Source organism: Polypterus senegalus, chromosome 7 (genome assembly GCF_016835505.1).
Source record: "Polypterus senegalus isolate Bchr_013 chromosome 7, ASM1683550v1, whole genome shotgun sequence".
Lineage (NCBI taxonomy): Eukaryota > Metazoa > Chordata > Cladistia > Polypteriformes > Polypteridae > Polypterus > Polypterus senegalus.
The window spans coordinates 70,550,234-70,694,412 of NC_053160.1; positions in this window are offsets into that span (position 1 = coordinate 70,550,234).

The following is a 144,179-nucleotide window of genomic DNA, read 5'->3' on the forward strand; positions in this document are numbered from 1 at the left end:
AGTAGGAAGGACGATACAGTTGTACAGACGTAGTTTGATATTGGAGTTGATACTTGCCATTGACAATATTGAACACATTTGCTGAAAGACCACTGAAGCCTTCCCAATACTGTGATTTACTTCAGCTTCAATGGCGCCATTTTTGGTCAGAATACTGCCCTGGGTTGTTGTTGGTTGTCTAGCACTGATCTCCATGATCTTAGTTTTATCACTGCTGATTCATAAACCAGCCTTGCATGCAGCCCTTTCTAAATTAGTTATTACATGTTGAAGGCTGTTTTTGTTTCTGTGAGCAGTGTGATGTCATCAGTGCATTCAAGGTCTGTTAGCCTTAAGTGTCCATTCTATTGTATACCACACTGTCCCATGTTTACTGCTTGATGCATAACAAAATCAATCACCAGCAAGAACAAAAGCGGCGACAATGCGCAGCGTTGACACACACCTTATCGTCTGGAAAGTAGTCAGTTGTGCCAGTATTGGTTTCCACACAGCAGCTGGAGTTTCATCAAAGATCTTTGAAGATATTTGCTGAACATTTCGTTGTGGAATGCCATATAGTCTGACAATATGTCATAGTGACTCTCTGTGCATGCTGTTGAATGCTTTCTTAAAGTAAATAAAGTTTATTGACAGCCATTGTCCAATGATGTTATGCAGTGTAAATATTGCTCACAGCATGACCGACCAGATCGAAATCCCGCTTGTTCTGTTCATAATGTTGTGTTCACTGCATCACGCAGCTGCCAAAGTAACAGTACAAAAGACCTTGCCGAGAACAAACAGAAGGGTAATGCCTCGCCAGTTGTTGCAATCCGTAATGTTACCCTTCCTTGGTAGTTTAACTATCATGTCTCATTGCCCTTTTTTCAGGTACATGGTCTTCCTGCCAGCAGCTGTTTAACAAATCAGTTAGTAATTTAACGACACAGGAACTTCCATGCTTTAACAATTCTGCTGTTATCTGTTCATGGCCTGCAGCTTTACCATTTTTCACAGACTAAATGGCTTGGTGCACTTCTTCGCTGATTGCATCAAATTTAACACTTACACAAGGCTTGGGAAAATTGTCATAATTATAAATTTCATTTGGTGTAGGTTGGTTCAAAATTTCTTTAAAATTTCTTGTTCTTCCAACATGACTAGTGTTTTACCTTGTCTATCTTTGATTAGAGCGCAAGAAATACTTTTGGCACCAGTTAGTTCCCTGACAATGCAATATAGTGCTTTGGAGTTATTTCAGGGTGCTGCATTCTGAGCTTCTCTGCCTTTTAACTCTAGTCTAGTCACATTTTCTTGTCAGCACAGCAGTTACTCTTTACTTGGCAATTCAGCAGCTGACATTTTGTTGTAGCTTCTTCTCTTGCCAGTTATGTTTTTGTACCGTCTCTCTGCCTCATGGCTTCTTTTCGCTCATCTATCAAGGCCTAGGTTGTTTCTTGTATCCAATTTTCTCTTTGGGTTCCTCGTCTCTGCCTCAGTGTCTGATCTGCAGTCTCTGTAACAATTTATTGTAATAATGCCCATTGTTCTTCAATGTGGGCGACATGTTGTAAAGGCAGGAAACAATTGGATAATGTGAGCCAGTATTGATTTGAAACCAACTTCTCCACTGTATTTTGTTGATTTGGTGAATCTTTTGTGAGTCTTTTTAACCAAAGCTGTATGATTGCTTCCAAAGGTAGTGGTGGGTTCCAATGGCTGCACCACTATAGCATCAAACATCCTGCAACGATGACATCCTTCACTTGCTAATGCAGATATAATCAATCTCATTCTTTGTGATTCTATCTTTGATCGCCATGTCTTGTGACAAGATTAAGCGGTCACCGTTGTCAGTTGTCTGTCGGGATGACCCATTCTTTCCAATTATCTGTACAGTCCTTAGTTATCATTAGTACTTTGTGCATTCATATCGCCAATGAGTAGTTGAACATCATGACAGGGAATATCATTGAACACATTTGGAGCTGGCTGTAATATGCATCTTTCTAAGTGTCTGTATCTTCGGTTGGGGCATAAACTTGTACAACTGTGGTCTTTGCATGTTGTGACTGGAACCATGCTGTAATAATATGATCTTTTACAGGCTCTGATAATGGAGGAATATCAAAAAAAATATGGGTACTCTCATAACAGTGCAAATTTAAATAGACTGAGACTATGCTGACATAAAAAAGTATGATTAGATTCTCAGTCAATAAACCAACGTCAGCAGTAGATAAAATACATTTTTACTAAATTACTCCAATAGTCTTACATATAACTATTGAGTTAAATTAATTCAAAATTTTTTGTACATCTCTACCTCTCACTACAGCACGCACACATTCCTGTTTGCCTCAAAATCTCCATCATTGTTCCAGTGCCTAAAAAATCTGCAGTGAAGTGTCTGAATGACCATTGCCCAGATTTCCTGACTGTGACAGTGAGTTTTGAGAGACTCTCACACATTAGATCAATCATACTCCCAGATTTGAACCTCTCCACAGATGATGCTGTCTCAATTGTTCCACACAGACTTATCCCACTTAGAACAACCAATCGAAAACCAATTTTATATACTGTGTCGAGGATGCCAGGGGCCACGACCTGGCCGGGACCCGTGAAGGACCGAAAGTGGGCGTGCACCCATCTGGGATCACGTCGGGGCCGCCTTCCTGGTTGCTTTGGGAGCCACGGGTTCCGGGCATGGAAGCCCCACCCTGTAGGGGCCCGTGGTCACCGCCAGGAGGCGCCCCAATGCCTTGGGGACTTGTGACCTCAGCACTTCCGGCACACCAGGAAGTGCTGGGGGGAAGATTTATAAGGACACCCTGAGAGCTGCCGGGAGAACAGCCGGCACTTCTGCCACGCTGGGGCGTGGCCAAGAGGGGAATGCCGGGAATCACCTGGAGCTCATCCGGGAGACTATAAAGGGGCCGTCTCCCTTCATTCAGGGCTGGAGTCGGGAGGAAGCAGGACGAGGCAGAAGAGAGTGTGGAGGCGGCCCGAAGAGAAGGCATTGTGTGGCCAGGACTGTGTTTGGGGTTTGTGCACTTATTTGAACTGGGTCTGAGTGACCTTTTAATTGTAAATATTGTACATAATAAACGTGTGGTGGTGAGTAACAACATGTCCGCCTGTCTGTGTCCGGGTCGGCTTCACAACTGTAAATTCATTTTCCTGTGTTTCTTAGGTAGAAAGTGGGAGTGGTGGCTCTGAGGCTAGGGATTTGCACTGGCAAAATGCCAAAAGTGACTCTGCTTCATTGGGCCCTTGAGTAAGGCCCTTATCCTGCAGTTGCTCCATCCTGGATATGACGTTAGTCTGCATCCAGCCCTGCATGTACTCCCTTCAACCTGCAGGGAAAAACCTAGGGGCTGATGGCAGAATTGGCACTCCAGCCACCATAAAAAACCTCACACTGGTTCCATTCCATCTGAACTAGTGTGGTGCTGAGGTGTCACCCATTGCATGGCTACACTCAGGTCCGAATCTTGGAACCTGAGTTGGTTTGTTATGTGGTGGGTGCTGTAGAGAAGTGCTTGTAAATCAAAGTTGTAAATCAATTATTTTGACTTGCTCGTGCTTTCTTCATGGCATTTCTCATGCTTATCTTTGTTTTTGATACTTTCATCGATTTTTATCATTATTTCGTTAACATCATCGTGTCCTTTTATGGGTTTTTTGTGTTGTTAATGCCAACAGTGTAGTGTTGCAACCACTTGACCAATGGTGGTGCTACATTGTTGCATCGCCATTATAAAACATAGTTGCACATTCTGAGGTATTTTAACTTTAATCGAAAAGTGTTAAGGGAAGCACATTAGACCAGAGATTAGGCTGTTTGACTGTTATCTTTGGATTTTGATTTTTGTTATTGATGCTCATTTTTTGTCCATTCAGTTACAGACCTCTGCCTGCCTTTTGGCTACTTTTTCTGCCCACAACCAAACAATCTACACTCCTTGGTTAAAATAACATCTTCAAATCCTTTAATTGCCATAACATAATGTGAGTACTAACTGATAGCTTATTTTGAGATTTACAAAACTAAAATTCACTCCCCATTTTGTTAAAATTGGCAACATTATGTAATTTCAGTAGAATTTGCACCCACCTTCTGTATTTCCCATGACTTGAGACACTTTAGTTATCACTCATCCACTGATTTAAAGCAATTTAAAAGTTAACCCAATTACACAACATGAGAAACAACTTTGGGTTGGGTTAATAAGTGTGGCTGAGTGCCAGACGCTTATGGGTGATTACTTTTATTTCCTGTTCATATCTGTTAAGATCACAGAAGATCAAAATGAGGTGTTGTAATAAAGCACCAGGCTAAACAGGCAACAACAGAGAAACAAAAAAGAAGTCCCTATACTAAAGACTTCTTGGAAGCACTTTTCAGCATCCTTTATTCTGAAGAAAAAGAAAATGCCTAGAAGGCAGGGCAGAGCAACAACTGTGTCATAACCAGGCATGCAGTCAGAAATAGCAGAAAAGAGAAAGAAAATTTGAGTGACAAAACCAAAATACTATGTTAAAGCCAAGGTCATCTAGTAAAGCAAAGGTCCTTTCACTATTTTGTTTTAAATAGACCCTAACTGAGATTCTAAAGAAGTTTTGCTTTAAACATAAATACATGGATGCCAAGAGCAGTGCACAGCAAACTTTTACAAGTAAGGAATGGAGACTGAAAAGAATTAAAAATATATGCCAAGTCCAAAATGGAAAACAAAAGGTTCCAGAAGCACAAGTACAACAATATCTCCTAATGGCAACATATCAGGAAAAATCAGTATAGGTGATGGGAGGTTATATTATAAACCCCACAAGCTAAATTAAAATGGAATATTCGGATTAGTTCTTGTCCCTCTGACTACAGATTAGTCCCAGTTTGTGATCTGCCTTGCTGTTGGCAAGGCATAGGGGGCAAACAGTTTGAAACTGTATCATATCATATTGAATTTGCCATACATATAGAGCATCTCTTATATATATTTCTCTTCTGGTTCATCCTGCTTCCTCTTCAAACCTGGCCCCGCCCCACGCAGGCCACATGGCATTTCTCAATTCCTATTCCTCTTCTTCCAAACCCTTCCGCACGCTGCCTGCGGCCTCCCATACACCCCCACGGCGCTTTTCTCGAATCCTATTCCTCCTTCGGACTACTGCGTTCCCCGCTCCTCTCTCATAACCCCATTACTGTCACGTCATATCTAGCCTGACTGCATGACCTTTCACTTCGGCCATGTCTGCGCCTGGGAGTCGTTTCTGTAGCCTGCTACGGGAAGGTACTCGCTCGACCATTGAAATTGGTTTCGCTCCTTGCTATCTTCGTTATAATGCGACAGTTGTTTCCTAAGCCTCTGTTATAAAATGAACGACAGTATCTTCTCTGACGACGGGTTTTTGTACAACGTCATCTGTATTCCGAGATCCGGAACCTGCCTGTTCCTACCAGTGGGTTATTTCTTGACACAAATGGTTGATGAAGGTAATGCACTCTCACTACGACATAGAGCAGTAGATTTCGTTGCATCACATTGGGACAGATTTGGAGACGTTCTTCCTGTTGTTCTTTCCAACGCAAGTCAAGAGTACTATCAATACATGGCAACATCTGGAGCTTATGGTGGTGAAGCTGAAATTCAAGCTGTTTCTATTAGATCTTTCGACTCATTATCTGTCGTCTCCAGTAAAACACCTATTCAAAACTGCATCTTTCAAGAAGTATTTCTTTCTTCTTAATTTCTGAATTCCTTTCACACCATTTTCCGTTCCAATTCTTACACCGCCGTATGCTACAGCGGGCATTGGCTATCTAGTACTGAATATATTAAGTGAAGCTTATGTAAGTTTGCCATAGAGAAATAACACAACCTTTAAGCATAGAAAGTTTAACAAGAAGAAGTTATCGTTTATAGAAGACACATTTTTTTCCTTTTTTGCCTTTCATTCTGTGTGTACAATAACCTTTTCTCTATTTTTGTATGAACTGTTAAGCTTTGAATTTTTACTAGACCTTTTTAAAGTGAACCATATTGGACTGAGAAATTTCTTTTGTTACGTGGTTGACTCCTGCTGAATCTTACCTTACCAACTCAGTACCCTGCTCGATTTTGGAAACCTGGAAAGATGTTGCTACAATCACATTGCTGTGTCTAGTGATTTGATAATTATATATGAAACCATGTAAAAATGCTCTTGACTTCCCAACATAATTCTAAAGTCAGTTTTTGATTTTTAATAAATTTGCAAACTTTTCTGAATGCATGTCTTCACTTAGTCATGGGTTATTGAGTATAGGCTGAAGGTACAAAAATGGCCAATACATCCATTGAAAATTGAATTGACAACATGACAAAGAGTTCAGCAAGTGAAGGGGTCTGAGTACTTTCTGAATCCACTGTATGCATTGTACCTGCGAGGGAAGTACAGCTCTCACACATTAGCCATCCCTACGACTTAAGGTAAAACCAAACCTGTTTGAGTTTGTTGGTTGGAGTTGCTTGACATGTGAAACTATACCACTGACGATTGCAGGAGCATGCCGCTGCTGCCTCTGCCATGCTAAGACTACATAAATGAAGACTGGGACTGAAAATTACTGGAAAAGTCATGTAATGTTGAAATCTCATGCCTGGCAGAGTTTGCTTTGTATTTCTCTGGATAATTTTCCTTAGTCTCATACAGGTTAGATCCATTGACTATTTTAATTTTCACCCTCAAGGGTGTGTGCTTGAGTGGGCCCTACAAATAACAGGCATGCCTCCAAGGTCTGTTCTGGATTTGCACTCAAAGTTATCAGAATAGGCAACTGTAAATATAAATGAGTTCTTAGAAGGTGGCATTTTTGTTGTTACAAGGTATGGAGTGCATAATGAAGTAAGTTTTTAAGAAATTTCCTTTAATGTATACTCCCCACCACCCGTTCATTGTGGGAAGCGGGACATGAGCTGAGCACAAAGAAAGAACCATGAATGGATTGCAGAGCAGTTCATCATTGGGTATTTCAAGGTACAAAAAGCCCACATCCTGTGTGAGGATTTCAACTTTGAGGCCACGGTTCTGATCACCATGCCATCGTTTCACCCTCAATCTCAACCTACAAATAACAAACCCATCTATCCTTCCATTTCTTAAACCCATTAGAGCTTGTTAAACTAATTTAAAGGTTGTACAAAGCATTTGGTGGAAGACGGGAGACAACCCTGGGTGGGGAACCAGTCTTCTAATAATACACAAATAGCTAAGGAAGAAAAGATTTTTTTGTGGAATTACCGGTGGCCACACTACATGCTTAATAAGGGAGTGGAAAGAAGATGGGCTTCCACTTGGATGACATATGGCGCTCCTCTGGTGTGCATGTCAAAGTAAGGCTGTGTGGATTCAAATTCCACCACAGTAAATAAAACTGGGATTCGATGCATGCTACATTGACAAATATCACTCAAGAGTGACCAGTGCAGAGGAAATCAAGAATGCATTTGAGGTTTCTAGAATGTTCAATGAGAAATGAATGCTAGCACAAAAAAAAGACGAAAAAGCACAAATCAGCATTTGGCAGCTGAAAAGATAAACAGTGTAGATTTCAAACAGTTATAAAAAACAAATGAAGTAAAATCTATATGAAGAAAAAACACTGAGTTGGACAAGGCATACAAATTATAACGGCAGTGTGGCCTTGTGGCTGAGGGCGTAGGTTCAAATCCCATGCCTGGCTTGTTGTGTGACCTTGAGCAACTGCTTTACCCTTCGCTCCATTTATAATAATTAATGTCTATACCAGCTGTATGGTATTGTAGAATATATAGGTGGGTGTGTAACACATGTCACCTTAGAAGAGCAAAATAAGTGCAACATCCTTGCTGAGTTAAAGGGACCTCAACACAGTGCACTGACAGTACTGCACCTCCTCCCTGTGCAGGCTAGATATTGAAAAATGAATATTTTTTGGTATGAGACAAACCACCACATTATGTGCCAGCTAGCTGGACACCAGACTCTGTGGGGACTCCCCACAGAAGGAGAAACACAGCTTCTGGGTTGAAGCCACAATTTCATGTCAGTTGGGTTTGGTGAAAGAAGGCCTGAAGCAATGATAATGCTGAAGTGTTGTTTTAATGTGAATGAAGTAAAATTCATATAAAGGTTACAGGAGTTACCACTACTGCCTCACAGAGACAGATACTGGGGTTCAGCTCCTATCTCTGGCACTGCCACATTTTCTTTGGTGACTCCAGTATTCTCCCACAGCCTAAAGATGTATAGGTTAGGCAAAGGGGCAGAGTTTGTGTGTTCTGCAGTGGGCTTGTGCCACATCAAGGTTTGTGTTTTTGCATTTTACTTGATGTTGTGAGTCAGAGAAATGGATAGATGGAGTATGGTGTTTTCTTCATTTAATTGTGAGGATAATGAATCAGATTAAGGGGTGTTGTTGAGCCACCCTCAAACCTAAATAAGGATCAAAATATTGTGAATTTATTATAAACATAGCACAAAAAACACACATAGAGCATTTACCCACCCATGGAAACCACTAACCAACTACTGCCTCTTGTCCTTCTGCCATTTGAGATCTTGCCAACACCTGTCCTCTCAATTCTGAGCCTAATGATTAGAAGATGCTTTTAAGCCCCATCCCAGAATAACTTCTGGGTTGACCTCCATGACCACTATTGGACTCAGGAATGCTTTCTGACACTTCTGGTCCTGTCCCCTTACAACTCCCCCTTGTGACCCCAGGTGTTCTAAAAGTCAGGAACTCCAATTACTAATTAAAGTGTCAGGCAACCCCATAAAGGTCTGTCTAATAATCAGTACATACCAGCTATCCGTGGATTCTGTTCTAGCAGATTTGCTTTTCTGCTACTAAAAAACTGCAACTCATTTAATGTCTCCTGTAGTCTAATTGTGCCTGTTTGATTCTCACTGTAAGACATGAAGCAGGGATGGACATCAGGGGTTTGTATTTGTGGCTATGCGCAGCAGAAAAAAAAGGAGCTCTATTATGCAGCAAATGTAAAATTGACCAATAAGAGGTCTGTGATGTTCTTAGATGTCTGAGACTGTATGTGTGTAACACTCATTGGATCAATGTGTGTTTACCCAGTGTAGGTAAGCTGTTGAACCCCATTTGTGATGGGGACCAGGGCTTAAAATTGTACCTGACAAACAAGAAATTTCTAGCAAGTACACCTCATAAGCTCCCATTGATTAAGTTTCTGTCCTTTGTTCAAACCACCCATCTTAACTATAGATTGGATGGTTTAATGAGGTCCTCAGTTCTGCTCCACTGCAGTTGTTTGTGGCCTCTGGTGGAGCACCTACAAAATGACTGAAATTGACTGTGGAGGAAGTTAAAGTCGTATCGCGGTTTCCGCAGGTGAACCTGTAAAGGGATCATTACCAAGCCATGTCCACCCAACCCCATTTCACACTGCTCGTCCCCACCCTGAGCTGGTGACCCACTGGAATGTAACCCCATTTTTTCATTAGGATCAATGCTTCAGGACCAGTGTTTTACGTTTCCACATGGTTTTTCAGGAGCCTAAATCCCACGGATAACAAGAATTGACTGTACATAGCAGGGAGACATACAGTAAATAACCTAGTGAGCAATCATGTTTCAGCCAGGGTATGTTTACTGGCTTATGTTTATTTTCCTTTTCTCTTTATTCTGTCTTTATTTTAAGTATTATTTTTCATGTGTTAATTATATTTTTGTGATTTTTGTAACCATTCACTCTGTTACCAAAATTCTAATGATGAATCATTCTGACCCTAGAATGCTGGTGACTTCAACTGGGAAACTTTGCAAAAAACAAATGGTCTATCGGCATATTCATTTGTGGCCACAACAAACTTGGCCTGCTCTTTGCAAATGTTAATGTCTTTACATGCATACCTGTGGCATAAATGTGCCTTGCAAGCTTGTTATTAGACAGCAACAGCTCCCTTATTATCTATGCCAGAAGATTTTGTGTATGTTTGGAAAGGCTTTATTTTGTTATCATTTTACATTTTTCTTGAACTTCTGCTAGATTTTAATTTGCCCTTTGCCAGTTCTATCTATCTATCTATCTATCTATCTATCTATCTATCTATCTATCTATCTATCTATCTATCTATCTATCTATCTATCTATCTAGCTAAAAGAAAGGATGACAAGGTGCAACACTGTCGTTTTCGACAGAAGATCCCTGCAGGTGTTTTGAATCCATTTCGAACACTCCGAGTCCACTGATGGCATGTACGTTTAACTGTGACTCATCAAAGTAAGCATGGCCGAAAAAGTTGAGCACCACATGACCCCCAAAGTAGTCTTCTTCCAGGTTCTCCGATGCGGGTTCCATTTCTTTTTGTTGGCTGGGACACCTGTCCATACGTGTGTTCCTCCACAAAATAAATTTTATGCTTCTATCAAAGTAAGAATAAGAAGTTACCACATTACAGATTATTCAAACATGTTGTACCTTTATTTTTGTTCAGAAAATTTTGATTAATACATTTTTGCCACAGATCTAATACATTTGGTCCTGAAATCTATTACTGCTACTTTGAAATCATACTCATCTTATATGTATGGCCTCAATTTTTTAATTATCACAAAATGATTCTTACTGTTTTTTCCTTAATTGTTGTCAGTTAAAATTTTTGGATGATTATTACAGTTAATGAGTGATGTCTGGGTCCCATTCTTTAAAGACCCTAACCCAATTATATGACACTACTAGTGCCCACGCAGGCATCTCCATATAAATGCTGAAATTGTATGAATATCAGCATCAGGGACATCCTCGTTCACAGTCAACTCAATCGCCATACACTATCAAAAAACGCATCCATTGTTTAAGATATTTTGTTATTAGTATTAATTGCAGTGGTTGGTGGAACCAAATTACTACCGATACTGATTTTATGTTGATACAGTGACATTTAATTGAACAGTACAGTGGGTACACCATGAAGCTTCAAACACTGGGATGCGTCAACACTCAATAAAGATTCATGAAAAGGTGCTAGTACTCTCCAGTACTAAAAGAAACTCAACTGATACGGTGAAACTTCTATTGTCGCAATACATTAACAATCAATGGTAGAATGGGAGGTCATGAAAAGGTGCCCGTATGGTGCAACTTTGATCATGAAGATTTAGTGACACTCAATCAAAGAGCAAGACTGGCCCTTGTGAAGATTCACAAAAAGATGAGTACTGGCCCAGTTTAAGCACTGATTCATTATTTTTCTCACTTGTAAAGAGTACAGTGAAATTCCTATATCTGACCAACATTAAAACATGTTACTGCTCTCTGGTGATATAAAACAACAGTGATGAGTGAAACAATTTCATGTGAAATTGAAACTGTTTTGCCCAAAGTGAAATTAAGACATACATTTTAATCTATTTTTGTGCCATTTTTCTAATTATGCAAAAGCAGGACATTTTTTTCTGTAACAGTGAGTGGATATGATGCAGCTATAGAGCACTTACCTGCAAACATTTCAGCGGTACTGTTGTTAAAATCCATTAATCTGGGTGTTTGGCCTCCAGAGCGAATTTACTTTGGATCAGCTTACGGAATAGAGGAAAGTGAAGGCGGATAATGTTACCTCAGAAGCCAAATGTGTGGTGCAAGGAGGAACTGGTGGTGTGAATGAGAGCACATGGAGGTGCATTGAAGGAGCACTAGAAGCTAGGAGCAGTGTTGGAGGGCAGCGGAATCACAAGCTGGACGTTTGTCTTATGTTTCCTCTTCTGATCATCCGTTTAACTCTGGTAGCCTTCTCCGTTAGGCCTATTGCTTAACGAGAAATGTTTCTTGTTTTCCAGTCTCAAACTCCAAAAATACAAACACCTCATTTTAATGAGTTTTGCATTTCACAGTTCTGAAATTGTATGCAATTTTAGGGGTAATATTACAAACCTTTATGCAAAGCGAAACTCAGCAGTTACACTCATCACTAATAAACAAGAATGAAGAAAAATGCATAAGTTAATTTAATTCAATAGAAATCAGATTTTGTGAGTGGGAGTCGCAAAGCATGCAAGTCCCAAAAGCACTTCCAAAAAAGTACAGTAAAGTTTTAACTGGCATTTGTGAATGAAACTCTGTATCAAATAATCCCTTGTCCATGTGGTTACATCAGCCATTGATGAGTGTCGGTTCTTGATGCAGTGTTGTCGGAGGGACCAGAGATCAGGGGTGTTCAGCTTAGGCTTGCATCTTTGCCCTTTACACACTGAAATTCCTTCAAATTCCTTGTATCGTCCATAAAAATTATTAACAGAATTGGAGAGAAAGGGTAGTCCTGCCAGAGTTCCACACCCACTGGGAATATCGGGAATGACTTACTGCCGGCACTGCAAACCAAGCTTTTGCTCCAGGTGTACAGGGACCGAATAGCCAACAACAGCTGGCCCCATACTCCTGAAGTACCCTCCGAAGGATACCCTGAGGGACGCGGTCATATGTATTTTCCAAGTCCAGAAAACACATGTAGACTGCAGTGGCATAGCTAGAGTTTGTGCCACTCAGGGCGGGGCGTTGTTTCAATTTGCCACCCTCCAACATATCTGAATATGTTAACCTATTCAATAGAAAATTAAAAAGACGTATAGAGAAAAATGAAAATAAATTTTGCATAGGTTTATTCATTTATAGAGAAAGAGCAATAATTTTTCACATATGATTATTTATAAGCATCAACTAGACAAGAATATAGTATAGATAAACTGATAAGCTGTGTTCTAATAATTAGTTTAATATAATTATTCTGCGAAAAACCAGAACCAGTGTAGTGTACAAGTGATGATAGGTGGGGATGTTTTCTGTGCAGAGCAAAAACGTATTTGGATTGATAACGAAACAAAATTATAAATTGTAAATTAGTTGTTTATCTTCCTATAAGTTATTATCTCTGTAATTTTTATGTTTATTTCAACTGCTGTGTCTGATGGCGTCACAGAAGGACAGTCTGAAAATTATTTTTGAAGCATTTGTGGATAAAAATCTGAGAATTTAACTTTTTTCATTCATTAGTGATATTTTTTCAAACCCTGCTGCTTACACACAAATTATACCAAGCATTTTGGATAATGCCGCCCCCAAAAATGTGCCGCCTGGGGTGAACCGCCCCCTCCGCCTGCCCCTAGCTATGCCACTGGTAGACTAGTTTGGCATACTCCCACAAACCCTCCAGAGTCCTTGTGAAGGTAAAAAGCCAGTCTAGTGTTATATGCCTGGGATGATATCTGTATTGTTCCTCCTGAATCCAAGGCTTGGCCAACAGCCAGATCCTCCTTTCTAGAACCCTAACATATATCTTCCCAGGGGAGCGGAGGAGTGTGATGCCCATAAATTTGGAACGCACCCACCATTTTCCGGTTTTAAAGGTGGGGAACACCACTCCAGTTTGCCAATCCAGAGGCACTGCCCTCAACCACTACACAATGTTGATATTGTTCACCAATTTTCAAATACCATACTACAGTTTTTACAAAACTAGTATTAGCACCACATTAATGCATGTAAGATAACTTCACAGAACCAGAAAGCAGCAGTACGCGTCCACTTGAATTCTGCAGTCCGCACAGAATGTTGTAGTCAATGTGCTATGCCGAGAAACCCAATAATAATGACAACAAAGGATACACACCACCTCACAGGATGCAAACCACTAGCCACAAGTACTATAATTTCATGTCAAAATAAGGCAGCAATGCTACTGGCAGCTCCTCTGTAATGTACACACATAAACATAAGTAGTTTCATTTTTTAGAATAGGTAAACAAATTACCATAAATTAAGAAAGAGGAAAAAATAATTAGGCACTTACCTACCTTACTGAAAAGGTTAAACATGATAAGGCAGATATTGCTTTATTTGAGTGCCTTTAATTACTTTTCTAAAAAAAAAGTTTTCCTAATTTTTCTTATTATTTCATGATGAATGTTTTGATTACTTTTTTAAAATAAGGAACTATTTTACTTCATGTTTATTTTGTGGGTGGAATTTCTTTCACAGTGCTAGTTGTGTTGTTAGCTATAATTTCCATCTGTCCATTATCCAACCCGCTATATCCTAACTATAGGGTCGGGGGGTCTGCTGGAGCCAATCCCAACCAACACAGGGAGCAAGGCAGGAAACAAACCCCGGGCAGGGCGCCAGCCCACCACAGTGTTAGCTTTAATTTGCAACACCTAATTTAAACATTTCCTTTCTGCACTAAATGTGCTTGGCCGCTCAGTCTCTCTGTTTGGGGATGTAATGTCATTTGGAGTAAAGATGTTTGTGGGGTGCGTACACGAGTAAAGCAAACTGTCTAGATAGTGAGTGCATTGACTTGGATGTGGCCTTGATAAATCGTAGGACATCTGCTTTGCCAGAACTGGGGGTGTAGGAAAGCGCTCTGTGCAAGAACTGGCAGAGTACGAAGTCTGCATAAACAGTAAGAATGAATTCAAAAACAGTGGACAATAAAATGGTTTTTTTTAAGAATAATTTAGGACCCCTACATTTTGTCTAATATAACATGAGTTGCCCCTCAAACTTTTTATGCAAGCTTCCAAAATTATTTTTCACAAGCATTGTAAAACAGAGACTAAAGCCACATATTTTTTTCATCTAAATCAGCATTAATCTGAGATTCTCAGTTGTTTTTTGTATCAGGTTTTCCTGTAGCAATTGTATCCCACAGTGACTGAACTAAAGGCCGAGCTACCTGCTCATCTGGACCACAGAAGTTGGAATGAAAAGTGTTGTTTGTCTGCTGGCCAGAGTACATAAACTGTGGTGGAGCAGCCCACCCACATATCTTGTAAACACAGGTTTTCTCCATTATTCCACACTCAGCTATGGGTAGTCAATGACTGCTCTGTCAGTTGTACCCACAGAATGGATACTGTTGAGAACATAACTTTCTAATCATCTTTCTTGGTGTTTTTTTTTTTTTGGTTTGATATGCCAAAAAAGCAGAAGCCGCACTAATTGTTTGAGGAGAATTTTAATAAAGCTGTAAGGTTTATAAGACAAAACTTGGCTTTTAAACATTGCCTGCCATTGTGTGTTCAAGCTGAAAGTTTAGGTTTATTTAGTTTTGCTCAATCACATTTTATTTCCATGGGCACAGCTCCATTTATTATGTAAAAATGTGCTGCAGAAGTCATCACTACTCTTCAGGTTAGTCAATATGTATTTCCTTACAGTAAGCACAATCACTAATGTGATTTACAGTTCATGTAACCCGCTTTTATGAAGAAGGGAGATTCCATATTATAAAATAATCACATACACATTAGGAATGAGTGTATTATTGAATTAGTAGTGTATTTAATGCTGATGCCATTTTAAGTAGTGATTCAGGATGCCAGGACCTGTGGACAGATTCAGAGTAAAACAAGAGTGCTGGTTTTCATCGTGAAAATATCTTTTCATTATACTTTTTATGAAAGTTTCATACAGTGCATCTGGAAAGTATTCACAGCGCATCACTTTTTCCCTTACAGCCTTATTCCAAAATGGATTAAATTCATTTTTTTCCTCAGAATTCTTCACACAACACCCCATAATGACAACGTGAAAAAAGTTTACTTGAGGTTTTTGTAAATTTATTAAAAATAAAAAAACTGAGAAATCACATGTACATAAGTATTCACAGCCTTTGCTCAATACTTTGTCGAGGCACCTTTGGCAGCAATTACAGCCTCAAGTCTTTTTGAATATGATGTCACAAGCTTGGCACACCTATCCTTGGCCAGTTTCACCCATTCCTCTTTGCAGCACCTCTCAAGCTCCATCAGATTGGATGGGAAGCGTCAGTGCACAGCCTTTTTAAGATCTCTCCAGAGACGTTCAATTGGATTCAAGTCAGGGCTCTGGCTGGGCCACTCAAGGACATTCACAGAGTTGTCCTGAAGCCACTCCTTTGATATCTTGGCTGTGTGCTTAGGGTCGTTGTCCTGCTGAAAGATGAACCGTCGCCCCAGTCTGAGGTCAAGAGCGCTCTGGAGCAGGTTTTCATCCAGGATGTCTCTGTACATTGCTGCAGTCATCTTTCCCTTTATCCTGACTAGTCTCCCAGTTCCTGCCACTGAAAAACATCCCCACAGCATGATGCTGCCACCACCATGCTTCAATGTAGGGATGGTATTGGCCTGGTGATGAGCGGTTTCCTCCAAACGTGACGCCTGGCATTCACACCAGAGAGTTCAATCTTTGTCTCATCAAACCAGAGAATTTTGTTTCTCATGGTCTGAGTGTCCTTCAGTGCCTTTTGGCAAACTCCAGGCGGGCTGCCATGTGCCTTTTACTAAGAAGTGGCTTCCGTCTGGCCACTCTACCATACAGACCTGATTGGTGGATTGCTGCAGAGATGGTTGTCCTTCTGGAAGGTTCTCCTTTCTCCACAGAGGACCTCTGGAGCTCTGACAGAGTGACCATCGGGTTCTTAGTCACCTCCCTGACTAAGGCCCTTCTCCCCCGTTCGTCAGTTTAGATGGCCAGCCAGCTCTAGGAAGAGTCCTGGTGGTTTCGAACTTCTTCCATTTACGGATGATGGAGGCCACTGTGCTCATTGGGACCTTCAAAGTACCAAAAATCTTTCTGTAACCTTCCCCAGATTTGTGCCTCGAGACAATCCTGTCTCGGAGGTCTACAGAAAATTCCTTTGACTTCAGGCTTGGTTTGTGCTCTGACATGAACTGTCAACTGTGGGACTTTATATAGACAGGTGTGTGCCTTTCCAAATCATGTCCAATCAACTAAATTTACCACAGGTGGACTCCAATGAAGCTGCAGAAACATCTCAAGGATGATCAGGGGAAACAGGATGCACCTGAGCTCAATTTTGAGCTTCATGGCAAAGGCTGTGAATACTTACAGTGGTGTGAAAAACTATTTGCCCCCTTCCTGATTTCTTATTCTTTTGCATGTTTGTCACACAAAATGTTTCTGATCATCAAACACATTTAACCATTAGTCAAATATAACACAAGTAAACACAAAATGCAGTTTTTAAATGATGGTTTTTATTATTTAGGGAGAAAAAAAATCCAAACCTACATGGCCCTGTGTGAAAAAGTAATTGCCCCTTTGTTAAAAAATAATCTAACTGTGGTGTATCACACCTGAGTTCAATTTCCGTAGCCACCCCCAGGCCTGATTACTGCCACACCTGTTTCAATCAAGAAATCACTTAAATAGGAGCTGCCTGACACAGAGAAGTAGACCAAAAGCACCTCAAAAGCTAGACATCATGCCAAGATCCAAAGAAATTCATGAACAAATGAGAACAGAAGTAATTGAGATCGATCAGTCTGGTAAAGGTTATAAAGCCATTTCTAAAGCTTTGGGACTCCAGCGAACCACAGTGAGAGCCATTATCCACAAATGGCAAAAACATGGAACAGTGGTGAACCTTCCCAGGTGTGGCCGACCGACCAAAATTACCCCAAGAGCGCAGAGACGACTCATCCGAGAGGTCACAAAAGACCCCAGGACAACATCTAAAGAACTGCAGGCCTCACTTGCCTCAATTAAGGTCAGTGTTCACGACTCCACCATAAGAAAGAGACTGGGCAAAAACGGCCTGCATGGCAGATTTCCAAGACGCAAACCACTGTTAAGCAAAAAGAACATTAGGGCTCGTCTCAATTTTGCTAAGAAACATCTCAATGATTGCCAAGACTTTTGGGAAAATACCTCATGGACTGATGAGACAAAAGTTGAACTTTTTGGAAGGCAAATGTCCCGTTACATCTGGCGTAAAAGGAACACAGCATTTCAGAAAAGAACATCATACCAACAGTAAAATATGGTGGTGGTAGTGTGATGGTCTGGGGTTGTTTTGCTGCTTCAGGACCTGGAAGGCTTGCTGTGATAGATGGAACCATGAATTCTACTGTCTACCAAAAAATCCTGAAGGAGAATGTCCGCCATCTGTTCGTCAACTCAAGCTGAAGCGATCTTGGGTGCTGCAACAGGACAATGACCCAAAACACACCCGCAAATCCACCTCTGAATGGCTGAAGAAAAACAAAATGAAGACTTTGGAGTGGCCTAGTCAAAGTCCTGACCTGAATCCAATTGAGATTCTATGGCATGACTTTAAAAAGGCGGTTCATGCTAGAAACCCCTCAAATAAAGCTGAATTACAACAATTCTGCAAAGATGAGTGGGCCAAAATTCCTCCAGAGCGCTGTAAAAGACTCATTGTAAGTTATCGCAAACGCTTGATTGCAGTTATTGCTGCTAAGGGTGGCCCAACCAGTTATTAGGTTCAGGGGGCAATTACTTTTTCACACAGGGCCATGTAGGTTTGGATTTTTTTTTCTCCCTAAATAATAAAAACCATCATTTAAAAACTGCATTTTGTGTTTACTTGTGTTATATTTGACTAATGGTTAAATGTGTTTGAGGATCAGAAACATTTTGTGTGACAAACATGCAAAAGAATAAGAAATCAGGAAGGGGGCAAATAGTTTTTCACACCACTGTATGTACATGTGCTTTCTCAATTTTTTTATTTTTAATAAATTTGCAAAAATCTCAAGTTAATTTTTTTCATGTTGTCATTATGGGGTGTTGTGTGTAGAATTCTGAGGAAAAAAATGAATTGAATCCTTTTTGGAATAAGGCTGTAACCTAACAAAATGTGGAAAAAGCGATGCGCTGTGAATACTTTCCGGATGCACTGTACAACTATTATTGTGTTATTTGACTTTATACATATCCTTTGATTTGCACATTCCATCTATCCATTCATCAGTTCAGGGTTGCTTTGTGTGAACCCATAGCAGTAGTGTTAGATGCAACCAGGAGACAACCTTGGACAGGGTGCCAATCCATCATGGGGCATGTTTACTCATATATTTACCTTTACTAATATGGTCCAGTATAAAGTCACCAATTATCTTAGTGCTCATGTCTTTGGAATATTTAGGAAAGCAAAGAATTCATAGAGAAATCTCACACAGACATGAGGAGATCATGAAAACTCTACACATGTACTGCCTGCACTGGGATTAGTAAAAGAAACAAAGAAAGAGTTTAGGAGGTGAACGGGACGCTTATTGGTGCTTGCAAAATATCATTATGGATAGTGTGGATCAGCCACACCATTGAGAAAACCTGTTTTGGGAGTTTGACACTCTTTTTTCTGATGACTGTTTATTGCAAGGGACAGGAAAAGTCAATCAAATAAAACATTGGTGGGCTCACAATGATACCTGAGTTTGGTGTTGTGCTCTAAATCCTTATGTTATGATGTAACAGCTTTAACTTTCTTTATCCATTCAGGTTAGTGTTGGTTGATTTACTTTTGAATATTAATATAATTTGTTATATTTGATGACATCACCAAAATAGCATTTTACCTTTCAGATGCCACCATTTTGTACTCCAAGCATATCTTGTATTATTAATTTACCTGTTACCAGTCATGTAAAATGCAAGTCAGAAAATAAGCTAAAGTCATTGTAGCCGCCTTTGTATAAGGCAAAGTCAGGCACGGGTAAGACGCGTGTCAAAGAAATCTCTCAGTCCAAAAGTTCGTTTTTAAAAATATTTAGTGAAAGTTAAAGGCAAATAATCCATACAAGAATAAAAAGAAAAATAGTTACACACAAAGAATAAAGGAAAAAACAAAAGGGAAAAATGTATCTTCTATAAACTTAGTTTTTCTTATGAAGCTTTGGTTACTTCTGTACTTAAAGGTTATTTATTTCTTCTTCTGTATGCTTTAAACATACGGTTCAAAACTTAGATCTTTTAATCTACGAGTTACTTCACACTCAAAAGACCCTTAGGCCATTGGCACTTAGATATGCGCCAGGCTCAGTGACGTGCATATGCACGAACACGAGCATAAAAAGGAATTCGTTCAAGGACACGGTTAAAAAACCGTATGCCTCTATACCTTACACAAGGCAAGGCTAAACACTTACTAAAGAACATTGTTTACTCAAAAACTGTTAAGAAATGACAGGAAAATACCAACTCAATTCTATTCACGGGGGTTTTAGGAACCTCCCATATTTTATGCATTATCATCTAGTAAATATTCATACATTTTATAGAACTAGGAAAATGGCTGTTACAGTCATTAACCAGAAAAGGTGTCAGATTTGATGGCTAAGCAAACACGAAAGGAACACAGAACAAAACATAACCACAAAATTGTTCATTTGAGGGTTTTGTCTGAATCTCAGATAACCTGTAAATGCACGGCCCTGTCTTTTTATGAATGATTTTTCCTAGCAGTACAATAGTAATAATACCAAAACTGGTAACAACTGCAAAAAAACAAGATAACGGTGGGAAAAGGAGCAAATAATTTTAAACATCACATAAACAACTCTGGAACAATCAAACCTAATACTTGAATTTGATTCATCCTTCCATCCTTCCCTCCATTATCCAACCCGCTATATCCTAACTACAGGGTTACGGGGGTCTGCTGGAGCAAATCCCAGCCAACACAGGGAGCAAGGCAGGAAACAAACCCTGGATTCAAGTAAACAAAAAACAAAAATGCCAAAAACAATAGTAAGAACTGATTCCAGTGAGAGAAGTTTGTTCAAACTTGAGAAAAGAACAGCATGTTCACTGCCACTTCTCAATTTTTAGCTTATCCACACTGGCAGTGTTTTGAAGTGTACCAGCTTGCAATACAACCCAACCACCCACACACCGGAAAGCAGCATTTGAAACTCCACCGTTGATCAACTGCCTTCCTATCGTGGTGCACAAAACTCCACTAGGAGTTGAGAATGGAATGGTGCATTAATTGTTCAGTGTGAGACTCCATCCATTCTTGTGCCTCATCTTAGGACTGGATCATTGGAAACTGAGTGCTAATCAGAATATTTGTAGTTGTGTTTTTTTGCCCTTGCGCATGCATCAGTGTGGGTTCAGGTATTTTTGTCCATGCAATATCTAATCCGTCTTTCACAATGGCCTAAAGTACAGAGGAAAATGTATGTATATTCAACAAAACAAACAAAATAATATAATAAACACAGTGTGTACTTACATTAGAACAAATAAAACCTAATAAAATAATTACTTTCTTATTTTGGTCTGTCAACATTGCGACGGCTGCATTGTCCATCCATTCCTCTATGACATGAGTGGATATGGCTAAACAGGCCGATACTACTGCCATACATTCTTTATAAACAGCTTACATTCTTGGACAATGGCGACATTGAAAAGTTGGAGTTATTAGAGGATTGAGCTGCTGCTGATGAATCTTTCTTTGTCTTGTTCTAGTAGTTTCAAAATACATTATGCCATTTTCATAGACAATTCTGCAGATTTTACAGTCTGCTGTTGTTCCTCCAGTTCTTCTGATGGGATGTCACATAATATCAAGTTTTTTTTTCAGATAGTCTTTGAACTGCTTTTGTTGTCCTCCAGGTCTCCTATGGCCAGATTCCAGTTCTCCATACAAAGCAATTTGAGGACGATGAGATTGGGGCATCTGTATAACATGAACAATTCACCAAAGCAACCAACAGATAATCATTGACTCCATAGTATGAGATCCTGTTCTTTGAAGAATCTTATGATAGGGTAAATTATCTCACCATTGTCATGATTCCGCCAGCATTTCTCCCCTGGCTGGGGTTCAAAGTCATGTTTCTGGTCTGTTGTGTCTAACTTTGCATCATTTACTTGTACAGGGTGACAAAGAAAAACTGGAACTTTTTGAAAAACCCAATAAAAATAGAAGAAATCCAACAAAAAAATTTTATTGACAGCAATTGAACCACTACGACTTGCCTTTTAAGAGACAGTAATCCAAATTATATTCTCGCACAGCTGCCATTGATTGCCTTGCAATTGATTACTAAATTACTAAATGGTGAGACTGTTTACAGCTCAAGGTCCCTGTTCCGCAGTGCTGCCAACTGTACATGGCTGCCGCTACGCATTTCAAAAGTTCCCGTTTTTCTGTGTCACACTGTATTAATGTTTCTTTTGTTTATTATGTATATTTTTCTTTGTGCTTGTTTGTAAGTGGTAATGATCCAGGCTGTCCCATGTGTTTTTTCAATCACTGCCAGGAATGGCCCTCCATCCTATTTATGGGAGGGCCTTCCATAGCTCCTGGTAATTCATTATGAATGCGCTAGGGAGTGGAGTGTTTCTTGTGTTTATGGTACCTTGCGTTTGCTGTTGTTTTCGTATTATCTGGATTTTTTGACACTGTGTTCTGCTTTTTGACTATGGTTTTGGATTCTGTATTGGGACTTTATTCATTGCGTATTGCCTTGCCTTTTCAGGCAATTCCTTGTGCTCTTTTCGGACTTGGTGTATTGCAGGGCCTTTTGGTAAATAAGCCTTTTTATTTTATAAAGATCTTCCTGATCCCATTTGTTTCTAGTTAGGTTTGGATGGTGGTCCCCCACTAAGGGCAACTTTGAAAGTATTTCTGGCTGGAAGAGGGAGGGATGCTGCACCAGCATCATCAGCATATTGAAGCTCAAAGACTGTTAGGATAGTGGTCTTGAATTTTTCAATCCAATCCAAAAAGAGCTGATGATCCAAAGACGTAGTTTGATATCAAATATAGTCCCAAACAGGCAACAGGAGGTGAAGATGTATCTAGATGTATTCTCATTTTACAAAGGCCTGATATTTGACTAATGGTTTGTTAAAGGAATATTCATGCGCACAAAGCAATTCCAAATGTCCCTTTTAACTCAGCTGCTATTCAATATATGTGTAAATATAGAGTACATCAAAAACTATACAAAAGTGTACAAAGATTGCACAGTTTTATTTTCTGTGAAGCAACTCCACCAAAAGTGTAATGCATTTTAAATCCTGTTATACATTACCACAAAACATCCGATTAAAAGAAGCACTAAACTCTTTCTAATCATCTCACTGAGCCGCCTAGGAAATCTTAGCGGAGCTTAAATTTTATAAACAGCTTCAGTCACTCAGCACCCAAACGTAAAGCACAGCACAGCATAAATCCTTTTTGTACTACTACACGTATGTGCTGATTATTTGAATTCATTCAAGGATGCCAAGTGATTATGAGCAGGACAAGAGACTGGGATGAATGGGTAGCAAATTAAAGCTTCGGCCCCAACGAAAGGATCTGGCTGCACTTCACTGGAAACATTTGGCAAGATCCTCACATTATATATTTTTTTTTAAACTGTAGCTCTTTCTTTCTGGAGTAGCATTGAATAAACGAGTTGTTGCTATATGAGCTGGACCTTCACATTGTGTTCAATAATACAAGCAACTGAGTGCTGATTTTAAAATAAAGCTTTTGTCGACACTAAAGAGCTTTTTCAGAGACAGGGCTCACTTTGTGCTACAGTTATGATTATACGAAGGAAGTCATTAATCAAACACGTGTGTTAGTAGTTATTTCAATGATGTTTGTTTGATACAAAACATTGATTGATATTTAAGCTTTTACCAGCAGACATACAAATAGTTAATTTTCCCATTATGTTTACTTAATTATAAAATCTGAAGTCCAGAGACCCTTTACCCTTGTTGAATGATCCTTATTTGTAGAGCTGTGCTCTAACGTCTGTGCTGTTGGACATCCAGATCTGTGACCAAGTGTATTTTAGGGAGAATTGGGATTTTTCTGCATTTGGTTTACCTTTGGGGCTTTTTATTCATTGGAAGGTTATTCGAGTGAAACTGTGTTGCATGGCCTCCCATCTACTACTCTACTGCTGAGTTGTTGTGTTTGTGAATGGTGCCTATTATTACTTTTTTCACACAGTTTTCTATACCAAATCCCATTCTTTGTTCTACAGCTGCATGTTAGCAAATTAAAGGCTGGGAAGAGCAGTGAAGTCAGGGGTCATAGATATCTCAGATGTGGGTGGGTTATTAGAAAAATGTTTCAAATATGACCAAGTCAAAACAGTATTTTTTTTTGGCCAATCAAAAATACATATGCATAACTTTACCATAAACACACTGGCAAGTGCACTTAAGGAAACAATAGTTACAGTCAATGAAAGGCAGTTATTGTACACAAATGAGACGAAACTTTCATATTAGACTCTGTTAAGTATTTCATAACCAAAAAGATGACCTGCTCCGTTGAATGAACTTGCATCTCTCTATAACTAGCTGATTATTTTGTACAATTCTGAAACAAACAATGCCAGCCTGGAAAAGACAGATTGTCCTGAAAAGGACAGTTCAGGAAAAAAATAGACCATGAGATGGTTAGAGGGAAAATGTAAAAGAATAGCAAAATAACAAGAGCACAAAAGTGATAAACAGGAAACCAAACTAATTAAGCACCAAAACCAAAAATTAAAGTCATAAATAAAACTGAGTAAACAGAATAAAAAAAAAAGTCCAAAGTAGAAACAAACCACAAGGCAGCATTTTGGAATTTATCTTAATGCTAGTATACTGGCAAAACAGTGCCACCATGTTTTACACTGGCAACACCATCCCTTAGGAAAATTGTATTGCCCAAAGGTTGATCTTTGATGGCTCATAAGAAATCTCATTTATCTTTCATTTAAGTATCAACCTTGTCATAGATGTTTTTCATAAAGTTCCTTAGGAGAAATAGGTTTAGAAAAAAGGACGCATGAGATACAACTGAGACAAAAGGAGTTTAGATAAAGTTAAAGGAGTCATATTTTAGTGAGGTTTCCTTCTAGTCTTGTTTTAAGCTCTTTCAAGACTTCATATTTTTTACTTATTATTGGATTGATGCCTTTATCCAAGGTTATTACAACATTTGGGATATGATCTGTTCCATCTCTTCTGTTTTGTTCATTTGGATCACAGGCAGATGAATTGACTTGGTCGTGATCACACAGTGTCAGTAACAGAACTTGAACAAACATCCTCAGGGTTTGAAGTCCAGATTCTTAACCATTATGCCACACTGCCTGCCTTTTCTTCTGGAATGACTATGTTTTAAATGGAGCATAGCAATATAAATTAGAACAACTAAGAGTATTATCCAGAAGCAAGGACTACAATTTTGCAATCATAGTAAAGTGTTTTATTACCACAACGAAGTGTCCATACATTTCATTGTATTTTAATGATTACACGATGCATATATTTTCAAGCTGCAAAAAAATGTCAAGACACTACTTAGAAAATCTGTGCCCATTGTGCGCTAAATTCTCTGCTGAAGCACAAGCGGACACCCTTGTGAGAATAACGGGGTATATTCTCTCAGGAGAAAAATCTGAGAAGCATGAGACCAAAGAAAATGTTTCCAATTTCTTTCTTTCTGAACTCTTTGTTTTCTCAAAGAAACCAAAAAGATATTAAGGAAATTTCTTTCTTAATTTTTCATTCCTTTGGGAATGACATCACACTTCATGCAATGTGGGACTAATGCCAAATGTACTGCAAGGAATCAAAATGGTGGCTCCCACAAAAATTGCATTGCAGTAAAAATAATGATAAATTAGCAAAACGGGCGGCACGGTGGCACAGTGGTAGCGCTGCTGCCTCGCAGTTAGGAGACCCGGGTTCGCTTCCCGGGTCCTCCCTGTGTGGAGTTTGCATGTTCTCCCCGTGTCTGCGTGGGTTTGCTCCGGTTTCCTCCCACAATTCAAAGACGTGCAGGTTAGGTTAGGTGGATTGGCGATTCTAAATTGGCCCTAGTGTTTACTGGGTGTGTTTGTGTGTGTCCTGCGGTGGGTTGGCACCCTGCCCAGGATTGGTTCCTGCCTTGTGCCCTGTGTTGGCTGGGATTGGCTCCAGCAGACCCCCGTGACCCTGTATTCGGATTCAGCGGGTTAGAAAATGGATGGATGGATGGATGGAAATTAGCAAAACATAATTAAGATGTGGCAATAAATCAAAATATCATCAGTATGCATTAAATCAGATGCTGTTTCAGAATGATGTCAACTCAACCTATCATGCTATCCACATTGGTTTCATGTAATTGTTTCTGTGTTATGAATCATTTACATGTTTTGTATTTTTTATTGTTGCATTATTTACAATCTATATACCAAATATATGGTTTTAAATATCAAAGATTATGAATTTATATATATTATACTACACTAAAATATATTATAGTATATTTTAGTGTACCTTGCATCCATCAAAAGTTCCATATTGCTCTCACTTTCTTGTGATGCCATTTTGTTATTTCTATCAGCGCCATTGTCTTGAGACATTTCGTTTAACTCGTTGACACATAAACTATTTTCAGAATTCTCCACGATGCGCTCATTTGTGATGCCATTTGGACAACCATATAAAGTTTGCCCATATTAGCTCTTCAGTATCAAAGCTTGATGGATATACATATCTCCTAATTGCTTTGGTAAAAAGATCTCTTTTGAGTTTCTCCCATTGAAAGAAGCCCTGCTTTGAACATTTCACTTTGAAATTTTGATGACAGATCGATTTTGACTTTTGTCATGCGCAGTCAGTTTCTTTGTGTCTTCTGAGTCAGAATAACATACACATTTGCTGTGAACAATAAAAACTATATTATACGTATAAACATAGGAAGTAAAAGTGTTAGATTAGAATACACAATATGAGATCTTAAACTTGAAAGTACACCTTATGAGAAGGATTTAGGGGTTGTAGTGAACTTGTCACTATCAACTTTCAGACAATGTTTAGAAGGAGGCTATGCTCAAGCTTTGTAACACACTGGTGAGGCCTCATCTTGAGTACTGTGTGCAGTTTTGGTCTCCAGGCTACATAAAGGACATAGCAGCACTAGGAAAGGTTCCAAGAAGAGCGACTAGGCTCATTCCAGGGTTACAGGGGATGAGTTATAACAAAAGATTAAAAGAGCTGAGCCTTTTCAGAATAAGCAAAAGGAGAATTAAAACATGATTGAAGTGTTTAAATCCCATCGACACAGGAAATAAGCTGCCACGTAGTGTGGTAGACAGCACAAGTTTAGGGACATTCAAAAATTGACTTGATGTTATTTTGGAGGAGTAAAGTGGATAGGAAAGACAAGCTTTGTTGGGCTAAATGGTCTGTTCTTCTATAGAATGTTCTAATGTTCTGTATTTTACCTGAAAATAATAACACAAAGATTAAAATGAACTTACATGAACCAGAAATAATGATGACTAAAAAATACTGATGTTTATCATAACTTCATGGTTTTTCTAACAGTACCTCTCAGATAAAAATTTCAAATTCATAGTGCAGGAACATTTTTATGGTCAATCAGCTGTTTCCTGTAATCTTTCAAAAACAATACAACCATTGCAAGAATAACTTTATCTCGATATCCTTGACAGCTTGTTGTAAGAGAACATTATCTAATATTTTGACGTAAAGTTGTAATGAAACTTAAGAATAATACAACATATACCATACAGCAACTGCTTTTAATGATAGAGCGGAATGAAATATTCTGTACAGCAGGGGTGCCTACACTTTTTTGGCTTGCGAGCTACTTTTAAAATGACCAGGTTGAAATGATCTACCTACATTAAAAATGCTATATATATATATATATATACTAGCAAAATACCCGCGATTCGCAGCGGAAAAGTAGTGTGTTAAATAAGTTATGAAAAAGAAAAGGAAACATTTTAAAAATAAAGTAACATGATTGTCAATGTAATTGTTTTGTCACTGTTATGAGTGTTGCTGTCATCAAGGATTTGATTATCATTATTTCTTTCAATCAGGTTCGTATTTGGAGGATGTGGTGTGTTCTAGTTACATTCCGTGTTTGTCAACCGTTGTAAAGATAACAGGTTTCATTCATCAAAGTGTTCAATACCCAAATCGCTACTTGTGAATCTAAGATGTTTAACAGGCATTCCCGGTATTAAGTTGTGGAATTGCCTGCGAGTATTTAGTGACAGCGTGTCTATTAACTTGTGGATTTTTCTGCGAATATTTAGTGACAGCGTCTCTATGAACTTGTGGATTTGCCTGTGAGTATTTAGTGACAGCGTGTCTATTAACTTGTGGATTTTTTTCTGCAAATATTTGGCGGCAGCGTCACGAAGTTGTTTCTGTTTAGCTGCATCAGAAAATATACCACAACGTCTGACACGCCTCCTTTTTACTGTTTTCTCACAGCTTGGATTGCTGCTGTCATAATGGGTTTGAGTTTCATGGTTTGTTTCAATTACGTTAGTATTTGCAGGACTTGTGTTGAAGTGACATTCGCCATCTGTCAAGCATTGTATGCATACAACTGCCTTCATCAATAACTTTGCATCGTAATAAATGAACAATTAAACAGTTGAGAAGCCATGGATTAAATAAAAAGGCTGCAGTTATCAAAAGGGAGACATGAATACCGTGGTGAAGCAAAGAAGGGAATGAAGAGACCGGAGCGATGGACGGCCTTAAATGAGCAGGCAGTCAATTACGTGGGATGCGTGGGGATAAGGGACGCAATATAGTCAGGCAGCCAACTACGTGGGAGGCATGGTAATGGGGGACGTAACGCCGCCTCACACGGCGACCGAGCTGCAGGCTATGGATGTATATTTGTACGTAAGTAGGATTCAATTATGACTGTTACGTGTAGAATTTCGAAATGAAACCTGCTCAACTTTTGTAAGTAACCTGTAAGGAATGAGCCTGCCAAATTTCAGCCTTCTACCTACATGGGAAGTTGGAGAATTAGTGATGAGTAAGTCAGTCAGTCAGTGAGGGCTTTGCCTTTTATTAGTTTAGACTAGCAAAATACCCGCTTCAGCGCGTAAGTACTGCCTTAAAATTTTTATTAAGAAGAAAATTAAACCTTTTTAAACTGAGGGAAATATACCAATAATTATTTGTTAAGGATCTCTTTGTGTACCACATTCTGAATTTGGCCCTCCGGTTGTAATATGACCAAGCTGTGCGCTGAGCTTACTCTTAAGCATGCAACGTACAGTTGGCCATGTAAACAGTAATCTTGTTTCAAATCTCACAGCTTGGATTGCTTCTGTCATAATCGGTTTGAGTTTCATGGTTTGTTTCAATTACGACAGTATTTGTAGGACTTGTGTTGAAGAGACATTCGGCATCTGTCAAGCGTTGTAAGTATACAACCGGTTTCATCGATAACTTCACATCCAGCTTTTGAGAGTTTAAACATTTATAAACATCAAAGTGTCCACTACTGAAATTGTCACCTGTGAATCTAAGATGTTTAAGAGGCATTGGCGGTTGTCCAAACGTATAAAATATTTGGCCATTTTGGTACAATTAAAAGCGACAACCTAACAATTCAGCGGCAGCCATCAACTCACATGCAGAACCATAGGTGAAGGCCTTAAGCATTTCACTCTTATAGTTTTCCTGTGTAGTATAATTGTCTCCTGTACCGTCATCAGACCACACCTTGAACCTGTCTCAGTCATTCAATACATAAGACACAATGTTCCTCCGGATATCAAGAGTGAGCCTGATATGGCCGTGCAATATATAACAAAAAGAATGGAAAAGGCAGGTGCCATCTCCAGGAATGGAAACCACTCGATAAAGTGATATTTCTTTGATCGATGGTGACTACCTCGATAGACATGTTAATGCGGGTACGGTTGGAATGATAAAGGAAATGGGTGCAGGGAGACGTGAATCCCGTGGCGAAACAAGGAAGGGAATGTAGAGACTGGAAGAAAAGACGGCCTTATATAGGCAGGCAGCCAACAACGTGGGAGACGTTGGGATGGGGGACCCAACACCGCCTCACACGGTGACCGAGCTGCAGGCTATGGACGTATATATGTACATAAGTAGGATTCAGTTAGCGTTGGAAACCCGCGTACCAAATTTCTTGAAGATGGGCCCATAAGTAACAAAGACCGTTAAAAACTTCAATATGGCGGCCAACAGTGGCATCATACCACCAAAATAAGTACCAAATTTCAACCTTCTACCTACACGGGCAGTTGGAGAATTAGTGACGTTGGAAAGTTCAATATGGCGGCTGACAGTGGCGTCACACCACCGAAATAAGTGCGTACATTGGTTTCGGTTAGCCGCCTACCAAATTTCGTGAAGATGGGGCCATGAATAAGAAAGTTCAACATGGCGGACGTTGTTGACCGTTATGACAATTAAGCGTAGAATTTCGAAGTGAAACCTGCTTAACTTTTGTAAGTAAGCTGTAAGGAATGAGCCTGCCAAATTTCAGTCTTCTACCTACACGGGAAGTTGGAGAATTAGTGACATTGGAAACTTCAATATGGCGGCCGACAGTGGCATCATACCACTGAAATAAGTACGTACATCGGTTTTGGTTAGCGCAGGGAAGCCACCTACCAAATTTCGTGAAGATGGGGCCAGAAATAAGTAAGTTCAACATGGCGAACGTTGTCAACCGTTATGACCGTTACACGTAGAATTTCTAAATGAAACCTGCTTAACTTTTGTAAGTAAGCTGTAAGGAATGAGCCTGCCAAATTTCAGCCTTCTACCTACATGGGAAGTTGGAGAATTAGTGACGTTGGAAAGTTCAATATGGCGGCTGACAGTGGCGTCATACCACCGAAATAAGTATGTATATTGGTTTCGGTTAGCGCAGGGAAGCCGCCTACCAAATTTCATGAAGATGGGGCCATGAATAAGAAAGTTCAACATGGCGGACGTTGTTGACCGTTATGACCGTTACGCGTAGAATTTCTAAATGAAACCTGCTTAACTTTTGTAAGTAAGCTGTAAGGAATGAGCCTGCCAAATTTCAGCCTTCTACCTACACAGGAAGTTGGAGAATTAGTGAGTGAGTGAGTGAGTGAGTGAGTGAGTGAGTGAGTGAGTGAGTGAGGGCTTTGCCTTTTATTAGTATAGATACATATCTACATATATATATACTGTATATAGCAAAATCCCCGCGCTTCACAGCGACGAAGTACTGCTTTTAAATTTTTATTAAGAAGAAAAGAAAACCTTTTTAAACTGAGGGAAATTATACCAATAACTATTTGTTAAGGATCTCTTTGTATACCACGTTGTTAGTTCAGCACTCCGGTTGTAATATGACCAAGCTGTGCGAGCTAACTCTTGAGAATGCAACGTACAGTAATCCCTCCTCAATCGCGGAGGTTGCATTCCAGAACCCCCCGCGATAGATGAAAATCCGCGAAGTAGAAACCATATGTTTGTATGGTTTGTGAATGCGGCCCGGACACAGACAGGCAGACATGTTGTTGAACACCACCACACATTTATTTTACAACTAATATTTTAGTTAAAGTGCACACAAACCCCCAAACACAGTCCTGGCCACACAATGCCTTCTCTTCGGGCCACCTCCACTCTCTCTTCTCCTGCGTTGTCCTGCCTCCACCCAACTTCAGCCTCGAATGAAGGGAGACGGCCCCTTTTATATCATCCCGGACGAGCTCCAGGTGTGTCCCGGCATTCCTCCCTGGACACGCCCCAGTGTGGCGGAAATGCCGGCTGTTCTCCCGGAAGCTCTCCGGATGTCCCTTTTCTTCTTCCCCCCAGCACTTCCTAGTGTGGCGGAAGTGCTGAGGTCCAGGGTCCCCAAGGCATTGGGGCACCCCCTGGCGGTGACCACGGGTCCCTACAGGGTTGGGCTTCCAAGCCCTCTACCCGTGGCCCCCAAAGCAACCAGGAAGGCAGCCCCCACGTGATCCAAGGTGGGCATTGACCCTCTTCCGGTCCCTCAAGGCGTACCGGCCGGGTCATTGCCCCTGGCATCCCTGACAGGTTATTTTTATATATTTTAAGCCCTTATAAACTCTCCCACACTGTTAACATTATTAGAGCCCTCTAGACATGAAATAACACCCTTTAGTCAAAAGTTTAAACTGTGCTCCATGACAAGATAGAGATGACAGTTCTTTCTCACAATTAAAAGAATGCAAACATATCTTCTCTTCAAAGGAGTGCCGTCAGGAGCAGAGAATGTCAGAAAGAGAGAGCGAGATAAAAGCAAACAATCAAAAAATCAATACGTGCAAAGCACCGCGATAAAGCGCCATTTTGTAGAGGAGCATCCGTATCCTCTAGGCAAGCAGCCTCTGTGCAAACAGCCCCTCTGCTTACACCCCCTCCGTCAGGCGCAGAGAATGTCAGAGAGGGTGAGAGAGAAAAGCAAACAATCAAGCACCGCGCGGGAAGCATATCTTATATCATTGAGGAGTTTTAGTTAATATGTAATACATGCTCTGATTGGGTAGCTTCTAAGCCATCCGCCAATAGCGTCCCTTGTATGAAATCAACTGGGCAAACAAACTGAGGAAGCATGTACCATAAATTAAAAAACCCATTGTCCGCAGAAATCCGCGAACCAGCAAAAAATCTGTGATATAAATTTAGATATGCTTACATTTAAAATCCGCGATAGAGTGAAGCCACGAAAGTCGAAGCGCGATATAGTGAGCGATTACTGTATAGTTATCCAGGAGAATCAAATCAATGGCAACTTTTTGTAGGGTCTGTCCCTGAGACTTATTACTTGTCATCGCGAAGCAGAGCCTTACTGGAAATTGGAGGCATTTGAATTGAAATGGGAGATCAGAGGATATAACGAGGATGCAAGGAATACAATGAGTGTGGAGAAACTCTAGAGACAGCGTGTGTATTAACTTATGGATTTTTCTGTGTATTTGGTGGCAGTGTGACGAAGTTGCTTCCGCAAGACCGCGTTAGCTGTGGAGCTCAGCTCAGAGCATATTGTTTTCCTACCTTGTCAATTGTGTAATGCATTTTTTGAACAGGTTTGATTCATAGAAGTTATCACTCGTACTGCGTTCAGTTAGTTCACGTGAGCTGCTCTCTTGTGTGATGTTGCGATGTCCACGGCTTTATTTAATGTTAGCTAAGACCCGGCACTTAAAAGTTTCTCGCTACAGCAATTTTAACTCCGTTACAAAGTGATCCAAAGTTTCATTTATACCTTGTGTCTTCTCATTAAACTTGTATTTCGCGAATAAAGTATTCGTTGAAGGCATGACAAACGGCAGCGGGAGCGTGTCTATAAACTTAATTTAAACTTACGGTTTACACCGTGCTTTGTTTCCACAGTAGCTGCACTTATGAATATGCTTGTATGTGTTTTTTCTTCAGTGCTCCTTGGAGCTCTTCCTTGTTTTCTATGTACTGCGTTTACAGTCAGTTGACGTGATTACGTGGGAGGCGTGATGATGCGACACGCAACTCTGCCTCCCACGGCCATCGACCTGCAGTCTATTACAGTATATGGATAAAAATAGGTTCCAGTTATGACCATTTCAGCCTCCTACCTACACGGATAGTTGGAGAATTAGTGATGAGTGAGTCAGTCAGTCAATCAGTCAGTCAATGAGTGAGTGAGTGAGTCAGTCAGTCAATCAGTGAGGGCTTTGCCTTTTATTAGTATAGATAACAATTCAATACATTTATGGACACTACAGTATTTGGATTTTATAATCTTCTTGTGGGAAAAGGTTGACTTGCATAAACCCTTGCATAAATAAGTACAGCCGAATAATGCAATCAAGGAGCTTTTGAATTCAGCCGACTGAAAAATGATGGCTGTCCGATTAACTGCGACAGGCATCGTCTGCCATGTTAAACTTTCTTATTTAGTTCCCCATCTTCACGAAATTTGGTAGGTGGCTTCCCTGCGCTAACGGAAACCGATGTACGTACTTATTTCGGTGGTGTGACGCCACTGTCAGCAACCATATTGAACTTTCCAACGATCTTTGTTACCTATGGGCCCATCTTCAAGAAATTTGGTATGCGGGTTCACAACGCTAACTGAATCGTACTTACGTACATATATATGTCCATAGCTTGCAACTTGGTCGCCGTGTGAGGCGGCATTTGGGTCCCCCATCCCCACGCCTCCCACGTTGTTGGCTGCCTGCCTATATAAGGACGTCCGTCGCTCCGGTCTCTTCATTCCCTTCACGTCTCCCTGCTGATAACCGCAGCCTTTTTATTTAATCCACGGCTTCTCCACTGTTTTATTGTTCATTGATTATGATTATACTGTAGTTATTGTATAGTTATTTTAGACTTAGTTTACATTGTTCAGGTACCCATTTCCTTTATCGTTCCAACCGTACCCCCATTAACATGTCTATCGAGGTGATCACCATCGATCAAAGAACTGTCACTTACCGAGTGGTTTCCATGCCCGGAGATGGCTCCTACCTTTTCCATTTTCTTTGTTACATATTGCATGGCCATACCTGGTTCACTCTTGATATCCGGATAAACACTGTGTCTTATGTATTGAATGACTGGGACAGGTTCAAGGTGTGGACTGATGACGGTACAGGAGATAATTATACTACACAGGAGCACTATAAGAGTGAAATGTCTTCACCTATGGTTCTGCATGTGAGTTGATGGCTGCAGCTGAATTGTTCGGTTGTTGCTTTCAAGTGTACCAAAATGGCCAAATATTTTACACCTTTGGACAACCGCCAATGCCTCTTAAGCATCTTAGATTCACAGGTAACGATTTGAGTAGTGAACACTTTGATGTTTATGAATGTTTAAACTCTCAAAAGCTGGATGCAAAGTTATCAATGAAACCGGTTGTATGCTTACAACGCTTGACAGATGCCGATTGTCACTTCAACACAACAAGTCCAGCAAATACTAACGTAATTGAAACAAACCATGAAACTCAAACCGATTATGACAGCAGCAATCCAAGCTGTGAGATTTGAGGCAAGATTGCTTTTCACATGGCCAACTATAAGTTGCATGCAGAAGAGTAAGCTCAGCGCACAGCTTGGTCATATTACAACCAGAGGGCCGAACTGACAACGTGGCATGCAACGAGCTCTTTAACAAATAATTACTGGTACATTTTCCCTCAGTTTAAAAAGGTTTACTTTCTTTCTTAATAAAAATTTTAAGGCAGTACTTCGCCGCTGTGCCGCGCTAGTATATATATATATATATACTGTATATATATATATATATATACAGTGGAACCTTTGTTCCAAAACTCTGGTCATAAACCGATGTGGTCGTGAACTGAAGTAATTTCTCCCATAGGATTGTATGTAAATGCAAATAATCCATTCCAGACCGTACGAACTGTATGTAAATATATTTTTTAAAGATTTTTAAGCACAAATATAGTTAATAATACCATAGAATGCACAGCGTAATAGTAAACTAAATGTAAAAACATTTAATAACGCTGAGAAAACCTTGAACAACAGAGAAAACTAACACTGCAAGAGTTTGTGCTGTAGTGCTATGAACCGCTCGCTAAAAACAATTTTTTTTAATGAATTTTAAGCACAGGGAAAAAAATGAACATTCAAAAAATCCGTAATTTAATAAACCACCAAGAAAAGTAACATTGCAACAATGCACACTACGAACCAATTGCTGTAAACAGAAGTGAAGTGGAGGTTAAAATCCAATAGAAAAAAGTCTTCATTAAATACAACGAGGTTAAAACAATGCTCGGATCTGTCTCTTTAAAAACAAGCCTGGTGCATTCTTTAACTGCCTTCTCGGCCTTATGCGTCCAGCTGTCTCTCACGCGCGCCTGTCTGTATGTGTGTGTCTCTCTTGCACGCACCTGTCTGTGTGTGTGACTCTCTCTCGCCCGCGCGCCTGTCTGTGTGTCTCTCTCGAGCGTGCGTAGGTGTGTGTGTCTCTCCCGCGCATGCGTGTCTGTGTGTGTCTCTCTTTCACGCATGTCTGTGTGTGTATGTGTGTGCGTGTGTGTGTGTCCCTCTCTCTCGCTGCACAGGGAATGCACAGGGAGTGACTGAACACGTGTGGAAATCATTGGCACGCACAAACCGAAAGGTAAGTTGACTTGTTTGTATACCGAGTGTGTGGTCGTAAACAGATGCAAAAGTTTGGTGAACTTTTTGGTCGTAAACCGATTTGTATGTGTTCAGAGATGTTCGTGAACCGAGGTTCCACTGTATATATATATATATATATATAGAGAGAGAGAGAGAGATGAGAAGTGGTATCAGGCTAGCAAGGAGGTACTGGGGAAAAGCTATCAAAAAAGCAATCATAAGAAGGTCACAGTTATGTGAAAAACTGTCACTCGAAGAGACCACCTCAACAGGGAAGGAAGTATGAGGCTTGCTTAAAAACAAGCTTATAGCTATGAGTAGACTTATGGCAAAGGATCTGTGGCTGGTGGAAGAGACTGAAGAAACAGAGAGTGCTTTGTTGTAGTGTTTAAGAGATGAAGATATGAATGTGCCACCTTATTAGATAGACATGGCAGGTATTGTGTTTGTTTTGTATTAAGCATGTTGAACAGATTTGGCATAACATGTTTTTTTTAAGGATGTTCAAAGGAATAGTCAAAATTCACACATGGTTGAATCACAGAAGTCAAGAGAACTTTTTAACAAAACCGAAACACAAGTTGAATTCAACAAAGTAATCATGATGAAAACCAAAAACTACTCTTAATAATTTTTGCTTCGTTTTGTTTTGCTGTAGCTCCAGGCTATTGTGGGGTGATTACTTGGAGATCCTAAGTACCTGGCCATCGTTTATAACGAAAGTGTATCGTACCACCACACATTGGATTGCTATTCACCTACGTGAGTAACAGTGGCAATCAACAACATTGTGGTTCCAGTGCAGAGCAATGTACTAAGTGGCTGTGCCCATTGAGCAAACATTACCAAAACACTGACTTGATGATGACAGAAAAAACATTAGTAATAGCAAAATTAACAACCATAATAATTAGACAAAATAAATAAAATGAATGTGAACAAAATTTAAATCTTTCCTGACTGAAGGACTATATTTTTATTTGTTAACTCACTTCTTATATTCTTTTGTGCAATATCTATCTACCTGTCTGTTATATTAAATTAGATTAAACTTCATTTGTATGGCAAAAGCATGAATATCTGGAGCAAAGATAAAAGTTACAAGCTCGTCTGGAGATAGGAGAGGCAAAGATCCGGATAAAAGTAAGGTTGTCAGGATTCAGACCAGTCCTGACTTTATATAATGAGAAATGTTGTATGAACTGTTGTATCTCATCGCTAGTTACACCAATTTCGGTTCTGTAATATTTCGGCTACAGCAGAGAACCAGCTTACACCTCTTATTTCTGATGCTATTTTAAAGCTGGATGGGTTTCATCAAGATGAGTAGAAAAAGCAGGAGGGGTAAAATAGTAACATTCACATCTATCTATATATCTATCTACAGCATCTCTTGTAATTCAGTAAATAAAACAGAGAACCATAATGTGTTGGGGACCAGTCAGGTACCCCATTTATTAATGAAGCTGAAAGTTATAAATAAAAAAGTAGGAGTAGAAGGAACCTCGAGTTCTTGTAAGCTCTTGGCAAAAAAAGTCTTGTTGTTTAATTAGGTTCCTGAAAGGAAGCAGCAAGTCCTTCGGAAGCATAAAGAAGTGACATTATGGACTGTCCATGACTCGTCCTCTGCTTTGCGGAGAAGAGAGATGAGGTGGTCAGCATCTACGTATGCCCTGAAATCAGTGTTTTTAGCTTGGTTAAGATGTTTTTGCACTACCCAAGCTCTCACTTGTGATACTATCTATCTATCTATCTATCTATCTATCTATCTATCTATCTATCTATCTATCTATCTATCTATCTATCTATCTATCTATCTATCTATCTATCTATCTATATCATACACAAGATGAACCCACTCTATTTTTCAAAACACTTAATAAATCAAAATCATTAATCAAATGAACAAGAAACAGCAGTTAAGTTCATTTCCACTCCAGTCCTGCATCCCACAAGAACTTTCAGTTTTTTGTAGAACACCATTTAGTTTTTTTTTCAGACAAAAGATGACCTTATTAGAATATACAACTGAATGAAGATATATAGCCTTACTCCATTATTTTCCACTGCTTTGATGTTATCTCATAAACTGCTGTCTCATAATGATGATTGTTTAATTCATTCCAAACTGCCTATATTTGTCTCCATGTCATGTAGGTGCAATATACAATTATTATCGCATGAGCTGGAGACAGTAAAGTGGGTAAAGTAGATAAGTTGTGGAAATGAACGCTCTTTCCTACTACCTTCCTTCCCCAGCTCTGTAGAATAGGACCAAATTACTCAAGGCTTAAATGAGAAGTACCCTTGAAGAAATTAAACTTTCAAACATACTTTTTGAGTTCTAAGGTTAATTGACTGCAATATGATACCAATTATGACCTTGAGGATTTTCATATATTGCATTTAAAATGTTTTCAGAATCAAAGGAGTCAAAATTTAAACTAGATCAGTCTTTTGGGAATTTTTTGACAGTAAAAAAATTGCCTTTAGTAACTTTAGGAGTCTAATATGCTTCCTGTGTGAGTTCATTTCCTGCCATCTCTGTAATAAAGGTTAATGAGAGCACACATTGATTAAGTTCTACTCTAATAGATGAACTGTTGGGCTCCTGTCCTTCAAACAATGTGTGGGCCTTGATCTGTTGACAAGGCCCAAACTGGGTGACTGTCATAAATGTAATCAAACTGTCAATGCATAATTTGTGGTAACAAACACATGGCTCAGCCGCGGGGCAGCCCTGCAGCCCAGATTACTAGGGTCGTGTTTAGTCTCACAGGCTTCTTTTGTTAAACCCGATTGTCAATTGTCCTTGTCTTCAGCATCTGCGAAAATGATACTGTGCAATTATGATCTTTGAATACAACACTTCAAAAATTCAGTATCACACTTTAGTAAAATAAGTAGAGCAAACATTTTGCTGGCATTACTTTCCAATATTTAAAGAATGCAGAATAACATTAATAAAAAATGTGACAGTAGGTTTGATGTTAGACAGAGCAAGCTGAAACTCTCAACACCGAACTGGATGTAAAACTGAAAATTAAAAGCAGACTTCAATTTATTTTAGCATTTTTTTTTTAATTTAAGGCAACAACATTATAAATAAATAGTAGCTCACAAAATATTATGTTATTGACACATTTGGGGAATCTGTTTAATCTACTTGCGGGCTGGTGGGGTGCCAAAATTGATAGTGGCTGAAACAGGCACAAGGCAGGGAACAACAATGGACAAGATGCCAGTTCATTGCGTAGCACACTAACACACAACAGTGGAATTAAAGTCAACAATTAACTTTTGGGTTTTGTGAAGCAAACAGAAGTACTAGAAAAAAATAAATGCAGACACTATGAGATCATGCAGACCCCAAAGAGATAGTGGCAGGACAGAAAATGAAACCCAGTCTACAGGAGCTGTGAACCAGCAGAACTAAACACTGCACCACCAACACATGACTTTGAACTGTTTAATGGACTTGCACTGGTGCTCCTAGTAAAGGCTTCAGCTCTCTGTAAACCAAATTAAGAACAGACAAGTACACAAAATGAAAATATTACTGTTATAAATCTGAAAGACACGTCTTATAAGATCAGGTTACATTAGAGTTTAGAGATCTTTATTGCCACATACACTGCAAAATATAGTGAAATTCTTGTGCCACAGTTTCAGCGATGTATAAATAATTATAGTAAATAAATAAGAGTAGCAGAACAGTATAAGTAGATAAATCAGAGTGAAGAAAATGTAATATACAAGATAATTTTACATAAATCGTCAGGTGGATACAGTACACTGTGCAGAGCAGTTAGGATCAGGTTAATTGAGTTTAGTGATCTTATAACCTGGAGGAAGAAGCTGTCCCTGAAGATTGTGGAGTGAGTGGTGAGGCTCCCCAAAAGGGAGAAGTGAAAACAGGAGATGAGTTGGACAGCTAGCCTCAGATATGATGGATTCAGCACTCCTCAGATATGTGGTTGAGCTGATTTTATAAAGCAGTGGAAAGACAGACCCAATTATTTTAGAAGCTTTATGGACAGTCCTTTGGAGGAGATCCTGGCAAGTCATATTACCAAACCACACCGTAATGCATCAGGTCAGGATACTTTAAATAGTGCAAAGGTAAAAGTTCATTAGTGTTTTGGTTCTCAAAGTTTTTTAGCCTCCTCTGGGAAAGAGCCTTTGCACAGCCTTTTTTTTAGAATGCAGGTGGCGTTGAAAGACCACAAACGTCAGTCAGTGATGTGGACACACAGAAACCTGAAGTTGTCTGCACAGAGGAGCCACTGATTGAGCATTACTGGCTTTGTTCTTTCTGATGTCAACTTTGATTTGCTTTGTTTTGTTGGCATTCAGGGAGAGATTATTGTTATGGCACCATACAGTCAGATCTTTTTACCTTCCTCTTGTATACAGCCACATCATTGTCACTGACAAGGCCAAAGAGGTGGCATCCAAGAACTTGATAATGCTGTTGCCCTCATAGTTGAATAGACTGTATAGCAGTGGCCTGAAGAAATAGTCTTACAGTACACCAATGTTGGTAGACAGCATTTAGAGGTTTTTCTTGCCAATCCTCCCTGACTGGGGTTTGTTTGACAAAAAGTCAAACACCCAGTCACTGACAGAGCTGAGGTCTCTGAGCTTTAATATGGTGAAGAAGATGGCATCATCCACAGATCTGTTACACTAGTATGCAAACTGTATCAGATCCAGTATAACAGGTGTGGTATATGGCCAGCAGTTCATCCCAGCCAATACCCCCAGGCCGCCAGATGGAGCCCTCCCTGCAGCATGGAGGTGCCCCGAATTCCAGCAGGGAATCATGGACAATGGAGTCTTTATTCACAGCCCTGCTGGATACCATGGGGGCCGACAGAGGATGCCACAGGGAGGCTCAAGGAATATTTTCCCTACAGCCCGGAAGTATGTCCCAGTCATGGGGACAGAGGAAATGATGTACTTCCCGGTTGAAGAAAAAGGAGTTTTTCATCTAGCCCGGAAGTGTTGCAATGTCACATGGACAGAGAGAGAGAAACACTTCCGGCTCAAGGACTATAAAAGAACTGTAGGAGATCCCAGCAGTGAGCTGAGTTGGGAGGAAGGGTGACAACGCGTCTGAGAGTGGAGGATTTGATTATTGTGGTTAATTATTGATTGTTTATTGAGTATAATGGAGGTGGAGGTGCTTTGTGCACTGTATTATTATAAAAATAAAATTATTGGGACTTTTATCTGGTGTCTGAGCTGAGGGTTCAAGGGGATGACAGCGCCCCCTATCTGTCACACAGGGATGTGCTTAATGTGGATTATGACCAGTTTCACAGACACCTCATCACCATGGAGGCTGACACAGTGGTCCAATAGTCTTATCAGGCATGAAACAGCAGAATTCCTTGGCCAAGGCACAATTGTGGATTTCTTAGAGCAGATAAAGACAAACAATTTGAAAGTGTCAGGGTACACCTGGATAACACATGTCTTCACAACACAGGATTAGACGATATAGGGGCCAGTAGCTTTGCAGGGTTTATCCTGTTTAAAATTCATCGGCCTCTGTCACATCTCCGTTTATCAATAGTACTGGATATACAGTATTACAAAACTCACCAGGTCTAAACTGTGAGGCTCAAAATGAACAAAGAAGTTGTTTGCCTTATCTGTAAGCAAGATGGGGTGTCCATGGGCACAGCAGGCAAGGTTTTGTAGTCTGTGATTGCCTATAGTCCTTTCCATGGTTGACTCAGATGGCTTCTGCCAATAATCAATTTTCCAGCCCTTTTCCGTACTGAGTCTTTGCTGCTTTGACTGCCCACCGTAGCTCGTACCTGGAGCTTTTGTGATGCTCCGTGTCATTTCAATTAAAAACAGCACTCCACTGCCTCAGGCACATTCAAACAGTGCTGCTCAGCCAGCGTTTCTGGTTAGGGTTCATATAGAACCTGATATAATCCCTCACAGAGTTGGCATATGTCTCCAAATTCTCAGAAGAATCATTATGGTTGGTTATGGAGATATTTTCACAGATAGCGTACCAATGAATTATAGTGACATGTTCAGGGTCAGTAAGCAATAGGGACTGAACCTGCAGTCAGGTAGTTTAAAGTTCATTGTCTCGTCTTCTACACTTCTATTCTCTTCTATTGTCTGATTGGGTGAAAGCTGAATTGAGCATCGTTATTATGTTCTTAGACTTCAAAACTAGTGCTTTTTAGTATCCTCTATTGTACAATTCATCTCTTTGTCATTAGGCAAGATAAGATAAGATATGAAACGTAAAATGAATTTGAAAGAAACAAAATGTGCACAGATTGCAACCATCATTGCATTATTGTCATTCTGAATATTAGATCAGATGCCCTTTTACTTGTTTTGAGCTTTTCAAAATCCTCATTATACAAAGTCCTCAACTAAATAAAATAGCCATCCATATCTGAAACGTACAGGACGGTAGTAAGGCACTGTTCAAAAGCCACCCTGGATAACAAAGGTCACACTTGCACCTGGAAATACTTACACTGGGTCATTTTAGAGTTAACAGTCCACTAACATGCATGTGTCTGGGATTAAAGGATGTTCCATATGAATACCGCATGGTGTCATGTACAACCAGGGCTCTGCCCGTCCGGGATGCCAGTTGGAAGGACTGGGAGAGAGAGAGCGGGCTCAGGGCATCTCTCCCAGGAGGCAAGAGGACAGCCCCCCTAGGTTACTGTGGATCCATGGATTCCCACAGGGCATGCTTGGAGTTGGAGTTCACTGCAGCTCTGTTGGGTTCCGTGGGCACTGCCAGGGGGAGCTACAGAGATGGCAGCACCCTACTACGTTGGCCTTTCATCACACCTGGGAGTGATTCTGGACCATGCTAATGAGCCACCTGGAGACTCCCGGGTGCAGCTTTAAAGGAGTTGTCTGCCACTACTCTGGGAGCCAGAGTTGGGAGGAAGGGAGACGAAGCTTCCGGAGGAGAAGTGGAGGACGAGAAAGAGAGACAGAGACAAGAATTAGAAAACAAAGTACTTTATTGTACTGTGCTACTGAGGGTAACAATTGGAGAGTGTTTCCCCAGGGAAATAAACATGTGTTGTGTGCTGAAACGTGTGCTTGGTGTCTGTCTGTGTCGAGTTTGGGAGGTTGATGCACCCCCAGCAGGCCACAATGGACAGAAATGGACAACTTCTAGATCATGACTCAATCCCAAGTCCCTGGAATTATGTGATTGCATTCTGATCCATTGTGCTACCAAGATATCATAAATAAATAATAAGCGAGGAAGTGGCGATACAAGCCTTCGGTGCCTTCTGTGATCCTGGGAAATGTGAACTCAGTACCAAATAAGATCGACGAACTGGCTGTGCTGGTGAAAAATGTCAGGACCTACAGTTTGTTGTGTTTTTGTGAAACGTGGCTAACAACTAGCATCCCAGATGCTAACGTGGAGCTACCTGAGTTTAGCACAATTAAAGCGGACAGAGACGCAAATACCTGCGGGAACAGAAAGGAGGAGGACTCACTCTCTATGTGAACACAATGTGGTGCAACCCTGGACATGTAAATGTCAAAATCTCAACTTGCTGCAGGGACATCGAATTGTTGGCTGTAAGTCTGTGTCCCTATTACTTGCCCAGAGAGTTTGGACACGTCATTGTTGTTATTGTTTACATCCCTCCTCGGGCGGACGTGGAGATAGTGTGTGACGTCATCCATGCCACTGTTGCTAAACTACAAACACAGCATCCCGAGGCGCTTGTGCTAATCTCTGAAGACTTTAACCAAGGTGATGCTGGACAAAACATTACCTGCCTTCTCCTAGTATGTGGATTGTAACACCCGGGGAAATAGGACTGTTGACCTACTGTATGCAAACGTTAAGGACGCAAACAGCGCCACCCCGTTGCCTGCACTTGGGAAAGGAGATCACAACCTGGTTCTGCTTCAGCCTCACTTCAAACCAAGAGTGAGGGAGATACCTACAGCCACATGCTCATTCAGGAAGTGGTCCCCTGAGGCAGAGCAGGCTCTGAGAGACTGCTTTGGAACTACGGACTGGGAGATCCTGCAGGTGTCACATAGTGAGAACACTTAGGAGGTTGTTGACTGCACTACTGACTACATCAACTTCTGTATGGACACTGTAGTTCCAGTAAGAACAGTACGCTGCAATACTAACAACAAGCTATGGATTACAAGTGACATGGATTACAAGTGAACCAGAAGAAAAGGACTTTTAAATGTGGTGATCATCATGAGCTCAAGCACGTGCAGAAGGAACTCCGAGTCCAGCTCAGGGCGGCGAAGGAGCAGTACAGGAGAAAATTGGAGCAAAAGTTGCAGAATAAAAGCATGAAGGAAGTGTGGGATGGGATGAAGATAATCACTGGCTGCAGCTTGAAGCGGGTGCCTCCATTGAGAGAAACAGGGAGAAAGCAAACCTGATGAACAACTTTTTTTAGCAGGTTTGACCACCCTAACCCACTCTCACTCTTACCTCAGAGTACTGCATCCTCCACCCATCCTTCTGCTGATACTGGCATAGTAGAGAGTTTCACCCCACCCACAATTACAGCAGCCCAGGTAAGCAGAGAGCTGAGGAGACTTTGTGCCAGCCAAGCAGTAGGTCCAGATGAAGTATCACCACAACTGTTGAAGGCCTGTGCGTTGGAGCTGGGGAGTCCTCTACAGCGCATCTTCAACCTGAGTCTGGAACTAGGGAGAGTCCCGAGGCTTTGGAAAACATCTTGCAACACCCCAGTCCCAAAGGTATCACGTCCTGGTGAGCTGAATGACTTCAGGCCTGTCGCCCTGACGTCACATGTGATGAAGACCATGGAGTAGCTGCTGCTTCACCACCTGAGGCCACAGGTCCGCCATGCCCTCGACCTTCTGCAGTTCGCATACCAGGAGAAGGTGGGAGCAGAGGATGCCATCATATATATGCTACACCGATCCCTTTCCCACTTGGACAGAGGCAGTGGTGCTGTAAGAATTATGTTTCTGGACTTCTCTAGTACCCTCAACACCATCCAACCTCGGCTTCTTAGTGACATGATGACAGAGATGGGAGTAGATTCATACCTAATGGCATGGATCGTGGACTATCTTACAGACAGGCCTCAGTATGTGCGTATCGGGAACTGCAGGTCTGACATTGTGGTCAGAAGCACAGGAGCGCCACAGGCAACTGTACTTTCTCCAGTCCTGTTCAGCCTATATACATCAGACTTCCAATACAACTCGGAGTCCTGCCACATGCAAAAGTTTGCTGACAACACTGCTATCGTGGGCTGCATCAGGAGTGGGCAGGAGGTGGAGTATAGGAACCTAATCAAGGACTTTGTTAAATGGTGCGAATCAAACCACTTACACCTAAACACCAGCAATACCAAGGAGCTGGTGGTGGATTTTAGGAGGCCCAGGCCCCTCCTGGACCCCGTGATCATCAGAGGAGACTGTGTGCAGAGGGTACAGACCTATAAATACCTAGGAGTACAGCTCGATGATATGCCAATACTGATGCTCTGTGCAAGAGAGGACAGAGCTGACTATACTTCCTTAGAAGGCTGGCATCCTTCTACATCTTCAATAAGATGCTGCAGATGTTCTATCAGATGGTTGTGGCGAGTGCCCTCTTCTAAGTGGTGGTGTGCTGGGGAGGCAGCATAAAGAAGAGGGATACCTCACGCCTGAACAAACTGGTGAGGAAGGCAGGCTCTATTGTAGGCATGGAGCTGGAAAGTTTGACATCTATGGCAGAGCAACAGGCGCTGAGCAGGCTCCTGTCAATCATGAAGAATCCACTGCATCCACTGAACAGTATCATCTCCAAACAGAGGAGTAGCTTCAGCGACAGACTGCTGTCACTGTCCTGCTCCACTGACAGACTGAGGAGATTGTTCCTCCCCCACACTATGAGACTCTCCAATTCCACCCTGGGGGGGAAACGTTAGCACAATACAAGATTATAGACTGTTATACCTGCCTTGCACTCTCTACCTTGCCTTTTTTAACTTGCACTACATTTTTATCACTCTTTAATTAATATTGTTTTTATCAGTATGCTGCTGCTGGAGTATGTGAATTTCCCATTGGGGATTAATAAAGTATCTATCTACCTATCTATCTATAAGATTTTGAACGAGAACTATATATTAGTAAAATCTTGTTGGTCTCAAAAGAGGTAAACTCTATTAAAAGTACCTTGCTTAATTTAATGATTTCTATTGATTTTTTTCAGTTCTTCTTCAGTTGTCATTCACTTAATTCGATCAAAATAAGGTTGAGATCTGAAGGGACCCCAGGCAATTTTGTCAACTGCACTGCTAGGTAACACTGCCCAGATGTCTGCTGTTCTGTGCACAAAGAAATCTTAGACAGCTTCTAGTTGTCTCCTAGCATCAGCCTTGCAGATTGCCTTCTATATTTTAAAAGTTTTATTGTATCCCTGTTTAGTTTTGTTTGCTTAACCTGAAAAAATGACACACCTCCAGTCTTACACTACAGTATGTCTGGTATTTCATCCTTAGATCTTCCTTTGACTTTGTTAAGTACATTTTATTGTATGTCATACAGCAAGCTCTCCTATCCTGTTGTGTCCTCCTTCTCTCAAAAAGATGTGGTTAATTATACAGTTTAACCATCTGGCTGGACTACGCTATTGCATTGTCAGACTAGAAAAGGCTACCACATTGCTGCAGCAGTCCAATAAATGAAGAATAACTGTGAATTCACTGCCATGGTGACAGAGACACAACAGGGGAATTTTTCTTTGCAAAGCTTGCATGGTGATGGCATTCCATTATGTATCCTCCATTATTTCAAAAATTAAGTAATTACCAACTTCATTACTTCTGACTGGCTGATTTTCCAGGTCTTTCCAACTTCTGCGATTGCTGATGAGGAGGCTTGCATGTGGATAGAAGCCAGGAGTGGATTACCAGCACTGACGCAGCGTACAAGAAGGATCAGAGTTACCACTACATTATGACGAGGCTCAGGTCCTTTGGAGTTTGCAGCTCTCTGTTTCAGAGCTTTTATCAGTCTCATATAGCAGGTGTATTGTTCTGTTTGTTAGAAGGCTGATGAAACAGTTTTACTTTAGGTGATGCCAGCAAACTCAATAAAGTGATAAGGAAGGCTCGCTCTGTCCTGGGAAACAGTTTGGAGTCTGTTGTGAAGGTTAAGAAGTGGAGACTATTTCTATTAGTGATTTTGGGTTACTTTATCCAAAAATAAACCAGAAAGGATTTCAGAGGTTATTGCAGAGGTGACTGAATCTACAGCTAACAGTAGAGTTGAGTGGATGGTTCAGCAAATAGCAGTGTGGGGAGGTGTTTGGAATTGCTATGGATGTGTCAAATGTTATGGTTTGATTAGGGTTACGTTCCTGGTTTTAGCTTCTTAACTTTGCTTTTCTTTGTTTTGTGTATTTTTTGTGGATATTGTGCTTTAAGTTTCTAAATATGTTTTTTATGCTAATGTGTTCTGGATTATTAGTTATTGTGTTTTTTTCTTATATTTATTTCATTCATTATGTTCCTTGTGCTTTGTATATTGAGCCTTCAGACGTTCTTGGCCTGCATAAGCCCTAAGATGTCTCATCCTCATGCTGTGACATTAGATCTTTCTCATGATATTCAGCTTTAATTTTTTGATCCTAAATGTCTGATTTTTTGAATTTGTAAGTTATCATTTCAAGTCTTCACTTTATGCAATTTTACCTTATTTTATAGGTTTGATTCTTGGTTTACAGATTACATTTTCTTATATTTTTGCCCACTTTTTTCTTCTCTTCTTGCATACATTTTTAAATAATCTTAATCAACTTTATTATGATTACAATAATTAATTTTGTAATTATGAGCCATGGGGTTTTTGCAGTTCCCCTTTCCATTTTAGTGTTTGTAACTTTATTTTTCTAGGTTTTATTAAAGTTTTAAAGCTTAGGTATTTGAAGTGAAATGTTTTTTTAATGAATTATGTGTGTTTTATATGTGTGTACATTTTTACTCAGGCCATGTTTTTTTGGGTCTACAATTACATTTTTGTAGTTCTTTCTTATTTTGACTTTGACAGTTTATTTTTGTCTACATGACACTGCAAGTAGCGTCACATGACCGTGTTGCTGACATCATGAGAAGTGACACTATAAATATGATGACATAACACTTGGTATCCCTTCGTGGATACACATTCTGTTCTTCACGACTCTGAAGGCTCTAGCACTAGGTGTTATGTGTAAGCCAGGGTTCTCCCCTGGCTTAAGTTTAAATTCCTTTCTTGTCTTTTTCATCTGTTTTTAATTCTTTAATTCTTCTTTGGGCTGCTCTCATTATTGTTTATTTCATTGTGATTTAGGTTTATTCTTTATATAATTTTGTATTTTTTATCACTTCTGTTAATTGTTTGGCTTCTTTGTACAGATCAATTTTCTTCCATATCAAGGTGGTTCCCCGGGGTGGTTCCCCAGGAGGCAGGGCCACCTGTCAATCTCCATAAAAGGACTGCTACCAGCCCTATAAAGGCTCAAGGAAACTGCTGCCCCTCCGCGGAACATTTGTATGCCCTGGTGTTAGTGAGTTATCCCCTTATTGTTTAATCTTCTTCTTTGTTTTTTTCTGGCTTTTTTGACATAATTGGTCAGGTTTAGGATTTTCATTTCTGTTTAGTGTTTTGGGACTACCGAGGACTGTTTTTTCATGCAATTCCTTTTTGCTTGGGCTCTTTCAAGCCTTTGTTCTGTATTTCCTCTATGCAATGTTTTAATTATACAGATTATTTGCTTGTCCTTCCACCCACCAACAAGGTTTATGGTCATCCTCCCTGTGGTGGGTTGGGAATATATTTTGCAAACAATGCTTACATTTTTGAACTTTTGATGCCAAAGCCCATTTGGTCTGTGTAGGCTGCCTGGGAGTGAGCCTTACCTGGACAAGCTAGTGGGAAGTCTGGTCTGCTTTTTGGCTCCGTTTTGGAGGCCTCACACCATTTTGCCATTTTTGTGTGTGAGTCACAACACTAGGTTTTCAAACTATTTTTTTTGGATCTTTGACTTTTGATTCTGGTTTTGCCCATTGGTTTTGTTTGCACAATCTCTTTTCTGCCTGTCCTCAGCTACAATTTTTGGTTTATGTTTTTCATCTACTGGTCCTTCTTTTTCACTCTTAAAAATCCTGAGAGACTATGTGTCTCATAACATTTTTGAGTTTTGTGTAAGCCTGGGCAAGCCATCCCAACCAGTGGAGGGTTCAAAGGTGTGGAAGAATTAGTATAAAATGTTAAACTTTAGCCAAGTATTTGTAAGTCTGTACATTGTACAAATCTTAGTGGAGCTAAACTGTCCTTCTCAAAATGCACCCTGTGGGCTTGTAAACAAACTCACCTTTTACAGATGCCTTTTTGAGGTGTACATACAGGATATTTCATGGGCTACTGTCTTTTAATTTATAAATACCATCCATAACATTCTAAAAATAAAATTCACTCATTTTCAATGTTTGAATCACCCTGTGGGTTCTTAAATAAAAGCTCTCAAGACTCTGTTCAATCTAAACAAAAAGTGAAGCACTTGTTTCTTTCACAACAGATATATAAGTAGGTGCAGAGTGGCTTCAGCGTTAATTGTTTAGCTTTTATTTTATATATATGTTTTTGTTCTCTTTGTTTTCCCTGTATACTTTTGTCATCCTTGGTGCTATTTAGAGTTCACAGGGTCGCCATGTAACCCAGTCACATTATGTAATCTCAGCACTTTTCTGACTGGCCACCATCAATGCCTCCCTGCTGTAGGCTATAAACCTCACTCAGTGTCTTGTTTACACCGTGAAGCCTCCCACAGAAAATCACGCTAACCATGTTAGTTTTTTTTTGAACTTCTAAAGAATAAACAGCTGCTGGAGTTTTTCCAAGGGTAGCCTGGTTCATAAATTCCACAGAGAAATATTCATCATTTCTGATCTTGATAGTATTGCCTTCAACTGTCCCTGACCGAATACTCACTGGCACAATTATAGAAGCCTTTGTAGTGAATGATTTCAGAATCCTTTCATGACATTACATACGTTTAATTTCTTAATTGTTAACATAAAATGTAATGACCTTAATATGTGTTCACTATGGTATAGTATGTGATTTCTAAGTACATAGGAAAAGTTTTAATAGGCAAAATCTATTAAATCCTATATAATTCATTAATTCTTTCTAAGTCTGTGCAGTATCAAGACTTCTGCAACCCTACTAACAATTTCCCTGTAACATTCTGAGACCCACTTAATACAATTCAGGGTCACAGAGCCTATCTTGGCAGCACTGTGCCCAAGGCAGGAAACAGCCATGGATAGGGTGCAAGTCCATCACAAAGATTCCCATCAGGATTTTTAACATTTGTATGATATCTTCCCTCAGCACCTTCAGATCTTTCCTAATCAACATGTAGGAGCTCTTCTCTGGATTCTGTTATGTTGTTCTTACAATACTAAAGGAAGCAATCGATACACTGAGGGATTCAACCTATGGTAGGAAATGTGAACATGTCTTGGGCGATTAAAATTGCCTTATCATTAGACTTCAGCTGTTTTATACAGAAGGTAGAGTGGCATACTGTAGTGGCTAAGGCACTGGCAGGGTCAGATCCTGCCTCAGACTCTCTTTAAAAACCTGAATAAAATTATTCACGTATCTGTGCTCCACTTACAACAAATACAACTGTTGTAGATACCAAGCTTGAAAATCACCTTGGACATAGACAGATATACAATAATAATAATTTGCTGTAATGCAAAACAGACAAATGTAATGAAGCACTACTGAAAATGTATTACTTTATTTAAGCATCCTATTGATTTTATTAATATCAAATAACATTCCATTCAAGCAAGTCAAGTTTAACAAAAGTATGTTTGAGACAAATCAACCCCCATCCATGAGAAAGAGAGTTAGGCCAACAGAGTAAAACTGTAAACCAGTAAAAATAAGTAAATAGATAAATTAATAAATGAATAAAAATAAATACAATAGAATAAAAAAGAGGGGCGAGAATCCGCTTCCTTAATTATTCCAAAAATGCTTAAAAAAATGTTTATTCCAAAATGTTATTGATTAGATCCCGTTTTGAGAAAGTTTTGTACAGATCCTCTGAGAATTTGATTTTTTCCAATTTCAGATAATATGTAACATCAGTTACCCACTGACTTAGAATAGGTGGGTTAGGATTCTTCCAGTTGAGCAAGATAAGTCTGTGTGCCAATAGTGTAGTAAAGGCAATTACAGTTTATTTGTCCTTCTCCACTTTAAGCCCATCTGGAAGTGCACCAAACACAGCTGTTAGTGGATTAGGAGGTATTGTGACACCCAGACTCTCTAAAGAGCATTTAAAGGTTTTAGTCGAAAATAATGTTAATTTGGTGCAGGCCCAATGAAGCTGGAACTTGATTACAAAGTTCGCAGGTTGGATTTTGCACTGGAAACATTTTGTACAATTTTATATAGTTGAATAATTGTATGCTTTGCGCATATGGAGCTTGAGTGAATTCTGTGCATTGCTACCTTCCACTCCTTTTCTGAGATGTTGAGTAAGAGATCCTTTTCCCACTGTACTCTGGGATCTTTGAAAGGGAGGGACTTTAAGATGTTTTTATATATTATGGAGATGCTGTCTGAGTCCACAAGACTGATCAATATTTTTTCTCTGTGCATTACTATTAACATGTAGAGAAAGCTTATAAGATCTTAAATAAACAAATCCACAAACAGGAAGGCAATCACAGCAATTACCAACACAGATGGAGACAAAATCATTGACAATAAAAATATAATGCACACATTCAGAGACTACTATAAGTCCTTATATTCTCCTGAGTTTAAAGAAGACAAGATACTATCTAATGCATTTCTAGGTACATTACAGATACCACAAATAAATACTCTCAGTGCAGAGGAACTGGATAAACCTCTAGCACTATCAGAATTACTAGATGCGATAAACTCACTTCAGAATGGGAAAGCAGCAGGCCCGGATGGCTACCGTGCCAAATTTTATAACACATTCTAAATGACGCTATCTCCCTTTTTATTAGCAACATTTACAGAAGCTAGCGACAATAAAATTCTACCCCAAACTTTTTGCCAAGCAATAATTACCATCTTTCCCAAGCAAAATAAGGACTTATTACAATGTGCATCATACAGACCAATTTCACTACTGAATAATGATGTTAAGATACTCTCCAAAGTCCCAGCTAGAAGGATTAAGAAAGTTAAACCTTTTCACTACATTGGAGAAATTTGGGTTTGGCCCAAACATTTGTGCATGGATCAAACTACTGTATACCAATCCAGAAGCTTCAATTTGTATTAACAACATTAATTGTACTTCAAACTAGAATGGGGTACTATACAAGGATACCACTTGTCAACAACGCTTTTTGCAATCGCCATTGAGCCACTGGCAGTTCATTGTCAAAATTCTTATGAGTTAAGGGGATTATCAGAGAAGGACTTTTTTCTATATGCAGATGATATGGTACTGTATATATCAAATCCACAAAATACTGTGCCTACAGTCCTAACAGCACTAACAGAATTTCAAATGATTACTGGTCTCAGAATTAATTTGAATAAAAGTGTGCTCTATCCAGTGAATTCTGAAGCACACAATATTAGATTGGACACCTTCCCTTTTATTATTGCAGATCAGTTTAAATACCTAGGGGTAAACATTACAAGTAAACGTGAAGCTCTTTATCAACAAATTGTTGCTGTCTCATTGGAAACAAATTAAGCAAGACTTGCAAAGATGGTCTACCCTTCATCTCACTTTAGCTGGAAGAATTAACATTGTCAAGATGAATATGCTTTCTAAGTTTCTTTTTCTATTTCAAAACATTCCAATATACATCAATAAATCATTTTTTAAGAAATTAGACTCAACCATAACCTCATTTATCTGGAATTCAAAGCATCCCCATATCCAAAGGGCGACCCTAGAAAGACCTAAGGCAGATGATGGCATGGCTCTACCTAACTTTCAATTTTATTACTGGGCAGCATATATACAAACTATAAAATCCTGAACATTGACACAAATAGATGAATATACACAGGCTTGCTCCACAATAGAAATAAAATCCTGCAGCACTTCTTTATGTTCCTTGCTTTGCTCCCCAATAAGTACAAGTCATCACCAATATACTAACAACCCAATTGTGCTTCACTCAATCAGAATATGGAACCAATGTAGGAAGTATTTTAAGATAGAGAAGCTTTTATCTGTGGCACCTCTACACGAGAACCATCTTTTTCCACCCTCTCAAACATACAGTATGCAGCTTTTAATACCTGGAAAACATTTGGTATTAAATCACTTAGAGATCTATACATAGACAATGTCATCACATCCTACGGACAATTACACCCCAAATTTCTCTTTCCAGCAACACATTTCTTTCACTATCTTCAAATTAGAAATTTTGTTAAACAAAACCTGCCCAATTTTCCTCACCTCCCACCTACCTCTATTCCAGAAAAAATAATAATTACTTTTTAAAGCTTTTCTCATTCGATTGCTACTTGTAGGTCTATTCACAGTTTGCTTTGCAGTGGTCTAAGGTCTAATGAACTAACATCACAGACGCCTGAATGTAACAGCTGGTGTTTTTATTTTCTATATCATCTAATTCACTTAACCAGGTTTAAATTTGTGGGAACCAGCAACATTGGGAATAAGATGAGAATCAATCTTGCACAAGCTGCCAATTGGTCAGAACTCCAATTTCTGCTATGGTTTATTATAATATTGGATATATTTATTAATTGTATGAAAAGTTCATGAACTTAAACTTAAACCAAAGTACAATTTTGTGTATATTTTTAAAAAGGACTTGCTTGTATGTATTTTCTAATGCTGAACGTGTTCCAGCAATAGCATATTAATTTTGTACAGAGTTGGGCTTCCAGATAATGAACCTTGACAACTCTTGGGTTAAAAAAATAAAATACAAAGTGTCAGTGTATTCTTGAACCCCATTTTTTTTCTTTTTTGAAAACAAAGTTACAGCACAAACTGCTTAAACATCACACAGAAAAATGTAACAACATACACAGGGTCAAATCACCAAGTTATTGTTGGATAAACTGGTTAGTTAAGACCACCATGAGTGTTATTATTAAACTGAGTGTTGCATGATAAGATAATATGTGAATGTTGATTTACAAGGATTACAGTTTGGGCTTTTGACTTTCTGCAATGCTGAAAAAGTAAAATCCGAGCTAGCTAGTAAGTCAGCTTTTTTTCCACAAGTGCTCACTACCAATTCAGCTATTATTTTCAGCATTTTGAATAAAGAAGAATTTGGAGATGGGTCATAGAGGCAAGGTGGTTAATGAACTTGTCTCCCAGTTCCAGTTGTATTCACTGAACTTGTTTCCTTATACATCCTGCAGTCAGGCATCAGAGAACACCATTGCCATGGAATTAGCAAGTAATAGCAAGTTGGTATTGAGTACAGATTTGCAGCAGCAGAGTGCAACTGGAATTTTCATTTCCAAGAAAATGATAACCTAGGAACTTGGCTCATGCATGGAGTTCACATCCAACATAGTTCATGAAGTCATTTAGAAAAAATAATTAGTATTTAGATTGTACCCGAGCTGTTCTCAGATTTCCGTTTTCATTATCAGAAGCAGGTGCTTATGCATATAAACACACTCCATAAAATCTTTGTTTAAATCTGAACTGCATTGCCAACAGGTGAGATGAAACTTCAAAAGTGGACCTTTCCACATATGGCACTAGAGATATTTTCATGACAAGACTGAGGGCAGTCTTGCTGTGCTGCTCCTCTTCTAATACAACATTCACAGATGGTTAGATGTATCCAATGTACCATTTATCTTGACACATCATCACACACACTCGTCAGAAGGCTTGAATTTTGTGATCCGCTACTGCAAAATGTAAATGATAGTCAGCACCAATTGACCAATCCCATTGTCTGTTTTCATGCCGACAGTTGCATACAGGCTTGGATAACAAGACATGCGCACTGGAGAGTGCAAGCCGACAAGTAGGTCATATATGGTGCTTAGTAGTAACCTGCTGCCATAAAAAGTGAGTTGCAGTTACTGTGCTGCATGTACTATCCTTTCTATAATCACAAATTACAGGACGTCATCAGACCCAACATTAGCCAACATACCTGTATTTCAGGGTTTCCTAGCTCAAACTGTCTATGATTCTTCAGTGCATACACCCTCACCATTTACGTCATAACTCTAGGGTAAAGTCTCCTACTTGGTACTTCACCCACCCTACCACATTGATTCGTGTGATATATACTGTATAGTTGCATATAGACAAAGTCAAATATCTAAAAACAGATTTTTGACAATTTGAAAATGTATCTCATAGGATTATAGAGTAGATGCTACTTAATATATATTTATGTATAACTTTATACTGTATTTACGCGTGTACCATGCGCACATTTTTTCCCGAAAATTAGCATTAGAAAATCTAATCTAAGAGGAAACTGCTTGTGCTCTCTCTCTCTCTCTCTCTCTCTCTCTCGCTCGCTTGCTCGCGCACTCGCGCTTTCTCTCTCTCTAAACACTTCCTATACAACCACAATGCGCGTCGTACACAGGAAAAAATGATCTTCATGATTTTCTTTGTAAAAATTAGGGTGTGCGTCACACATGATGGCGCTTGGTACACGAGTAAATACGGTAATTATTAAGACCAAGAAGAGAATTGGAAGTTCAAAGATCAAAATGAGAGAAAGAAATGGTCAGGAAATGAAGAGTTTTACAGGGCAAAACAAAAGGATCGTCAAAAGCAAATAAGGGTCTGAAGCCAGATATTCAGAGAGCTCCAGTTACCAACGCCAAAACTTTTCAGGCAAAAATCATGGTCACAAAACAAAAATAAAGCAGTTCAAAACCCTAATAAACAACTGCCAACAACAATTCTCAATTTTTTACACTGTCTGAAATGATAGACATTGTCAGGAGCATACCAGCATCTTAAATAAGGATTGCATGATGATATAGGCCAAATTACAGAAATGGACATAAAAACAAGAATACAAAATAATAATAAGTGTTCATAGAGCTGAATAAATTAGACATTTTGGGGTAGTATAGTTCTGAGCTTGTTGTCCTAATGGGTTTAATTAAATGTTTGCCCATATGTTAGTAAAGAGAGACATTTCCTTTAGGAGCAAATTAAATGCATGTCGATGCTTCAGCTAACACTGGAAAGTTTTCATTGGTGGTAGACATAGCTCAGTTTACTAACATAAAAATGCAATCATTTTTAACAAGAAGCCATTCAGCCCAAACTAGACTGTCATTACATAGTCACCTAAGATGAGAACAGGAATGACCTGACAGCACAAAGAAATATGCACTTCACAGAAAGGAGTTTGTGACACATTCAACTACCTTTGAAAAGTGACATGGAAACTATTTTTTTTTAATGTTCTTCACTAGATTTGAAGACATAGTCTATTTTATGTTCATTTTTTATTAAAGGTCACATTACAGGGTATGATCTTTGATTTCATCTCCACAACATATTCCATTCTAATAAACAGATGGTCCTTTCATATGTCACTGCTTACTATCATAAATAAAAGCATTTACCTTTTTTGTCTTTTACACACACTACTTCGGTGGCATATGAACTGACATTAAAATATATTGGCAAAGTTTTGGAGGCTTTATTACAAATCAAAACATGATTGTGGAGTCCCAATTTTACAATAAAAATTTGCCTTGATCCACTTACTGAAGTCTGACGTAGATGGGGTCAGCACGATGTAGACATGGAAAAGGAATGTTATTTTACAACTGTACTGACATTAAATCTCATCTTTTCAAAATAAACTAAATTACATGAAACTTAACCATATTTGAGGTAACAACTGAAGATATAAAGTATACGAATATAAATTTCATTACCATTTTATATATTCCACAAATTTCACTCATGAGTTTTTTCTAGGCCATCTATGTGGCCTACACATATATTCTGCAAATATATTGTTAATGACATGAAACAGAACCTGAAAAAGGTTTGTGGATGAAAAAGTAAATTAATTTCCACGATATAACGTGATCATAAGCACAATCTTCTTTATGAAAACTAAATGTGAGAATGTTGCATCTCTCTGACAGCTTATGTGTCTCTCTAGCTCTTTCGTACTCTCTCTCCAAGACATCTATACCTTTTCTTTTTAGGGAAATACCACTTGTATTGTTTTTTGTCTTTCCATTATGTGTTTTAAGTGATGAATCTAAAATTTGCATTTATTTTTATCATAGAAATAATTATCAGTTATTAGAATTGCTATTTCGTGTCACCATTGTCATGACATGATGCCAGCTGCTATAGTATGTGGCTCCAGATGCTACTTGGTTGACATCAACAATGCACTATGTTGAAGAACCAGCAAGACAGATGTGCCACTATCCAGGTTTATGGATACCACAGAAAAACCTATTGTTGTGTGTTTGTTAGTTGGAGTATTAACATTTCCTGGGTTCCTGATGTTGGGTTTAGACTTAAGTACTGATAGAAATTATTATTAGTTTTGACTTTATGCTTGTTCACGTTTCCATTCTTGATCATCCCTTTAAACTAGTCAGCCTTTCTTGTGTAAGGCTAACAGTGTGGGTGAATCTTCATCAATAGTGGGACACAATTCTGGCAAGATTAATTGTTCCTTTTTATGTCCCGTTAAAATTATTTTCTCTTGGAAAATATATATCTCTTATAGATTTATGAGAGATAGATAGATGAATGAAAAGATGAAGTAGGGAGTTAATTGACAATTTGAAAGAAAGAGAGAGTGAGAGAGGGGGTTTGGCAGCATGCTCTGATACATTGTGTTGCCACATTCACTTGATAGAACCTAAAATGAAATATATACAAGCCTACATCAATTATTAGTAAGTTTTCCTTCATAAAGGACTGCAGGCATGGACCGGCATACTGGCCAGGATGGGTTCTATTCCCTTAACCGGGCACAAGGCCAATGTAACAGAACAATTGGAGGATTCTGTTTTTCAAAACTTTATGCCTCCCTGATCCGCTAGATGGCAGCATCTCTGCACTTCGGGACCCATCTGGATACCCACAGGGAATCTTGGGACTTGCAATGCAGTGAAGGAGCACCAGAGGGTGCTACAGGGAGTTACATTCCTTACTTTAGAGAATGTCCGATTGACCTGGAAGTACTTCCATCAGGCTATACCCTGGCACTGGAAGTACTCCCGGGTCCAAGATAAAAGAAGCCACTCTACCTCATTCAGTAAGTCAGAGTCGGGAGGCAGAGTGCAACACTTGCAGGAGGAAGAGGAGTTTGAGGAAGAAGGAAAGAAGAGAGAATCCATTGTCCATTGTGACTGTCTAGTTGTAAAAATGCACTTGGAAGATTAAATATCCTTTATTTGAACCCGTGACTGTGTGCGTGTCAGTTGTGTCTGGGGTTTATGGCTCAAGAGTGTCACCTGTCTTCCATACCATGTATAGAAATAATGCTTGCTGGGTGCAATTTTAGATGGACACTGAGGGCGAATCAGAAATCACTTATAATAAACACTGCTTCAAAATACTCCGATGGAATAAAATCATAGAAAAAATAATACATTTAGGTGTGCTGAATCCATTTCTTAAATTGGAATATCTATACCACAAACCATTTTCAGGAGATATCGGAATCAGTGAAAAATGAAGCTTTGAAAAAAATTGCTAATTTTAATAAAATAAAGTTAAGTTTGTTTTATAATATAAGTATTTGTCATGCTCAGAATGCTATTTGAAGTATATCTTGAGCTGAAAAAGTCCTTGTTCTTAACATTAGTTGAGGTGGAAACAACTCAAAATTATATATCTGCTGCATATTTTTTGCTCTTAATAAGCATTTCCTTCTTTACTTATTCTTTCAAAATAGCTAGGAATTTAAATTTAGAAGGTCAGAGAGGTGCCTTTTTATTGTACAGAAGTGAGAACTTTGTTGTTTAAATTCATCTGAGTGCAACACATCCTTAAAAATCCCTTTCCTACACACTCAGTTGGATTCAACCCCAGGAACATGGAAGCAGTTTCTGGTGAACATGTGGTGACGTTCCACCAGGACATCGCTCAAATGGTTATAGTGGAAAGTGGAGCGAGTCTATGGTAGCAGACATCTGTTGATCATTCCACTATGAAACATCTTCAAAGGATTATAAGAGGAAAACAGTGCCAAGTGATTGCTTTTTGTAAGTATTATATTTAAAACAATTATACTTATAATTTATCATTTTTTTTAAGTCTTCATAATTAATTTTAAGCATATGTTTTTCTCTAAAACAGTGTTTTTTTTTCATTTTAAACCCTTTAACTCTCAAAAAATGGATATCATAAAGCAATTTGGTCACCATATTTGGATTCATCACCATGAAATCTATGAAGAACACCCTCAGTTTTTGATGGGGGAGTTTTGTTTTGCAAACCAGTGTAATGTTAGAAGCAGGGATATCAATTTAATTAGGACAGAACATAATGGGGTTGGATGTACAAATCTTTGTACTAGATAAAAGAGATGCTGTAAACCTCACTCTATATTAATATTTTATGTCCAAAACAAACGTATTTGAAATTTAGAATTTACATTGTTTAATACAGAAAAAGAAATTCCAATAATGGAATTCATGCAAATGCAATCTATTGGGAAGAAAATCACTACCGACCAAACAAATAATCCTCTTATAGCATTAGCCCCCTCACTGATCCACTGATCTACCATCTACCTCCTTGACATCTTTCTGTAGCTGCGCATCAGAGTCAATCAATGGGTTTGACTAAATGTGTTGTTACGCTGCTTCAAGGGTTGGCAGTAATGCCTTTTCTCCTTCTTCCACAGACTCTCAGAAGGGAAATCAACCTTACACCACTTTTGGTTACGCTAAAGTCCACACTTCCAATCCCACGCCTGACGTCACTTCCAGATGCAACACAACTGATCCGCCTTTTCCTGCCTTTCCCCGATAAAATCGTTTTACTTTATTATGTTATTTCAGTCTTGTGTGTGACTCAATCTATGAAGACTAATTGCTGATTGCTGTTATTGTCTTTTGAATTGTTTCAGGTATACTGGGTGGATTCGTAAATTTTCACTTGCCTTATTTTGTCTCATTACAACAGGAAGGGTCAGGTTGGGGTAGCCATCTACTCACCAGTCATAATGCTGATGCAGAGCCAGGGTATTTTGTCCATGATACTGGTTTATACAGAATAGCACATTGAACTCCTGCCCATTTTCCATGAAATTGTCTCAGTTTCTTGATTAGCGCCCTAGCTGTTAATGTGGTTTGCTTGCACTATTATGGTTTGTGTTGTACATTTTCTTTTAAATTTACAGTATCCATTTTTAGCTATTGCATATAACTTTTATTCATCATGCCGATAACTGATTCCGGCCCTGTATGAGTAAAACACTAGCTTTCTTCATTCCATTACCACTATTACTTCTCAAAAGCAGAAAAGCAATATTATCTAATAAAATAAACACACTAGTATAGTGAATTTATAAACACTTCAGTTATTATATAGTGTGCATTGTCAGTGCTCCTGAAATGTGCAGTTGTTAATGGCTGCTACTTTCTAGTAGTCTAGCTTTTCAGCCAGCACTGGTACATTGTTTGGCACTAAATACAATACACCACATTGATTCACATTTTCAAATAAGTAGCTAGCAGAAAAAAGTTAGGTAATTACAGTAACCTTGTTAAAGAAAAACTAATTCTATTAAATTTTTATTGTGTATAATGATATTTTTAATGATCCCTGGATCAGTTCTAAGAGGGAATAAACAACAGACTGCTAGCTTGGTAAGTGGCGAGCATTTAAGTTTATGAAGTTTTTGCAGTCCTAGAAGGTTTTATATTTTTTAATTAGATGCATTTATTACGCTGTTAAGTCCCTATAAAAGAGATTTTGTGTGCACAATGTTTAGCCCTATAGTGAAGAACATGAGTTGCAAATCATAAAAGAAAAAAAATAGAAAGGAAAAACATGTGACAAAGTTTGTGTTTGTTTCTCATTATGGAAAATATTTGGGCTAATGTGTTAAATTACCAAAAAATTGGTACTTTATTTAAATTCTATAGTTATTCTTGAAATTATCTGAAATGTATTTTTATATGATATTTGCTACTTTTTTATTTCAAACTTTCCCAGCACTTTAATTGTGGTATTTAAAAAAGTTCATTGTTGTAACACTCATTAAAATCACAATATTGAACTGCAGTGTGGGGTATGAATTGCAGGGACTAATTACTAATTCTTTGAATGTGATGAAGAAACTGTTCAGGGTTTATTTAGTCTCTGTTCTTAATTAATTTTTCCACCATTTACTTTTTTAACAAGTAGACATGAAGATTTAGTCAATTTAAAGTGTAGCAAATTTATGAAAGAGCCTACAAAGGCTACCACTGGCAACAGTGCTGACTGAGGACACTGGATTTCTGAATGGTAACGGGACAATATTTTTAGAAAGGTATTGAAAAAGTAATGAGAGACATACAAAATATAATTTGTAAGTGGGGTTCCATGGCACTGTGTGAGGTGGTATCAAGTGCAGGCCTATTCACTAAATAAATTCCACAAAGGGAAACATTTTGGCCCCAAACCAAAATTTTACTGACTAAACCCACCATGGGAAGTAACTTTGCCTACCTGTGCCAAGCCCCAAAAGTGCCTTCTAGGGACACTTTGCTAATAAACCGTGGGGGTAGTCACTAAATAAATTTCCCCAAGGTGAAACATTTCCAAATGAAACATAACCTATAATCTTCTTCTGTACAATTGTGGAATCTGTATAAAATTTGTTGGAGATAACTCCAACAGAGGGGATTTACATACCAGACAAACACATATTCAGCTCTGTACTGTATATTAGATATGGATGTTATCTCAGATTCACTGTGCCAACCTAGCCTGACCTGCAGATACAGCACTTTTTTGAGAACCAGCCAGACCCTATTGGTTTCTAATCAAGTCCTACTGTCAATAGAATGCTTGGCAGAGTGTTGTGGTTTTTTCAAAGAACTGAAAGCAATAGAATAGATTCTGCATCATGGATATATATATAAATACATACATATATATATTATTATTATTACATATAAATTACTTAGCCTCCCCCAAGATGGTAGATAACAGCTTCCCTGCAGTGTAGCGGTGCCCCAGATTAACGCAGGACACCATGGGAGAAGGAGTTCGGCATCACAGCCCTGCTGGGTACCATGGGTGCCGCCAGTGGATGCTGCAGGGAGACTGGGGATTCTCTACTGTTTACATAGCCCGGAATTACTTCAAAGTCACAGGGACAGAAGCATAGAAGTACTTTCAGGCTGAAGAAATAGCAAGTTCTCCATCTGACCCAGAAGTGCTGGCAAGTCACGTGTGCTGAAGGGGGAAGCACTTCCGGGTCAAGGACTATATAAAGGACTGCTGGAAACCCAGCAAGCGAGCCAAAGTCGGGAGGAGGCGGACAATGCTTGTCGGGAGGTGGAGGAGAAAGAGTTTTATGTTTATTGTGCTTATTATTGTGGCTGTGGTGCTTTGGAGGCACTTTGTCTGGTATAGCGGGTCAGCGGCTTCAAAAATAAGGGCCAGTTTTAAATTCATAGAACCGTATCGCTCTCCATGGGTGTGATTGCACGACCACAGGGAGTTAATGAGGTAGTAGAAGCAAGTTGCACCTGCAGGTGCGGGTGCGATCGTCCTTAATTGCTTCATTGGATTCCTGCAGCATGTAATTAAGGCACTGCACCCACAGAGACGTGAATGTACAGTATATACAGTAATCCCTCCTCGATCGCGGGGGTTGCATTCCAGAACCCCCTGCAATAGATGAAAATCCGCGAAGTAGAAACCATATGTTTGTATGGTTATTTTTATATATTTTAAGCCCTTATAAAGTCTCCAACACTGTTAACATTATTAGAGCCCTCTAGACATGAAATAACACTCTTTAGTCAAAAGTTTAAACTGTGCTCCATGACAAGACAGAGATGACAGTTCTTTCTCACAATTAAAAGAATGCAAATATATCTTCTCTTCAAAGGAGTGCGCGCGTCAGGAGCAGAGAATTTCAGAGAGAGAGAGAGAGCGAGTGCTTGCTAAGAAAAGCAAACAATCAAAAAATCAAAACGTGCTTTTAAGTATGCCGAAGCACCGCGATAAAGCGGCATTTTTTAGAGGAGCGTCCGTATCCTCTAGGCAAACAGCCTCTGTGCAAACAGCCCCTCTGCTCACATCCCCTCCGTCAGGCAGAGAGTGAGAGAGACAGAGAAAAGCAAACAATCAAGCACCGCGCGGGAAGCATATCGTATATCATTGAGGAGTTTTAGTTAATATGTAATACATGCTCCGATTGGGTAGCTTCTAAGCCATCTGCTAATAGCGTCCCTTGTATGAAATCAACTGGGCAAACAAACTGAGGAAGCATGTACCATAAATTAAAAGACCCATTGTACGCAGAAATCCGCAAACCAGCAAAAAATCCATGATATATATTTAGATATGCTTACATTTAAAATCCGCGATGGAGTGAAGCCGTGAAAATCGAAGCACGATATAGAGAGGGATCACTGTATATGGGTCGGCACAAGGAAAGGGGAATTAAAAGATGGGGAGAAATCAAAGAAAAGGAGAAAAGAAGGAAAGGTTAAAAGACGTGAAAGACAGTCTTAGCAGGAGGATCTGGCCACCTGAAAAGATGAAGTAGTGCGAGCTGGGGCCCCGTAAAGCAGCGTTAGCTGTGGTGCTCTAGGGGCTAGTTTGCCCAAATAAACATTCGGGTGGAGTGTGGCGAGCAAGGCAAGTGCCCTCCCTAGGCTTCCGAGGTGCGACCATGTGAGCGCGAAGGAAGAAGAGAGGATAGACGACCTTGGATGGTTTGGCCGTGATGCCTGGAGGCAGCCAAGATAGAGGTCGGCTGAAAGGAGCTCGTGGCTGCTGAGTCTCTGCCGGATACGCGAGCTATGGGTGAGCCGGGGACAATGAAAAGGAGGTGGGCTGAGATCAGGAGTTAGACTGCATTTTAACCTCAGATTTTAACAGATTTATTCATTGATTTTGTTTTATCCCCACTTTTTACTGATTTTTATGGATTTATATATGTATTTTTTGAACACTGTACAATTGAGACTTTTATTGATTTTTACTTTTGTTTTGATTGTTTTTTTTAATAAAAGCACTTGAGCAATTTTTCCACATACTCTGGCATCATCAGTGAAATGTTCTCATATTTCAGCTCATCTCGGTCATAACTATCGACAGTGTTGGTTCCACAGACTTCCATGTTGGAAGAGGGAGTCTGTAGGGGACCGGCATCGTCACAATTTGCAGGAAGTAAATAATTAAAAAATACTTCTTGCTGCTTTTACCCTGTGTCCTGCGTGTCTGTCTGTTGGGTTTAATGGGCAACAGCGACCCCTAGTGTCCACAATATATGTATATATACAGTGGAACCTCTAGATACGATCACCTCTGTATACGAGAAATTCAAGATAAGAGGAAAGTATAAGCAAAAATTCGGATCTAAATACGAGCATTGGCTCGCGTAACGAGCCATGAGCCAGGCTGTGGTTATGCGTGACGCGTTTCCCGATCCGCCTCGACTTGGGGATTCACCCAAGCTGACGCTGCCAGCCCATCAGCTCACTTAGTGTTCCTTGTTCTCCCATAGCGTGAGGATCTACACGTTTGTGCGCTTGTGATTTTATTGTTTCGCAGTAGCAGTTTGTTGTAGAAGCGTATCCAAAAATATCGTGGACATGCAGACAGAGAATAGGAGACGATTGCCCTCAAGAGGAAAGAGAGAGAGAGAGATAGATAGAGAGAGAGAGAGAGAGAGCGTGCGCGTGAGAGAGATAAGGAGAGAGAGAGAGAGACGCGTGCGCGAGCGAGAGATAAGGAGAGAGAGATGCGCATGAGAGAGAAGAACCATCAGCTCAGTTATGCTCACAAGACGCTCAGCAGACAAAGTGTACCCATACTACTTGTATTGCAAGACATTGCTCGTTTTATCAAGTCAAAATTAATTAAAAAATTTAGCTTGTCTTGCAAAACACTCGTAAACCAAGTTACTTGCAAACCGAGGTTCCATTTGTATATATTATTTATCAGTGTTATTTGTTAGGAAAATTAATTTTTATGTTGATATTTTTGGGGGTGCGGAACGGATTAACTGGATTTCCATTATTTTCAATGGTGAAGTTTGTTCTAGATACGAGAAATTCGCTATACAAGCTCAGTGCTGGAATGAATTAAACTCGTATTTAGAGGTTCTACTGTATATATATATATATATATATATATATATATATATATATATATATATATATATATACACTTTAAGTTTATCAGCACAACATACTTATTGTGAGTACAGCTGGGTTACTTGATGTTTAAGGATTCATCAAGACAAAAAGTTTAGCGAAAAACAGACAAGAAGCATTATTCTGTGCCTTATGATGTGATTTTTGTCACCTACAACCTTTTTCTCAAACGCGATCTCTAATCCTCATTGCATAATCCATCATGTGTAATGCTATATCTCATAACTATCTCCAAATAATTCTCTGTATTATTCATGATTTTATAAAAGGTAGCATTCTTATGTATATGTGCACATTTATTCAACCAGTTTTGTGCAGTCAGCTTGAGTGGCTGATGAATATTTACAAAGATTATAAATATTATGCCAGAGTTACAGAATATGCTCTGATCTGATTTTTTTGAAATGTTACACTCAGAGTGATACCCAAATGATCACTTTCCATAAGTTATCATGACACTTTTGTAGCCAACAATTTCATTAATAAATGTATAATACAGTATCTATAAATAATATTGGTTACTTTATCCCTCCTCATTGATTATTTTCAGTAATAGAAACCTCCTTTGTTAGAAAATAGGTTTTAAATAATTTCCACTCTAAGCTGTTCTTTGAGAGTTCTACTTTAGATTCTGGTTCATTAATTAAGATATTTCATCCTGTGACAGTATAAAGAAATTAGTTTAAAATAAGCATCTTTCATGGGAGAAAATTTTACGGCAGTTCTGACCTCCCAACAGGAGAGACACTCTCACCATTGTTCATTTCTGTACCTCATTAAGATTGTGTTGCCCTCGCAGGCAGCTATTTTTATGGTCTTCCACATAGTAAATTTTTTTCATACTGCCAAATAAGAGTAGACTTGTAGACTTTGAAGGCTGGGTATTGATCTATCACGGTTCTTTGAAAACACTGAGAGACTTGTGCTCTGCTGCTCCAACAGCTTACAAATAAGCTACACTGTATTAAGCTAGAGCAGGGTTGCTTGAACCGTGCCATCTGGCAAAATATGGCCCACTAGAACATTTGCTTTGGCTCACAATGCATCTTCTAGAAATGTATGATGTAGATTTCTTTTAATGCCACAAATATATGTCAATTTCTCTGAAGAACACTTAAAGACCACTAGGTGTCCATTATCATTATCTGCTGATTCAAGTATTTTCTTAAAACACATTATAAATCCATAAAATAGAATGGGATAAAAAGTGCTAGTGAACACTGAAAACAGTTTTTTAAAAAAAAAAAACGGTGAACACTTTTTACAGATATGACAATGAAGTCAGTGTGTCTTATTTGCAAAGAAAGTGAGATGGTCTTCAAAGATTTAAAAATGTGGCACAAATGAAGAAAGCAAAAGAAAATATGAATGAGCATTATAATACCAGCTTTATAAAAACTATGAGAAACGTAATTACATGTAGGAATCATTATAAGTACCCCAACCACACTCTCCCTCACATTCTGTCCCAAACTACATTGGTTCCCAGAGAATCTTTCTGCCATAATTAAACGCTAGGCTTTGAAAGCAATAAAGTAAAGGACGGCACCACACTGATTTTCTAATCTCACTACTGCTTGCTTATAAAGCTTTCATGCTGCATCCACACAGAGCACATCTTAGATGTACTGTATAAGCTGCACTAAAGTTATGTCCTAGACTGCAAAGTGTTAAGTCAGGTTCCACAGCTCCCAATGAACTTCAAGTGCTGTGTATATGTTGTGATATCTTTGTCAGAGTCCATTCTGACAAATTCTGCATATTTTTGGTTGTTTGACTGTTTAACTCACCCATTATTTTTATTCATGCAGCCGAGTCCGATTTTTTCAACTTTACTTTTGAAATAATTATTCAATATATTATTAATTTGATATGATTTGTTGTTGATGGTTACTTAATGTACATAATATAAAAATATAATCATTGTCTTGTGGTTTACTCCTCAGATATTCATCCCCATATCTGAGTATACAAGAAAGTCTACGGGAGACTCCCGGTTTTTGAAAATAAAACTGATCGAGAGACTGACTAGGTCATCATACAAGATCAGTATATTAGTGCTGACCAATCACTTTTGCTTTAAAAACATTGTTTAACAATGAAGAGATACAGACAAAGGTAGTTACGCGAAGAGAGTCTGCCAAGTGATGAAAAACTAAACATACATATTTATTGTATATTTATTAATTTATCTTTTTTAGTTCATATTCACAACTCAAAATACAAAAATATATTGTGAAAGTAATCCATTAGCAGAATTATATTTTAAAATATGTTTCTCCCTTTTTTCAATGTTTCAATGTTCTTTCTCTCAAAATAGATAGTTGAAATATCATATTCTTTTTGTTCTTAACATCAGCCTTTATCATACATATTGCATACCAAGGATTTTTCCTGCCTTGCATCCAAACCTTCTGCGGTAGGCTCCAGGTTTCCTGCAATCCTGCTCTGGATAAAGAGGTTTAGATAATGTATATATTGTTGCTGTCTGTTGTTTTATGGCTGTCCTCACTCCTATTACCTGCTCTTGCTCTGCTCATTATGGGTTTACCATCCTTTATGGTGGGCTATTCAAGTCTCACTGCCCCTAACCTTCACACTACATGCTTGTTTTTCTTTGTTTCCCTCAATACAGCTAGGTGGGTTCTGAACACTGATTCAAGTCTAAGAGCCATGTTCTTCCTAAGCCCCCGTGATTTTCTTGAGAAAATATTTTAACAATTATAAAATTGTGTAAAATTGTTCATACTCAGTATCTAGTTTTGATTATGCTTGTTTTTATCAGACAAGAACAAAAGCAAATAGTAAACCAGGCAGTGTAGTAAGCTTCCACTAACATTAAACTCGCATCCAAATCTATTAAGTGTACAGTTCTGTCTGATTGTGACATAAAACTAAACTCCATAGGAACTCCATGCCATAATTACTAAAGCTAAAACTGAAACCAATAGATATAAAAATAAAATAGAAATGTCTTTGTGAAATAAAAACTAAACTAAAATTAAAAATATACGATGAAGGAAAACTAAAACTAAATTGAATTTCCAAGTAAGGTCAGAAAAATATAGAAATAAAAACTAATATAAAAAGGCAAAACTATAATAACCTTGGCCTCTGCCAACACCCACGTTTCAGAAAAATCTGTGTTGACTTCCAAGTGTGTTTTGCTGTCTGGGTCTTAAAACAGTAAGGTGCAGATTAAAAATCATACCATAGTATTTTCTAATCCTGAGTAGGGTCACAGGGGGCTGTAGCCTATCCCAGAAAGCACTGGGCACAATGCAGGAACAATCCCTTGGACAGGGCGTTAGTCTGTTACTGAGTAGTTTAAAAACAATGATTCAAATTATTTTATTCACAATTCACAATCACCTACTGCAGCACTAAAATCATGTTTGACCCAGTAAAGAATTAAATAAGGTCCTACGGGACTGCTGTGTAATTGCAGGTTTCTGTTGCAGATGCTATAACAAATCGCTCCAATATAGTGTAATTAACCACAAAAAGTGGGAGAGTTCATTAAACAAAGCCTTTCGGTGACTGCTGACAGTATGCACTCTGATAGAGCTAAAGTTATTATTTTCAAGAATATGTCCTCTAATGTAATAACCGTAGCACCCTACATTGGAGATACGTGACAGGACATGGCAGAGCACTAAAACAAGTTCATATATCACCAAGTGGGGGAATGACACAGCCCAGAAATATGAAAAGTTGAAACAGTAGCAGGGTTGTCCCATTTAATTTCAACAAAAAGATAAACAACAGTAGAGCATGAAGGTGCAATCTCAATAGTGAGCCTTAAATGAAAAGAAAACAGTCTTGAACGGCAAATGTTAGCCGTCAGGGCATGTTTCTGTTAAAAGGAGCTCTGTCTTGCGGCTTTTAGCTCAGTCCAATAATAGACGCCCTCTTTCTGGGGAGCACAGGTTTTATAACACTCCGACTGGAGTCAATTCCCCTCTGGGAGCATCATCTTGGAACTATAGATGGAAAAGGAGATGACAGGGTTAACGACAGTGCCCAAGTTATGACATATCTCTGATGAGGCCAGAAGGTGCTCGTCTGACAAGCATACATGACACATAATTATGAATGCTGAAACACTTGAAGTGATACTCACCAGAATTTTATTATACTTTTCAGCTGAACTAATAGTTGTAAACATCTTGCTTGAGTATTAACTAAGTAAAACAAGTTTACTACTGACACATAAGTAGTGAAGAGAAAAACGGGAAAGTTTTGTTTTGTATTGTCAGTCAGTCAGTCATTTTCCAATCCTAACACAGGGTCATGGGGGTCTACTGGATCCAAACCCAGCCAGCACAGGGTGCAAGGCAGGAACAAACCCCAGGCAGGGTGCCAGCCCACCACAGGGCACACACACACACCAAGCACACACTAGGGACAATTTAGGATCACCAATGCACCTAACCTGCATGTCTTTGGACTGTTTGAGGAAACCCACGCAGACATGGGGAGAACATGCAAACTCCATGGAGGGAGGACCCGGGAAGCAAACCCAGGTTCTTTACTGCGAGGCAGCAGCGCTACCACTGTGCCAGAATGCCACCCCGTTTTGTATTGTGATTTTCGAAAATTGATGCTAAAATTTGTTTCACAATTGAAAAGCATGAAACTCACAAAAACAAGGTTTTTTGGCATGGAAAGCAAGGAATATTGCCTCCTAACAACCCATCATGCATATTACAGCATTTTCCGTACAGGAAAATGCACTAAAAAACGTCTGTCCCTAAATGTTATCTAGAAAAAAATCCTTTACTGTTTGGTTATTCCAGCAGATGAAGTCTTTGAATGTGCAGTGGAGGAATGTTCCAAGTATTGTTTTTTGTCTCTAACACATCATTAAGATTGCAATTGCCAAGGCTGTCATTATAATTGTCAAACATGGCTTTGTACTACTTTGAACAACAACAACACACACCTCAACAAAATGTCTACACGTAATAGGAATTTTCACTAGAGAACTTTATTTACATGTTAAATAACAGACAGACACATATGGAACTTGCACATGAAAACGCTCTCTGACACGATATAAATACTTTTTCTCCTGTGTCAAATTCGCACATTTTGCTGGCATGAAATACCATAATTTCACAAACTTTTTTACAAAGTGAAACTATATGTTTCACTGCAAAATGAATTTTGTGTCAATTACTAGCTCACTGCTACACGAAAGGTATTTCTCAATTAACTCCACTGCAATTGAACTGGATTCAATTGAATTATTTATAAATTATTATGGACTATACTTCCACAAATTTGTTGAAAACTTAAAATATAAATCTTAATCTAATGTGGTAGAATCAAATACTGTGTCACAAAAACGAGTCCAAGACATTATAAAGGTTTGGGGCAGCCACCCATATATTGTTTTTCCCAGCTGCAAAAGGGTTTCCTTTATCAAACAATCGATGTGCATCTCACAGAGTCCAAAACAGAACTGCTATGGTAGCCTAAGATGGAGGCTTTAAAGGTCTTGAGAGGAACTGATGTCATCAAAGGGACCGGAACCAGAAGTGACGTCATCAAAGGGGCCGGCTTCGGAAGTGACGTATTCAGAGGTGTCGGAACCTTGCAGGATTTCCCGGGAAAGGTCTGTAGGGAACTGAGAAAGACAGTCAGCGCACTCCGCCGCCCCCTGGTCGGATGTTTTATTACAATTACTTGAGCCCTTTAGCTGCCTCCTACTCACACGTGTGTGACAACTGGAATGAAAAATATCAAGAATTACACAGCCTTTTCCTGGGCTGCTTCCTGCACTGATAACATGTGACTGAGAATGTTAGGCGAATGTCTGATAAAGAGGACCTATCTGTCTAAGCATTTATATTAAATTTGAAAACTCATTAGTATAGTGTGATTAGAGCTGCTTGTCTGATACACACAGACAGTGACCAGGCCAGGTTGTCTACAAAGGATGCTGAAGAAATGAGGCATCAGTGTAAACCATTATACAAGCATGCTGTCTATTACAGTTGAACCTGGGCAAAATTTAAACAGAGCAGGCATGTGTTAAAAGATGTTTAATGTCTGTAAATGTAAAGCTTTAAACATAGAAATGAAATATCGACCCAAATGAGCTGCATGAAAAACGTATGGAAAACTTTTTTATATGTAAGGTGAAGGAGCGTGTGATTGAATAGAAGTTGAAAAATACTGGCTCAGCATAATCAGGAGACATATTGATCTAGGATTGTTTCATTCTCTTTCCTAACTGAAGAGCTTGTCTATAAGAAAATCTTGGATAATGTCCTACCTATACTTTGAAGGTTTGGAAAAAGTAGGAAGGTTATCACCCAGGCTGTTCTCAACAAATCTGGAAAATATTCTCACAAAAGGACATCATGGAGTGATTAAAGAGTACTTGGAGGAACTGCTAAAACCAATGCATACAGTGTGTATAAAAAGTATTCAAATCCTTACAAGAGTTCACATTCTATTATTCTGTAACATTGGATCACAGAGGATTTCATTTGGCTCTATTTACATTGATTAATAGAAAAAGGCACATCAATGTCAAAGTGAAAACAGATCTCTGGATAGTGGTCTAAATTAATTGCAAATATAAAGCTCAAAGTAATTGTTTGCATAATTGTTCATCTTCTTCAAGTAGTAGATGCACTATTGGCAACAGGTCCGGCCTTGAGGCCTCTATCAGCTTTGCATATTCTGGACACTGCAATTTTTATGCATTCTTCTTTGCAAAACTGGTTGCACAGGGATTGTAAGTGAACAGCCTTTTTTAAATTGAGCGACAAATTCTCAAATGCTGCCTTTAAGCTTGGTGTTGTTGTCTTGATGGAAAACAAATCCTCTCAAGGCACAGGTTTCTTGCGGACTGTATCAGGTTTTAATCCAAATTTTCTTGCATTCATTTTGCCCTTTACCCTCACAGAGAAACACTCTAACAGACTGATGCTGCCACCACCATGCTTCAAAGTCGTGATTGGATGGTGTATTTTCGATAATGTACAGCATGCTAAACATGCTGTTTAATTTGATTGCCAAAAAGATTAATTTTGGTCTCACCAGACCATAGACCCTTCATACATCGGACTTCAGAGTTTCCTTTTGCCTTATGTGAAACTTTGGCTGAGATGTCATGTGTGTGTTTTTTTTGTTTTTTTTACAGTGGCTTTTTCATTCCCACTCTCCCATAAATGTGTGACTATTCAAGCAACTTGACAACAGTTTTTGTATGCACAGTCTCTCCAATCTTAGCCACTGGAGCTTCTGACTCCTATCACGAGTTATCACTAGTATTTTGGTGGCCTCCATTACTATGCTACTTGCATAATCACTCATTTTTGTGGATGACATGTTTTACGCAGACTTACAGCTGTGCCATACTCTTTCCTTTTCTTAATGATTGATTTACCTGAGCTCCAATGTAAATACAGTGTGAAGGTCGTCACATGAGGACTGGCGACTTGGCCATAGCTGTATTGACAACCTTACTTAGCTGGAACACCCATGGTGTGGAAGGACACAGGGAGACAGCTTGCACAGGGCATTGTCTACAATGGAAGACTAGAAGGCAGCCCCGCTGGGTTACAGCATTGACATGGATTCCCACAGGACATGTTAGGAATTGGACTTTGTTGGCTCAGCCCTGTTGGGTTCCATGGTTGTTACCTGGGGGTGCTTAGGGAACTAGTGAGCCTTGACATGTCAGGCTCCAATTTCACCCAGAAGTGCTTCTGAGCTACAGTTTCAGGAACTGCCCTGCTTCGATCTGGGAGCCAGGGTCGGGAAGAGGTGGTAGAAGATTGTTGTAAAGAGTGGAGAAGAGACATAACAGAGTTGCCTAGCAAAGAAATTGTGGATGTGGTGTGGGAAACACTTACCTAGGGAAGTGTTTCACACCAAATAAAAGCCTTTATAAAGAGTGAACTTTTGTACAAGTCTTTGCGTTGGGAGTTTGGGGAGCTGTGCTTTTCAGTCACTTTTTTACAGAGTTGCTTGGAGTGTTCCTTTGTTTTCATTTTGTAGTTTAGGCTACCATACTGACTAACTACATGTTGGATTTTCCAGATAATGTGCATTTTTACTACAGTCAATTGAAACTCTAACAAAAGACAGGTGATCTCCACTTAACTAATTATGCCTTTTCTAAAACCACCTGATTGTACCAGTGATGATTTAGATGTGTCATATTAGGTTTTCTGTGTGTTATGTTTGTAACTAAATCAGATCATTTTGCAGTGACCTGTTTTCATTTTCATATTAATCTGTCTTTTTCTGTTGATCAATGTCAAAAAGTCCAAATTAAATCCCTGGGATTTAATGTTTTATAACAGTAACATGTGAAAACTTCCATGGGGTGAATGCTTTTTACAGTTAGTGTAAATCCTCCTCGTATGAAGCAGCACCAGTAGCACTGTTTAGGCTGAGATCCATGTACTGTATGCACTACGTGTCACTATTGCTGCTAAAATGGTCTGTAGTGTCAGATCCACACAAGTGGAACAGTTCTAGACAGAAATGTTACCTAACAGCTGAAAAATTCACTACAAGAGGCGGGAAATTCCAAAATAAAAATTAAGAACAAGAACAAATTATAAAGGTAAGCCAAATGGCAAACGTTGTCTGCATGTTTCAGCAATCAAATAACAAAATCCAAGCAGGTAAAATCAAAACCAGAATATTATGAAGACCACTTGTGAAATAGCAAATTCAAAGTCTGAGACAGAGCCTAACAACAGAAGTTTTCATTAATGCCACAATGCTACCACTAAATATAGCATAATCTTTGGGGTAGTCCCACAGCTGCAGTGTTGAAAACACCCATGCTTTTGGACCCAAGGAAGAAAACAAACAGAATAACCTAGCTTGTAAAACTTAAGTACAAAATACTACATAAAGTATAATAAAACAAAAAAAGACAAAAGCATTCTCTGGAACATAAATTACAAAAGACTTCCCAAAACCATAAACCATATAATAAAAGAAATGCCAGTTGATGCAGGAATGAGACCCTAACCATAACACAACACATATGGAAAAACAAAAGCAACAAGAATAAAAGTTAAACAACATACTCCGTGCAACAAAAAACAGATTCCTAACAGAAAGCTCAGACAGTATCCAGTCCGGGTATCTGAATTTTATATCACGTTTTTTTTTAAATGACATTGTCTTCATGGTTGCATCTAACTATGATCTTCAGCATACACTAGAGTGAATTACAAGTGCTACACAGCTGCAATGAGAATCAGCACCTCCAAATATGTGGTCATGATCCCCTAGAGAAGGGGACCCCAACTCCAATCCTGGAGGACCCCAGTGGCTGCAGGTTTTCATTCTAACCATTTTCTTAAGTATTGACCTGTTTTTGCTGCTAATTAACTTCTTTTGAATGAATTTTATTTGACTTGCTTTTGAAGAGTCAAACACCTTAATTGTTTATTTTTCCTTATTTAGCTGTCAACCAATAGTAAGCTACAAAATGAACCAAAACATGACCAGCAAACTGTGTCGATCATACAACATCTGAAAATAAAGAAAGGTGAAGCTCTCAGGAATGTTGATCTGCTCAGGCCCCCAAAACATTTTAAAAGTGTACTTTGAAAGAGAAAATTAACAGTTTTGGAAATGTATGCCATTACACAATGAGACCAGCAACAAGCCATGGGATTAAAGAATGAGTTTAATATACAAGAATTGGCTCCTAATTAAGCAACTGGTTGAAGTGAAATTGGTTTGAGTTTGAGGCCTTGACTTAGTTGGTCTTCTGTTGCCTCACTTGCTTCACATTTCCTTTCTGTTTGGGAGCCATTTAAGGAAATAAAATAAGCAATTCAGAGGTACAAATCTTAAAAAGCAAGTAAAATAAAATTGATTCAAAAATAGTTAATAAGCAGCACAAATAGGTCACAAATTAAGAAAAGGGTTAGAATGAAAACCTGCAGCTACTGGGGCCCTCCAGGACCGGAGTTGGGGACCCCTGCCCTAGAGTGACTTATTCTTTACAGTTATGGGGGGAACAGTTGTCCCAGTTAGAGTAGTTCAAGTACCCTGGGGTCTTATTTAAAACTAGAGGTGGTTATAATTAGTGATGGCACTTACCACGTCACTGACATTGTTTAAAGGAATGCCATTTGGGCTTTGTAATGCACCTGAAAGTTTTCAAGGCTGATCGTAGTGTAGTGCTAGGGTCATCAGGTATGTGAATCCTTACTCTTCTGTTTAGATAATATTGTAATATTGTACATTCAACAGATTTTAAATCACATTTACCACATCTTGACAGCATGTTCAATTGCTTGAGTAAACATAGACTGAAGTTGCAACCTAAAAATTGTTAACGTTTTGAAATGGTGGGCCATTACTTGAATTATGTAGTTAGTGATTTAAGGGTAACTCTATATCCTGAGAAAATGAGCACCCTAAAGAATTGGCATATCATGCAAGAAAGAATTTCACTGTACTCGGTATCCATGAAAATAAGGACTCTATAAATCTACAGTGCAGCAGCCCCTGTACTGCAGTCATTTTACATGACGTTGTATGTTGACCAATATATATTCAATTTACATATCGTTACGAGTTCTGAAAAATAATAGAATGAATGAGGTCTTGAGAACATATATGTGAGGAAAGCTTACTGGTCAATTTCCTGGGCTCACTCACCGTGATGCGATAAGGAAACCAATAATATGGAAGGACCTCAGAGTAAAACAATTACATCTGGAGGATAGCAACGCATTTTTATTTATCCAGTAATTTAGTGACTCTTACTGGAATTGTTCCATATAACCAAGAATTCTTTTTTCAAGAGGATTTTGAAGTTGGGTGTGAATCTAAAAGTGCTTTTAAAAGTTTGGCTGTTAGTAAATTGTAACACATCTGATTGTACTACTCATAAGTCCCTCCTGAAATTACACAGGCCTGTTACATCCAGTGTACATTAACAAGTGGAAATAATTAAGATTAGAATGGCTGGGTTTGCTAACTGAAAATGTTATATGGTATGATGTCATGCATGCCTAATAAGATTTAATTGTTTACAGAAGAAGTGAAGGCCAGAGTGAAGAATTTTAATATATATTATAAGCAGAATAAACTGAACGGTGTTTCAAATACATTTCTTGCAAAGAAATATGAAAGTTTGAAAGATGTAGAGTTTATCCTGCCATGATGGCTTAACATATTAACTGAATCAAACTACAAAGATTTTTGTGAGCCAGGACAGCTCCGACTCAGACTTACAAATAAGTAGTGGCCACATTTTTTGGTAAGAAGGTTTTTGCCACTATAAACATATTGCAATGTAGAGTTTCGGTGTTTCTCTGTTACTTCATTCTGGCTGGTAAAACATCTATACCAACGTTTGAAATATATTTTTATTTAATTGTATAGTTCTGATGACCCTTTCAGCAACATTCAATTTATTGTAAAAGAAAACAAATCAGAATCTGATGACTAACCCATTATTAATTAATTATCAGTTAATTATTCATTAAGAAAGTAATTTTTGTTAGAATTTACTGTGGACATTCTAAAGCTGAATAGCCAGCTGGCCACTAACCTAGTATCACAGGGCTCTGCTTTTAAATCTTTTATACATAATTCTCAATAATGATTTTCACCTCTTTGCTTGGGTTCATATTGTTTTCACAGTGTTTGTTTTTGACTGTAATCAACCACAGCATCGGCTGCTCCTTATTTTCCTTTTGCCTTATAACAATTTGCCCACATTATTCATCTATCCACCTTACATTTTCAATTCCACATTTTGCTGATGCCACTAGTAACTCGCACCTCCTCATGCTGGCACACAGTCACTTAGCCTTGCATGCCTAATCCAATGGGTCATGGTGAAGAACCTCAATACATATAATTACAAGGCTTAATAAAATTACTGCAGGAGTCTGAGTCTTTAGCAACAAACTGGAATGAACCTTCTGTTAGCTGTTGCTCTCAGCTTTTAAATCCAGAGTGAAGACCCATTATTTTATCCTAGCATACTTTTTTCAATACTGCTAATATGTCTTTTTATTCAATCAAAAAGACCATTATTTATATCTTGTGGTGTATGGCCGGCCATTCATCTCGGCCAATACCCCCAAGCCGCCAGGTGGAGCCCTCCCTGCAGTATGGAGGTGCCCTGAAGACCAGCAGGGCATCCTGGACATTGGAGTTTTTATACACAGCCCTGCTGGATACCATGGGGGCCACTAGGAGAGGCTGCAGGGAGGAACAATGCTTATTTGCCTTACGCCCTGGAAGTACGTCCGAGTCACATGGACAAGGGGAATGACGTGCTTCTGGGGTGAAGAAAAGAACTTTTTATCTGACCCGGAAGTGATAAGAGATCACATAGACTGGGGACTGGAACACTTCTGGGTCAGGGAATATAAAAGGATTGTGGGAGCTCCCAGACGGTGAGCTGAGCTGGGTGGAAGGGTGGCAACGCATCTGGGAGTGGAGGATTGTTTATTGTAGTGATTATTGTATTGTTTAATGAGTATAGTGGAGGAGAGGGTGCTTTGTGCACTGTTGTTTATAAATAAAGTCAACTTTTGGACTTTTATCTGGTGTCTGGCGACTTGGACAAGGGTTCAAGGGAGCGATAGCGCCCATATCTGTCACAATCTCTATACTCATATTTCCTAAATAAAAAGTTGCCAATCACTAGCACCAGCTTTTGTTAACTTTTTCACATCCTCGTTTTTTTTTTTTTTCCATCAGAATACTGCTGCGACACTTTGTTCCACTAGCTGGATCACACTGCTAAACAGGTTTGGTATACCACACTCCACTTGAGATCTCCAACTTGACCCCCTAAGTAAATCAATGGTTTGTATTTCCACTTACCTGAATCCACACAGCCCACCAGTCATCATGTCAAGGCATTAAGAACCCCTGTGCATACAGGCTACAAAAAGTAAAACATTAAAAAAAGAAAAGAAAATTAGCACATAATGAGCAGTGAACTTTGGAATTCAAAGGCATCTTGATTTGTCAGAAGCAAAAGAATCCTCTTGTTTTTTTTCTGTAGTCATGCTGTGAGATTCTGTTAATTCTTAAGTTTTTTCCCCAATATAATTTATTCATTTTTCCATGTTTATTTATAATTAGTTTAATTCTGTATTTGTTTGCACCATGTGGTACATTTTGTTTGTTACCCTGCACATCCAGAGACTTCCCCACAACCGCCAATGTTCTTGCTTTAACAATTTAAGTTTGGGATGGCTTGCAGTTCTATTCTCTGATTATTAAAAAAATGAAAGATTATGGAATCAAATTAACATCAAATACAGGTCGGCCTGAGGTTACAAATGTGTTATGTTCCTGCACATATTTGTTACCTGATTTTGTTTGTAAGTAGGAACTGAAAATGCTGAAAATGTCTGTTAATGGAAAAATTGGCATACATGCATAAAGCTTAATTACTTAATTACGATAAAAATGTTTCAAACGTATTAATTAAATTACTACAAAAGCAATTCTATTGTACTATAAATTACAAAGCACAAATAATTTAATCTAATATTAAACATGGGGTAAGTATAGTATGTCAGCCTTATGCATGAACATCATACAGATTTTAATAATGGCACCGTACCTCATGTAGTTGAAAAACATATTATGATGGAACAAAAATATATCATATACTGACCACTGATTCCTAAACAGTGATGTACTGTCTTTGCTATCATTAAGAGTGTCTCCTCTTTCTCCCATCAGCCGTACCCACCTGAGACAACATGGCAGAAATGACTACACAAAATCCAGTGTGGAGTAATTTTCACTTGTCTAACAATCACATCTGCGCACACTGAGATTGCACACAGTTTGGACATTGTAAGTACGCACTGTGTGTATCAATGATTCATTGGCAGAAGAGCACAAGTTAAAATTATGCATTCAGATAATGGAACAAATTTTATTGGAGCAGAAAGAGAGCTGCAGCCACTAAAGCTACGTCCAGTAATGAAGAAACCAAAAAGTGAATCTCTGCACTTACTGGGGCCAGAGAAAAAAATGCACTATATATGGTCCCTGTTAAGGTAAAATCTAAGAGGAATGAAAGGTATGTACAGTAGAAACATATGCCTTTATAGGCCCAGTAACAATGTGTACTGAAAATCTTCTGAGTCAGTTAAACCTTCCTGGGAAGGTTTTATGGGAATTACAGGTGTCAGAGGTGCCAGAGGCGACGACCCGGACGGGACCCCATGAAGGACCGGAAGAGGGCATGCACCAACCTTGGACCACGTGGGGGCCGCCAGCCCTGGTGGTTCTGGTGGCCACGGGTAGGGTGCTTGGAAGCTCAACCCTGTAGGGGCCCGTGGTCACCGCCAGGGGGCGCCCCGAGGCCTTGGAGACCCTGGACCTCAGCAATTCCGCCACACCAGGAAGTGCTGGGGGGAAGAGAAGCAGGGACACCCGGAGTGCTTCCAGGAGTACAGCTGGCACTTCCGCCACACAGAGGGGTGTCGGCGGGTGATTGCTGGGGAGCACCTGGAGCATATCTGGGTGAGGATAAAAGGGGCCGCCTCCCTTAACTCGAGGCTGGAGTCGGGTGGAAGAAGGACAAGGTCAGGAACGAGAGAGAGTAGGAGACGGCCCGAAGAAGAAGGCATTGTGTGGCCAGGACTTTGGGGGGTTTGTGGTGCACTTGAACTGTGTAAATATTGTAAATAAACATGTGGTGGTGGAAAACAACATGTCTGCCTGTCTGTGCCCGGGTAACGTTCACACAGGCCACAGATCAATCTACGTATGTGTGACAAAGGTAGCTGCACGTAGTGCCAGGTACATTTAGTGACATGATGCAAACAAAACCACAATATGATTGAAAATGGTGACAGAGCCCATACTGTGTAGTACTGTTTCTCACTGTTAGTTATTACTGCTATATCTTTAAAACTAGAGCATTCAAATGTTCATATAACATGCATTAAAACTAGTTTGCTTAATTTATAAGTCAAATTAATTGACATTCAGTTAAAAAGAAACATTTTGTGATTTTATGTGGTCATTTGTATCAGCATAATTGTCATAAGTCGAGAACGCCACAACCTGGCACCCATCTGTAGTTTTGTGGAGTGTGGACATTGGCTTTTATTCAACTACAAGTTTAGCCTTGTTCCTTATCATCTTTTAAAAGAGAATATTGGTTACCAGTGCCTGCTTGATAAATAGATCATGTTTTAGTTAATAGCTTCGCCACACTCATATTAATCCATCAAACTAAAAGAAAACAAATTTATTTATGGATAAGTGTATCATGGGTGCTATATAACTAAAATGTATTATTATTATTTTTAATTATTATTCAGCTTTCACTCACAAGGATTAGAAAAACACCAGGAAAACCTATTAACCTGAGGCCAACATACAGCTAACAGATTTTTCTCCCATTCGGTCAACTTTACATCAGGCCAACCAAACAACCACTCAGTTCCTGGTGACCTTCACTTAACTATAAATTACAAATGAAATCTGAAAATCGCACACAGTCTTCTACACCTCACAGGAGATGCAATGGAGATGCATATAGGAAAAGCTGTTACCAACTGGAAGGTGATACAAAGTATAACAGGAAACATATAAATTACAATTATTTGGTTCTAACTAATCCCAACAAATGCCTAAAAAAGATCAATTTATAACAGGAAAAAAAATAACTGTATATTTGAAAAATATACTCTTATTTACTAGGTAACTACCATTAAAACAGCTTAGTAACGTTTAATCATTACTGCTGAATAAATGCTCTACATTGTGCCATGAGGCCAACTATTAACCATATGCAAAATCCAACTTAAAGAATAAGTGTCCCTTTGTGTGTCTGTGTGTTTGCCCGTTTGCCATGTCTGTGTCATTCCAAAAGATGGTGCAACGCCAGACATTTTCAGCATAAAGTGTTTGCATTTGTCACTCCAACAGATGGCACATCACAAACATTTTTAGCAATAAGAGCTGCACTGCATTTGTCATTCCAAAAAGATCTGCACCACAACCATTAACACTGCTTTTATGAACCCTATACCAAATGGTCTATAATAGACACACATACATTGAATGGTGCACTGTAAATGTTAACACCAAGGTCTACATTGGTTACTTACGTTTCAACCTGTCTTAGACGGATAGCACAGCTAGTCTATATATAAACAGAAAATGAATCCATACAATCTGAAAAACCAGCCAAATCAGAATATTAAGTATCCTTTGGTGAAATAATACCTGTGATGGTCCTACCTCATTTCACATGATACTCTCAGATTATGTACACAGATTTATGAACATTTAACAACCTTTCATTAATATAGTGTGAGACAGTCATATTCTTTGAAACTCTTAAGATAATAATGGAGCAAATAATGATTTCCTGGATCAAATTTTGTTTTAATAATATGCTATTTTCCAAAACTCTGTTTTATATAGAGGTTATTATTTCAGTAAGACAGAAAATTTGATAGTGGCTGTTCAAGCCCAATTAATACACAAATATAAAACACCAACAGCAATAACAGTGCTGTTATTGTCTCTCTTGTGGCTGCTAAACACTGGAATTATCTACAGATACATTTAATTTGTGAAAATATTTTGATTGTACGTCTTTAAATGAACTCAAACAGAACCAGTTGGATCTCATTTTTAATGTGCTTTTTAAATGATGGTTTTGGCACACTTGGCTGCTTTGTTTCCTCAGAAGGGCAGCAATGTTCACCACTTTACAATACTACTGGCTTTTCAATAAATGGCTGCATATGGTATCATGAGAAGCCCAAACTGTACATATGCTTGTTTCTCCAATAAAAACAGCATTTTCTGTACTTACAGAATCTATAGAACTTTTTAGCTCTCAATAGTAGAATAAAGAAGGGTTGCAGAAAAAAAAGGATTTTCTTATGTCATCTGTCATGAAGCTATGTTGAACATAAGTGTTTCATTAACAGAAATGTATGACAGGATAACATATGTGAAAGCCTGAAATCTTTTTGTGTGCTACATTTAATGCTGTAGCAGTAAACTCTAGATTATGTGGTCTACCAGTGTAGTGTATTTGTGAATTAACATGGGTCCATATGGAAGTTCTACCTCTGCTGACTTCAGTAAGAACCAAAATCAGTGCTGATCAATGCCACTGCACATCTCTCACACAAAAGGGACATGGCTATAAAGCACTTCACCCCCACAAAACACTGTGGTGTTAATGAGGGAATTGCCTGAGCAAGGTTTCGTTATTAGAGCTTTGGGGATTGTAAGGAAGGCATTCACAGTAGTACAAAAGGAGCCTGATCAGGACAGACAAAAAAAAAAAAAAAACATAACGGAAGATAGAGAAAAGGAAAAGAAGAGACAGGAGGAGGAGAAAAGAAAGAGAAATGAAAAGACAGAGATCAGAAGGTTAAAGAAAAGGAAGGAAAGAAAGGAAGGAAGAACAGGACCATCACCCTAGTGCTGCAGAGTGGAGGCAAGCAGTTGGGGAAGTGCCCCAAGTGGAGCAAGTGGACAGCACTCAAGGGGCAGTGTCGCTCCTGCTGAAAGGCGAGGGATGGAAGTGACTGAAGGATGCAGGGCTCGTGGGGTTCTCACAGACACTGAGGGATGGCGACAGGGACATGAGCCATATGAAGGTAAACGGTGATTGCTGGAGGACGACTCCTCTCACTGAGGAAACTGTAATAGTTGAGCAGAGGAGATGTCAATTTTAGAAGGGGGCACCGAAGCTCATGAGTGGCTTTTAAACAGATGTTAACCTAACTTTGTTTTTAACTTTCAGTTTTCCTCTGTTGCTGATTTTAATTATTTATTTGCATTTTAATCTCCATGAACACTGTTTTTCTGAATGATTATTTATGTATTTGATGAAGACAGAACTGTACTTTTTAAATACTGTTTGAAAATAAAAGCATTAAGCAGTTTGCACCATCTCTTGCTGTGTGTGAGTGTGTGTGCGCGTGTCCCTCACTGCCCAGTCTTTTTTCAGGTTTTCATCTATTGACATCCTGGGTTCAAGGAGGTAATACCAGCTGCGGGGCACCTGTGTTTCATACACCAACACAAAATCATCTCTTCAATTACACTGACTAGACCTGAGCAAAATACTGTATATGTGATAAATCGCATACCATTAAACACTGGGAACAATAACATTAAGCAAGCTTAATAATCTAAATATGACATAAAATTTAGGTACGATCATTGACTTTTGAAAAGTTAAACAGAAATTAAAAATGCTTCGTTTACTTCTTCTCAGACACATGTATATAAAATACATGTTTTTTAATAGCATTTTACCATATTGTATAGTTAAAAATCAGTCCAACTGGGCCCATAGTGGCTGAAATGGCTTTCCATAGACACTAAATTACAACTCAAGTGATGTTAAACTGTTGCATTCTGCCTTAGTTGAACATGGCTTTAAACAAACATAATCACACACAAACAGAAGTAAAAACGTGAAACTTGTTATTATACTCACACTCTGAACAAAAAGCTACACAGCAATATGAAGATAGCAAATTCAATAAAAACAAAAAGCCCTAAAACAGTTTTCTGAAAATCTGATTCCTTTGAATATAAAAAATTGCATGGGTTGATGTGTTATTGTTAGTTGTTGGTTGCGGAGGGTCTACGGCTAACTGATGCTCATATTTCTTAAGCATAAAGCTTTTGAAAAAAGTACCCAACGAAGAGTTAAGAGTCAGAAACAGCAACTGAACAATTCGAAGTGGAAGACATACACATTGAAATATCCTCTCTCAAGGTAAATTTTAAACAATTAATTGACTAACTAAGACCACAGAGAATGTTGCTCTTTTAAAGAGAGACAATTTCAAAACCTCAGCAGTACTTTTTAAATGTGAGTTCTTGAAATTAAAAAAAATTGTGCAACACACTCTAAGATGTCTCGATAAAACTTAAACTTTCCTGAACATATAGAAGAACTAGGGGGCTTCGTTCGCCAACCCCTTCCCCCCCGTCAGTGCTACGCAGCGCTGTGGAGAGGGGGGCTGAACGTACCCCAAGGAGACGCGGTCGCTACTCTGAAACCCCTCTTAAATGGTAATACAATGGGAAGCAAATACAGTTTTTTTGTTAATCTCCTCTTTGCTCGATCAGATGCTGGCTTGCTGCTGCTGCCGTGCCGCATGTTCTGCATTTCGTGCGGCGCTTCAAACATTTAAACTCCTGTACAGCACCTGAATATTCAATCTCTTTTTCGCTGTTCCGTTATTTCACTGAGTAATATTTTCCATTTGTTTGTGCTAATGCAATCTTTACTCTCATTTGTTGAGACTTTTGAATTTTCCTACTTCCATTATCTCTAACCTGCTCTGCATGTGTATTACATGACTTGCTTCCTAAGGCTGTAAATATGACGTGACTTGTCCGTCTCACGGGAAGTGAAAGTGTCTCTCTGTCTCTCTTCAAAAGATCTCTTTTCAACAGATCACATCTCATCACAGGAAAAAAGTTGTATCGTCCCAAGATTTTTTTTTATAATAGAGAGATATGAGTACCAAATTTCAATGAAATTGTACCATAGGAAACTGTTTCATGCCTATACACAGACATGACAATGACTGCAAATGCCACTAAAAATAGATTAATAGGCACTTACTTTGCTGGTTTTACATTTTTTTGTTGCCGTACAGCAGCAACCTGAAAAAATATAAAATATTTTTAAAATCTTTTTTGGATACTTTGTGTGAATTTTCTTTTTAGATTAAATTAACAAACTAGTAAAAAAAAGAAAAAAATACTATAAAATGAAATATTGATATAACTAAATAACAATCTAGGCATCTAATTTCTGTTGCTCCACAATGAGGTACATTGGCTGTCTAAGGCAGTTGTGTGTTTACTGTTGTTATTGAAGCTTAAGGCATCGAACAATTCTTGCATGGTTGATTTTTACATTACCAGTTACTGTGGATGATAATAATTGTTAAAATAAAAAAAAGAAAGGGGTGGCATGGTGGCGCAGTGGGTAACGTTGCTGCTTCGCAGTTAGGAGACCTGGGTTTGCTTCCCGGGTCCTCCCTGCATGGAGTTTGCATGTTCTCCCTGTTTCTGTGTGGGTTTCCTCCCACAGTCCAAAGACATGAAGGTTAGGTGCATTGGCGATTCTAAATTGTCCCTAGTATGTGCTTGGTGTGTGTGTGTGTTCTGCGGTGGGCTGGCGCCCTGCCTGGGATTTATTCCCTGCCTTGCGCCCTGTGTTGAATGGGATTGGCTCCAGCAGAACCCCGTAACCCTGTAGTAAGGATATAGCGGGTTGGATAATGGAGGGATGGATGGAAAAAAAAGAAATCCAAGTGATGGCCAGTATCAGCAGCAGGTAGGGTGACGTTTACTTAAAAAAAGGTTGAGAAACTCTAATGTAAGGTAACATACAGTATCTTCATTGTTGCAATAGAAAAATGATTTTGAAAAGGAATTTCATGAAAGCCATTGATTCAAAGTGCAAATGTATATATACATGCAAAATGGACTATAATAAAGGAAATGAAGTGCTACTCGATTAAGTTCTTTTTCTGGGTTAAAAGTATAACAACACATTATATAAGCAATTTAAGAAAACATCTAGCAATCTGCTTTAAATGGCAAATACTGAAGAATAATAATATTGAAAGTGTCCTAAAATGTGCTAAAATGTTGTCAATGTCAACAACACAATTTAAAAAGTGTACTATACTGTATCTGTTTAAAACATGAAATAAACAAGTTCTTGAAGCCAGTGCAAATCTATTGTTACTTCTTTAGTCTCTCACTTTACATATTTATTGTTGACAATACAAATCACTGTCTATAATCTATACTGATTTCAAGGTGTTACTTTCCTAATTGGAGTATACTGTATCACATTTTCCTTCATTTCCCTCATGATCCCTTGCTCCTGCTGAGTGTTGCTTTTGCAGCTTTCCAAACTGGATGGGCTAGACCAGAGGTGTTGAACTCCAGTCCTGGAGGGCCACACTGGCAACAGTTTTCATTCTAACCGTTTTCGTAATAAATGACCAGTTTTCACTGCTAATTAACTTCTTTTCTTTAGCCCTGTTTTTAAGGCTTCAATTCCCTGAATTGATTCTTTTATTCATTAAATGACAACCAAACAGGTATGAGACATGAAACAAGCTAACAGAAGACCAATTAAATTGGGGATTCAAACTCCAACCAGTTTCTTAATGAGATGCCGATTCTTGCTGTTAATTAAACCCGTCATTTAATTCCATAGTTTCTTGCTGCTTTCATTCTGCCACAGCAGACATTTCCAGAACTGTTGATTTTCTGTTTTACTAAGACTTTCAACTTTCTTTATTTTCAGCTATTGTGTGATGGGCACAGGTTAGTTGGTCATATGGTGGCTTGTTTTGTGTCTCATTATTGTTTGGCTGCTAATTAAGGAAAAAGAAACAACTAAGGGGTCTGAGTCATGTCAATTAAAACAAAGGCAAAAGAAGTTAATTAGCAGCAAAAACTGATCACTAACTAAGGAGATGGTGAAAACCTGCACCCACTGCGGCCCTCCAGGACTGGAGTTCGACACCTCTGGGCTAGACCACCAGCTCCTCAGTAAGGTTTTGCAGACCACCTTCCCCAGCCAGTTTAGAGACAGCCCATAGTCTGTCCAGAAAATATAGAGTATCCTGCCACACAAGCAAAAGTACAGTCTAAGAACTGATTCGAGTCATAAATGGAACAGTAAAAGATTTCCATGTGAAGACATGACTGTTAAGATGGATGATTTGATGCAATGAGCTGAAAGGGAGGATAAAGACATCAGTTAAAACCACAAAAAACAGTTCATCTTTAACTTTTGCACAAAAAAAAAATTTACTTTTGAACCAGATTGTTCTATTACTTCAGAATTAGACGCTGAAATATTTAATTAATTCTTTAAACATAGCAATACTTTTTTAGACAATAGTAAGTGAGAAATGTATTACAAAAATAAGTGAAAACAGAATCAAAAATAAGGAAATATTACTTGTTCAAAGAAATCAATTCATCTTCTCAACCCGCTTATCCAGGGCAGAGGCGGCTTGTCATTACTCCAGCAATCATTGAGTGCAAGGCAGGACAACACCTGGACAGGGTGCCAGTTATGAAAAGAAATATACATCTTAATTATATGTGTTGTGGGATATTAGGCTTAAAAAGTAACTGTCTAGTTTAATGGAAGTATAATACCATCAAAGAAGGGAAAGTCTGATGTAGGGCAAAAGTTATTTAGAAAGTAGGAGTTTCCTTGCCCAAACCTATTCAATAAAAAACAACATGATTTAAACAGATAGAGAGCATCTTGAAGTATTATAGAAGCTAACACTTAAAGCAGGCAGCAAGCTAAAGTACTGTATTATAATGTTTGCCATTTGAATTTAATTTTTATCTATGCATTTTATCTCGTACCTTAATAAATAAGATAAAATCTTAATAAATGAATAAATAAGGTAATATTTTTTAATATCTATTTAGTCTAGATTCTTGCATTTGTCTGGTCTCACGGCTACACCACTCCACTCAAGTGGGAGGCACTCAGATTCATCCTAACTATTCATCCATCTATCCATCTATCCATTATCCAACCTGCTATATCCTAACTACAGGGTCACGGGGGTCTACTGGAGCCAATCCCAGCCAACACAGAGCGCAAGGCAGGAAACAAACCCCGGGCAGGGCGCCAGCTCACCGCAGTCATCCTAACTACAACTAAACAAAACCTCAGCTACTGTAAATTCTCCTAGAATGAAGATGCAGAGGTCCTTCTGTAACGCTGAGCTCCTCACCATATCATAGAGGATGAACCCATTAATTCTGTACAAGGAACTCAATTTAGTCAGGACAAAACATATTCTATCAAAAAACAAAAAAGAAATGTGGAGAACTGACATATTCACTGATGTTATCGTGAGTCTATACTACAAAACTTTGGCTTTCAAAAATTAAAGCAGACCAAAAAGTCAAGTAACTTTTTTCATACATCAACAACACGTGAAGAAGGAGCAATATCAGTCCAAACTATTTCCTTAATTTTGATTGGATCCTGTATATCACAAAATAAGAATATTACAAAAATTTTGATGAGAACGGGCCATTCAGCCCAAACAAGCTTGCAAGTCCTATCCACTTAATTCTTCCAAAACAACATCAAGTCCAGTTTTGAAAGTCCCAAAAGTCCTACTGTCTACCACATTACTTGGTAACTTATTACCACTTATTGTATCTATGGTTCACTGTGTGATGGAAAACTTAATAATGCTTGTGCGGAATTTGCCCTTAACAAGTTTCCTACAGTTTCTCCATGTTCATTTTAAAGTAACAGTCTTGATCCACTGTACTAATTCCTTTCATAATTTTGACCAATTCAATAATGTCACCTCTTAATTTCATTTTGCTTAAGATGGAAAGGCTCAGCTCTTTTAATCTTTCCTTATAACTCATCCCCTGCTGTCCTAGAATCAGCCTAGTTGCGCTTCTCCAAACTTTTCTAGCAACGCTATGTCCTTATTGTATCTTGGAGATTAAAACTGCTTCAGCAAAACCTCCTTGGATTTGTACTCTATACATCGGGGCGCTATATAACCTAACATTCTGTGTGTTGTTTTAATGGCTTTTGAATGCTTCCTGGAAGTTAAAAGTGTTGAGTCCACCACGACTCCTAAATCCTTCTCATAAAGTGTACACTCGATTTTCAGACCGCCCATTGTCTATTCAAATCTAACATTTTTACTTCCTATGTGTAATACTTTACATTTACTTACATTAAATTTTATCTGCCACAAATCTGTCCAAGCCTGTATGCTCTTAAATCCTTCTGTAATGATTCAATGGATTCTAGATTATCGGCCAGTTCGCCTAGCTTGGTATCATCTGCAAACTTAACCAGCTTGTTAATTATTCTCCTGTTCAAATCATGTATATATATTGTAGCAGATAGAGGCGTGGTCCACCTCTAACACCCTCAGGTACCACTCTGAACACCAGGTGAGAGTATAATAACTATACTTTTTATTATTATACAGTGCACAAAGCACTTTCCACTCTACACTCATAAACCACAATAATAATCTCTCCTCCTCACCCAGACACTTCGCCCCTCTACTTCCCAGCTCAGCTCAGCTCACTGTCTAGGCCTTCCCACAATCCTTTTATACACCCTGACCCGGAGGTGTTCCTGCCCCATCAGTCCACAGTTCCTTATTCCTTCCGGGTCAGGGCAAACAGTCCTTTTCTTCACCCCGGGAGCATGTTGTTTCTTCCCGTCACATGACTATGACATACTCCCGGGTTATAGGGCACATGCGAGCCTACGAGCTCCCCTACAGCGACGCCTGGTGGCCTCCAAGGTATCCAGCAGGGCTGCGCATAAACACTACATAGTCCATGATGCCCTGCTGGAACTCGGGGCATGATCATGCTGTCGGGAGAGCTCCTCCTGGCGGCCTGGGGGTGAGGGCCGGAGTAAAATGCCGGCAATCCACCACAATATATATATATATTAAAAATAGCAGCAGCCCTAGCACTGACCCTGTGGAACACCACTCTTAACATCGGCCAATTCTGAAGAGGTTCCTCACATCATCACCCTCTGCTTTCTGTGTCTGAGCCAATACAATACAGTATAACAAAAAATTGTATTGAAATGTCCATAAAAACTGTTTTTGAATTGTATTAAATATTTTTAGTTATAATTAAATTTTAAACAATGCTTAATATAGTAGGCACCTGTAGTAACATGTAATAAACTAAAACACTACAGCACCTATCACAGGCTGCACCACTCAACCAAGCAGAGCCAAGCAGTACTGTACTTACTGGAAAACCTTTCATAAATACAACATATTGGACTTCAGCAGTAAGAGGATTTATGAATTATTAAAGTTTAAGAACACTAAGGAGTACTAAAATCATGCTTGTAGTATAGCAAAAATGACAGCCACTTATTGCTTTTCTGTGAACAATGCCAGTCTTCGTGTTTAAAGTACATAATTGACATTTGCTGCAGTCCAAACAGTGATTAATGTACTCATTCAAAGAAAACATTTTCATATTCTTTTAGTTTAATTGCTTACTTTAGCCCCTACTTCACTTTATACAGTCTGTAATATTACAAGCGGCAGTTTATACCTATAAATAACAGCACATAATCTGTTCTGTTTTACTAGTAACAATTACAATCATGAGGTAGTAACTTTTAATGAAAGCAACTGAATGAGCTTGTGACCACACAATATCAGCTTTATACCAGCCAGTATTACTGCGTGTGAGGCCAGTTGAACATAACAATACTGGCCAGTGTGTATTAAAGTGACGACAAAATTATCCATCGCCGACAATATGTCACAATCTCATGCAAGTTCATGGGAAACCACACTGAGTTGGACTGGGGCTCAGATATTATATTTAGAATCAGAGAAAGCTTATTAGCTTGTAAGGTTATACAAAGACACCAAACAGCTTATAGCAAATAGCTTCATATCTGGGAATGGTGTAAACTAAATGCGACTGTGTGTGTGGTCCAAATACCTAAAAGCCTTGTTCAGATTGGAAATTATCCCTGGGATTCCCAGACAAATCAAGCACAATAAAATTCATGTTTGCCTTTACTTGCAAAAAGAAAGCAACTAAGCTTCCTTTCATGTCTAATAAGCAAACATTTGACTGTTTTACTTTGAGAAAGAGATTATAGCTAGTATTTGCAAAAGCATCAACTTTCTGCTAAACAAGAGATATAGCCCCCAAAACTTGAATTCAATGTGAATCTAAGCATTTCTAAAATAATAAGAGAATGACCGGCCCATTTTTAGTGGGTTAGTTCAAGTTTCTAAGAGTTCACAAAGTGCTCACTGTTTTGCTTCTTTTTGTCTCTCCTACTGTTAGGATTATAAGCTTGTCTGGCCTTTATCTTTCATAGGCCTTTGTAATTATATCAAGCTTTATTTTTCCATTGCCAGCACCCCACTATGACTTTGTTAAGTGTTACTGGATTTATTAGGAAGGGCCAGACTTCCGCTTCTTTCTGTCTACATATAAAATTGTCTCTTCAAAGTTCAAAAGCCCGTGAGATGTATGGTATATGTATACTGCAACTTCTAGATTTCATTTGAAAAGCCCCATTGGCAAAATAAAAAATAAAACACGTAACAGATTCTATAGAAATTGCCCATTGCTTGTCACATGTCAATGATGAAATACAAAGAGGAAAAAAGAAAATCGTTTTGACTCAGTATATTATCTATCCATCTATTTGCTGATCCAACCTATTCCATTACAGAGACACAGAAAGACAAATCCATGCTAGGAATGCTGGGTCCAAGGCAAGAAATCATTCTGGATGGGACATCTGAACATCTCAGGGTGCATTCCTGCTTGGCCAGTCTTACCCCAGCATGCACATCTTTGGAATTTGGAAGTAAACCAGAATACTCATGAAGAACAAGAAACCTCCAGATCCTGGCCAGATTCAGGTCACTTATGCTGTGAGGTAGAATTTCTAACCACTTCTTCCCTTAATAAATGAAATGCTTCTTAACATGCTGTTGATTCAAAGTCTGGTGACAAATTTATTCCATCATTTGTTTTTTTCTGTTGCGAGGTGCTTTGGGTAAAGTAAAAGTTGTTTTTTTTTTCTTGGTGTTCTTCACCAAGAAATTTCAGAGATTAATTCTAGAACCATTATGGTCATTGTACAGGCTGAGAGAACTGCAAGTCATGCAGAGTGGAGGAATGAAGGGAATGATAAAATCCATACATTACAGTAGATGATAGGGATGTGATGGCGTTAGAGAAGACAGAAATGTGCCAGTGAGATGAACATTGTTTTTCGGGTGCCAGAGAATTATTATGCCAGTTTCTTTCAAATGATTGCCTTCCACTGCTGCTTTTTTAAGTTTGATATTTGCAATCAGCAACCCAATCACAGAACAGCACAGTAGTATGTGGTTAGTGCTGTCATGTTACCCGGATCTAGCATAGGGTTGAATCTTGCATCCAGACATTGTCTGTGTGGAGTTTGCAGGTTTCACCTGATGTTTTGTGTGATTTCTTTCACGATTCCCAATGATGTTCAGCATAGCTTAACTGGTGAATCCAAATTGGCCCCTGTATCGTTGTGTGCAACCGATTACATGTTACTACCTTGTCCAGGGCTGTTTACTGCCTTGTGCCCAGTTTGCTGGGAAAAACTGGTATCCTTGAACTGAATTAAGGGAATTTGAAAATGATATGAATCATAACTTTAAAAAAGCATAGAATAATAATAATAATAATAATAGAAATAATTCTTTACATATATATGGCACTTGAGGCAATAATTGTTTATGTAAAACACTCTAATGAATAGTTTTTAATGTCATGATAGAATCAGTACAGAAATAGAAATATAGGCATATAAGGCACTGGAGGCATAATAGTACTTGTCTCTAAGGAAGAGATAGCAATTATTGTGCTAAAGAAACAGAAATTCACCCAGCTTAGTTCTTTAGTGACATGTTACACATTCATCTGAGCCCCCTGAAAACTATTACTTAGTGCCAGAGGCATAGCAACAAGACAGCAAAGATAGGTAGCTGCCTGGGGCCCCAAACTGGAAGGGGGCCACCAAGGGCATCCATTTACAGCTTTTCTCATTGAAATGACAAATATATGGGAACCCCCAAACCCTCGACAACAACACAATCGCAAACCCATCTAAGAGGGACCACAATCTCTGCTGCAATAGTGTTTGTGATGAATGTTACCTTTTTTTAGGCAATTTTTAATGTAATCAGAGCCAGTTTCACAAATCATGAAGAGCATTTCCATGTCTGGGAGAAATAACTGGATTGACTCAGTTTGTTTAGACAATTTGACCATTTTTGATTCAGCTTCAGTCTCTTCGGGCCCCACTGTAGGCCATAATCAGCAGCACTGATTCAGCGACAGGCTGATTGAGTAACAAAGAGACAGGGGTCTAAGAAGTCATAATTTAGTCTCCAGCAGTCCTGGCTCATCCTATCATTGTTGCCTCTGGTGAGAGAAGTTTTTCATCTTTAAAGCTGTTTAAGTCTTACTTGAGATCTGCAAAGTGCCAGGAGAGGCTTGGAGCCTGAGCTCTAATTTCAATAGCACGCGGCATTCGAAGATCTTTGGAAATGGAGGATGCCGGGGCTGCATTTGCTGTAGCCAAAGCCTGCAAGCGGTAATTTTGAAAGTTACAGTAGAGAATAAGAATATGATTTTTTGTTTTTTTAAATTTCTTTTATGTTGACTTTTTAAATTTATTTTTAGAACATTACAACATGCAATTTGCATTTATTTTTTATTACCCTGTGTACCTTATATTTATTTGCATTTTTAATTACTTCTTCATATATTTAGATTTTTAAAATGTACTTTATTCTATTATTATTATTTGTAGGTATTTATTGTACTGTTTTATTAATATAGTCTGTTCTTTATAAAATTAAAATAAAGGATTTGTGTTTATTAAATCCTCCTTCTTGATCTTATTAAATTCGACTTTGAACTTAAATAATGGTAATAAATTTTACCATGTCAAGACTCAAGGGAGGGTGAGTGAGAAGGCCCTATGACGTTTTTAGCCTGGGGTCTCCAGAGTCCCAGAGATTGCCTCTGCTTGGTGCCACTTACAGTTTCTAAAGTGTCTGGATCTGTGAGTGTACTCATGTGAGGTATTGTGCTGAAAAATAAAGCGATCAGCATCATTGCATTAAGTGAAAATGTCAAATGCCATCTTTAATGCCACTCAGTTTCCATTTATGAGGTCAAAAAAAAACAATTTGCCCAATAAAACACTACAGCCTTTGCTAAACATGCAGAAGGCAGATGCTTTCTGATCTCCTTCCCCAAAACATTTTTCATAGATAACAATTAATTGAGACTCAAAAGGAAAGAAAACTTTTCTGAATTTCACAGCTTTGAGGCTGATGATTCACGGCACCTTAATACACGTGTGGAGCATTGAACTCTGTCATCTACCAGTACTTTGAGAAATGTTAAAATCTCTCTGCATCACCATTGCGAGGTAGTTCAGACTATGCATTGCAGTTATGTATCTCACATTGAGAATTGCTAGACTGCCTGTACCCCATTTTGGAATACCAGAAGCAGTGCCTTCAAACTCAGGAGTACATGGTATATGTTTATTGAAAAGAATGTCAGCAGGTTCAAATGTTTGTCCTTGGATTCATTTGTGGTGACTACAAAAAAACAGAACTGATTAGATATTGTCCTAACTTGTGGATAAAAGAATAGCAATGCAGAAATGAAAAATATTTGCATATATGTAACACGATTTAACGTGGCTCATTTACAAGTGAGAGCAGCCACAAACCAGATATCTGTGTGAACTAACAATGCACAGAGCTTGAAGGTGTGTTTAAATATAAATAATTGTCTTGTATTTTGTACACTGGAATGGGTACACTTTTTTCAAGCTTGCCTGAAGCCTTCATTGCCTCACAATCTTTATTTTGCAGGACTACAAATCATTCAGTTCCAATAAATAATATGTTCTAAGAGGACAGGAGTTTCAAGGTAGGGTAGTTATACTCACCAATTTTGGCACCACAGAATGTCGATGCATGTTAAATAGCAGAAGCAGGTAAGGATTTCAATTAACTCTGCACACGTGACAATAAACCTACAGACTCATTCGAACACAGGTGAAATTCCATAGCTTTTAAGTGTGTAAGTTTCTGAAAACAGAATATAGTTGGCCTCTTATGTTGAAATGCCACACGCACCTGTGTTACTAACATATTTTTACATATAATGACCCATTGCTTTGCTTTGCAGTAGTCTGTGCGATAATAATGTGTAATACATATGAATTGTAACTGAAAAAAAATAAAAATAATCAAATTACAATGCTAAATGAGGGGTTGTTTAGTTGAGCAACTACCCCAGTTGTAATAAACTACATATAATGTACTTAATATATGAATCATATAGGGTATGCATTTAGATACTCAGTTCTGCTCTTGGAGGTCCACATTTTTTTGCTTCAACCAAAGTTTTAATTAGAACCCATTTATTTACTACTAAAGAAATGTGTTCTTTTGTGCTTAGTTTTAATTACAAACCCTTCTTTATTTTAATTTTAAACAGCTTCATTAAAGTTTCATTTGCTGCCTGTTTTCCTAACCAGCCATTAGTTAATAACAAGGTGCAAATGACAAAGCTAAGGTGTGTCCATTTACACTTGTGTAAGTGTGTCATGAAGTATCTGTGTTAATACAATGCTTTGAAATAAATGAGAGAGAAGGGAAGGACCAAGGGGTACAAATCTGTTCTGGACCACAAAAAATATGGATAATATTCTCAGAAAATTAAAAATCTACAAAGATTGTCTTTGAGAAATGAAATCACTAACAAGCCATGCAATTAAATGCCAAGTTTCATTATCTGCTAGGCCTGGCTTCTCATTCTGAAACTGGTTGACATGAAATCTGCAGCTATTGTAGACCTCCAGGACCAGAATTGAGTACCCCCGGTCTATCCATTACCCAAAAATAGTTTGAAATATTACAATGCATGAGGCAGAGGGTGGAAGCTGACATTTAATACATATAAACATTTAAGAATGTTCCTATTTGTTATGTCAGCTGAAGCATTTTTAATTTGCAAAAACCATATATCGCCACTGTGCTGTGATCACACTGGACAGATTGAAGCACGTCAGAGATGAGCTAATGTCTTTCTTAAGGGAGAAAACAAAAGAACACTTTCAGCATTAGTCTCTCGTCAGTCTTCCCTAAAATTTCTAAAAGTTCAGATGTGACTCAATGAGTATGGAAAACTTTCATAGCACTGTTTCTATTAATTCATGGGTTATGTGGCATGTGCATCATGTTCCAAGCAATCACTGTGCATAATAGCCACCTGACACACAAAACAGTGATGCCAATGAGAAAAAAAAAACCCAAAAAACAGAAAGAATGTGAGTTAAAAAGAAATAAATACCAAGCACAGAAGTAATACCAGGATGTCACAGGAGAAGACCAAGTCTAACAGAAAGCTTACATGCAGATGAGAGAGCCACACTGGCAGTGCAGATAGTGTCTTGCTGTATGCCAGTATCAGAGCACAGAGGCAATTAGGGGTCACCGTCATGGAAACATCTGATTGGATGGTAGAAAGAAGATGCAGTAGGGTAGGCATCAGTGTAATGTAGAGAGGTAAGTCACACCAAATACATTTGGCCAGGACTAAAATAAGAAACTTTGTCTCACCTCTCAACTTTCTTGATGTCGCTTCAGGTCAAGTAGATATTTCTGACTTGTGTGGCTGCTGTAATTAAACCTCCTATCACATATGGCATATACCGTAGGTGACACATAGTGAGACCATGCAGATAGTGCTGACCCTGTGCTCTGACCCCAAGGGGTATGTGAAAAACCAAGTAATTTCCTCGGGATTAATTAAGTATACTAAAATAAAAAATAAAAATAAAAGCATTTCTTCTTCCACGCTAAGAGGCTATTGCACCATTTCCATCTAGTTTAATGGTGATTAGGCTCACATCAGCAAGGCTTAGAGTTAGACACATTGTCAGAGCAATTTCCTTTTTTCCATCCCTACCTAATTTATTAGATGTAGTTATTCATATCAGAATTACATTTGAAAAGGACTGCTGATGATGTCCCTTACAGTCTATTCTGGGGCAAAAAGAGAAGGAGCTTTGAGGTATTCATCCCCTGATATTTCTTGTGTGAATACGGACACTACCATATATATTATAAGCAGTTGTCAAGGCCAAAGGGGTGCTGACAGTATATTAAGTGAGATGAAAATACAATGGCAGTGGCAGAGTTTTTATGCAAGTCAATGTGTGCAGATGTTCCTTCGTATTAAGAGGAGTCAGATGAGGTAGCTCGGGCATCTCATCAGGATGTCTCCTGGATGCCTCCCAGGTGAGGTGTTCCGGGCATGTCTAACCGGAAGGAGACCCTGGGGAAGACCCAGGACACGCTAGAGGGACTATGTGTCATGGCTGGCCTAGGAACGCCTCGGGATTCCCCCGGAAGAGCTAATAAAAGTGGCCAGGGAGAGGGAAGTCTGGGCATCTCTGCTCAAGCTGCTGCCCCCGCGACCCGATTTTGGATAAACGGAAGAGGATGGATGGATGAATGGAATGTGTGCAGACAAGAGACACTAGAAGGCAGCAATCCATTTGTGCACAAGGTTAATTTAATGAAAAACCTTTGGGAGAACACAGTGAAAAGTGCTTGGGTGTAGCCAAAAACTGGAAAAATCAACAAAAATTGCCAGAATGTTGTCAAGATCCTCTATCTGTGTAAATATCATAATAAGGAGTATCTCACCAGAGGAATGGCTTTTGAAACAGCTCAAGGATAAAGCATTTCTGAATCAAGGGGAATAATAGCAGACTGAAGGAAGTTCAAAGTCTGTCCTTCAAAGTCTTTTCACACACATACCCAGAGCTACTTACAGTATATATGGGGCAATTTAGAGTTACCTAACAAAGTAAGTTGCAGTTCTTTGGGGTGCTGAAGGAAACCATAGTATACACAGCATACAAGATGAACACAAAGTATTGGGAATTCATTTTGATCCCAGCACTCTGGAACTGCAAGGCAACAATACCAATATTACACCACCACCGTGCTCACCACAAAAGGCATATACTGTAATTGTAAAAATGTTGAAGTACAGATAGCTTGATTTTTAAGAAGTGGAATATTGATCACAAAGCTTGAACTCTCTCAAAAAGAAGAAACTGGTAAACTGTGCTCAACAGACAGAGAAACGAGTCAGACAAAATGACTGGGATGAAACAATACACACCATTATATACAGCATGTAATCCAGTACAAGAAAAAGTAAAAAACTGGATAAAATGACAAAATGTTCATCATTCAGTAGGCCTTTGGTGTAATCTTATGAGCTCAGGTCATTAAACAACAATAGGATGGAGGAAAAACAAACTGGCATTGGTGGATAGTGAATGCCCTTGAGTGTCCCAGTCTAAAGCTTTATATTATGTAACAATAATCCTCATGAGGAGCTGACATCTGCTGCTATCAATGATCTCTAAGAATGTCGACCAAACTACAGCGCTTATGCAAACAAAGATTAATAGAAATTGCACTGTGTTCATTTGCACAGCTGGCAGAGGACTATCCAAAAATGACTGGAAGCCGTATTGATACCACAAGTGCCACCTGCGAGCAATGACCTCTAGGGGTTGAAAACACACAGTATGCATTCAGCATAAGGACCTTTCCACAGCGGGGGGAGGCGTCACTCAAGATGGAGTTCTGTTGTTTCCAGTATTGCTAGAAGTTGTAAGGTTAGCTGGTGCCCTAAAGGCTAAGATGCTGGTGGGTAGTTTCAGAGGCTGCAAGGATATGAACCAGACAGCACTCCCAGGAATGTAGCTCGAGTCAGTTTTATTGAAACACTTCTAGTTTTGATGATGGAATCAAGCTGATTAATGGTATTACAGTTAGAACAGGCCTCTTTGCTCTGCCAACTGTCATCCAACTTTAACAGGCACTTCCAGGTTTAATGGGAAATGAATCTACACCAGACACCCAGGTTCAAGACAATGTCTCAGCAAATAAACAGGAATGGAAGTGTTCTTCTTGGAGGCCACCAGAGTAGTAGAGAATTCATGCCATTGCTATGTGGAATGTTGCCCTTTCTAAAGCTGTGAGTGTTGAAGTTTACAGGTGAATGCAAGATGAGTCAGGGTAGTTATAACTCTACAGGGAATGGATACAAACTACATTTGCCAGAATCAATAATATTAAGATCCAAAATAAGGTATTACATACACAAAAATGTATTTATCTGAAAAAATAATCACAAGACCCGGGGGAAAGTATTACACATTTTTTAATCTTTGTGCTAAAGGAGTTGACATATTGAGTCACACAGGAAGTGTGGTCTTCCTATGGGGATTCTAGTAGTTTCAAATAATGGGCTTGTTAGAGGGTGCCTGAACCTACAGTATCCTAGCCAAACAGAAACAGAGAGGATTTTCAGCTTCTACAATAATTAAATTACAATTTACAGTCCCAGCAGTGCTTTTCTTCTTTTCCCCAAACACATTCTGCTTTGCTTCTTGTTCTTTTACATTTGTAACATTCTGTATTTCAGAACATTTCCTTGACTAAGGGACATAGTTACATTGCTGTAGCTGTATTATATTTGGAAAATATTTTTGTTCAAAGCTTTTTGGCAGGGAAGTACACAATGCAAAACTACAACTGAATGTTATTTCGTATCCTGTCCATCTATTTGTCTGCCTGTCTGTGCAGGTACAGTAATTCAGGGAGTATTTGGACCCCTTCACTTTCTGGTCACTTTATTGTGATGATCAGTAGCCACTATACAGTGGATTCAAAAACCATTCCGATACCTTCACTTGCTGAACACTTTATTGTGTTGTAGATTTCATTGTATATTTATCAATTTACCATTAATGACAAAGTGAAAACATTTTCAGAAAGGTTTGCAAATTTATTAAAAATCAAAAACTGAAATCTCTCATTTATGTAAGTATCAGATCCTTTGCTGTGGCACTCCAGATTGTGGTTACATGCATCCTAATTACTTTAATTATCCCTGAAATGTGTCCAGAACTTGACTGGAGTCCACCTGTGACCACTTGAATTGATTGGACATAGTTAAGAAAAATACACACTTTTGTATCCCACAATTCAAATTGCATGACAGGACAAAATCCACGCCATGAAGTCCAAGGAACTCCCACCAGCCCTCTGCAATAAAATTGTGTTGTGGCATAGATCAGGGCAAGGGTATAAAAGCATTTCTAAAGCTTTGTGTGGTCACAGTGGTCTCAGTAATTGTGAAATGGAAGAGGTTTGGAACCACCAGCACTCTTATTAGAGTTGGCTGTCTGGCCAAACTGAGTAACTGGGCAAGAAGGGCCTTGGCCAGGGAGGTGACCAAGAACCCAATGGTCACTCTATTAGAGCTTCAGAGGTACTCAGCTGAGATGGGAGAACCAGATTGGAGGACAACCATCTCAGCAGCACTGCATTAAATAGACATTTTTGGTAGAGAGACTAGGCAGAAGACACTCTTAAAAAATAAATTAATTAAAAAAGCATGCTTCAAGTTTGCCAAATGGCTTTTAGAGGACTCTGACACCATAAAGAAAATGATTCTCTGGTCTAATTAGACAAAAATTGAAATCTTTGGGCAGAATGCCAAGCACTATGTCTGAAAAATTCCAGGCACTGCTTATCACCTGCTTAACGCCATCTTTACGGTGGAGCATGGTGGCAGCAGCGTCATTCTATGGGAGTGTTTTTCAGTAGCAGGGACAGGAAGACTAGTCAGAATTGAGGGAAGAATGAATGCAGCCAAATACGGAGTGGATCTTGAAGAACATCTGCTCCTTAGTGCACTCAACCTCATGCTGGGACAGCAGTTCACCATTCAGCATGACAATGACCCAAAGCATACAGTCAAGGCAATGCTGGAGTGGCTTTGGGACAAGTCTCTGACTGTCTTTGAGTGGCCCAGCCAAAGTCCAGACTTGAACCACATTGAATTTTTGTGGAGAGACCTAAAGAAGGCACTTCACAGACATTTCCCATCCAATCTAGGAGTACTTGAGTGGCTCTGGCAGGAACAAAAAGGGATAAACTGTCCAAATCTAAGTGTCCAAAGCTTTTAGATGCTTACCGAAGAAGACTCAAAGCTGTAATTGCTCCAAGTAGGATATTTACCTGACTTGAGAGACTTACATAAATGAGATTTTTCAGTTTTTGATTTTTAATGAACCTTTCTGAACACATTTTCACATTATCATTATGAGTTATTGAGTGTAGACTAATGAGCAAAAATGGCAAATTTATCCATTTAAAATGAAATCTACAACACAGAAATCTACAAATCCACTGTATTTCGAACTGTTTAACTTATTTCAGTTATTCTTTTGACAATGGACTGTAAGAATGTATTGCTTGCCAGATAAATATTTATTTCTCCTTTTTCAATTTAAGTCTCAAAATGTATGTCTTACAATTAAAAAGTTATAATCAAGCATTCAGACACACAATATTCTAAAGGTCAATTTATAAAATATGAAAACAGTCAAATCAAAAATATAATCAATGAAACATTAAAGAGAAAGAGTTAAAAAACCATGAAGTCAAATTTAACGATATTTATTTTTAAAGTATTTGTTTCAGAAACTTGAAAGGTAATTAATCTTTCAGGTTTTACGAGGCATACAGAAGAACTAAGACGCATCCCTTTCTGTTCATTCTAATTTTCTGAGGAGGTCCAAAAAAAAACTTAAGAAGGGTTGGTAGAAAAAGACTGAAATATAAAATGTCTGTTTGTTTCCTCCAATGAAGCTTAGAGGCTTTAAGAAGAGCTATGGCCCTGACCTTATATTGCCCATTGCTGAAACCAGAGGGATGTTCACAGTTTATTGTCCGAACACGGAGGGTGAAAGACAGACTCTGAAGTGCAGTAGTGCCTGAGTGCAATGGACAATTACAATTGTTTATCCACCCTCAAGAAATATCACCATTAAACAGCATTTCCCAATAAGACCCCAACTCTTTATCTTACCTTTGTTTTGTATTTAGAGTATTTACAGACCTTTCTTTTATGACCGTACTGGGTGAGGCGGTATGCATTTTATTGACAGATGTAGATAAACGTAATGATATTCTGGTAGCCTTCACAATACAAGTATTCTTGATTTTTTATTATATCTTTCTCTACTGAAACACCATACCAAGACATTTTTCAAAGGACAGTATATTTACATATATATTTTTTGCCCCTGACACACTGGAAATTTATGTGAGGCAAAGATTAAATCAGCAAAGCAGTGGTCCATTGCCTTGAAAGCAGACTATTAACTAAAGAGAATCCACATTAACAATGGAAGAAACTTCACATAGATTTTTTAAAATATTAATGATTTTACAAGGAGAAATGAGTCACAAATCAGTCACCAACTAGAAACAATAAAACTTTCCACAGATTATGACCAGACCAGGAACTGAACCCAGTTGTTGTAAAAAGGTTTATATGTTTATGTAATAGTGTAGTTAGCATTGCCCATTGTAATTAAAATTCTCAATCTGGCCATTAGTTGCAAGATAATACCTAAAGTAATAATCGACCAAAAGAAGAAGAAGAAGAAGAGGCCTCTTAAAAACATAAAAGAATTATGGATGAAGCTCAACAAACAAATCCATCAACTTATTGTAGATAAACCTTCCACTACAAATAAATTAGTTAGATGACAATTGAAATAGCACGAATTAGTAATGTGGAAGGATGTCCTTATCAGAGTTAATGTTTGCCTTGTGCACAGTGCTGCTGGAATTGGGTGAAGATTCTCCTGTCCTGCTCAGAATTGAGTGGTTTTAGGAAATGGTTGAATGAGTAAATAGATAAGCTGCATTGGCAAGTCTGAGCTTTGATGTATGCATCTTAAGTACTGAGTCAGCTAATGAAAGAGTAATTACAAAAATACAGGATGATGTAATAAAGCTCAAGGAAACTTATTCATATGCTCACTTCCTCTGGATAAGATAGCAGCTTTTGTATTCTTGGAATAAAAAAATTAAAGTAACAAAATCGTGTCCATCATATCTGTTGCATGTTGAGACATTTTTCAGTTTACAGGTTTGACGAAGACTGAACTGTACCTTCTAGCTCATAAAATTCTGTAGTCCAATGCTTTTACCACAGACGGTAATGTAAAACATTTTACTTCAGCTGGAAAAGCAAAGAACATTAAATGGAATCACTTGACTTTTGTGAGTTGCTGGACTGCAGTGACAAAACTGCCTCAGTTCCATTATTGGAGACATTAAATTGTACTTTATTTTGTAGTGGATAGATCAGCATGATTTCAAAAAAGGAGCAGGAAGAACCCGTTTTTAAAATCAAGATGTCTTTTGTCAGTACTTTTTGAAAGATTAAGTTGATTTCTTGGTAAGGGTAGTAAAAATGAAATAGATGTACTTATGCAACTGCACTATTAACATTAGATCAACAATTTGGCAATCAATCAATCAATCAACATTTATTTATATAGCACATATTCATACAAAAAAATGTAGCTCAAAGTGCTTTACGAAATGAATAGAAAAATAGAAGACACAATAAAAAATAAACATAAGTCAACATTAATTAACATAGAATAAGAGTAAGGTCCGATGGCCAGGGTGGACAGAAAAAACAAAAAAAACTCCAAAAGCTGGAGAAAAAAAAAAAAAATCTGTAGGGGTTCCAGACCACGAGACCGCCCAGTCCCCTCTGGGCAATCTACCTAACATAAGTCAAACAGTCCTCTTTGTGTTTTAGGGTTTTCATGGAAGGACCTGATGATGATGGTCACGTAGACTTCTGGCTTTCAGTCCATCAATGTTGGTGCATCATGATGCTTTGAGTAGGTGGTGGTGGCGCAGGCCGCCACCACAAAGAAACCGTAAAAAGAAACAGAAGAGAGAGTAGGGGTCAGTACGGATTTTAGAGCCACTATGAATAGTTATTATGATGAATTGAACATACAGAGTATCAGGATTAAGTTAAAGTGAAGTTATGAGAAGGCCATGTTAAAGTAATGTGTTTTTAGCAGTGTTTTAAAGTGCTCCACTGTATTAGCCTGGTGAATTCCTATTGGCAGGCTATTCCAGATTTTAGGTGCATAACAGCAGAAGGCCGCCTCACCACTTCTATTAAGTTTAGCTTTTGGAATTCTAAGGAGACACTCATTTGAAGATCTAAGGTTACGATTTGGAATATAACGTGTCAAGCATTCCGATATATAAGATGGAGCGAGATTATTTAAGGCTTTATAAACCATAAGCAGTATTTTAAAGTCAATCCTGAATGACACAGGCAACCAGTGTAGTGACATCAAAACTGGAGAAATGTGTTCGGATTTTCTTTTTCCAGTTAGGATTCTAGCAGCTGCATTCTGCACTTGTTGCAAGTGACAAGTGGCAAGGGACAGGAGACTGCTGAAGTTTTTAACCAAATGAGTTTGATGGATTGAATGGTCTCCACTCTTTTGTCAAACCTTTGTTTTTAACCTTTAATTATTTAAAAATGTACTGTATTTTGCAAGGGGCGTACATTCCCTTAAAAACAGGGTATTTTCTCTTTCAACCATGTTCAGTAGGATAAACAGGAGATCCTACAGAATAAATGTTGTAACAGGCTGAAAAGATTTTAAAAGGTTTAGTAGGAGAATACTTGGGGACATTTAGAATATTTAGAACTAGATTCAATACTAGAAAATGAAATACGAGTCAACACTAGTAAATATTTTCGCTTATGTAATGACTGCACAGGATGGCAGCAGTTTTAGGCAGGATGGACTGAGGAGACAAAGCATAATAGTAATAACAAATCAAGGTCAAAACCATGAGGATGCAATGGCAAAAAGACGTGGCCTGAGAGTCAAAAAACAGAATCCTTCATGCAGTCTAAGCTAAAACACAAGACATACATCAAAGTGGAAGAACAGAAAATAATTTGTAGCCAGAGAGATTTTTAGCAATGATAATGCTAGAGTTTAAAGTTTTGAATTAGTCACAAACTTGAATAGTAAAGCAGTGTATGCTAGTGGCTTATAAACTGTCACAGTAATTATGTCAAGCATCGCACACTTCCAAACTTGTAATTGCCTGGCAACCCTGCATTACACTCAGCAAATAATGGTAGCACCGATGTTAAAAACAAAATGGCGGCTTGAGAAAATGGAATTCAAAAATAAATAATAAATAATAATAAATCAGAAAACACACCCGTCCATTAAATTCTTGACCTCTAAAACTCGCAAAACACTACCTCCATTACTTTTATCAGTCAAGGAGAAAGTTGCAGAAAATAAATTTAAAAATTTAAAAATAAAATTCAGATCACCATAAAAACTAATTGCTTCTTCTTTGTTTGTTTGTTATTTGAGGGCAAATCTCTCATGAAGGTCTTTCCTTTGTTATATCAAAGACAGAATAAAAAGATCAGAGCAACAAAAAATAATAGTTAATAACACATTGTCGCCAAGGGTTTAGAATGCACCGTAAGCATGCCAAACTAAACCAAGTAATTCATTCAAAAGTACAGCCATATCCAGACTAAAGTTTTAGAACTGCATTGATATAACTTTTAAAAAATGTGTTGTTTGTCTTTCTTGCTCAAGCAAAGCATTTAGCAACAGTTGGTGTGGCTCTCAGCTGCTGTTTTGCTAAATACCTGGTAATCATTGCATCGGGAAAGGACAAAAAAAAAAGCAGCACTAGTTGAAGTAGGAGATGGTCTTAAAATCACTTCTACTTTTTAAAGTATGTAAAATGTATATGTGGCTGCTTTTCAATGTCAATAACATACAACTGAAGCTGATTATTCTGAGGTGAACATTACCTGAATTAGAAATTATTCTAGATAAAGAGAAATTTGAATACAATGCTGAACATTAAAATAGTGTGTGATGCCCAGAAAAATACTAAAGATATTCATCCTGATTGTGCCAGAAAATGTTCATAAAGGTGTGCTCTATAATTTTTTCCTTTTATTGCCTTTTATCCTGCGTGTGTAATTTCTTTTGTTACGTGTTTGACTCATGCTAGAACCTACCTTGCCAACTCAGTAGCTGCTTGATTTTGGGAACTTGGAAAAGATGCAGCTACAAAAAGTATTGAAGTAGAAAATGTGCATTATTAAACTTTATCCATTTATTAACAAACTAAAAATGGTTCCTTTAAATAACAAATTATGAAATGAAAAGACATTTCTTGTAAATACCAAAAATGACACAAAGTACCACAGTTAAGATCGTGCAGTGCTAAAATGAAGCTCATATTATTAACTCAACACTAACTTGCTGTTTTATTTGTTATTTTCATTCCTCTTTTCACTTTAATAATTAAGTCCAAGTAGGCGGGGCCTCCTATTACTACCAGTCAGTCAGGTGTGCTGCCGACTGTGGCAGTACAGCTGAGGGCTAATAAAATGACTGGTGCCAGCCTAAATTCTTTGCTGTGGCATTGTGTGTGTTAACATCCTTGGCATTAACCCCAATCATGCCCAAGGTTTGGAATTATATATGAATACAGTTAAGCCCAAGTGTCACTTGGGATATAGCTGTTATGATCCAATGTATAGTGATACTGTATGCCTGAATAATGTATAGGTCAATATTCTGCTGCCATCTAGTGGATAAAATAACATTATGCTACCAAAAAATCATAAATATTTCTATGCATTTTACCACTCTGAGATAAATTATCAGTTGAGCGAGCAGAGGTTGGGGGCATGTACTGATATAGCATGTTGCTGCATCCACCATATGATAAACCACCTCAGGATCCCAAATTAGGACCAAAGTGCAGTTGTGCAATGGGTGAAATCTTAGCACCACACTAGTTTGAATGGAATGGAAAATGTGAGTTTACAGTGGCTGGAGTGCCAATCCCGCCACCAACCCCCAAATTTTCCCTTGCTAGTTAGCAGATCTGCTTGCAGAGGTGAATGCAGGTTAATGTCGTACACCGGATGGAGCAACTGCAGGTTAAAGGACTTTCTCATGTGCCCAACGGAGTGGAATCACTTACAAGATCCTTTACAGAATTCGAACCAGTAGCCTTCTGATTGCTGGCAGAGATCCCTAGCCTAAGGGCCACTACTCCATCTGGGCTGGGGTGAGCCTTCAACCAAAATACAATGGTGTGTGAATGAGAAACTGTAAAGCCAGTTTTAGAACAAACTGAAACTGATCCATTAGTTGCATCAAGCAATAGCAATAACAATGGGAACTGGTCATTAAATGTTGGCATGGATAGTGAAAACTGCTACACATGGCAGAGCCAAACTGCCATGATATGCCTGGTAAATTCAATTTTGTGAAACTTCATTGTGTTGCATGTAGGTATGTGGAAAAAAAGCAAAATGATTGCAATCAAGTGAAAAGTCAAGAAAGATATAAGCCTCATAAGCACTGTTCACAATGCACCAACTGTCAGTGTTTGTGTCAGGGGAAATGTCAATAAGTCTTGCATTGTGGTAGCCTACAATAACACAAGGGGTGCATCAATCATGCGGATCAGGTACTGACATTCTACCCTCTCATGTGCAAGCAACCAAAAAAAAAAAGATAAGAAAAGTGCAGAAAAAACACAATCAAGACAATTGAAGTGTAACATTGGGCTGTGTGTTGCTGAATGTTTCAAAGCATATCACAAAAAGGACGTACACTAAATCTGCATCAGTAGAGCAGCGGACATTAGACATACTTTTTCTATTGTGATTATGCTAATATTTATGTATTTCAATGTTTCTGTTAAACATAACATTTTTTTCCATTTAAATTTTTTTTTATGTTTGTGGCCTGTTTTACCAGGGGCAAACATAACACTAAAGAAGCTACTGTCCACCCTGCCAGGTTCCATCTCTCGTGTCCAGTACAGGTTTGTAATGTCTAGTTTCCTGATTCGCCTTCTGATTCTTTAGATTTACATTAGTGATTTGGTTAGTGATTTGGATTTGTAGTAACTTTTTCATTTATATTTCTATTAATTGTAATGTTTGGAGATTAGATATATAATTCTGTTTTTCCCTAGAGTCCTAATTAAGTGTTTAGTGTTTTCTTTATACTTCTCTGTGTAAGTGTATTTTCCATTTGATATTTACTAAATTGAATCTATTAAGTTTTCTTGTTTAATTATTTCATGATCTCTCTTAATAATTGTACTTATTTTAGTAAAACCCAGTTATTGGTCTGTTAATAAAATGAATACCTAATTTAAACATTAATCTGTTAGTTGTGAATTGGGAAAGATTTAAGTGGTGACTGTCTCTTTGTGATTTTGTCCTAATTGGTAGATCCATGGAGGCAATCCTGACAATAATAATATTTTTACAGTGCTATTCTTGATCAGTTGCTAACTGTCAAAGGTTTCATTTGGTTTGGATGCAAGACAGAAGGTACATCTGTTGATCACATTTATAACCTCCTGATGATTCTTCTCACACCGTTACTTCCTCTCTCATATCCTGTGTTACATAAACAAAGACGAGCATCCAGCCAACACATTTCTGAACCCGTTTTTTCCAATATTTTATTGTTTAAAAATATTTAACATGGTGAAAGGTCAGATGAGAGATGTTTTAAATTTTCTTGACATGAAATATTTCTGAGAACATCCAGAATAAGCACCGATTGTATTATATTTTACCTTCAGTTTAGGGCTCAGTTGAGTGCTTACAATGAATGCTCATGATCACATACGAGGTAGGCAAATGATGTGCATTGTACATGTTGTTAATCTTTTTAAAAATGATTGTCCCTTCTACTTCTAACAAGCTCATAATTGTCATCTGTTTGAAGATCTATCTAAAATGCTACTGAGTTCTCTTTAGACCAATGGCAACACATCTTTACAATGCCTCACTGTAACTGTGACATGACTTTTTATCTTTGGCTAGGTTTTTTTTTTTAGTAATTCTGCCGTGTATGTGATGGGGGTTGCTGTTTTTTATTGTTGTATTTATTGAGCTTCTGTAAAAACCTAAATACCTTCTTAGTACAAAAGTGCAATCTACAGTGGTGTGAAAAACTATTTGCCCCCTTCCTGATTTCTTATTCTTTTGCATGTTTGTCACACAAAATGTTTCTGATCATCAAACACATTTAACCATTAGTCAAATATACAGTAACACAAGTAAACACAAAATGCAGTTTTTAAATGATGGTTTTTATTATTTAGGGAGAAAAAAAAATCCAAACCTACATGACCCTGTGTGAAAAAGTAATTGCCCCCTGAACCTAATAACTGGTTGGGCCACCCTTAGCAGCAATAACTGCAATCAAGCGTTTGCGATAACTTGCAATGAGTCTTTTACAGCGCTCTGGAGGAATTTTGGCCCACTCATCTTTGCAGAATTGTTGTAATTCAGCTTGTTTTGAGGGTTTTCTAGCATGAACCGCCTTTTTAAGTTCATGCCATAGCATCTCAATTGGATTCAGGTCAGGACTTAAACTAGGCCACTCCAAAGCCTTCATTTTGTTTTTCTTCAGCCATTCAGAGGTGGGTTTGCTGGTGTGTTTTGGGTCATTGTCCTGTTGCTGCACCCAAGATCACTTCAGCGTGAGATGACGAACAGATGGCCGGACATTCTCCTTCAGGATTTTTTGGTAGACAGTAGAATTCATGGTTCCATCTATCACAGCAAGCCTTCCAGGTCCTGAAGCAGCAAAACAACCCCAGACCATCACACTACCACCACCATATTTTACTGTTGGTATGATGTTCTTTTTCTGAAATGCTGTGTTCCTTTTACGCCAGATGTAACGGGACATTTGCCTCCCAAAAAGTTCAACTTTTGTCTCATCAGTCCACAAGGTATTTTCCCAAAAGTCTTGCTAATCATTGAGATGTTTCTTAGCAAAATTGAGACAAGCCCTAATGTTCTTTTTGCTTAACAGTCGTTTGCGTCTTGGAAATCTGCCATGCAGGCCATTTGTGCCCAGTCTCTTTCTTATGGTGGAGTCGTGAACACTGACCTTAATTGAGGTAAGTGGGGCCTGCAGTTCTTTAGACATTGTCCTGGGGTCTTTTGTGACCTCTCGGATGAGTCGTCTCTGCGCTCTTGGGGTAATTTTGGTCGGCCGGCCACTCCTGGGAAGGTTCACCACTGTTTCATGTTTTTGCCATTTGTGGATAATGGCTCTCACTGTGGTTCGCTGGAGTCCCAAAGCTTTAGAAATGGCTTTATAACTTTTACCAGACTGATAGATCTCAATTACTTCTGTTCTCATTTGTTCCTGAATTTCTTTGGATCTTGGCATGATGTCTAGCTTTTGAGGTGCTTTTGGTCTACTTCTCTGTGTCAGGCAGCTCCTATTTAAGTGATTGCTTGATTGAAACAGGTGTGGCAGTAATCAGGCCTGGGGGTGGCTACGGAAATTGAACTCAGGCGTGATACACCACAGTTAGGTTATTTTTTAACAAGGGGGCAATTACTTTTTTCACACAGGGCCATGTAGGTTTGGAATTTTATTTCTCCCTAAATAATAAAAACCATCATTTAAAAATTGCATTTTGTGTTTACTTGTGTTATATTTGACTAATGGTTAAACGTGTTTGATGATCAGAAACATTTTGTGTGACAAACATGCAAAAGAATAAGAAATCAGGAAGGGGGCAAATAGTTTTTCACACCACTGTATGTATCTTTCATCTGTGAGTAGCGGATGGTGAATGAGTCTGGATTTTCAAATTGATTTGTAATTAGTTATTCACTTTAATCCAGCTATGTGTGTGCACGTGAACAACACTGCAAGTCTGATTAAGATATGACATTAATACAGTTTGCTTATATGCACACACATAATCAGTTTAAGGAGAATAACCCGGTTAAGACAGAAATCTGGTTTCTTTAAAATCATCATTTACATGTGCAAGTAATTGTCTGGAGTCAAAAAAGAGTTAAATGTTATCATTGGCCACCATGAATCTGAAAATAAACAAGAAGCCTGTTATAATTTTCTAGTGTTTTATAAATATGTTTAGTCAAATTGACACTTTATGTATAGGATTCTCTTACCAGATTGCACACAACAACCTCTTTTCTACTTGGCTGTATGATTGGGCCCTGCAAAGGATCTGATACATGTGCAATTTACCTCACACCCAGTGCTGCTGCAATAATAATAACGCAGGTATTTTTTACTTTAAAAAGACATTCATTAGGTTATTTGTTACTTTAAAAAGTATTCGGACTATACAACATATGTTACTTTTTTAACGTGTTACCCTACTGGTCCCGGAATTGTGTTGCTGGCTTTAACACTAAGTTCAGCTCATCAACATAAATTTCGCAATTTCTGAAATATTTAGATTATTTCAGCCGGAAAAGGAGTAATTCAATCACCCAAACATTTGCCTATAGAAATGTAAATTGTGGACACTTCTACCTGTGGTTTCTAAAAGCATTTGCAAAGCAAATACGTGCGTGTTTCCAACGGAGTGCAATAGACATGCACAGATTACAAAACCCTGAACAGTAACCCAGTTGAGGGTTTATATGGCCATGTAATTAAATTATCCAAGGAGAACTCTACATCTGTTAGTCAGGTTTGTCAAAGGCCAATAACCCAGTGTCTGTAACCAGAATAAGGGTTTACATGGCATTTTAGAAATCAGGTTACTGTGAATAACTGAGTTGTTGAAGCACATGTAAACCCACTAAGGGTACTTTTCATCCACAATGCTGATAAGAAATACTATGTAACAAGTTATAACAAATTAACTTACATATAGCTACAGAAAACCGTATATATACATAGCGTAAGGAAGGATAAAAAAAGCAGACCTGACTTTATTCTTGTTATATGTAATGAAGTACATATTGATATTTTGTGATCTGCTAATAAATTTATAATGAATATGCAGCTCCATATTTGTTTTTGAAGTATATTTTAAATAATGCTCTGTACCTGACCTTTCTCTAGTATATAAACATTCCAAAGCAGCTATGCTATCTTCAGTTTTTCATTTAAGATCTGTTTCTGAAATGTGCCATATACGCTTATTTTAAGCTTATCTGTACAATACAGCCAGAGTTCAAAGACCTTGAAATTCAAACATTTCCTTTTAGGTAGCTCACCAGATACAGCAGATGATTTCAGCTGCTCATATTTATAATACGTTGGGCAAATAAAAACAGAATCCCTCTAATTTGTGGTTAATTAAAGATTCCATTTGGAATTGACTGTCTAGATTGCAAGCAAAGATTTGCCCTTACTGAACACAATGTACAGAGTGACTAGCTGGGAATGTTTTTTCACATTTTGACATGAACACTCTAATAATATTCTAAAACAATCCTTGCAACCATAAAATGACGACTCACTGAAATATGTAACTTAACAGCTGCCATCTTTATTATTGTATTGTAAGTAGGAGTACAATAGCAGCCTATATAAAATTTTAGAGCAAAATTTAGTTATGTTTGGGACCTGAATGGAGCTTTGGATAATAATAACAACTTGGACAAAACAATATTACTTGAATGAAACTTTTTACAGCATGCAGTTAAATGTATCCACAATATGGTAGAAAAAAAGTGAACTATGGTAGTAAAGCCATTTTTTGTGAGCTTACTGTATACAACTTGTGTAGATACAATGGCTACCTATAAAGACACAAATTAAACAGTCACATGTAATGAAGTAGAAGGAGAAACACACCACATTTCACAACACACTTTCATTAGGTTCTACTTTCATGATGCAGGAAATGACACCATATAAAAAGCTTCAACAAACCATGTAGTATTCAGAAAAAAAATATGTTTGCTTGTTCACAAGTGGAATTTCTTCAGATTAACAAGCAGGAGGTATAAGGAGATCAATTTTTAATTTTGTCATAAATCTTCCATTTCAAAATACACTTAAATAGTTTTAGGTGCTACAAAAATGAGAGGACAGATTATTGTGTATTTTGTATGCTTTATAAAAAAGAAACATTTGAATTCAGAAAATGAACTTGCATGTGCACATATAAAATTTGTAAGTAACTGATAACTTTATTGAAATGTAATGCCACGTAGCAGACTGTGCATGCAATACATTAACCTCTCAACTTACACACAATTAATTTGTATTTTTCAAACAAAGTTGGTTTCTTCCTTAAGCCCAAGGCTCTGTCTCACTGCATCGCTGCCATGAGCTCAGTAAATGGCTGAATGGATGAATGGATAGATGTCTTATGAATTTAACTACAGTCATCAGACTCAACATCCCTTCTGGGGTCTGTACTTAATAAATCTTGTTCCTTTACCACAACTGACTTTCCCTTTACAGTATTCACGCATTCATCTATCTATTAATAGTTGTAAGAAAGGTAGAAATCAAAATAATTAGCATTACTGTAACACATTATAGAATTCAGCACTTTTCATTACAATACTGGAAAACTACCTCTCTGTCTAACCATTATGAAATTTGCTTACCCCAGGTTAGGGGTGTCATGGCAGCATTGTGTACCACTCCAGAACCAGTCCTGGACAGAGCAGCAACCCATCACAGCCGTACTCTCTCACAGCAGGTCTTTTTAAAGTCACCAATCAACTGAAAAAGCAAACACAGCACAGACAAAGACAGGATTCAAATCTTGGACTCTAACGCTGCCTTTGAGCAGAACTAACTGCTTCGCCACCAACAGTGTGGAAGTTGTTCAGTGAAATCTCAGAAGGGTCAGAGCTGAATATGTGAAGTCAGACTCTGCTGCCTGTCCCACCCTTTCTGGAAATACAATAGAATATTATAATGCAACCCAAGGCAAGTCTTGAAGTATCTATAAAATGAAGTGGAAACGGCAGAAGAACAGCCTGAAGGCCAAGGGGGTGGCTAGGACAGGCTTCATTCAAGGTTGTCACATAGAGAAAGAAATGGATGGAAAGCAGGGAGAAAGAAACTGTGATCGTTCTCTACATGTTCTTTAACATGTTCATTTAATAAATGGAGGCAGAAGGCTTTCCCTTATTGTTACAGTGTTCTCTCACTCAGTCTCACATCTGGATGACTGCAGACAGTCTTCAATTTAATTTCTAATGAGAACAGTTTATTTAGTTTTGTACTACAATATTATATGTTGCATTTGTAATTTATATTTTCATCGTCCTTATGTTCTAAACTGAAGAAGACAGTATAAAAATTGGAAATGGTTTGCACTTTTATAGCTGAGAGATATATAGAAACAAAGTAGGCCTTCTGGTTTAAGTGTGAGTTTTCTTTCCTGGAAAAAGGTACAATACATTTGAAAACTGCAAAAATGCACACCAACTTTGGACACGATATTGTAACTTCAGTGAAGCAGAATTAACTAATACATGAGCAAATGATAAATCAAAATAATAATCACTGCAGAATAAAGAAATTCAACACTGCATATCAAAACAGGTTCTGCTATGAAATGTTCCGCTGAGTTAAAGCCAATGTGTTATATCAAAAAGCAATCTGAAATCTATGATAGCAAAACAGTCAAAGTTCCATAAAGAGAGCAAAATTAAAACTAGTGTTAGATGTTTAATTTTCTTGCATTCTGCAAATTTTTAGAACAGGCCGGCACGACGATTAGCACTGCTGCCTTAAAAGCTCCACAGTCCAACATTCATTTCCAAGTCTAGTTTTCGGAGGTGTGAGTGCTTATGTTCTCCCCCTGTCTGCATGGGGTCTTGGTCGGGGTACTCCACTTTTCTTCCTGCATTACAAAGATGTGCAAGTTGTATAAATGGGCAACTCTAAACTGGTCTGGAATGATTGCATAGGCCGGTTCGTTCCTGCCTTGTGCTCAATGCTGCAGGAACAGGCACTGGCTGCCCACAAAAGTGAACTGGCTATGTGAATTAGAGGATGGATGTATAGATCATTGTTAGAAATAACGTCATGCTATGCAGCAATATACATAAGGCAGAATGGTTCCATTTAAAAGGGATTTCTTATTTGGTTGTCCTTTAGCTAGCACATTTTTAAGCAGGCATGTGTTTGCACTTTGTGGCATGCATGTATACTGACTCCAACATCTATGTCATGCAGAAACAGTCCTTAGAGACTCTGGCTTTTTAAGGATTCAGCAATAAAGCAGTAAAAATAACAATCTTGACTAACAGCCTGTGCTCCACAGAACATTGAGATCCAGCATTTCTGAGCATGGGAAATGTTTCTGTTTCTCTTCTTTCCTCAACCTTTTGTGTATACATTGCACCCGGCATGCTTTTTCTTGCTATTTGCTTTGTTTTCTCTGCTGTGGAAAAGGTTCTGTCATCATGGGGCTTGTCTGCAAATACTTCTGACAAAAAGAAAAAAAAAAGTAAATAAATAAAAAAATCAGGAAAACAGGCAGATTGCAGATGTTTATCACATTAAAAAAAGCAATGGACCTAAAGTTAATATTCAGGTGTTGTTTTACGCTGGCCAGACAATGCCAGCTAATTTCATACAGTCCTCACAAGCTGCTTCGTGGGTGGGATCGGGGCTCCAGAGCGGAGAAGAGACCACACACACGGACTCCCAGCACCGTTCAGCTCTCTCACCACCTGTTCTCAAATCACGTTAGCGCTATACAGATTTCAAAGTCAGTGGTTAGGGCCAATGATAAAAGGAAGGGACGTAATGTACATTAATATGGCAACAGGGCAAATCAGCGTAGCATGGCCTATAATTTTCCTCCCCAGGCAATGATTATAAAAATACCGGTTTCTGGTTTGCAAGACATTCAAAATTATTATTTTGAAATAAAAGTTAGAACATGTGAAACCGATATTGTGAGCTTTAATTATACCCTATCTTTCTATATCTTCTAAGGCAATAGTGCCCTAGGAAATGCTTTAAATCATTACAAAAATAATTAGAGTTCAAGGCTTGGAAAGTTTTGTTTTTTTTTATTAATTAATGTTAAGTCAAATACTCTGTATATGCAGTAGATCATCTTACATTGCAAATAAAATGTTGAATCAAATGCATAATTGCATGATGTGTATTTCACTTCATCCAGAATAAAGGGATAAAATCAGTGCAGCTGAAAAGAAAGAAAGAAAGAATAGTATCAACTTAACTAATCAAAAACCAGCCCAGTAAAAATTATCAATCAACCATGTCAAATTAGAATCACCAGTGAAGCTAATCTGCCCATCTTTGGTATAGGGAGAGAACCACTGCATCGGGGCAATAAGTTTAACATATAAAAAATGATGCAAAAAACAAACAGCAATAAAAGTCATTTAACACAACGCAAAAGTCCCAGGGATATAATGATGAAATTTGAGTCTAAAATTCATATTCATTTTCAGTGACTTCACTTCAGAAGAAGTAAAATTCACTAACAAGATGTTATAAAAATATGTGGGATTGTGGTGTAGTGGTTTCAGAGTCCTTGGGTTGAATTATCACCATTATACAGTAAATCTTCATTTACTATTCAAGTGCAGATTGCAGATTATTTTTGTGTTTGTGTGGGTTTCCCCTTCAGGTACTCCAGTTTCACTCCTAAAGATGTATGTGATAAACAAATGGGCACCTCTAAACCAATATGCTTAAGTGTAGATGTGTGCACAAGTTTGTCTATGATAGACTGGTTCTTTATTATTTGATTACTTTTCTTGCTAATCAAAGAACTTTACGTAATGAGTGGGGAGCCACTTCAGCCACCACTAATGAGCAGCATCCATCAGGATAATGCGATGGCAGCCATTTTATGCCAGTACACTCGCCACACATTAACTGTTAGGTGGTGAAGAGGTGAGAGATAGCTAGCCAATCAGAGACTGGGGATGATTAATGGGCAAGGATAACCAGGCCGTGGTGGCAATTTAGCCAGGATATCTGGATACACCCTATTCTTTACAAAGGATGCCTACAGATCTTTAATGACCACAGAGAGTCAGGACCTCGATTTTATAGCTTATTTGAAGGACGGTGCCATTTTTAGAGCACAGTGTTCCTGTCACTGCACTGAGGCATTGGGATCCATATTCAGATTTCAGGGTAACTGCCCCCTGCTGGCCTTGCAAACACCTCTTCCAGGAGTAGACAAGCTTTTTCCTGGTTGGTCTCCATTCCAAGTACTGGCTGGGCCCAAACATGCTTAGCTTCAGGTCGATGACCTGTTCTGAAGTGCATGTGGTATGGCTGCTAGCCAGACTGCTGTCCTGTCTTATGCTACAATTGTGACCCTGATCTTGGAAATAGATGAATCAGTAGAATTACAAAATTAATTCTGCAAGTACAATAAAGCAGAGGGTATCTACTATATGGAGTTCAGTGGAAATTCTACACTGACAGAAAATTAATGAGAACACCACCAAAATTAGAAGGCTACCAGATTTCATCAAAAACATTTAATATATCATCGGTTAAACTGAGTAAGTATCTGGACTTCATAGAACAGGAGCACAATCAAACCTTTAATATAGCAGAAATACCACCTTGAAATGCCAAGATGGTTCTATAAAATGAGAATGCTTGTACACAAATAACCAGAGCCAACAAAACAAAAGCAAAACATGTACACAGTTCAAGAGCATAGGAAGTGCAAGAAGCATGAAAACATCACTGATACGGAACTAAAGCGCCATCAACATTAGGGACAGGTAATAGGATACAGCTTTCTTAAATATTAAAATAGTTAAAGTAATTCAGATGTGCAACAAGGTAAATCCATGAGACTGATCAGAGCTTTAACGGTCCATGTCAGTGTGAGTGCATGCAAGAGTGCCAACTGAGATGGCATCTTTATTCATTTTCTGCCTTAAGCCTATTGCTACTCTGACACTAATTAGACAAAAGCTAATACAGAAGATGGATGGGTGAATGAATACCGAACATATTTTAAGAGAATGAAGGAGGATTCAAGCTCACATCTTGGCAAAAATAGAAACATGTTGTAATTTTGTTAACAGAACAGATTAAACGAGTTAGTGTGGAATATGAGCTCCACCCCAACATTAACATTTCCGGCGCCGCATCCGAGTGGCAGCCTTTCCAGCAGCTCCGTATATGACTTTATCTTTTTACCTTTTTATCTCTATTTTTCTCTATTTCATTGATCACTTCTACCACTTTTTTATGTGGAATTGCTCCCTGGACACTTTTACACATTTTTACTATTTGACATGGATTGTTACACTCCGAGAATCGCCTATTCAAGTAGTCAGCTTAAAGTATGTGAATTTTCCCTTGGGATTAATAAAGTATCTATCTATCTATCTATCTATCTATCTATCTATCTATCTATCTATCTATCTACCCTTCCTCCTGTGTACAAGTTTAACATTTGCCCCTTCCATACCTACTTTTCATTACATAATACTAAAGACGTTGAGGTCACTTTAGGTTAGGACAAAGGAGCTAAAAAGAAAGGTTTTGCTGTAGCATTGTGCTTATCACCTATGCCAAATACTTTAATTGAGCCACTCAAGTGTTTAGTGCTTTTGATCATTTTGGGCATTTTTGGATTCAAGCTTTGTCTTAAAGCACTCTGTGTTTAACATATCATCTGCTTTTTTAATACAAGCAGTATTTAATAGTTTTGGATTACAGAATCAAAAAATAAATTAATGTATTATGATGGAGAAACACAAGATGGTGAAAAGGGACAAACAGTCCTCACAATAAATCATAACCTGACCAGGATTTCAGTGGTCAGCTTTAGAGACAGGCCTCGCACAAGGCAGCCAGACCACAAACTCAAGAAGTAGGCTCCACAATCTGCTCAGGTCCAAAACAGTGTACAAGATTTAAAAGTTCTAAAAATATTTTAACATTCAAAAGTGCTCTTAAGGCAGAGGATGAATGTAAACCTTTGGCAAGCAATGACAAGGACCAATATGAATTTTTTTATAAACAAAGGATTTACTGTATTCATGTAAACCAAAGAAGAAACAAAAGGGCAAAACAAAGGAAAATGAGGCATAAATAGGACAAACAGGGTTTGCATAAAAAGGAAACCAAAGTTTATCAAGTCCCAAATACAGTCTAAAGCAAAATCCAGAAAACAGTGGTAGGATTATTAAAAAAAAAAACAGAAAACCTGAATAGTAAAGAACAGTAAAAGACATGGACTCCACAAACATGGACAACTCTCTGCTCAAAACTTCTCCTCCACCTGAATTTAAGAGGAGGGCTGTACTGATTGTAAAAAGGGTAGTCATTCCAAAAATTAAGGAGTGAGAATCAGGAGAAAGAACCAAGTCAAAGGGCAAAGCATAAGTCAATATCCATTTAAAGGAGAGAAACGGAAAAGCCAAATCGTAAACCAAAAATTGTAGTTAAGGATCAGAGCTTTGTTTTAAAACACCAGTAATCAAAGTTTACAGAATCACACTACGTTTGTTCCAATCTTAGTGAATATTTTAGGGTGACCTTTACAGTATATTGGTAAAGTCACAAGTGGTGCATCCCCAGTTCTTTTTTGGAAACCCCCATGGAAATGGATGCTGCTACCCTCCAAATAGCAGGCACTGGAAAAAGATGGTAAAAATATATACAGTAACTTCTGAACAAAATTCTAAGTTCAGAATTTGATCCATTGGGTGTTAAAAATCCCAAAGCAACACCAAGATTAATACTTCATCTGCAGGGAAACCCAAGAAAAAATTAAAAGAAACACCATACATAACAGACAATTATAACCAGGGTCTGATTACAGACCTCCAGTAGAGGTCCCTTGTATGGCTGTTTTAGCCACAGGACCTTGTAATGTCATTAAGGAGCTTGTGGCTGGAGGTCTGAGGAGGAGAGTTCTGGCACAGCTTCATGTGTGCATATGAAGGCAGATATAGATTTTGCTAAATTATAAATAAACAAATCTAGAACTTCAATAACAGAAGATAATTATTATTTTGGCATTTGTATCATTGTTGTCTGTGTATTTAAACAGCTAAAATCTCAAAGTGTGATATCACAATTTTATATGTATACTATAATATTTGTATCAAACAATGATACAGTTCAAAGTGTGCATTGTTAACTTTGGTGACTTTATATTTTTGTAACAGTCACTTATGTAATGATTAGCAAATGCTGCTATAAAACGTAATAGAAAAAGATCAAGTCTGGTTGCAAACCTACATCAGCAGCCTCCTCTGTGGCTGCTCGAATCAGCTGAATCCTAACACACTCACAGAAATATTACTGCATTACAGCTGCCAGCTAAATGCCCTCAAGGTAAGTGAGGGCTGTATGCCCGATTGACATTGACCTGTCATACAGGTACAGGGAGCGCTGCAATCCACCAGTCTTGGAAAGGTTTGTGCTATATTATATATTATCAGGAAGTTTCAGGAAGGTAGGTGAAGATTTGGAAAGGAGAGAATACATGGTAGCCGCATGCAAAAGATGAGGATGTTTTTGGTGGACTGTAGGGAGAAAGTACAACTTTGGAAAGGACGAGCGGTGATATTAGGCTACCCGGGGTACAAACAGATGATTTGTCATTGTTAAATAAATTAACCCATTTTAGGGTATAACTACTATTTGGTTCGTATTTCAGTCTTTCAGTGTTGCTATTCGTTACAGTATAGTAGTCATACAGGGTTGATTTAAAGGCAATACCAGGAATAGTTTTGGAGGTTGCCCATAGTTTATGTTTCAGTCTTTTTACCTACAATTTGGAGAACAATGACCTGACAGAACGTCTCTGAGCCCAACTCCAACATTCTGTTAAATCCACCTCTTCTGGGCTACATTATATATAGCCCCAGAAGACATCAATAGCGATGGCCAGTTATGGCCAACACCTGAAGACATCACAGAATTATCTACTTTTAATTTTACTATGTGAGTCTGTATTTCATCTTCAAGTCTTTTCACATACTTTCGTTTGACACAGGGTTAAGTAAAACAAAAACAAGGTATGTAATGTCCCACACTTCCGCTTCCCTGGGGCTATCAATCACTTTTATACCACTTTCACCTTTCAAAATTCACATCACCTTCCTGTTCCATCTATCTCTTTGAATGTCTAAAGTTGAGGAATATAGCAGGTATAATTTTAGGTTTCCAGTTTGGGGTTTTCTCAACATTTTGTCATCTTTATTATTTATTTATTTATTACAACCAGACAATTTCAAACCTTCTTATATTAATTTGTTTGGTCTAGTTTGCTGGGCTCCTCTTACTTTCACTACTTCCATCTGCCAATAGATCCAAATCAGTAACCAGAGACGATGTGCAACAGTGTTATATTAAACATTTTATTCATCAATGTCCTACTAAGCATATTCTGAATGAGGGTCAGCTTTTGCTAAGACCATATCGCAGGACAAGCGCTGATGATATAACAGGCTTTAATCTATACTAATAAAAGGCAAAGCCCTCACTGACTGACTGACTGACTGACTGACTCACTGACTCATCACTAATTCTCCAACTTCCCGTGTAGGTAGAAGGCTGAAATTTGGCAGGCTCATTCCTTACAGCTTACTTACAAAAGTTGGGCAGGTTTCATTTCGAAATTCTACGCGTAATGGTCATAAATGGAAGCTATTTTTCTCCATATAATGTATGTCGAGTTGAGCTCGATGGCCGTGGGGGGCGGAGTTTCGTGTGACATCATCACGCCTCCCACGTAATCACGTGAACTGACTGTCAACACATTACGTAGAAAACCAGGAAGAGCTCAAAAAACCTCTGAAGAAAACATGCATTATACAATTGAGAAGGCAGCGAAACAATAAGAAGCAAGCGAGTGACACATACTGTACAAGCATATTCATGCCTGCAGCTACTTCAGAAACAAAGCACGGTGTACAACTAAAGTTTAAATTAAGTTCATAGACAGGCTTTTGTCTTGCCCACGGCTAAAGTGGGATACAAGTTTAATGAGAGGACGCAGGGTATAAACGACAGTTTTGATCACTTTCTAACTAAGTTCAAATTGCTGGTCAAAGGCTGTGCTTATGCAAATTCCGAGAGACTGTGTTTGTGGGGATTGACAGTTAAGGCGGGTGGAGGAGTGACGTCATCCTCTCCCCTCCTATTCACCTCATTTCGCTCTGAGCTGATCTTCGCGGCTAACGCTGTATTCCGAAGCTACTTCGTCACACTGCCACCAAGTACTCACAGAAAAGTCCACAAATTAATACACACGCTATCTCTAGAGTTTCTCCACACGGAATCCTCCAGGCACTACTTACAAAAGGTTACATTGACAATCGTGTTACGTTATTTTTAAAATGTTTCCTTTTCTTCTCAATTCATTTTACCCTTGCACCCCCTTGGTTTGAGAAGAAGTATGAAAAAATATGAGGTTAACACAGAAAACAGATCACCAATTCAAGCTTTATGAATAATCGATTCGCCATCAATAATTGTTTTGGTAAAGCCATACTCAGTGTAATCCTCCTTCCATTTTATAATTTTTCCGCCACTACCTATGATTAAATGAACGGTAAATAAAGTAAGAGCGAAGTGAGGGTGACTTATTCAGGCAGGCATATATATGACAGCAACACTCATGACAATGTCAATCATGTTACGTTATTATTAAAAGGTTTCCTTTTCTTTTTCATTACTTCTTTAACACACTACTTCTCGCTGCGTGGCGCGGGTATTTTGCTATATATATATACATATATGAATGACCTCCAAAGAGCGCTGAGACTTTTGATCACGTGAACGAGTCTGCAAAAAATGGGGTCTCCTGCCCAGCGAAAGTCGAGCAGCCGGCGCGCGCGCATAGCTGTGCCGGCCTTTGAGACGCTGACTGCGCTTCTGCCTTAAGTCAAAGTGAGCACTTTTAATTTTTTTCATCCTCCCCCTGAGCTATAGCCCAGACAAGTGCAAACACGGGACCCCTTTTCTACATTGCGGCAAATTAATATTAAGGCGATGCGCACTTTCTTTTGCACGTATACGATTATGAGGTCCTCAGCTCGGATTATGAACACACGCACACGAGTGGAGGACTGACAGTGCCATCACAGCCGATGAATGGCGGGGACGTCTCAGCAGTCTACACAAGACCCACTGTGACTGTCCCCAAAAGGCGCTCATATCGTCAGCGAACACATCTCTCTATACTATATAAAAGAAAAATGTAAGTTTCCTTTCTCTACACCTTTTTTCCTTTTATCCCAAACCAAAGCCTTTCTCTCTTAATACTGCAGAGGACACAAAACAAATTTTCTTTAAATGCCGGTAAGGCACATTACCAGAGGCAGAAATTTAGACGTTCACATAGAAAATGTAATTTCTATACCACAGCCGTCGTGTAGCACCTTTCAAAAGGGATCAACTACCGAGAGATGATCCATATACATTTTAGCTGCTGTTAGTTCTACTTACCTGTTGTGTTACACAGTCTTTAAAATGTAGTTTACCCGCAACCACTCCAGTAGTGCTCAATGTAGCTGTACTTCTTAAAACGTTAATGTTTTACTGTTTAATAACTTATAGACTACATTTTATTATTTTTCCCTTGCACTCAGTGACCAAAGCTATACACACACATATAGACACATACATATATATACATATATATATATGTAGACTCAAACCCATTATGACAGCAGCAATCCAAGCTGTGAGAAAACAGTAAAAAGGAGGCGTGTCAGACGTCGTGGTACATTTTCTGATGCAGCTAGACGAAAACAATATATATGTATATATATATATATGTCTATATTTGTATATGTGTATATGTATATATATATATGATGTATATATATATGTTTATATATGTGTGTGTGTGTCTGTGTGTATATATATATAAATATATATATATTGTGGAAGTTGACCCGGACACAGACAGGCAGACACGTTCATGTCACCCACAAACACGTTTATTTACAATATTTACACAAATAATAATGGTCACTCAGACCCAGTCCAAAGTCCATAAAGTGCACTTGCCTTTCTTCGGGCCGCCTCCACATTCCTCTCTGCCTTGTCCTTCTTCCACCCGACTCTAGCCTCAAATGAATGGAGACGGCCCCTTTTATATGGTTCCCGGATGAGCACCAGGTGTTCCCGGCATTCCTCCTCTGGTCACGCCCCAGCGTGGCGGAAGTGCCGGCAGTCCTCCCGGCTGCTCTCCGGGCGCCGTCCTAAATCTTCCCCCCAGCACTTCCTGGTGTGGCGGAAGTGCTGGGGTAACAGGTCCCCAAGGCATTGGGGCACCTCCTGGCGGTGACCACGGGCCCCTACAGGGTGGAGCTTCCATGCCCTGTATCCGTGGCCCCCAGAGCAAACCCGGAAGGCAAGCCCCACGTGATCCAGGGTGGGCACAGAACTACATCCGGTCCCGGCCGGGTCATGGCCCCTGGCATCCCTGACAATATATATTGTCACAAAACGAGACAAAGACAGAAAAAGGTTTGGGGCAGCCACCCATGTAATTTGGTATCCTGGCTGCAACGTCGTTTTCTTTTTCAAATACCAGCACTGAAGTGCTTACAACAGAGTCCAAAACAAGACTGTCAGGGAAGGGAAAAGGGAAGGCTTTTAAAGGGGGAGGCAGGAAGTGAGGTCATAAGGATTGGGCACGTGTTCATCTTTCATTGGTTTAGTCCCGGATGTGACATCAGGGGGGCCGGAGCTGGCAAGGTCTGTCTCCATTGGCTCGGTCCCAGAAGTGACGTCCAGAGAGACAGGTGGAACCTCCCGGGTTAGGTCTACAGGGAAGTGAGAAAGAGAGTTAGTGCGCTCTGCCACATCCCGGCATGGCTCAGAACTGCCTTCACTCGAGCCCTTTAGCTGCCTCCCATGCGCGCGTGTGTGACAAGGCCCCCCCCTCAGCCCAGACCCGTCGGGTCGGGCGACCCTAACCGAGAGGTCGTGAACCCGAGAGAGAGCATCAGCGTTGGCATGGAGAGCACCCGACGATGAACGGCGAAAACTTGTACGGCTGCAGGTCAAGAAACCACCGGGTGACCCGCGGATTCGACTCCTTGTGCAGGGCCATCCACTGTAGAGGTGCATGGTCCGTGACAAGGGTGAACTCACGGCCCAACAGGTAGTACCTCAGCTGAGTGATCGCCCATTTAATCGCCAGAGCCTCCCTCTCCACCGCCGCATACCTGGTCTCCCGGTCCAACAGTTTCCGCTCAGGAACATGACGGGTGTTGACACCATCGACACTTTGGCTCAGCACGGCTCCCAGGCCTGTGTCCGAAGCGTCCGTCTGGAGGATGAAAGGCAAAGAAAAGTTAGGTGCCATCAAAATAGGTGCGGACGTAAGGGCCTTCTTCAAGTCACCAAATGCAGTGTCTGTTTTGCAGTCCATACCACAATGTTCGGGCCCTCTTCTTTGTTAAATCAGTCAAGGCGCTTTCTCCAAAACCGGGTACAAACCGGCGGTAGTACCCGCTAACCCGAAAGGCTTGGACCTGCCGCTTGGTTCATGGACGGGCCATTTCAGAATGGCATCAATTTTGGAGCACTGTGGCCTTACGGTACCCCGACCCACCAGGTAGCCTAAATATTTGGCCTCGCTTAATCCAAAGAAACATTTCTTGGGATTAATCCGAGCCCGGCCTCACCAAGTGTCCGTAATACCGCTTGGACATGCTGTAGGTGTTCCTTCCATGTGCTGGAATAGATGACCACGTCATCTAGGTAGGCAGCACTGTATGAGTTATGAGGCCGAAGCACTTTGTCCACCAGACGCTGAAAGGTTGCTGGAGCCCGTGTAACCCAAATGGAAGGACACGATACTGCCAGTGTCCGCTAGGGGTACTAAGCGTTTTTCCTTCGGAGTCCGTTAAAGGAACCTGCCAGTACCCTTTTGTCATGTCAAGTGTGGTCAGGTATTGAGCCTGTCCAAGCCTCTCGAGGAGGTCGTCCACGCGTGGCATTGGATAGGCATCAAATTGGGAGACTTGGTTAAGCCGACGGAAGTCATTGCAGAACCTCCAACTCCCGTCAGGCTTACCGACGAGCACAATGGGGCTGGACCAGGGACTATAACTTTCCTCAATTACACCTAGTTCCAGCATGCGCTTGATCTCAAGCTCCACTTCAGCCTTTTTTGCCTCGGGAAGGCGGTGCAGGCGTTCTCGGACAACAACCCGGGCTCTGTCACAATGTTGTGCTCAATCAGAGAGGTCCTTCCGGGTGTTCACTGACTACCTCTCGACGGTCCGGATAACTGTTTCCAGCTCCTGCCGTTGCCTGGGTCTCAAGTCTGTGCCAAAGTTAAGGTCGTGTGTGTGAGCGAAGAGTGGCGGGGCTGGCGGAGGAGGGATCGGGTCCCTGTCCTTCCACGGTTTCAGCAGGTTCACATGATAAACCGCTCCTTTGGCCGCGATTGGGTTGACTCACCAAATAGTCGACCAGTCCCTTCCTCTCCTTAACCGTAGGGGCCCTGCCAGTGGGCAAGCAACTTAGAGTGGGAGGTAGGCACTAGGACCATGACCCGATCTCCCGGGTGGAACTCCCGAAGAGACGTGCCGCTGTTGTAGTAGCGAACCTGTGCTGCTTGAGCCTCCTCCATGTGACTTTTAAGGACAGGCGAATCTTTCCAAATCTATCGCGAACTGCGCGATATTCTCCAGTATGTTAGTGGTGGGAAGAGCCTCTTCTTCCCAGCCTTCTTTCAAAATATCCAATATGCCCCGAGGTTGTCGCCCATACAGTAGTTCAAAGGGGAGAACCCGTGGAGGCTTGTGGGACTTCCGATAGGCAAAAAGGACGAGGGGGAGGAGCTGATCCCAGTTCCTTCCATCCTCGCTGACCACCTTACGCAGCATTTGCTTGAGAGTTTGATTAAACCTCTCTACTAATCCGTCGGTTTGAGGATGATACACCGAGGTTTTTAAATGCTTTATTTTCAGTAATCTGGCAGTCTCCTTGAACGTCTCCGAGGTGAAGGGGTCCCCTGGTCTGTCAAGACTTCTTTGGGGATCCCCACGCCGAATACCCCTAGTAATTCCCGCGATGGCTTTAGAGGTAGCTGGCGCAACGGAACAGCTTCGGGTATCGTGTAGCATAATCCACGAGGACTAAAATGTACTTGTGTCCTCGGGCTGAGGGCTCTAGAGGTCCCACCAGGTCGACCCCGATTCTGTGGAAGGGAACGTCAATCAATGGAATAGGAACAAGAGGAGCACGGTCCCTCCTAGGAATCTGTCGCAGTTGACACTCCGGGCAGGAAGCGCAAAAGCGACGAACCTCCTCATTAATTCCTGGCCAGTAAAACCGGGCTTGATCCGCTCCAGAGTTTTTCGGTGCCCAGGTGGCCACCTAGGAGGTGGGCGTGTGCTAGCTCGCAGACCTGCCGCCGGAAGGTACGCTGCACTAGCAGCAGCCTCGTCTCCTGCCCGTCATGCATTGCTACACGGTAAAGGAGGTCATTATCTAGCACAAAGTAGGGGCCCTGTGGCATCGACTGACTAGTGCGCTGGCCATTGACAAGGACCACTGCATTTTTTACAAACTTCAGGGAGTCGTCATTCCATTGCTCCCTTTGAAAGAAGCCGGCGTCTTTTAAATTGAAACCGCAACACGGAGAGAGGGTCAGCGCCGACCTCAATGGGCGTGGTTTCCTCCCGCTCCGCCGGCGTTGGTGGATGACGTGTCAGCCTGCGACGGCCGGGAGTTGCCACGCCAGCCAGGACGGCTGCTTCACTCTCTCTGCCGGCTGATTACACGGCGTGGAGGCAGCTTGAGACGGTTCATCTCCGTCCATAACGAGGCCCAACTTAACCCCGGGAGTGGTATGTGTCTCACCGCTTTTAATTTCAGACCAGTCCCGCCCCAGTATCACCGGGTGTGGAGGATCAGGAAGGATTGCCACGGTTACTTTCTGGACTGACCCTCCGTAGCTAATGACACAGCGGCGGTCCTGTACCAGCGGGTTTCCCGTGGACACAGGTTATACTGGTCTTGAATTTTAGCCATTGTCGCGGTAGCACAAAGCGGCGGCAACAATGGAAATGTTGCTGCGGAATCGAGCAGAGCGGAAGTTTTAAACCGTTAACGATCACCACGCCTGTATGCGGGACCGTCAGCGGGTTTGTCAGAGCACACCAAGCCCTCCTCCCCTCCACCTGCATTCCTCCTCGCCTCCAAGCGGTTTTGCGTGCCAGCGCCTGACGCCGATACAAGCTCCGGGTGTACAGGGAGGGGCTAGGTCTTGGGACATACCCCGGCTGAGTTTGACAGAAGGGCGGTTCTGCTCTCCCAGAGTGTGAGGCCGCCCTCTGTGTTTCCAGAAGCTCTATGAGCCCTGACATGTTCAAACTGCACGCCCCAGACCGGCTGGGTGAAGCCCTGGGGAAGTGCTTTCAGGAGCAGATAGCAAGCTACCTGCTCAATTACCTGGTAGGGCTTGTTTTCCAAGGGCCGTAGCCACTGCCATACTTTTGCCCATAAGGACCAGGCTTGTTTACTGGTCGGCCTCTCAGGGTCCAACCTCCACTTGTTATTTTACTCACCTGCCAGTCTGGGGCACCCCTAGGTGGTAAATGGGGCTGTGGTTTCACTGGGGGCAGGCACTCTCCCCAAGAGAGCATACTGAGTCCCTCTTGTCTCCCCCTCCAGGGCAGCCCACTGGTGAGCCCCACCCGCACACTCCCTGGCCTCTCTAGATGGCCTAGTTCTGCGTGCTGGGAGCGGAGCCCGCACCGGGTCTCGCCGAACCACGGGGCACCCTCCCCGCCTGAATACTCGGCCCCGGTACGCTCCCACCTGGGTGTTTTGCAGGTCCTGTCCCCTTCTCTTCTGGGACTTCTCCATCCTGCCGACTACGCCACTGTCACAAAACGAGACAAAGACAGAAAAAGGTTTGGGGCAGCCACCCATGTAATTTGGTATCCTGGCTGCAACGTTGTTTTCTTTTCAAATACCAGCACTGAAGTGCTTACAACAGAGTCCAAAACAAGACTGTCAGGGAAGGGAAAAGGGAAGGCTTTTAAAGGGGAGGCAGGAAGTGAGGTCATAAGGATTGGGCACGTGTTCATCTTTCATTGGTTTAGTCCCGGATGTGACATCAGGGGGGCCGGAGCTGGCAAGGTCTGTCTCCATTGGCTCGGTCCCAGAAGTGACGTCCAGAGAGACAGGTGGAACCTCCCGGTTAGGTCTACAGGGAAGTGAGAAAGAGAGTTAGTGCGCTCTGCCACATCCCGGCATGGCTCAGAACTGCCTTCACTCGAGCCCTTTAGCTGCCTCCCATGCGCGCGTGTGTGACAATATATATATATATATATATATATATATATGCCAGCAACACTCATGACAATGACAAAACAATTACATTGTCAATCATGTTACGTTATTATTAAAATGTTTCCTTTTCCTTTTACTTCTCCGCTGCAAACACGGGTATTTTGCTATATATATATATATATATATATATATATATATATATATATATAGATAGATAGATAGATAGATAGATAGATAGATAGATAGATAGATAGATATTACAACAACACTTACAAAACAATTACATTAACAATCATCTTACGTTATTTTTAAAATGTTTCCTTTTCTTTTTCATAACTTCTTTAACACACTACTTCTCCGCTGCGAAGCGCGGGTATTCTGCTAGTCTCTAAATATGGCAGATTTTGCAATACACATTATCCTTCAGCAGATAAAACAAGTAAAGACAGTTTCAGTGTCACTTATCTTAATTCCTAAGTAGACCCTAGTGATAAGATTCTGATTTTGACTTTCACTTTATTTTTGACTCTCAAGTTTTTGGGTTTCTGTTTTGCTCTTGGAGGCCCCGTAAGTTTTGACCTTTGCTTTGCTTGACCACGTCTTTTTCCTTGTTATCATCTCCAAACATTTTTCAGTGCTCAAAATAATCTCTGGGCATTTTATTGTGTCCTTACCATGTATGCAGCAAATGCTAAATTTGGACTAAAATAAAGTAGAAAATATATTTTTATTAGGTTAGTTATTCAAAAAATGGAGTTACTTAAAGGCTTAGCTAGCATTAGTTGTTCATGTTAATGGTGGTCAGCAGAATAGACTGATAAATAAAAGGCAAATTCTATAAAGGATTCACAATGTCTCCTGCAAAGGTAAAATTTGCCCCAAATTCCCGAAAGGGCATCATAGATATTGAAGTTTTCCTTCACAGCCCTGCTGGATACCATGGGGGCCGCCAGGGGATGCTGCAGGGAGCCACAAGGATTTATATCTTCACTATAGCCCAGAAGGACTACCTTGTCATGAGGATAGAAGAAATAAGGTACTTCCGGGCTGAAGAAAAAGAAGAGTTTTGATCTGACCCGGAAGTGCTAGGAAGTCACGTGGACTGAGGGACAGAGACACTTCCAGGTGAAGGATTTTAAAAGGACTCCAGTAGATTGAGCTGGAGTTGGGTGGGAGTGTCCTGGGAGGAGAGGAGGATTTATTGTTGTTATTATTGTTTATTATTATTGGAGTATTGCGGAGTGGAGGTTCTTGGTGCAAACTATTATTACAATAAATTTTTTGTATTGGACATTTTACCTGGTGTCTCAACGTGTTGTCTGAGGGGTCAAGGCGTTGACAGCGCCCCTATCTACAGCAACATCTAAGACCAGTTAAAGGGTAAAAACCAGAATCACAAAAATATAAATTACAAAATTACACAAAAAATCAGCAAGCAAAAATCATTGTCAAAAATGGTATCTTAAATAGCAACTGCAATTATGACCTCATCAAGTCGAGATTTGAATGTCCATAAAGTCCTGCTCTCCACCACACCACTTGGTCATTTATACCATGTGTTTATGGTTCTTTGTATGAAGGAAAACTTTCTAACATATTTTTGAAATCTGCCTTTAATAATATTTCAACCATCTTCCTGTGTTCTTGTTGCAGAATTTATTTTAAATTGATTACTTGGAGGGCGGCACGGTGGCGCAGTGGGTAGCGCTGCTGCCATGCAGTTCGCTTCCTAGGTCCTCCCTGCATGGAGTTTGCATGTTCTCCTCATGTCTGCGTGGGTTTCCTCCAGGTGCTCCGGTTTCCTCCCACAGTCCGAACACATGCAGGTTAGGTGCATTGGAGATCCTAAATTGTCCCTAGTGTGTGCTTGGTGTGTGGGTGTGTGTGTGTGTTGGCTGGGCGTGGTTCCAACAGACCCCCAGGACCCTGTAGTTAGGGTATAGCAGGTTGGATAATGGATGATTACTTGATTTCAGTCTGATTATTGTCTTGCACCCGTTGATACCAGGACAGGGTTCAGCTCCAGAGAGCATGAACTGGTTTACGGGTGCACATAAATGGTTGAATGATTTTAATTTCTTGCCAAAAACTCAACAGCTTTTTTCTACAAGTACTGTTATGTCTTCACATGTCTCCCATGGCCCAGCTCACCTTATTAAAGTCATGTATAAGAATCACAAATAGATATTTCTACCTACTTGTTTTTGATCATTGAATGAGATAATAAGAATAGGCAGATAAAAACAGTGAAGAAGCAGAACAGGTTGATGATATGAGTGTTTGCTGACCAAACAATTTGTGTTTAATTTTTTATCTCTTGCAAACAAACCCACAATCTACAGTATGAAAGATCTCTGCTTGTTTCTATCTTTTTCTTAGATGAACTTCGTCACGGCTTATTACTTCTTGTGTGATTGATAATGGGCACTGTAAAGTCATCTCTGAACATAGAATGAATGCTGTTAAGAAAAACAAAACATACTTTAAAAAGTCGTTAAATCATAGAAAACATAAGGAAGTGATATTGCACAAGGAATAACCAGAGCGTACAATGAACAAAAGAAAACAGCAACTGTCTCCCTGTCTTCCCAATAGAATATCTTTTACATGTTTGTTATTTTACATATTTTTAAAATATTTTCATTCTTTTCTTTTTGTTTTCAGTAGTTTGATGTTTTCTTTTGTAGGCTGACCAGACCAAACAGTCCCATTTTTACCAGAATTTAACAAAATGTCTTGTTCTGAGGCAGTCAAAACTCTTTGATGTAATATATATTCTTGCAAGGCGCACAAAACTTCATGGGGGATTTTACCTCACATGCTTTGATATAAATTGTATCTACCATACATGTGATGGCCCATTTTGGAGCCATAAAAATCTGGTCGACCCATTTCCTGTGCTCATCAGGAACTAACTTGTATAGGCAGATACTTGTGTTGTCCTCAGAGGGTCATGTAAATGAAACAAGCTCTTGCATGCTTCAGCATGAAGCCTTATTGTTAGCACAATTTTCCAGGCTGATAATATTAGGACCTGTTAAGTTCTTTAATATGATTTATTTACTTTTTTTTATTTTGTGCGTCAGCTGAATCTTGACATTATACCCTTTGAAATGTGTGGAGAATTCAAACTATGTGTCTTTATTTATGTTATACATTTTGAAGTAAATACCATCACAGAGCTTTCTTACAAACAAATAAAGATTACAGTATGTCTGCTCAACTATACAAAGGTTGTAAGTTATCAGCAGTAGCAGAATCAATATGTTTAAAAAAAAACAATTTTACACTGCTTTGAATCAAGGTCTTCCAGTATACAAAAAAATTTAAATTCACTACTGCTTACAAACTTATAAGGTCTTTTGTAATACTATAATGGTAAGTTTAAGTATATAATAATTGTAAATGTGTACAGCACTATGAACTTGTAAGAGTTTTGATAGCTGCACTGCAAAGTAGAACAGAAATTCTGAAAAAGGGTACAAAACTGAGCTTTGTGATCTTAGAAGATTTTATTTTTCTTCAGCAGTGAATTGTTTCCACTTCCTGTGGGAAATTGCCCAAGGGGAATTCCACCTCCTCCTGCACAGGTGCTACATACTGTACATAAACTGCTCAAAAAAATTACAGGAACACTTTGAAAACACATCCATATCTTAATGGGGGAAAAAAACGTGCTGGATATCTATACTGATATGGACTGGGTAATCTGTTAAGAACGAAAGGATGGAAATGAAAATTATCAAACTACAGAGGGCTAAATTCAACGACACCCTATAAATCAAAGTGAAAAATTGATGTGGCAGGCTAGTCCGTTCTGAAAAATTTCATTGCATCAACTCAAACTCATACTCAGTAGTTTGTATGGCCCCCACGTGCTTGTATGCATGCCTGACAATGTCATGGCATGCTCCTAATGAGATGACGGATGGTGTCCTGGGGGATCTCCTCTCAGATCTGGACCAGGGCATCACTGAGCTCCTGGACAGTCTGAAGTGCAACCCTTTCACGTCTGTTACATTTTCTCAGGGTGAACCTGGGCTCATCCGTGAAAAGCACAGGGCACCAGTGGTGGACCTGCCAATTCTGGCATTCTATGACAAATGCCAATCAAGCTCCATGGTGCTGGGCAGTGAGCACAGGGCCCACTAGAGGATGTTGGGCCCTCATGCCACCCTCACAAAGTCTGTTTCTGATTGTTTGGTCAGAGACATTAACACCAATGTCCTGCTGGAGGTTATTTTGTGGGGCTCCTGCAGTGCTCATCCTGTTCCTCCTTGCCTAAAGGAGCAGTTACCAGTCCTGCTGATGGGTTAAGGACCTTTTATTGTCCTGTCCATCTCTCCTAGAAAAACTGTCTGTCTCCTGGAATCTCTTCCATGCCCTTGAGACTGTGCTGGAAGACAGCAAACCTTCTGTAAATGGCACATATTGATGTGCAATCCTGCAGAAGTTGGACTACCTGTCCAACATCTGTGGCATCCAGGTATCACCTCATGCTTCCAGTAGTGACACTGACCATAGCCAAATGCAAAACTAGTGAAAAACACTCAGAAAACATGAGGTGGGAAAAATGTCAGTGGCCTCCACCTGTTAAACCAATTCCTGTTTTTGGGGTCATCTCATTGTTGACCCTGTAGTGCAGGAGTGCCCACACTTTTTCGGCTTGCGAGCTACTTTTAAAATGAGTAGGTCAAAATGATCTACCTACAATAAAAATGCTATATACAGTATATATATATATTTATATTGAGTATACTTTATACATAAAATATATGTTGTTGTACCTTGCATAACTGAATAACCTTTATGGCACAATAACAATTCAATACATTTATGGTCACTACAGTATTTGGATTTAATAATCTTCATGTGGGAAAAGGCTGACTCACATAAATAAGTAGAGCCGAATAATGCAGTCAAGGAGCTTTTGAATTCAGCCAAGTGATTAACTGCGATTTTAGTTCCCTCTCCTTTCTCTTTCTCAGATCGCTTTTCGGAAGGAAGTCAGTTTCATAGTTTTTATGAACAGTTCAAAAGTGCCTTTCCACATTTTCCTTCTTTGGAATAGCAATGATAGATTGACAGATCAGACAAACGCACTTCGATTGTGACATTGTGAGAAAAAAAAATCCTCTTCTAATTGCACATAAAGCCCATACTCTCCCCAAACAATTTTTTTTTTAAAATCCCTTCTTTAGTCTATATAAATTGGAATGCTAACTAGATCACAGCCGGAGTTTTGCAGTAGCTTGTGTGTTTGATCGTGCGTGCGGGATGACCAGTGTGTTAGAAGAAAAGAGATCTCAGACTGGCCTCCCTGTATGTCAATCAAGTGGCAAATGATTATGATAGACTAACGTTTAAAAAACATTTTTTTAGAATGTAACGTGATCTACCAGTCAATCGCGATCAACGCATTGGGCACCCCTGCTCTAGTGCAACTGTTGTTAATTTTTATTAACACCAAAGCAGCTGAAATTGATTAAAAACCCCCTTATGCTACTTAACTGACCAGATCAATATCCAAGAAGTTTCATTGACTTGATGCTATAGTCTGATTAAAAAGTGTTCCTTTAATTTGTTTGAGCAGTATATAAAGCGAAGGAGAAAAATGGCAGGGCAACTCAAGTTGTGTAAGGGACAGATTGTAGACTCCCTTACTATTCAGCATTAAGAAACCTCACAAATAAATAAATTTAGTATAACAACAGGAAAAAAGCCTCATAAGTTTCTTAATTGAATCCAAGACTGTCAAATTTGCATTTGAAAACATACTTTCTTCCATGGAGGCTTCCACTTTATAGGTCTTTCTGTGGTTTCTTCTTTTAAGATGACTGCCTGCATGGCCCACAATAATAGAGAGATTCCTATAAAAAATAAACTGAACTCAAATTGATTTGGAGGGAGGAATAACAAACCTTTAACTTTAAAATGACATTACATATTTTCATCTGTCTGTAAAGAACAAACTAAAATTTTCATTGAAAGGTCAATGTTCATTTAGAAAACAAAGACCATTTGCTTGAATGAGGCATAAAATTGATACAGACTGCATTATAGTATAGTAAATACAACATGAATTGTTTTTTCATCTTTAGAAACAAAAAAAATTATGTATTTACCGGTACATAAAGTTGCAAGCATAGAATAATAAATTTAGCGTTTTATTCAAGGGGAAATAAAAACTTAAGATATACATTTAATGTATTTTCCCTTTAGAGAGGAAGTTCACTAAAGGAAGGCCTCATTTCTTTATTTAAAAATACCAGTCATTCATAGAGGTGTGAGCTATATCTGTTTTTTACAAAAAGGTTATGTTATAGAAAGGAGGATGTATTTCCACCATTAAACAAGATTTTAAAAGAGTGAATCACTAGCTTCTAAATTATCAACTCTTTTTAGAGAATCATGTGAATCGATTCAAAAGAACAAATTGATTTAGTGGGAGACAAATGAGTGCTAAAGCACATGCCTGATGTTGTCAGCCCCTTTTGTTTAGATGTTTAAAATGCATGCATGATGCCATCAGTTTCTTTCATTTAGATGTTTGAAATGCATGTGTACCTACCACCTGTCTGATTCATAACTCACATTCACTTCGCTTATCATTCAAGTTAGAACTTTATCATTATCAGGGAACGAAAACTCAGTCATTAATTATTCTCTTCTTCATCATAGAAGCATAGTGCAGTAACAACACACTTCTACAAGAATGTTTTAATTGCTTATTTTGTACAATTTATTATTGGATTGTTTGAAACAGTATATATAAAGATAATATTAAAGTAATACTAGGGGGCTTTGCCCCCTGCTTGCTTCACTCGCCAACACCTGGCCAGCTCTACGTGGCAAGGTGAAGAGTGGGCTGAACGCACCCCAAGGAGACGCGGTCACTCCTCCAAAACCCCTTTTAAATGGTAATACAATGGGAAACAAATACATTTTTTACGTCCTCTTTGCTCGATCAGCTGCTGGCTTGCTGCTGCTGCCGCCTTGCCATGTGATCTGCATCTTGTGTGATGCTTCGAACGTTTAAAAGCCTGCACAGCAGCTGTCCTTTAGTCTCACTGTCTTATCTCTCTTCTCCCCCAGACATCTTCAAACACTATTTGATCTCTTTTTGCGGTTCCGTTATTTCACCAAGGAATATTTTCCATTTGTTTGCACTAATGTGAAGTTTACTATCATGTTTTGAGACTTTTGAATTTTCCTACTTCCATTATCTCTAACCCGCTCTGCCTGGCTGTCACGCCAACGTTTTTGAATTCTTTACGAGGTTCTACTTTGTCTTTTTCTGGCCCCGAATTTTTAAGAGCTGAGAGCACAGGAAGTGTGTCTGCCAAAAGCATTCCAACAACTAAGAGGTTAGATGACCGTGGTCTTGTTTGAAAATGGTTGCAAGTAGGACGTGACTTGACTGTCTTTTGGGACGTGACAGTGTCTCTCTGTCTCTCTTCAAAAGATCACATCTCGTCTCAGGAAAAAAAGTCTCGATTTATGTCTCTTTGTATATTGAACAAACTGGTCACACAAAACCAAACCATATAAAGCCATTATTATAATTTCTAACAATTGTTTGCTTTCAACTTTACTTTAATATTCATAATACATTTTGAGATTCTTTCAAGTTGGAGACCCCCTGAAACGGTTTTGCTCTTTTATTATTGATGAATCAAACAAATTAAATGAATCAATTCACTAAAGTGAATCAAACTGCCTATCACTAGGAATGGTTGGTCTAACTTTGGCCATGAACAAAAACACTTTGGTCTGACATCTACCTATTAAAGGCCGTCTGAAATGCTTCAATATTTTTTAAAACCAACCGACTACATAATGTGTTTACTTGCCATAGTCAAAATTAGGTTATATTCCTTCATTTACTTATCATTATGGAAAATGCAGAGTTCGTAGGATGGGGATAGGTACATCAAGGAAAATAACCCATAATGGTGAAGAGCAAGCCTGTAACTCTAGGATTTTATATGTACTGCCCTTGTAAATAAAATAATTCAGGACCTTAAAAGAGGCTACCATCTATCATAGAACAACAGTGGTACTGTTGTGTTTAAGCAAGGAGATCAGGATACAGGGTTACCAGGGTCATAGAGGGATTCCCTGGCTAGTGTCATGATGATTTTATAGGGTCACCCCTGACCTTCAAGATGGGAATGGTGTGGCCCAAGAATACTGACCCTTGAGAGATTAAAAATGATATCTCACTGTCAGAGAAATGATTCAGGAATCAAGAAACAAGTTGTGGTAGGCCATTAGTGAGTCAGAGATGCCACTGCTATTTAGTGATGTGCAGAAGAGTAAAAGTAAGTCCACAAGAGTAATATGGTTTAAAAACAGTCAGACTAAGTGAAAAACAACACTGGATTTTTTACTCTTTGAATTTCTGGCTACATCCCTCACTCCTAAAAAAGAAAATAAGAATATAACAAATTTGAAAAATGAGAGATCATTTAGTCCATCAAGCTCATTTGTATAGCTAATAGCTAAGCTGTCCCAATATATTATCCAAATACTTCTCAAAGGCTGTCAAGGTTTCTGCTTCAACTACATGTATTGGTAGTTAGTTCCAGATTCACACAACTCTTGGAACAAAAAAGTGCTACTTGGCCTCAGACCTAAATGGACTTGCCCTTAATTTCCACTGGTATCCTAATGTATGCAGTTCACCCTTAAGTTGAAAGAATATGCTTTATCTATTTTATCAATGAGAATTTTGAAAACCTGGATTAGGTCCCAATGCAATTCCATCTGCTTGAGGCTAATTAAGTTTAAATTTCAGAATCTGTTGGAGTATGATATGCTCTTAAATCATAGGATGCACTTGATTGCTCTCCTTTGCACAGATTCAAGTGCTGCTATGTCTTTCTTGTGGTGCGGTGACCAGAACTGCACACAATACTCCAGATGTGGTCTCAGTATTACATTATATACTCTGAGCATAAAGTCATTGACTTATATTCAACAGTTTGTATAATATCACCTAACATTTTATTTACATTTTTAATAAATTCTGCACATTGCTTAGTTGATTAAAATGTTATGTGAACATAAGCCCCTAAATCTTTTTCAGAGGTTGCGTTGCATAAGAAAGTGCTTCTCATTTTACATTTATTGTTGACATTCCTTTTGTCCACATAAAACATTTTGGATTTATCTATATTAAACTGCATATTCTAAATGTTTGCCGAGTTCTGAAGCTTGTATAAGTCTTCTTGAATAATTTTTGTTGCCTTCTCGGTGTCTGCACACTGAAATCCCATTTTAATATTTCACACATTTCCTAATTACACAGGAATCAATGTTATTAACCCTTGAGGGATTCCACTAATGACCTCACTCCACAAAGAGAAAACTCCCCTTATCCAGTACACTTGGTCTCCTGCCGGTTAACCTACTTCACAATTAAAATTAATATATTTTGTACTCCAAGTTTAGGTTGACTTAGCACATTAAAATGCATGTATTATAGCAGAAAACCATCAAATATACACACAACTATTTTTATCAAGTGGTGGCGCAGTGGTACTGCTGCTTTGCAGTAAGGAGACTGTGGAAGATTGTGGGTACACTTCCTGGTTCCTCCATGTGTGGATAGCGCTTTGAGTACTGAGAAAAGCGCTATATAAATGTAATGAATTATTTTATTATTATTATTACAGTATATGTCTTTTTACTCCCTTATTAGTCCATCTTTTAAATTTCAAAATAAACCATTTATATTTTGTAATAGCCTATTTATTTTTTTCTGGAAAGGGCAGAATTGACAAAATGAAGTGTTTACTGCACTTCAATGCTGCCGGGTTTGAGATGGAGTTGCTGGATGTGCTGGAGTTGGCACATTCTCTCTGCATTTGCCTAGGTTTTTTACCGAATACTCTGGTTTTACACCCACATGCCAAATGTTTGCACATTAGCTTAACTGACATTTCTAAGTGTGAGTGAGTGGATGCATAAGTGAGTCTAGTTTGGGATTTTTGCATTTTTCTACAGTTAACTAATCTTCACATATTTTTTTCTACTCCCTTTTGATTTACTCGGGTGTAGATTGGAATATGCTTAATATTTTTAGAATAAACAGAGGGTTTAGTAACAAATGTGCATGCCACACAATGCATTGCTTATCTTCCTTATTCAGTTCAGTTTCTCTTAACTGTTGTAATATATTTGCAAAGCTTTTTCAAAAACAGGGAGAGAACTACTTATGAGAAAAGAAAAATGTCTTTACAAAATCCATCCCCTGACAATTTTGTCACTAGACTAATAAATACAACAGCATTGGTCTTTGTACATAATAAATCAAAAGATATTGTGCCTCTTGGTGGTTTTGGGGCCTCTACTGCCATCTAACTGCTAAACTAGGAGAAGTTATGTAGATAGTTATATTTTGCTTATTTCTTATTCTGCATTTACATAACAATAAAAACTTCATTTTTAAAATGACCCAATCCTATGTTTATCTTTACTTTAATCAGAATAGAATATATGAGTATTTCTGCTTTATGGGTGAAAGTGAAGGAAGGGCAAATCATCATTTTAATAACTTCATTTTTAAAATCACTTTTATTCAATTTACACTTAAGTATTTTTTTCAAATCATAATCATTAAAAGAAAGTAATAAATTACTACAAAAAGTAATAATCTTTGATTGCTTATTGTGCACTGTTCAACACTAATAAAGCACATAATGCAACAATTTATTAAAAAAATTGAGTTTAACAGTATTGCTTTCATTTAAGTTTAAAAACGTCATTCCAATGTAAGATATATCAACATAAAACACTGTGAAAAAAGCTGCAGCATGATTATCATAAAATCCAATGTTGCTAGGTATGCAAGTTTGTTATGATTCTGATCCTCTGGGTAATGTATGCAACTTCACTACTTTTGAATGTCATGCTATTACTGCCTCCTTTTTAATTACTGTGACCATTGTTGTTGTTTATCGCCCTCCAGGTTTGCTCAGGATCTTCCTTGACGAGCTGGATGGACTGCTCTCTTCCCTCCCAGATGACTGTAGCCCACTTCTAATTCTCAGGGATTTGAACATCCACCTGGACAGCCCTCCTACTGCTGACTTTCTCGCTGTTCTTTCTTCCTTCGATATCACATAGCTCCACACCCCACCTAAACACATGGCTGACAATCTGCTTGACCTAGTTCTATCACACAACTGCACTCCCACAAATGCAACTGTCACTCCCCTACTCACATCTGACCACTTTTTCATTTGGTTGTCTCATTTTGCTACCCAATTCTCCTCCCCCCACTGTATCCTTCAGCTGACACCTCCACTCCCTCTCTCCCACCCAGGTCTCTTTCATATTCTACTCTGCTCTCATGCCTCCTGGCCACTTCTCCTCTCTCAACACCAACACTGCCACAGACACCCTATGCTTGACTCTGTCCTCCTATCTTGACAATGTTTGTCCTCTCTCTTCCTGGCCTGCATGTGAAAGACCATTGTCTCCCTGATTTTCTGAAGCACTCTGAAATCAACGGACTGAGCTTAGGACAACCAAAAGGAAATGGAGTGAAGTCAAAGGCTCAGGCAGACCTAACTAAGTATCAGTCCCTTCTAAGATCCTTTTCTTCTGTCACAGTCAACACTAAGGTAAGGTTCTACGTATCAGACCAGAACTAACAGCTCCACTGATGCTCACTCTCTGTTCTTCATTTTCACCTTCCTTCTTAACCCTCCTCCACCTCCTTCCCCAAGCTACTTCGCTGTTGATGACTTTGCTATCTTTTTTCAGGACAGGGTTGCTACTATCAGCAGTCAGTTTTCACCCTCACTGCCACCCATTATGCCTCCTCAAAAGCATTTCCCAACATTCTCTACATTCTCTCCACTCTCTACCACTGATGTTTCTAATATCCTCTCCAATCACACCACTACCTGTCCACTTTACCCTATCCCCTCACATCTCCTTCAGGCCATCTCCCCCTCACTCATTCCTGCAATTACACACATCATTAACACCTCACTAAGCTCACACACATTTTCTAACATCTTCAAACATGCTCTTGTAACCCCCACTTCTAAAAAAAAATAACCATCGATCCATCACAAGTTAACAGTTACAGTTCTTTACAAAACACTTGAACATGCTGTTTCTAAATACTGTAGGTATTTTCCTTCCTTGTACAGAATGGATTGTTGAGTACCAACCAGTTCAGCTTCAAGAGGAGCCACTCAACTGAGTGGGCTCTACTAACTGTGGTTGATCAGCTACGATTTGCTAGAGCTACTAACATGTCATTGGTCCTGATCCTGCTAAATCTCTCCTCTGCCTTCAACACGGTCAACCATGACATTCTTCTTGCCTATCCTCTCTGATCTTAACATCACTGGGACTACTCTCAGATGGCTTGAGTCCTACATCTTGGGCAGATCCTGCAGCAGTGCTATTCAAAATACAAATTCAGCTGAGCTTGACTTTCATACAAAGAAATTAAACTGGGCCAGGCATTTTCAGCGACCAGTAAGAAGCAGGTAATGATACATTTTAAACTAACACAAATGAATATAATGAAAAACAAGTAATATTTCTTCATTTTTTCCCTTTTAAATTTGGTCACATCAAAAAGTGCATAAAAAACAATTTAAAAAGCTATAACAGAATAGAATATGTGGTAGTAGCAATACATTTTTTCCACTTTTGAAATAAAAAATAAACATTTTGGCAATATCTGACCTAGGCACATCTCAAACTGAATAAAATCAAAAAAGTGCACAGTATTAGCAATAACATTTGCTTAACTTTTGAAATAAAATCAATCTTTTTGTCATATATGACCCAGGCACATGACAAAGTGCTTTTAAGAGAATAAAAAATAACTCTCAATGCTATCAAAACTATCAGTGCACAAACCCAAAACAAGTGATAACAGTAACTAACACACATGAATACAACTTATGCTGCACACTGAGGGACCATAGGTTCATTTTAAATCACCATATATGTGATTAGTGGTGCCTTTTTTGTAAACAATAAGTTGGCGGTACACATACGTTGCATACAAATCAAGTTTGAGGTTCTGTGAAGGTACTGTATATTAAGGCAGAGTGTCCTAGCTCTTTGTGTTTTGTTTATTTGGTGAAAAAGTATAATCTTTAAAATTTGAAACTAATAAATCATAAATATAATAATTTATATAATTATAATAATTCTTAACATTTCTATAGCGCTTTACTCACTAGTCAAAGCGCTTTGCAAATTCCACACAGGGAGGTCCTAAGATGTGAACTCATGACTTCCTTATTGCAAGGCAGCAGCATTATCATTAAACTACCTGAGAAGATGTACTGTACTGCATAATATTGTGCTTGATACTTTCAAATTGCAAACACAGAATTTCTGAAATTTGGGAATATTAAACACATGTTAATAACGAGTTCCACATTTTATGAAAAAATTGTTGTTATACAGTCTCTCAAGGCAATCAGTGCTTAATTTGATTTAGTTTTAAAGAAAATTCCAAAGTTTTTCCATGTTTTCATCAGATTTAGTCTTTCTAATTTGTTCTTTGCTTTGAGTGTCAATGGCTGATTATCATTTTCATAATAGCCATGAATCCTGAAATGAAGTGTGTGAGTGGAGGGCCAATCAATTGTATGAATAGAAGTTCAGAGACAGTGCTTGTCAGTAATGAGGCCCTCATTGGAGAAACAACCAGATTAATTTGTGAAAACCCACATTTGCACTCAATTGATGAAACTAGAATACAACTATGACTCAGCACACAATTGATTATAGAGTTGTTTAATATGTACTCCATGCCACCACTAGCTGTTGCAGCTGAGGTGAATACTGTCACTAAAAAAAAAAATCACTGCATCATAGACAATCTCAGCCACTTCTAGACACACAGTAATGCGCCACATTTTGGGATGAATGTTGCTAGGCTATACATAGTTTTGCATTCATGGTCTATACTACAGTAGGAATTTATGTAGGAATTTCTGAAGGCTCGCAAAATGTGTTTTCCTCTAATTTTCTCTGCATTTCTGGTGGGACCACGGGCTGGGCCACTTGAAGGTTGCTTCTAGGCCACACATAGCCTGCAGGCCGCCATTTGAACTAGTCTGTTCAACAGTGTGTCTTGGTAAGGAGAGTTGTCAAGGGCAAACCAGACATGCACAGGTATACTCCAAGAATGGGTGCTGGGTCTTCTACTTTTCTCTCTGTACACCACGTCACTGGGCTCCATCATCCAACCCCATAGGTTCTCTTATCAGTACTATAAGGATGATACACAACTTGTACCTGTCATTTCCTCCAGAGGACATTACAGTATCAGCTAGAGTCTCTGCATGTCTTACTGATACCTCAACCTGGATGAAGAATCACCATCTACAGCTCCACCTGGCAAAAACTGCGCTTCTCTGATCCCAGTCAGCCAGTCTACTCAACTCCCCATCTCTGTACAGCTTGTCTCACTGTTGCTAACACCTACCAAGTCAGTGTGCAACGTTGGGGTGGTGATTGATGAGCAGCGATATTTATCTGACCACGTTTCTATAGTTTCTCACTCATGTATGTTCACACTGTACAACATCCACAAGATCAGACTTAATCATGCAGAGTATGCGGCACAACCTCTGGCCCAGGCTTTGGTCTTGTCGAATCTGGACTTCTGCAACTTGCTTCTAGCAGGAATACCCGCATATCAAGCAGCTGTAGATGGTCCAGAAAGCAGTGGTCCATCTTGTATTTAACCAGCCAAGAAGAGCACATGTCACTACTCTCTTCGGGTCACTACATTGGCTCCCTGTTGCAGTATGTATTAATTTCAAATTCCTGATGCTTGCCAACAGAGTAGTTAATGGGTCAGCACCTGAGTACATGGAGAAACTAGTGAAGCCCTATACTCCTTCTCGCCCACTCAGGTCTACCAGTGAACTGTATCTGATGATGCTGTCACTGTGAGGTATTGAGTCTCAATCCAGACTCATTTTCTATGTAGCTCCTAGTTGGTGGAATGCGTTATCCACCTTCATCCGTACTGATGACTCCCTCATTGTATTCAAGAAGCAATTGAAAACTCATCTGTTCTGTAAATAGCTGTCTAATTGATTGGAAAAAAACTTTGCCATGTGATATTGTAGATTATTTGTTAATTTGTTGTTAGATTAAGTTTACTTTCTTTATCGATTGTAAAGTATGATTGCAAATGTATTAGCTTTTACATCTTTTTGCTTGTGGCTATCAACTTTTGTTACCTGTCATAGTACACATGCTGAACAAACAGGCCCTAGCCTAATGTTACTGGATTATGTTTACCTCTTTTGTAAGTCACGTTGGATAAAAGTGTCTGCCAAGTAAATAAATGTAAGTGTGATCGCAATAGAATAGTTACACATTAGGGTTACACCAAAAAAGAGATAACAAGAAATTACATTGCGTTACATCTGCACTAGTGCCATATCA